General features: G+C 43.6%; 2 protein-coding genes across 4 annotated transcripts; both read left to right on the forward strand.

The window, feature by feature from the left end:
- The first annotated feature begins 30,160 nt into the window (after nt 1-30,160).
- Nucleotides 30,161-99,883, forward strand: LOC147439701 (uncharacterized). Of its 2 annotated transcripts, none has more exons than XM_086484372.1 (4): nt 30,161-30,289; nt 98,122-98,722; nt 99,017-99,158; nt 99,246-99,883. In XM_086484372.1, exons 2-4 carry the CDS (start codon nt 98,161-98,163, stop codon nt 99,358-99,360), a joined length of 819 nt encoding a protein of 272 aa, XP_086340498.1. In that variant the 5' UTR covers nt 30,161-30,289; nt 98,122-98,160; the 3' UTR covers nt 99,361-99,883. The 2 variants fall into 2 exon arrangements, with proteins under 2 accessions (XP_086340498.1, XP_086340499.1); XM_086484373.1 differs by having other exon boundaries at nt 99,035-99,158.
- A 27,017-nt stretch (nt 99,884-126,900) lies between these two features.
- LOC147439702 (uncharacterized) lies at nt 126,901-128,657 on the forward strand. 2 transcript variants are annotated; one of them, XM_086484374.1, is made up of 3 exons: nt 126,901-127,496; nt 127,791-127,932; nt 128,020-128,657. In XM_086484374.1, exons 1-3 carry the CDS (start codon nt 126,935-126,937, stop codon nt 128,132-128,134), a joined length of 819 nt encoding a protein of 272 aa, XP_086340500.1. In that variant the 5' UTR covers nt 126,901-126,934; the 3' UTR covers nt 128,135-128,657. The 2 variants fall into 2 exon arrangements, with proteins under 2 accessions (XP_086340500.1, XP_086340501.1); XM_086484375.1 differs by having other exon boundaries at nt 127,809-127,932.
- Nucleotides 128,658-144,179: the final 15,522 nt, after the last annotated feature.

Consider the following 144,179-nt stretch of genomic DNA (forward strand, 5'->3'; position numbering starts at 1 on the left):
AATTTGAGTGTTTCACTTAAACAATAGATTAAGACTGACAATAATTACACTCAATAGATAGAGAAATAAGAGAGGGATATAATGCATTAGAAGAAATTTGATTTGGATGACCAGATTAAGAGAAATTTTTATTACAAAAGATCTCTATAGCTTCATCTTCACCCGTACAAAATGTTCAGCTTCACCTCTAGGCCATGTTCCCATGGGTATAGTACAAATATATCAAAAGTGATTGGGGCATTTATAATTACATAATATATCTAAGAGCTCCATGTATCTTTACATTTTGGTAATTAAAATAAGGGAATTATATACTAGAAAGGGCATTTGCAAACACACCCCCTCTTAGATGATGTTTGTCTTCACATCGTTTATTTGTGGTGGTAGTTTTCTTTGAGTGAAGCGAGGGCTTGGTGATACTTGCTACCTTTGCTTTGAATGTGATATGTCTGAGAAGATTTTCTTTGAGTGCTTAGTTTGTAGCTCTTTGGTTAGCAGATTGAAGATGGCTTATTCAATCTCAATAAAGCTTGTGATGAAGCACTCTTCAAAAGTCTATAGATAGTGAGAGGGCAAGAACATCAACCTTATTGATATTATTTGATGGGGTTCCTGATATCGCAACACATTGCTCTGCTTCCTTCTTTTTTGAGCTATTGTAGAGTAGGTTGGATCTATGTGAGTGTGTTCTGGACCCCATTTGTAGACTATCTTCTTAGCAAAATTCTTCTCTAACCACTTATATCTCCACAAAGGTTGATTCTTCAAAATAATTTTTACTTTATCTATAGTCACTGCAAATCCTTCATAATTATCTTGTGGGTCTGGCTCTAAGCCAGGAAAAATTTTCTTTTGTCACAAGTAAACCTCATGCTTGAGCAATGGTGATGGCTACATTTCATGCCCTAAGTTCTTGATCTGCTTCTCTAGCTTGATGAATTGAAGGGAAATTGAGGCCATTACCTTGAGCTCCCACTTCATATGCCCTAAGTTCTTGGTCTGCTTCTCTGGCTTGATGAATTGAAGGGAAATTGAGGCCATTACCTTGAGCTCCCACTTCATATATTCTTTTGCAATACCTTTGGGCATGTCCTCAATCCATTTTTTTGTTTCTTGTTTTGTATCTATAAGTGTAGCTTCTATGTTGAAAGCACAAAGTGATTCTACTTGTGAATTGCTCGATACATCTTGAGCAGCCTCTAGTTGAGATGTTGGCTCTTTTAATGGTTCTATAGGAACAAAGCCTATGGTTAATGTACTTGCTACATTTTGGTCCTTGGCAGCTTGTAGATCTTTAATCTGCATGTCTTTCACATAGAGCAGGTCAACCTTCTCGTGTAGCTCTTTTTTGTATTGTGTTGCTTTGAAAATCCAACTCTGCTTTAGCTTTTGCCACCAGCTCTTCCATCTCTTAATTCTCAACTAATTCGATGTGGTAGTGGTCATGATATCACTCAATAGCATCTGCCTTTGAATTTTTTCCTCTTCTAGATCTCTTTTTAGCCTTGCTACTTCTTCTACTTGTGTGGAGCTTGAGATTATTGCTATTGCTATGCTTCACGCTAGGTTTGACAGTAGTGTTGTCAATGTAGACTTCACAAAATCATAGGAGGTCACTAATTGTTCATATTGTTTCTTTTTCTCTGCATTCTCCTGTTCTAATCTTTGTACCTCCTCTTGGTTTTGGCTGTCTTTGGCAATGAATGATCGTAAGTCTCTACATAGGTGAGTTGTAAGTTCTTTTGTAGCTTTGCTTTCTCTTTATAGAGTTCTTCTCCTTGCTACTTTACTCTGGTCTTCAAAGTTTGTTATGTCGATACCTTGTCTCCAAATTGTAGGGATTGTGTGGGGAAATTGATACAATGAACTCAAGGTGGTTTGAAGCTAGAAAAAATCATGGCTATACACAGCACACACACACACACACACACAGAAGAGAGAGACTCACACTCAATAGACCATAGTGTACATACAATATATTTACATCATATATTATTATCATGCTTATACAAAAGGAAGTGTTTATGTACAAAAAGTCTCATAGCCAGTATCCGGCAGCTCATATCTCCAGGTGCCTTTTCAAAAGGCTACACACATATATGTAATATGTGTCACATCAAAAATTAAACTAGGTGTCGAAGGAGTTCCCATGCCCACCTTTCAACCCTCCCCTTGGGCATGTAATACATACTGAAGACCCAATTATCCACACAAGATGACACTATCGACACAGGATGACAAGATCTATCCACACAGGATGAAAAAATACCTCCCCTTGAACTAGAGAGAGTAGAAACGAATCTTCAAAGTACATCTGTAACGAAAGAAATTTCCCCTTCATCCTCAATTTCTTCTTCTTGGACTATATGTGCTGCTCCTCTCACTGGCTTCTTGCCTTTGTTGTTACTGTTGCCGCTGCTATCTTGAACTTTTGAATAGCACCTAGAAGTAGGGTGCCCCTTCTTTCCACAAGTGCTACAGAATTTATTGATATAACAGTCTTTAGCTATATGACCCATTTTACCACAGTCATAGCATTTTCGGACGTTGGAAGATGATATGAAATCTATGGATGATTCACCCTCTCTTGCTATAAAAGCCCCATTTGTTGGTGTAGGTGGATTTTTCTGTTTCCTTTCTTCTGCCTGAAGTGAGCTTACCACATCTTGAAGTGCTGGAGTTGGCTCCTTTTCTTCAAGAATTGTGACTATATGGTCATAGTTGGAAGGAAGTGCACTAAGAAGGACTGTAACTTTGTCATCTTCTTCTACTTCGAATTGAATGTAGGTCAATTGTGTAATCATGCTTTTAAGCCTATTGACCAAACTGAAGGAGTACGAGCGGAAGTGCGACGGGAGAGAGAGTGCGAGAATAAGAGCACGACGATATGGTGAACTCGCTCTACTGTAATGTGTAGAGCATAGTGAGTTCTTATTAGGTTTTTACAAAAGAATATGTGTACATACCTGGCGGCCCGCCCACTTACCTGGGCGACCACATTGGGTTTTATACCCCAACAACCTCCCACTTAAAGTCCAATGTGGTACTTTAAGTGTGAGAGAAGCTACTATACAAGCTAATATACAAGAGATGTAGAGAAGTGATGTACTACCCTACACCTAACTGCTTGCGAAAATGCGCAAAGCTCTCTGAGGGAAGTCCTTTTGTAAGTAGAACAGCAGGATTTTCTGTGGTGTGAACTTTGACAAGCTGAAGTTGCTTATCCTCGAGCATTTCCTTGATGAAATGATACTTCACATCCACATGCTTTGTCTTTGAGTGATAAACTGGATTGCGAGCCAATTGTATAGCACTTTGACAATCACAATATAACACAGGCATCTCTTCTTTGATTCCCAAATCTGTTACTAGTCGATTAAGCCAAATTGATTCTTTGCATGCCTCTGATGCTGCAACATATTCAGCCTTTGTAGTAGACTGAGCAACACAATCTTGTAATCTAGAACGCCATGATACTGCTCCACAAGCCAATGTAAAGGCATACCCTGACGTAGACCTTCGGTTGTCTAAGTCACCTGCATAATCTGAGTCTGTAAAACCCTTTACACTTAGCTCCTGACTCCCATAGCATATACGCATACTCTTTGTAGCTTTCAGGTATCTCAATATTCCTTTCACTGCCTCCCAATGTTTCTTGCCTGGGTTTGACATGTATCGACTTACTACCCCCACTGCAAATGTAATGTCTGGGCGAGTAGCAATAATTGCATACATCAAACTACCCACTGCAGGCGCATATGGAATCTTATCCATTTCAGCCTGTTCTTCCTCAGACACAGGACAATCTTGTTTGCTAAGTTTCACATATGGTGGCAATGGAACACTCAGTGCCTTTCCCTTCTCCATATTGAAACGTTGCAAAACCTTGTCAATATACTCTGTTTGAGATAACCAAATCAACTTCTTTGATCTGTCTCTCTCAATGCGCATACCAAGTATATGACTTGCCTCACCCATGTCTTTCATGTCAAACGATTTTGCCATCTTTGACTTCAAAGCTGAAATTTCTTCCAAGTGCTTGCCAGCAATCAACATGTCATCCACATACAAAATAAGGATCAGCCAACTGCCATCCTTAGCCTTCTTTGTATATAGACAGTGATCGAACTCACTACGTTTGTAGCCTTGAGAAAGCATAAACTTGTGGAATTTATGGTACCATGCCCTCGGTGATTGTTTTAAGCCATAAAGACTCTTTAGCAACTGGCATACCCAATCTTCCTTGCCTTTCTCAACAAACCCTTCTGGTTGCTGCATGTAAATTTCCACATCTAAATCACCATGCAAGAACGCTGTCTTGACATCCATTTGGTGCAACACCAAATCTAATATGGCAACCAATGCAAGAAAGCATCTCAATGTAGTCATCTTGACCACCGGAGAGAAGACTTCATCAAAGTCAATGCCTTGTTCTTGCTTAAAGCCCTTGGCAACAAGCCTTGCTTTGTACTTTGGCTGGCTATCATGAGCGGTGATCTTATACCTGTAAACCCATTTACAGGGTAGAGCCTTTTTGCCCCGTGGTAATTTAACTAGCTTCCATGTCTGGTTTTTATGCAGAGCTGTCATCTCTGACTGCATGGCCAATTGCCAATTCCCAGAGTCCTTCATTTTCACTTCTTCCTTGTAACATGAAGGCTCATTGCAATCAGTCAACATGACATAATTCATAGATGGAACAAACCTATCAGGAGGTCGCGTGACACATCTAGATCTACGCACAATAGGTGGCTCAGGCTCAGCCACAACCTGTGGTTCCACTCTATCCTGTCCTTGCTCCTCTTGAGCTCTGACATTTTGTCTTGCACGTGCAGGTCCATCTTCTTGGAACACAACTCTTCTAATCTCCTCAACCCTCTCTGGTTTAGAATGATATTTGGATTCATTAAAGTGAACATCATTGCTGCGGACAACCTTTCTGGATTCGGGATCCCAAAGTCTGTACCCCATCTCACCAGAATTACCATAGCCTCGAAAGATGCACTTTCTACTCTTTGGCTCAAGTTTGTTCCTAAATTCCTTTGGAACGTGAGTATATGCCTCACAGCCAAAGACTCTGAGATGCTTGTATGAGGGCATTTTGCCTGACCATACCATCTCTGGCACTGAATCCTTCTGCAAAACCTTGCTAGGAGATCTATTAACAAGATAAACAGCTGTTGATACAGCTTCAGCCCAAAACCCATTTGGCAGCTGTGCATTAGAAAACATACTTCTGACCTTCTCTTGTATGGTCCTATTCATCCTCTCAGCAACATTATTTTGAGGAGGATTGTAAGGAGCAGTAAGTTCACTTTTTATACCTTTTGAATCACAAAAGTCCTGAAAGGCCTTTGAAACATACTCTCCACCATTGTCAGTGCGTAAGCATTTAAGCTTCTTGCCACTCTGATTCTCCACAAGTGTCACAAACGTTTTGAAAACACTAAACGCTTCATCCTTGTGCTTGAGAAAGTAAACCCATACTTTCCTCGAGTAATCATCTATAAATGTCATAAAGTAAGAAGCTCCCCCTAGAGATAGGTTAGGCATAGGTCCACACAAATCACTATGAACAAGTGCCAACTGTGTATCTCTTCTACTGCTTCTATGCTTATGTGGCTGCTGTGTTTGCTTACCATATAGACAATGTTCACAGAATTCAAAATCATTAAATGAAAAGCCAGGCAAATAACCAGAACGAGACAAGATTTCCATTCCCTTCTTGGACATATGTCCTAACCGGCTATGCCACAAAGAAACGTTCGGCTGCTCGGTTACATTGATTACATTTTTAGAGACATTTGATACATAAATCATGTAAAGTCCTCCAGACTTTACTCCATGTGCTACTGTCATAGAACCCTTGGATATCTTCCACATGTTCTGTCCAAAAGTGGTGACGTAGCCAGCATCATCAAGTAAACCTGTGCTGATCAAGCTCTTTGTAATTGCGGGAACATGTCTCACATTCTTCAGTGTGAAAGAAGAGCCATTCTGAAACTTCAATTGAACATCTCCAACACCTAAGATCTCACATGTCTGCCCATTGCCTAGCCGAACATGATCTTTAGTGGTCACATAAGAAGTAAACCACTCCTTGTTTGGAGACACATGAAGTGATGCCCTTGAGTCTATAATCCAGTCACTCAGTGCATTTCCATCAGATGCTGTAAGAAGAGCTGAGTCCATTGTATTCTTCAAGAAGCAGATGTCTCCTGACACTAGACTGTCATCCTCTACAACAATGTTTGTCACATTTATATCTTGAATTTTCACTGAGGACTTGTTCTTCTCACCATGGTCTTCAACTTTCTCTTTGCCTTTTTCTGCTTTCCATTCTCTGCAGTCTCTTTTCATGTGACCCTTCTTGCCACAATGGTAGCATTCTATGTCACTCTTGCCTTTAGCACTGCGGGACTTGCTACGAGACTAATTCCTCTTTCCACCTTTATACTTTTCTTTGGTCCTTCCCCTGACAACTAAGGCTGTTCCTTTGCCTTTGTCCATTGTCTTTCTATTGGTTTCTTCAGTAAGCAGACTTCCTTCTACACCTGCTATGTTCAAACCATCTGGAGGTGCAGAATTACTCAAAGTTGTGTGAAAAGTGTCCCAACTTTTCGGCAATGTGATCAACAGGACAATAGCTCTAACAGGTTCATCAAACTTGACCTAGCGGGGTCCACTAAAAAGGTTTCAATAATTGAATGCTTTGAAGATACGGAAGATATGGTTCAGAGATTTTTGATGGGCAGTTACCTCATGATTAAGCTAGAACATTGATAATATGATGTAAGCCTTACTCTATTTTTCATATATTTACCAGTTTAGTGAGTCTGATAATGGCAAAGAGCTTAAGGTACCTATAATAGATGCAGATTGAAGTGCAGTTGGCATGGAGTGGAGGCTGTGCAGGTTCAGAGGAGGTGGATGTCGTGCAGCTCCGCTTCCATGATGGAAAAATTATTAGAAGGATGCACATTGTGCTTGATTGAAGTCTACTTTATTATTTATCAGTGATTAGGGCATGATAACATGCAAAGTTTGATGTTGAATGTATGCCAGATGCGGTTGAGCTGACAACTGACTATAGATTGTGTTGAATTCATTCAGATGATTGGACATAGGTGTCCCTTCTTTCATCTTCAAGTCAACAAGCTTCTTAAGCCAGTATACCTGTGAAGCTGCACTCTGCTTCTCATAAAGATCACTCAGCTTTAACCATGCTTGATAAGCCGACATCTCGTCTGCTACATTGAAGTAAAAGCTTTCTGCCAAAGTCAGCATAATGGTAGAAAGTGCCAATTCATCCATTTCGCTCCATTCATCTTCGTCCATATCTTCTGGTTTTATTCCCTTGAGCTTTATAGGTTTTATCTGCTTCTTTTGTACCAACACGTGCCAAATCTGCTTCTTCCACAATGGGAAATTGGTTCCATCCAGCTTCTTGATATTGTAAAGAGCAATGTCCTGTGATCCAGCCATAGCTACGCTTCACAGTAGTTTACTTTTGTGGGAAAAATTCGGCAGAGTTTCCCCTGTAAACTGACCTCTAAACCAATATCAACCTGTCAAATGAACCAAGAAAGCTTCACATTCTGCATAAATTTCGGCAGAGTCTCCTTTGTAAAATGGCTCTGGTGTACTCAAAAATAGACCAAAAAACAACTCAAAAAACAATGTCTCTCTGACACTGTAAGCTGGGGGTAAACCTGTCCTGCACCTGTACTGTCTCTCACTGTCCTGTCACTGTCCTGTAAGCATAGACTGTGACAATGCCTCAACGGCAGTAAAGCAAAGATGCAATCTCGACTGTCTAACTCACATTCAATACATCCTAGCTGCCTATCTAAGGGTGCTCGAGGGATCGCTCCAAGACCTGTATCACCGAAAGGATCTCAACATTCGAGAATCCCCCAGCTCAATAAAACCTCACTCGACCCTCAACAAAGGCTGCAGTAAATCTGACAGTACATAGACTTCCCACAAAGTCATACATCCACAAATTTCCCACTGTATGCTGTAACCGCTGCGGCGGTTGTTTGCTGCGTGACTCACAGCCAGCAAACCCTCAACAGACATACATCATCTCCGACAATACATCCCATGTGGAAGTACCTGCAATGTCAGGATGAAATCTAGAATATCAAGCAGCAAACACAAGCTACCTGATGAACTAGTGGATGTAGCCTACAGACTGTGTGTAGATGCGCCCGTGTCGTATGTGACACGCCTCCGAGAACTGTGAGCCGTCCTTCGATGTGTAGACAGCATGAAATCAACACTCTAGGAGTGTCGATATCCTCAGCACCTGCAATCGTAGGCCGAAAACCCCAAATTTACAGAGTCGGGTCTGCACCCATCGAGACCACGTAGTCGAAAATGGCCTGCGCAGACCTTTGTCGAATTTCACTCCAATCTGAGCTGGTGACTCTAGTCTCCTGCAGTGCTGCCCAGAGCCTCGATCTGAGCTCTGATACCAGTTGAAGGAGTACGAGCGGAAGTGCAATGCGAGAGAGAGTGCGAGAAGAAGAGCACGACGATATGGTGAACTCGCTCTACTGTAATGTGTAGAGCATAGTGAGTTCTTATTAGGTTTTTACAAAAGACTATGTGTACATACCTGGCGGCCCGCCCACTTACCTGGGCGACCACATTGGGCTTTATACCCCAACACAAACTGGCTATGTCTTCCCCCTCGAGCATAGTAAGTTTGTAAATTTGCCTTTTCAAGCTAACTTTACTTCGTTTTGCTTTAGCTCCAAAATTCTTCTCTAGAACTTGCCAGGCCTCGTAGGCATGTGTGCACTCATCTATAAAATGTACATAATTATCATGGAGTGCAGTAATTATGATGCCAAGTGCCTGTTCATCTTTTTCTTGATCAAGTGCAGTAGAAGCCCTGGTTTGTGTGCCTTCGTGATCACTGAGAGCTGTTTTTACTACGGCCCATAATGTTTTCTTCATTAAATATCCCCTTAGTTTAGTCTGCCAGGTATGGAAACCCTCCCCATTAAATTTTATGATTCCTTTGTCTTCCATGATGCAAGTGCTCGTGGCAAAATGCATGGGACTTGGTCTTACCGATAGAGAGACTCTCTCTATGGCAGTGTCTTGTCCATTTTCACAAAAATAGTGCAGTTGCGAGCTTAGTAAATTCGATTGTGAAGTCACTCTTCATGAATGAAGAATCATGAAGCACCTCTTCACACGAAAGCAATGCCGCTTAAATTTTGTCTTAGCTTCGAGAGAGCGCCTATCTCGAGAGAAGCCACTATGGAGGAAGAAAAACACCTTTTTCTCTTTGGTTCTCGGCTTCAGTGAAGATGGGGAAGTACTCCTAAATAGAGGTTGCTTGAGAGACTTCGACAAGTGGCCACCTCTCGGGAGAATCCCTTGAAGTAGTGCTTGAAGGAAAACTTCTAAGTGTGTGATAAGGCGCCCTTCCTTGGAAACTTATAGAAACACCTTTATGCTTTGTTGTGGGAAGTGGCGATGCTGTAGTGTAGAAGTGCAGTGGGAACAAGGTTTTATTTTAACACATAATATTGAAGGTTACAAAGTAAACTAAAAAGAAAATAAAGCCTACGAATTTTTTCTTTCGATTATCGAAGGTGAGCAGAAGCCGTTCAAATGCTGTGATCTGAAGCTTCATTGGTTTGCATGACCTGAAGGTGCAGATAGGGTCGCTTGGCCCATGTGCTAGCATCCATGAAGCCCAATTGGAAGTTTAGTTAGCAGAGATGACGAATGCCAATTGCGCCAAGCAGCTAAATCAGTAGCAATGTCGCGTTTGATTGCATCTTACCGTGATGGTGTAGCTGCCCGTAATCGCCCACAGAGGGAGCACAAGTTTTGAGGATTATACTAAACCTGTGTATGTCCAAGCTGTGTGTGTTGAGATCAACAACAGTTGATTCTGTCGATTCTCTCTGCTTGGATTATTCACCGCCCGACTATGCTTGGAAGCTCCAAGCTCACTTGAGTTTGTTGAATTTGCTCCAGGCTCACTTGAGTTGCTTGAATTTTCTCTTGCACAGTTGGCTCTGATTTGCCTGCTTGTACTGCCCAAATTTGCCTCTATTGCACTCGACTACTTGAAGCTCTCAAGCTTCCATCTCTCGTTTGAGAGGGCTGCACAGATGATGAGGGAAGCGGGGATCAGATCAGGCTCTGATACCAGTTGTAGGGATTGTGTGGGGAAATCGATACAATGAACTTAAGGTGGTTTGAAGCTTGACAAAACCATGGCTATACACAACACACACACACACACACACACACACACACACACACACACACACACACACACACACACACACACAAAAGAGAGAGACTCACACTCAATAGACCACAGTGTACATACAATATATTTACAACATATATTATTATCATGCATATACAAAAGGAAGTGTTTATGTACAAAAATTCTCACAGCCAGTATCCGGCAGCTCATATCTCCAGGTGCCTTTTCAAAAGGCTACACACATATATGTAATATGTGTCACATCAAAAATTAAACTAGGTGTCGAAGGAGTTCCCATTCCCACCTTTCACAAATGCCACTTTAGCTTCAACTTAATCTTTTTCTCTTGTCTGGATGATAAATTTGTGGCTGATAATTTTGATTTTGAGCATTCCAAGTGTTTCTTCCCATATAAAATCTTGAACTATTTTGAGCTCCTTTTCATACAGCTATTTTTCCACTTCTGCAAAATCTTCTTGTACTATTGGTTTTACGATAGCTTTATCCCTTGTATGTAGATGGTCCTGATATTTTTGTGGTATCAATGCTTCAACTTGATCATGCTTTGGAGGCTCTTTTTGTCTAGTTGATGCTACTTATAATGGTCTCTATACCTAATGCTTGAGGTGGCTCTTTAATCTGTGCTGCTTCTTGAACCTTTTAGGCTTGATTGTCCCTTGTATCTAGATGGTCTTGCTATTTTTGTGGTATTGATGCTCCACTGGATCAGTGGACAGATGATCAATTGCCTGACAATGAGGAAACGGCCCCAACATACTCCCACTTAAGGGCGATGCACCAAGATGAGTGGGTCCTACTAGCTAAACTACTAGTATGTACAAGAAAATAGGTAAGATACTCTCTCAACCTACACCCATTGTCTTGGTCAACCGATCTACATACACCTGTATTGGCTTTTGTGATAGGTGAGCATACGTATTCATGTTATATCTTGCATGTAAATCCTGCAAACAACCCTATGTGGTCTACATAGCTCCACAATGTAGCATGCTAGTACCAATCATCGTACGATCGATAATCCATACTGCAAATGCTCCCATTGTTTGGTTGGGCCTCGACACTAGTAAGTCGTACATGAGATACCCAAATGCTAACAAAATTTGTGTAAACCTGGTTGTACTAGCCTCCTTAGCGCTATTTGCATGCACTCCATCATCAGGACTACTCATCATGTAAGGTTTCCATTTTTTTCAATTAAGATGTACAAAGCCCATTCAAAGAGGCTTGATTCTAAAAAACTTAATGAGAAATTGTCCAAATATAGCAAAGGTTGGTATTTTTAGAATTGTAAGCACCTCATTACTTCAGCCAAAGATTTTCTAGATATTTGAGTCAACAGATATTTTCCCTTTAAGAAACAAAGAATTTTTTTAAAGCAAACTTGAAAATTAGCCTAGGTAGGTGCTTGGAAAGGTATCTTGACCACCCATGAGGATGAAATAGTAGCTAGGATTGCCCCCTTGAAGAGCAGGGCTAATAGGAAAGTTGTTGTGCAGCTGCTTGGCTGCCAAAAGTTATAAAAGGGCTCACATTTCGACTCAAACTCGGAGACCTTGGTTAAATATCTCGTGATTGCCCCCTTGAAGAGCAGGGCTAATAGGAAAGTTGTTGTGCAGCTGCTTGGCTGCCAAAAGTTATAAAAAGGGCTCACATTTCGACTCAAACTCGGAGACCTTGGTTAAATATCTCGTGCTTAAAGAGATTCTTCTCAAAAATCATAAAGAGAGCAAACCTCTTGTAATTAATCAAGGATAAAAGTCATGGATCCCAAGAGGACCGAGTGAACCAGTCAACAGAAGAAGATGATAGCAATATGAAGAGGGCCAAGGCCTCACATGATCATAAGGCCGATCCGAGCAGCAGGCCTATGGTCTTGGTTGAAAATTAAGTTCATAAGTGGTTCAAATTCTTTTTAAGTTATAACATTGTATCCGTTAAAGAGTGGATAAGGACTTAAGAAGTGTTAAACTTGGCTGAAAATCGAAAGGGTATCTTTCAAGGAACAATCGTGCAATTATTTGTAACCAAGGAAAGAAACGGTTGGGTTAGCCTGGTTGATCTAGGAAAGAGTTGGTTGATCATCCTAAAGACACTTGTCTCAAGACACCTCTAGTTCCTTGAAATATTTTCACTTCAAGTTATGAGCAATGATGGCTTTTCAGCCATTGATGAGTCGGTTACCCCAATGTACGACGAGTTTTTACTCCGTGCATGTGTATATTTCTTTGTATACCTTAGGATACCATTTTTATCCTAGGGGAACCGCTCCGTTGTATGGGCAAGTGGTTTTGGCATATGGGCGCCCTGAACTTTGGGTGGTGTTTTTCCACTCCGGACTATGAATAAGGAAGGGTGCTGTTTTTCACCCATGTATAGGTGTGCTTGAGACAAGTTGAGTACGGATCAGGTTTTTCAAGGATTATTCTAAATGAACATACCGTTATCTTAAGTTAAAGATGTTTTTTTGTTAAAGAAATGTTTTCCATTGCTATTTTTTAAAGACTTATTTTAATGAATCACCGTGATGGGAAGTTAAAATGGACCATTATTTTAAGTGTTGGGATATTGTACTAGTAATTAGAAAACAACGAAGCATGTGTAAGTGTGGGGTGGTAAGTGGGGATTGACTAAGGTTTTTGTTCATGGACGGTTGGACTTGATTATTCAAGTAAGTATCCATTCCCATGCACTAACGTTAGAATACTTCTTCAGTGAAAGAGGAGTCCAACGATGGCTGTGCCCTCACTCACATAGAGGGAAAAAAGAGTTGGACGAGAATACCTTAGCCCATTTGCAAAAGTTTTAGGGCCAAAAAAGTTTTTAAACTTGTAGATTTGTCCCGTTTTCGTTTGCGAGACAGGATTGGCCTTTGACTAGGGCTATAGTCCCAAGCCATTGCTAAATGGCAAAAGTCTATTCCCTACAATTTCTTAATTAAGGACTTTAGTCTTTATTAGACCTAGAGACCTGTCAAGGATCCCATATCGACCTTCGTATAGGCGGGTTGGGACCTCTCACATCATGTATGGATGTGTCATCATGGACACTTGGATGGCTATGTCCCCCTCATCCATAGGTGGAACTATGTGTCATGGCATCAACTTGTCAGCCTCTAGCATGAGCATATCAAAGAACATATTTGTCATTTTTCACGTGTCTCTAGGGAGCAGACCTGCTCTACCTCTGTCTCCGTAGACTCTAACAACACATTTTGTATCTCACTAGAGCATTGTCTCTCTACCTCTGTGTCTACATGGTCTACTGGCATGTGCGACACATCTGAATGCTTTGTCTCCTAAGCATACTCGAGCTCACTTGGAAAGGAGACATGTCTTGTCTCTTACTCAATGCATGCAAGCAGCAAAAACAAGACTATGTTGTCTCGTACCTCAGACACATGCATAGGATATACTAAGCCACTATGGGCTTCCCTTGCAATCACTAGTGATCCACAATGCATCTGGAGAGACCACTCTTTAAGAAATATCTGACACCCACAATCTATTAATTATCTCAATGAGATTAAGCTCTGTCTCACCTGAGGAACATAGCATACATGTCGTAGCATACAGGATGCACCACTGGGTGATGGTAAGCAAGCATTTTCACCTGCAATGTCGAACGGTCGGCCAAGTGTACACAATCAAAGATTCCACTAGAGAAAGTGCTAAACCACTCACAACGTGGTGTGACGTGGAAAAATGCCTCGTCATCTAGCAACCAATAGGGAGAATTGTTACCTCTCAAAGACATGTAAGGGGGAGGAATGCTAAAGGTGAAGGTGACATCACCATCAATAGCATATGAATCCACCACTCTCGAATGTGTCAAAGCCTCATTTGCATCACACATACATCTTTGTTGCTGCCTCATATGTCTAAAACAATGATGTCTTTGTGTCTAGTGTGACAAAAATGCCAACAATGCATATATTGGCAACAACAAGACCACCATCTCTCATGAGTCATCATTGTTGACTCTGAATGGTCACACATGTCTCCTATATGGGTGCCAAGAAACCAAAAATATGGCGAGAAATCTTGGGAGAAATATGCCAGAGTCTCCCGTAAGCTCAACAAAACCTCAAGCACAAATATAAACCATAAACCATGACAAATTGGAAACAAAGTGGGAGATCACTCTACCACTACACAATTATGAAAACCATGATCAACTGTCAAAATTGATGCTCGCATATGCATAAAACAATACACAATCTCTAGGCATAAACAGTGTCACTAAACTAAGTGAGCCAACAAATCTAGGACAAACAGCTCAATTGAGCGTAAATCACATAACCATATATGCAAGTAGTGAGCAAACATGCTCAAAATGCATCCCACAAGAAATTTGTCTGCAAAGTTTCACAAAAAACATGTAAATTGTTTGACTACATGTAATCTATAGCCACACAAGCATATGCAACTTCACTCCTACGAGAGTAGATACAAGAACACTAGATCCGTGTCAAAACTCACAAAACTTGTCAAAGTGAGAATCTGAACTCGATCATTGTCAAAGTGAGAGTCTAAAAAATCAATCACTTTTAAAGTGGGAGTCACGCTCAACCACTAAAATATCAAAGAGTAAACTATAGATATGCACAAAATATGGCAAGAATCTGGGAAAAGTCCGATAGAGTTTCCCCTTTAAATGAATTAAAATCTCAGAAATCTCACTAAAAACGCATAAAGCATGAACAAACACTCAATTTCTCAGCACCAAAACCACATATGGCGTACATAGACTTCCAAAACCCTAGCAATGAAGCTCACTCCAAAACGAGTGGCTCTAGAATGAGAGCTTGCTCTTGGAAAGTCCGCTCCATAATGGTTTGTCAAAGCCTCATGGCTCAGTATATGTTGCCGCACCATCAAGGCCGATACCGCTCTCTCTTGATCCATCTCCTGGTAAGGCGAGGTCGGGAAGCCAAGGGGACACCGTCAGAGAAAAACCACTCCAGATGGGCGTGGAAAGATAGCTGATGGGTGAGGCTATGATGGAGGAGAGCAAAAATGCTCTCTCTCACTCTCGCTATGTTGAAGCCGAGAAAAAATGGTCGATGTCGTCTTCCTCCGCCAAACGAAAGTGCTTGCCAATGAGGTAGTCATCGATGGTCAAATCCGATGCTAATCCGCTGATCTCAAGGCTATGCAAAGCCATTGAGAAGAACGCCAAAAGCTAAGAAGATGTCATAGAAAGTGTGCTTGCCAATGAGGTAGTGTGCTTGATGCCCTGCAAAACCTCTAGGCCCGATTCCTACAGAGATTCCATGCTTGCTTGGGTGGGCTGCAAATGCGGGGAGCTGCAAGCTTCACTGGTCTCATCTCGATGTTGTATCTACCTCCATCAAGCTTGATCCTCAAGCTCGCATACCTACGGCCAAGCTCAGCTTCCATGGCCGAGCTCTATTGCCTTTGGCCTCGTCACAAAGCCATCGCACGCATGCCATCGCTGTATAGGCTTTGATACCAGTTGAAAGAGTGCAATGGTGCGTGGGATGTGTGTGTTTGTGTGTGTGTGTGTGTGTGTGTGTGTGTGTGTGTGTGTGTGTGTGTGGGTGTGGGGGGGGGGGTGAGACAGGAAAGAGGAGCACAATGCACTTGTGGGTGGAGCAACCTCCAAGAAGTGGGAGGAACTCATTATTCTTTTAGGTATAAGACAATAAGGGAATGGATCAGTGGGCAGACGTCCAGGTAAGCGGCAGCCAGTTGTGGGCAGAGGCGTAATGCCTTTACCCCAACATGTATCTTCAATGGTGGTTGTATCTTTAGTGGTGGATGGGGTATCATCCCCACGAACTCTTTCAGATTCTTTGTTTTCTTCTTCCTTTTATGATTTGGCGATGGCTTTACCAGATGTAGTCTCAAGTGGTGGCTCTTTTTGACTTTGTTCTTCCTTGGCTGGAGAGGGTAGGGTGGTGACTTCTTCCTATTGGATAGTTGTAGCCGCTCTTGGGGATGGTATTGTGCTATTAAAGAGTTCATCTTCTAATCATTGCTTTTTGGAAGCTTCTTCCCTCAACCTTCCTCTTCACCATGCTCTTAGTCCTTTCTTTTTGGGCATGTGCTAAGTTTAAATCCTCTTTACTTGTCTTTTTCTTTCTTCTTGTAGCCTTTTTGTTTTGCGACGCTAAGCAGATAAACTCATCTTCACTTCCTTCTTATCTTCTATTTACTTAGAGCTAGCAATAGATTCCTTGGCCTCTCTTCAACCTTCTTTCCCTTAGATTTTTCCTTCATGGTATCTAGGTCATTTTCATATATTCAGAAGGTACTTCCTCTTTCTCACCCTCTTCTTCAATTTCTGTAGCTGAGGAATCTCTATCTTCCCTTATAGGTGCTTGTGAACTTGATCCTCTTGTTAACTCCTTCATTGATGTTTCTTCTAAACCCATCATAATTGACTTTGCATGATCCTTTGTCTTTTGGATGTGTTCTAGCAATGTTGGTGCAAGTGGCACGTGGTCCATCATGCCCAATGCTTGATATGCTATCCTTGTCAGCATTGTCCTTGCATTCATATATGCTCTATACTTATATCCTCCTTTCAGATTTCTATCGATAAGATTTTCTAGGAGATAACATGCAAAGTCATATTCTATGGTCCTATTCTCTGAAAGCCACAGGCCATCAATAATGCTATGTGTCTGATTGACTGTGTGTATCTCGGAGGCTTTGATACTTGGAACTTTTCAATGGATGTTTGTTGGTAGCTTTTGTAGGTCTTCATCAGAGAAGTGAGAAGCTTTGTGTGAGATCAAGTTTGAGACTTTGTAAGGTGTGGATTCCCACTCTCAATGAGCTCTTTGCTTCCATTGATGCATTTTGTAAAGTGTAGTTTTCAAGCAATTAGATGTTACAAAAGTTGTGGCAAATCAATTAATTGAAATCAACATTTTGCTTTGATGACCATAGCTTTGACCATAATAAAAAACTGGACATAAGTAAAGAAATTTCACTCCAAACTTCACTAATAGACTTCTTGGGGAAAAAAAGGGGGGGGGGGGGGGGGGGGGGGGGGGGGGGGGGGGGGGGGGGGAATCCCTCCATATAACATGCGTTTGGAGGATAATAAAAAAAACCACTGTTTTAACATGTTTGAATGAATAAAATGACCCCTTACTTTAGGATTTTTTCCAAAATGGAAAACAAAAAACCCCTTTTGTTAATGTATCTGTATTAATTTTTCTAAAATGTTTGCATTAAAAAAACCCTCATGCTGAACTCACATGGTACATTAACATGAGAACATACTACATCCCCCGAGATAGACTAACCCTAGGGACAAATGTATAGATTAGTTGGTGAAATGAGGTTGGGAGTCATGGAGTGCGATCCACCATAATTGACATGATTACATACTACATCGCCTAAGATAGACTTAAACTAACCCTAGGGACAAATGTATAGACTAATTGGTGAAAATGAGGTTGCGAGTCATAGAGCGCGATCCACCATTATTCACATCTAGGCATGAGACTTATGTGCCTAATACTAGTGACTATTCTATGCCTATTAGTGAATTTCAATGCAAATTTAGATCAAAAGAACACAATTAAGTTCCAATTTTGATTTTATGGTCATAACTTTACATTTTTGCACCAACTCCTATTTCTAGCAACTTTCTACATGTAGAGTTGGCTATCTATGGTGCCTATTTCTTTGGGCACTTGGACACCTTGGATACTTGATTTTTTGATGGAGTTCACACTCCAATTTTGCTTGCAAAGTGATTCTCTAAGCTAGTGATTCAAAGCTTTTGAAAGCTCCTTCATAGCACTTTGTTAGTTAGTGTTAGTGTTTTTGTGGTTTTGGAAGTTTTGGTTAGCTCTCCTTCTTGATCTATTACCGCTTGCCTAGTGTTGGAATACATTGCCAGTTTTGACATGGATAATGGATCATAATTTATCATTTCTAGAAGTTTGGATCTAGGTTTGTAGCATGCATTCCTCATGCCATGTGGGTCATTTTGGTACTAACTTTCCATAGTCTGGGGTATTAAGCCATTTGCACGTCCAATTATGGTCGATTGCCCCTTAAATTTATGGTTTTTGTCCTAATCATTGATTTTCCTGGCAATCCCTTCATAGCTTGTACTCAACATTACTAGATGTAATTGCTGGTAATCTTTTTTGTGCTACTGCTTGGAGGTACATGGATCACCATCCATGTACCACAAAGATTTTCAAAATATGATTACATCGGCTTGTAGGCGACTTCAATGTGATCATTTGATGGTGTTATTTTATTATTTAGAGTACGGAGGCTCTCCATGTTATCAAATGTGGGTGATGGGATTTCATGATCCATCGTTGAATTGTGTGCACTCTACTGCTTGTGCATGTGATGTTTGATTATTCACATGGCTAGAGTGTATTGTATAAGGGGCTTACCTATATGATTTGGTGAAGAATAGTAGTCCAAGTAGACCAGAAGGTGTCAAAATGCACAGTTCCCACTCATGGCCACAAAGATCTCTCTCTCTCTCTCTCTCTCTCTCTCTCTCTCTATATATATATATATATATATATATATATATATATATAGTGCCTAATCAATCTATAAGTTTAGGTCATCAACAACATCAATCAACCCTAGTGTCACAAGCTTTCCATGAAGCACAAATCTACAATTTCTCTTCTATTAAGATTTTTATATTCATTGTAGAAATTTAATTTATAAAGCAAGGAAGTACCACTCAGCAAAAATCAAAGCTAAATTTGTTCATATATATATATATATATATATAAGAGAGAGAGAGAGAGAGCTACTTGCTCTCCTTAATGAAATCATGGGTACTCACACCTCATCTGCAACATGAAGAGGATAGAAGATTTGCACTACAAACACAAATGCAACGACCATGGCATCATGGAACACTCCAAAGGACTGATAGGAATGAATTACCATTTAAAGCATAAGCATGCTTCACCTCAGTGTAATCTTTGAAACAATCAAGATAATCAAAGGTACTATGGTGAAGAACCCTACAAAACCCTTTGAAAATGCCAAATATGATCATATTTATATCATTAAAACATCTTCAAATAACAAAGAGTAAGTGTCCTCACCAAGGCTATATGCTTTTAGAATACTTCTAGTAGGTGCCCCCAATTCATATTAATAGAATGTTTTTTGAAAGTGAATGACAAAAGATTAGAAACCTTGGTAGGAACTTTGAGATTTTATATGGAAAATGAATGGATTTGAGGATTTGGAAAGTCAAGTGTGTGGAAGAGATGAAAGGTGAAAAGTTATTCAAGGATAAGGAAAGTCAAAAGTGTAAAAAATAATGGAAAGTTAAGAGTAAAGAGGATATAAAAGGTGAAAAGTTGTTGAAGGATGTGAGAAGTCTCAATGCTTATAAAAGGGATATCTTGCACACCATAAAACATTTTCACTTGCATTTCTCTCTCTCTCCCTCCCTCCTCCTCTCTCTCTCTCTCTCTCTCTCTCTCTCTCTCTCTCTCTCTCTCTTTGATATTCCCATTCTTTATGTGTGAGATGTGATATCTAAATGTAAGCCGCAAGGTAGAGTAAATCATCTAGTGAGTCATCTAAAGAATAGAGCCATTAGCTACTGCATTGTTGCAATCAACCTTTGATTAGGCACACCACTCACATATATAAACTTTAGGATCTACTGCTCATAAATGCGAATAGTTCATAAGCTCTTCTTGCGGATGCGTGGTAGTGAGAGTGTGTGTGTGTTCAAGCTATATTAGAGGAGCATTGAAATCAATGTAAATATATGATGGATCATTGCATGTTTAGAAAAAATCACATGAGAGCTTAACCAATGTATTTCTTCACAAGTTCATGCATTGTAAATTGAAGGTAACCATATATTTTGTACTTATGTTGGGTCACTTATGGTGAAAAGCATCTTGAACATTTTTCCTTCATAGTAGAAACCTTACTCCAATTGCTATTGACCAATGACAATCCTATGATTGACCAATGATATTCCTACTGGCTTCAAAAAAAAATCACTACTTGCATAGTGCAAATACATAGTGCAAGGACACTCTAAAGAGACGAAAACATTGAAGGGAAAATAAATGAGCAGAAAAACACAATTGCACCAATGTGAAGTTGACCACCTATTTATATGCACGGAAAAAGTATTTTGACTTAAAGGAGATGAGTATTTTCTACTCAAGTGCAAACGTCTATATTCAATGATGGTAGGTGATAAAGGAGAAAGATTTAATGCTCTTTTTGGACAAAGAGGACTACTTAAAGCATCCACATTGGGAAAGAATGCCATTGTAGCAATGGTCATTAAAATTAGCTCTTATTCCCAAAAGTTTTAATACAAGTTTTGACATTGAGCTGATGATGTCCTCCATTACTATGTTTATAGCCATTGTGCTAACAACGATATGCTCCACGGTTGTGTCTCTATCCATCCACACACTGTGCATATAGCGAGAGAAATTTTTTGGAGTGTAGACAAGGTTCCTTAATATCAATGCAAAGGGGTCAATAACGTAACAATCTTCTACCTTCAAGAGTTCAATACTTCACCGTGAACACTATGAATTCAATACTGATGCTTATTTGGTAAAAAAATGCAACTACCTATAGTCATTCACGCCAGTAGGATGGCTGCATGTAGGTATCTAGTGCAAACACTTTTTGATTTGGATGCATTGGGAATCCATGGCACTTAGTACCCTCGTTGTACAAGCTAGCCAAGTGCTTAATTCAAATGCTTCTCGAATCGCTTGTATCTTCACTTGTGTGTGTGTGTGTGTGTGTGTGTGTGTGTGTGTGTGTGTGTGTGTGTGTGTGAGAGAGAGAGAGAGAGAGAGAGAGAGAGAGAGAGAGAGAGAGAGAGAGAGAGAGAGAGAGAGAGAGAGAGAGTTTGCTTTGTCTTATCGCCCGTCAAATCTGTGTAGCACTTGAAATGGATTGCAGATGTTAAGGCCCTGAATAATATTAGTGTTGAATAGAAGTAGACTTTCAATTTGGTAAAATAGTCTTGGCAAGCCACAAATGATATTTGCAATAGTTGACATTGGTTGCAAGATCATTGAGGGAGAAGAAAAACAAAGAGAGAGAGAGAGAGAGAGAGAGAGAGAGAGAGAGAGAGAGAGAGAGAGAGAGAGAGAGAGAGAGAGAGAGAGAGAGGAGAGGGGAGCTTCCTACCATTGGGTAGGCCAAAAACATTGGGTAACAGCTGTGCATGTAGTCCTCGGTTGAACAGACTTGTCTAACATAGGAGTTGTACCTATTAAAGCACATCATCAACGAGAGAAGGCAATGTGTCAAGGATGATTTGGAAACAAATGAGTAGTTTTTATGGTGGTGGCAGCAAGAGAGTAAGGTTGGGGGTGGGTCTCTCTCTCTCTCTCTCTCTCTCTCTCTCTCTCTCTCTCTCTCTCTCTCTCTCTCTCTACCAACCTATTCTAGCTCTATTTTGACTCCTAATCTTTAAGCATGTCTATCTAGGATCTACATTTGGATGTTACTAATAGGTTCATAGTGTTGTAAACAAAGCTCAATGACAAAAACCATAAACACTACTAAAAAATTAAAGCGAGAAATAGTAATGTGTATAACTTTGCTAGGCACCATCCTTGTCAATCAAAAGAAGTGCTCAATTATGCATATGGATGCACCATTCACCGCATGTGGAATCACATACATGTAGCTCAAATTAATATACCTTCCTAAGAGTCATCTACTTCTTCTTATAACTTTTACTTGCACTATAGACTACCTCACTTGACCACTGTGTAATGCTTGCTAGTACCCACCTTCCCTTTCTAGCTTTGCATAGGTGAGGGAGATGCTTATCACTATCTTATTTCTGCTTTGTAGTAAGAAGCTTGTGTTGATAGTGGGTGCTTGTAAAGTTACCAAAGATCGTGTTTGACAAGAACGAAAAAGTGCAACAACTTTAAACACCATAGTCTTGCAAGCTAGTGCATTATAGTACCACGGCATGGCATCGCAAAAGAATGTTGCAACAAAGTTTGCATATGCACCCTCAGCTCTGGGGATTGACTAATAGGACATGTCTCACTAGGCGAGGCCCAACATGATAGTCGCTTCGTGCGTTTCTCCCCTCCCAAGGATATTGCTTTGGTCTTTGTATCCGAAAGGACATGAATCACCCCACGAATGTGCTCAAACATAGGTTCCATAGACTGCCTACCACCAAGTGCACTGATGATCTTTTGCTTTCATCCAACCCATAGAGTGGGCATGCTTGTGACTATGCCCCATGGATCTTACCTTTTTGCATTAAACTATCCACTCTAGCCAATGAAAAAATCCCTTCTTCCAAAGCAACTAGGGGTTTCTCCAAGGCTTTGCTCAAAGAGGTAATCACGAGTGTCTTCATATTTCCCCTCGTTATAACTTAGAAGGATTCATGATACATTGGTGTAAGTTCTCATAGAGCCTTGTGGTCTTGACATAGGACTTTTGTTGATGTACCTCTCCCCCAAAACAAAGTCTTTTCACATCAGGTCCACTTAAACTAATTTCAATCTGGAACATTATTGGCGAGGTCGCATACCCATGTCTTTAATTCCATGTTTGGGAAAGGGTGGGGTGTATGGGATAAATAGGTCTATGACTCTCTTTCTCTATCTATGTATATCTCTTCCTTTGTTGTTAGGGTATCAAGGATCCACAAAGTGCATGAGTACGCAAACATACAAGGTCTTGAACAAAACCGTCCCAACAAGAACATTCTCTAAAGTCATTTTCTCTCTCATAAACCTTTTCTCACTAATTCCAAAATTGCATGCTTTGTTAGTTTATTCAATACGCCACAAGAGAAACATACACATGCCACAAAAAATATGCGGGTTTGTGTAATTCGCATCCTACTACCTCACTCATATACAAAACAATTTGATTTTCCTCTGCAAACTCACGAAGATAAAAATCAGTTATGCAAATCGATTTTACCCATTCAAAAATGGGAAATGCTCTTGTGATGACTATGAGTCATCAATGTATTAGAAAGCTTGCCACAAATTTCACTACTAAAAGTAATGCTTGTTCTTAAGTTTATGATTGGCCAGGGTTGCTTGCTACTTCTCATGTCTTCTTGAAAGCAACACTCTTTGTATTCCTTAACAACTTATTAAAACTAATCCACAACGTTCATTCAAAGCTTAGACCATTTGTTTCATGATTTCAGGGTTGTTACATGTATATGATAGGATGCTTTGGTAAATCAAAAGTGAGAAGCAATAATAAATATAGACACGTCATAATCCAAAGTAACATTGGACAATGATGTCTCTATTACAAAAAGAGGAATGTGAGTCCTTGAGAGAGTACTTCCGAGCAAACAAGAAAGAGAGTGAGCACATACAATGAGAAAGACTAGATCAAGACCTCAATAGCTACTCTGTAGAGGATAGTGTAGCAAAGTAAATATGTTGCCTCTCAAATAGTATCAAACAAAAGAACCATACTCCTAGTTTAATGTGTTCACATGCACCTTTATACATAGTCACAAACACATATGCAAAATGTGCTAGCAAGCATTAACACTAAATGCAAGTACCTCATGATAAACCGAACTCCAAAAACTTGTGCTTACTCAGAAAAGCACTTTAGGCCACATCTCAGATTGACAATAGCCAACAACAAAATAGCCTACAATGTAAACCTCTTACAACCCGAGACACTTAAAGTATTGCTATACATATGGTTGTGCTCCACCCAAGGATTGAAAGAGCTCCATCTTGGTGAAGGGTGCTTGGAGCATGTCCTCATGGGCTTGAGAGTTCAAAACTAAAATTTGGAGAAACGCATAGTAGATATGCTTGCATGGCACATAAGGCAACCTCTTGGAATGTCTCTTTTGAAAGTATTTGCAGGTCCATCATGGAAAATTAGACAAGTTCATAGAGTATATAACTCCCTCTGCCCTTGATCCCTCTATGCCAAACTGGAAAACATGTGTCTGATCGCACACAATGATAACCTCTTTAATTAATTCAATTGTAATGAAGTTGCCCAAATCAACTCTAATCTAAATTTGTTTTGCTAGCTTTGATATTGCCCCTTAACAATCTTTCCAAGTGTGCGTGTTGCTTATATTGCAAAATCAAACATAACCCTTCATGACCCCCCAGGGTTTGACCTAGATGTAATGTATTTGTTGTGACCCCAAAAACATGGTGCTACAACCCCATGCTTAATATCATGTGAGCCAACATGAATGAATCATCCATATCTATCTGTTCAATTTTGTAGAGTCCAAAAACATGTCATCTTATGTCCTGGTTCAATTCTTCTAATAGTCCATACCAGCTTTTCAACCTTTACCTTCGACCAATATTCTATTTAATCCTATGTGCAAATGCATACCCTCTCCCACCAATGGGTTCAATGATCATAACAAACTCACGCCTATGGCTATCCTCCTCCAATATCACACTTGCATCCACAAATATTAGCCTCTTCTTCTTCACAATTTTCTCCCGTATATTTGACCTATTCATCTCTCGACTTTGCAAATCCATTTATGCCATCGAGGAATGAGTGAGATCTATCAAATTTCTAGCAGTGAAGGTAGAAGATAATCGATTTAATAATCTATGGGCAAGGTCTTGCATACCGGGGCCATTGCTTCATTCACACACTTTAGTGCTTAAAAAAAACTTAGGTTAAATCCCTCCAATAAATTTTGAGAATTACCTTAAATTTTAAATTTGAGGGTGAGAAAACCTATAAATTTTGAAGAAATATAGTGTAAGGACCAGGTCGCAACCAAAGTGAGTAGGGGGACGCCACCTTCTAATTGCTAAAATGGAGAAAAGCATGGAAATAATTTTGAATGGAAATTTTGCACCTACTAGCATTATGAAAAAATCTAGGGAATAGGTTATATTTTCGAGACTCTGAGGGCTTTTCCCTCCTCGCTTGTAGGACACACTCTTCAAATCAAAAGTTGGCACATGGCCCTCATTCAACCGTTACGAATCTCCCTTAGAAAAGGAGAGAGGAGGTGTGACCTCGACTCGTAGAGCTTCGTCCCACCTAGGGGATCTGGCAACTATAGTGGCTATAAGCGTTGTTAACGAGCTTTCACACACTAAAAAGCTCAGTACTTCTAGAGCATACAGTGCCTGCAACATGCACTGTAGGCCCTGGAAGAATTCCACATTTAGGCAATTCTTCCTCATACATAGGTTTGTCAATTTTTTGGAAAGAAAAAATCACCAAAATACCCCTTTAATTTGTGGAAATTCCCAAAATACCCCTCGAACTCTTAGAATACCCCCAATATTTTGTCATGAAATCCCAAAATGCCCTTCAAATTTTCCAAAATTCCCAAAATACCCCAGGTTGTGAGATTAAATTTCTTCAAAGATATTCTTTTAAAGGTTTTCATAAGAAGAGTAATTGTCTATCAATACAAGATGCTTAAAGTAGAATTTAAGTCGGTTATGCAGGCTTTGAAGATAAATTGCTTCATTATTTTTAAACATGAAGATTAGAAAATCTTGAACAATCCAATCAAAATACATACAAGGGTATTTTGGAAAATTTGAAATATTGTGACGTACTCGTCACAGGAGGCTAGAGAGAGAGAGAGAGAGAGAGAGAGAGAGAGAGAGAGAGAGAGATGTGCTCCAAAACTAGCTTGTCTCTTTATGACTCAACAGCCTCTTTTATAGAGAGGAGAGAGTTGGTTACATATGCCAAGAACCTACTAGTGTCCTCCGGCCACATTAGGTGGTCGGACACACCTACAAGACCCACACAACACACCTCCCTCCTTAGGGGACAAAAGATGCATATCTTTTTTATTGAGGGTCTGGACTGATCTAAGGACACAAATTTGACTCGAGGACTGTCGCTTCCAATGCCTCATTTGGGGGGAAGGACTTATAATTTGAGCTGACACAACTTGGACTTGGACTCAATTTGATTGGACTGAAAAACATCTCAATATAGGCAATGCACTAGGTTGCTATCCCAATGCAGATGGCTACATGAGGAACGACTCAACTACGTCATAACGACAAAGACTCGACTTGATACACAACTTCATTGCCTATGAGAGTTTGGTGTGAGTGTGGTTTGCTTATGGAAAACCAACTACATGCTCGACGAAACAAACCAACTATAATGCATAAAAGCTATCACCAATGTAACGATTGATCAACCTCCGGCACCCTTGGGGTTGCATCGTCCTTCATGAAACCACTGTTGAGGCGTAGCTGAAACATGTGAGGAGCTGCAGCCAGTGTAGGATAGCCCAGCCACCGTAGACACACCAGAAGGAAAATTCTCTGTCAAGTCCAGGACCGTAGGGTCAAACACAAAGCCACTATCGTATACAAATTGAACGACCAATCCATAAGAGAATAGGCAAACCCCAGCAAGAAGCGCTGCGTCAGAAGACCCCACTTTCTCTCCCTTGTGGATCAGCTTTACTGAAGCAATATTCTCAACAGTACCTTTGTTAATTTTTGTGGCAATATTCAAGACCTGGAAAAAGGAGGTCTGAAAATGCATGGTGGGTAAGGACATAACTACTTACGGAGCAAGTGTTATTGGCTCAGAAAGGACATAGTTTGCGAAAGGAGACAGAGCCATAAAGGAGTTTCTGTTGAGCCATCATGACGTTGCAACTGTTGAGAGTTGAAAACGGGTCATCGCCATGCCACCGGTTTAGGGCTAAAATGGTAGCGCAGGAAACTTATAGATGGTGGGGAATGATGACGGAGTTGGGTGCTGCAAAGGCTCAACGAAATTGCAGGGCTGCTGACTCTAGCAAGCTGGCAGGACAAAACATGCAATGTTAGCACATACGTGAGCAAGTCCTGTGCGCTGATCCGACTCACAAATACTAGATGATCTACTGCACAAATAGTAGACGATGGCTCACACAAGCAATTGAACCAAGAGCAAGGACATAAGAGTTTCTCGCGATGCAAAGAGCTTGAGAATTGTAGCAATCAAGCCAAATTATGAGAGCTTGACCTCCAGCCGTGCGTTAGCGGCTCCAAATTCTCCTTGCACCAAGGCGCGCGGTCACAAGTCTAGTGTAAGACGGGCACTTCACATTTCTTGTTCCATGGGTAGTTAGGGGTATTTTCTTGATCATACTAGGCGCAACAATGGCTTTTACCTTGGATATTGGGTAGTGTGCACCTTGCTAGCTGTATCTAGCTCATGGCGGAGCATTAGTGCAAAGAATTTTAAGGCTTGTCCTTGCGGTCCTTGCAACAGCAGGAAATGAGCTGCGACGCTTCGATCGTCCTTGCAGTGTTAATTGACCTCGGCTAGCTGACGGCCTGTCCTCATTGGTGGAGAGCACCAGACGAACTGAATAGCTTTCACACGGAAGCATAAAAGAGCATGCGCAAATAGAGACAAAGGCGACAGGGTTGAGAGGGTGCTCACATGTGAAGGAGATGAAGAAGCCTTACACACAGAGAGACATGCGAGCTGGATGATGCTTGCAACTTGAAGTGTTGAAGCTCTCCTCTTCAACGTTAATTAGGCCTAGATGAGCGTTGAGGGTTTAGAAGGGAGGGTGATTGACGCCCACATGAGCAAAGATGGGAGTGTCCGGATTGACAGAAAAGGAAGTAGAAAGATACGTGTGTGTGTGCGCTGTGTATACAGTGGAGAGAGAGAGAGAGAGAGAGAGAGAGAGAGAGAGAGAGAGAGAGAGAGGTGGAGGTTAATGGAGTTTTTTAATAAAGACCCATCATGGACAACAAGCTGAAAACATGCATGGGTCTCTGTGTGTGTGTTGATGGAGAGAGAGATGACGCATCAGAGTCGGTTGTTGAGGGTGTCTCCTCGTCAAGGTTGTGCACACGATTTCAACTAGTTCATCTACACGCAGGTTCGCATCCAAGCGCAGGGCAGACACAAATTTGCCTTAAAAATTTGGACTTGGTTGAACATAAGACATTGGCAAGAGAGTGCCATTGAAGTGTGCATCATAATCTACTTAAAATAATGCTTAATTTAAAGAGAGAACACCTCGAGGACATCATGGGTAGGATTGATTCCAATTGGAGGGGTGTTGTGAGGCTTCAGAAGTGGTAAGGACAAGTGGTTTACCATAAGTTTGCCATCTTCAAGATTTTCTTGATAAGCACTATAGCATTTGGAAGGGCCTATCACACAAGGCACATGTTCCATGATCAGGACAAGTTTGAAGCCATTGGTGTAGTAAAATGGTGCACCCACATAAGGATGTTGCTTAGTTGGTTAACAATAGAAGAAGTGGCAATTGATGCTTCGTGTGCATTCAAAGGGTAAAGGCTTGAGCAAGAAGAATGAAGCCTTGTTGGGTGTTTCGATAGGGGTAGTCACATCATCATTGAAGGGAGTACAAGAGGCTTGCATGGCTATTTGTGGGGACTGCATTGCTATAATGGTTGACTTTACAATGGGTGTGCACGGCCATTTGGCTTGGATCACCATTAATGAGAAAATGACTCAAGCACTTTTTGACAGATCTGTGTGCATTCACGGTGGCATAGGACCATTTTATGGGTTAATAACCTTATCTTTTTAAGTTTTCTCTTTAATACATACCACTTGACTTCCACTCTTGTGCCTCATTGGGACCTTTGCATAGATGATCATGTTCAAGATATCATCCAACTTGCATGCTCAACCCTGGGAAACTTTTGATGGATCTTATTCATACCCTCTCTACAAAGCTTGAATTAACTACATGTTCAAGACATGGAATCAAATGTAAGCAAAACATTTATAGCATATGTAGCACAACATGGGTAGATGCCATTTAGATATTAGCTCGAATTTTAGTACGCTCGAAAAATCTCGCTCGGGCTATGGTAAGACTCTTCCAAAAAAGTCATATAGAATCTTGGACCACTTGTCTCATGCTTTTTTGGTTTGATTTAATCTAATTTATGATACTTTGGTAAATCAAAGGTGACAAGAAATACACATATACCCATGTTACAATTCAAATAACATTTGCAATCATGATTCTCTTCATCTACTCTAATATTCATAACGCTCGATTCTTAACATGTAAAGAATACACCAAGGCGGCTTAAGTGTAGTTTATTAACCAAGGGATCTGACGACTTAGAGTGCACATGGTCTGTGATGCCTAATCTTAGCCGTTGATCCCCCTCAAGCAACTTGACGTGTATTGTCCTTCCCTAGCCATGTCACTGTCTCACATGGGGTGTCCTAGGGGGGAGAAAGTTTACGTAGCAATCTAGACCGTCCATTCTCTGAAGAGGGAAAACTAGCGCCCCTAGTTTACTCCCAATCCATCGCCTAGTTCACCCCTAGTTTATCTCCCTTGCGGTGCATAAGGTTGAGCACGGGACGTCATGGTCCTAGTACGAAGGTTTTACCACCATAATACAACATGTCACATGTCCATGTGGGAGTGGCGGGTATACACCCTCAGGACTAAAGAACACGGGGTCTTGAATGAAGACCCGGTGATGGGATCCACAGAGGAGAACTCCACGCACAAAAGCAAAGCGCGCATGACGCCGTCCGATTTTTAAAAAGTAAACTCAGACATCCTCAGTACCTTAAACTCGGACAATCATAAGTATATGTGAACACGTCTTCTTTTCAGTGAAATGCATATGCGTGCCTGGTTAGAGCACGAGGCTGCCATAACACTCGTCTATGTTCGAGTCCGAGGGCCGTCACCCGCTGCCAAAATTTTTGTCACCGTCGGTTGTTCTTGAGATGCCCGCCCTCAATCCCTCGCCGTCGATCCCATGGCTGGGGGATCATTTAAGACCCTGTGCCATTTAGTTACAAGGGGAGTACACTACTCCCATTTGCTAGTTTACTTCGCAATCCAACGGTGAAGATCAAGCCCAAGCCGCCCCTAGATCATTGTTGCCCAAGTGTAATTCAATGGACATTTAGACGAGAATTTGAGAACTTAGAGAAGCTATAACGTCGAGAGAGAGAGATAGAGAGAGAGAGAGAGAATATCTAGCACAGGTAGGACAGAAGGAAGAGGAACATTTTAGCGGTTGAATTAGCGCTCTGCTAAACGCGAGTAAGTGTCTCACTCGTAAATTCCGTTGCTTCGTGACGCCTGGGATGTAGATGTGATGAGCGCATTTAGCACATCAAAGGCAAAAGTGCTTCAGTTCAGTTCATGTTTCCCTCTTGATTAAGCAAATGCCCACATTACTTCGTGGCTTGTTTCGTGCTTCCATGCATTCTTGAACTGCCTCCTGCAATGTCATCACGCGTAGTAGAATTTTCTTAGATACAGAAGCCCCTGTCTGTTGAAAGTAAAGGGAGTGATTGACAACGTGTTTTTTTGCAGCTTATCCTGATATGCATATGTGTATACATAATCTTCGTACATAAATGGAACAAAAATGCTGCAGGAAGAAAGGGGGTGGGGAGTGAGTTAACATGATGAAAATACATCATTTTGACCCCCTGGGGTCCAATACCAATAGCTGGTTTCGGCTCGTAACCCTTTATAGAGCATGGACGGACTATAACCTGTGGCTGCATGCTTTAGAAGAGATACTCTTCCTAATCTCTATGAGGAGCGACCTATGGCCACATCATGCCCTCCATAGTTTGATTTGTGCGTTTTGTCTGTTCCTTTGGATGATATGCACAGCTTAGTTTCCAACTTCTCAATAACTGTTTGCTAGAAGTATGCAGTCAACTCAGTATCACGATTTTCTCAGGCAAACGATAAAGTTTATATAAATGTTCCACAAAGAATGGAGTTAAATCTTGACTCTTCATTGTGATGCGAGTAGGGGTACTCGATTTTTGATTCAAAATTTGCAATGGATGTAGAGTCTTGCATGTTAATGACACTCAGCCTTATTAAGCCGGCACTACGCACACTCACACACATGGCTAACAACAAAGCTGGCCAAAAAAAATATTGGTCCACCAAAGGCGAAAGTTCTATGTATGCCAGGGTAGGTGTATCGTGACACTTGTATAAAGTCTACCAACGGATATACTATCATTGAACACATGCACTTTACCTTGTTTAAAAGAAGACCAGCCTTACTGAAATACTTTTTTAGGGTTAGTTTTGCAGCGCCAACGAAGGGAAAGATAGAAGTTAGTCGAGGTCTCCCTAAATAAGAGAGTGTTGACCTCAGTAACGTCACTAAGAGCATTTGCAACTTGATTGGTTGGGCCTTCCAATAACAAATTTCAGAGCCGAACTCGTGCATGAGTTCAGCCCAATGTGCCTTATGAGTGTGAAGGTCAGGCTGGTCACTTGGATATTTCAATTTTATAGTGATCAGTCTAAATTTTAGAGTGGGCACCATAAAGTTACTAGTGCCAAATCTTCGAGGCTTGGATGACCCACAACAATGATTAGCGAGCTTGCGGCTCCCAAAGACTAGAGGTTTTCCATCTTGATAAAGGACAATGCCAATAGCATAATAACTAGCATGTGGCTCCACTACACATGCTTATTTGGCAAATCTTCAAGGCTCGAATGAATGATTAGCAAGCTACAATCCGCAACATTTGTGTAGATGTGACAACAATCAATAATGCCTATATCGTCTATAGAAACACATCTAATCATCCTTTAGGGAAAGTAAGGGAGATTTATTGGGATGATTAAATGCTTTCTCAAGGTAGATTTGCAATTGTCTAGCAATTTCGACGTCCCCTTTTTGTCTAAACCGATATGGTTGCCGAGAGAGAAGATTTCTATCTATCTTGTGGTAGAGGTCGGGACTATTGAGGGCCGGAAATTGGAATTTTTTGGGGGTGGGATATGGCCTCCACACACCTCGGCCTTCCATCTATGTCTCACGTGGCTAGGGCAGTCTCTTGTTACCATATATGTGGTAGTGATGTGTATGAACACACTTAGGACCGCCGGGGCACTTTTTTTTGTTAGATGCATCGGAATTGAAATGGTGAATATTGAGGTTTTATACTTTCACAAATCTTTTACTTCTTTCCTTGCGTTAATGATTGCTTTTAACATGAATGTTGGTTCCTTTTACTTTCCCTGAAGAGAGGGAATGAGAGAGCGGTAGAGATGTGTAGAGGGAGAGAGAGAGAAAGAGAAGAGGAGAATGACACCCATTGGGGTCTCAATCAACCCTCTCAAGGGTCCCCACACAGTTGCCGACGTGGTATTTGCTTTTGAATGCGTAAATGGAATGTACACACATGCAATACCTTAAGTGCAGACTCGACTGACTCGAATGTGGGATTGCGGATGGCCACCCAAGGGATAGATCTAGGGTTGTTTGCGCTCCTGATGAGAGAGGAATGAAGGGCTGAAAGCGCTAATCTCGACGATGTTGATGATGGGCAACAGTGGAAGCACTCTGTCAAAGGTGGCAACGGAAGATGCAATGAAGACAAGAACTGGCTCGTGATCCGGTGGACACCTGACTCCAACCTAGAAACACATGAACAAGGCACACCTGTGAAGAGAGAAAGATCACTGAGGTTGAAAGAGACAGGACATGTGAGAAAGAGAGCGAGAGAGAGGTCAGGGAAAGGCTTTCCATGTTGATAACAATCTGTTTATACAAGTGACCAAGGGTGGTCATAGAACTGTCTTGCCAACTGGATGGACTCGAGGTGCACACAACTGCGATTGCTACTGACATTGCCAACTGCTCACGAGACCACTGACACGGTCTCCACATGGACATCACCTCCAACATGCTCTGAGAGCATAGATTTGGTGCATCTCCTCCTGGCTAGATCTAGATGTGGATCTAGATCTCGGTTGAAAAAACGTGCCATTGCATGGTCACAAGGGCTATGGAAGGATGCCGTGAGGAAACACTGCACCGTAGAGATGATCTTTGAGCACTGCAAGTGCTGCCCATGAAAAACGTTGGAGCGTGGGGCTGTCCTGTTGATGACCTCCACCTGTTGTCCCCGGGGTACCCATGAGAGGGCGACCCCACACTCGGGCATGAATACATGCTTGAGAGTACCATCCCCCCCCCCAAAACCGGCCCGTAGGGCGGTAGGCGTTGGCTTTCACCCGAAATTCTTTACTTTAGACACACACACAGAGCACTTTGCAAAGGAGACCTATAACGGGAATTAACACTTAATCACACACACGGCTCGGAAGCTAGAATGCTCTGAGCAGACGCCGACAACCTGTAGGCCCCAAAATTGGCGCCCCTTTCGGTATTTCTTTATTCTTTAGGAGGGTAAAGTACAAAGAGAGTCCTGGGAATCCTTTGACTGTATCCCACTAGATACCGCCTGTTTTGGCCAAATTTCGGAAGCATAACAGCCCCTAAACTTGCACGAAACCAATTCCCCTGTTGGAACTCGCTCCTACTGGCGTATACCCTCTGATTCCTGCCCAAAAACAGTAAATTCAGCACGCTGTATTTACTGGGTTTTGCCCTGTTTTCAGCCCCAAACAGTCCCCTAACTGTCCTCTGCCAATGGGGCACGATTCCCAAAGGTTTTGGCGTCCGTATGGCTGAAAAACAGTAAAATTACAGCGTATACACAGCGCTGATTTTGCACCTGTATGGTGAGGTGATGACCCTCACCAGTGACTGCTTTGGAGTAGCAGCTAGCTACCCCTGTTCCTGCTCAAGGAGGCTCTTGCCTCATCACAAAAGCATGAACCCACACAGCTGTACATTAGTCAAACGAGGAGCCCTCTTGGGCGGCATCACATAACTACACGTAGGGGGGAGAGAGCAGTGTGTAGTGTGCATGTAGTGTGCAGGGCATCACTCCTAGCACCACACTGTACATGAGAGGGAAAGGAAGCACTCCATAGCTCTTAACCTGTGTGACAAAAGCTGAAATGAGGCCTCTCCCAGCTTAAAAATCAGCGTCCATTTTTCTGCAAGGGGAAAGTTCATGAAAAATCGACACTTGGCGCGTTTACAAGCATTTGCCCGTTTCGGGTTCGCCGCTTAAAAATATCTTGACCGGTTGCCCAATTGACTTCGCGGCAGAGTTGTAAAATGTTCCCCTAGTCATACCGGAGGTAATGACGCGAACACATTTCACGGCCCAAAATAGCAGTTCCCTAAATTTTAGGAGATGCTTCCGTTGGGCTCCTGCTGGTCTTCTGACCATCTATCCTCATTGGGACCGCATCTAAAAGTGCAATGTGGCCCAACCGTCTGATACTTTTTGTTGGTAGTCCCACCTTGACTTTACGCCGTAATTGAGTTCACTTCCTAGTATCCACCAACTTGCTAAGTGCGATGGGGGAACCTATATGATCTTGCTCTGAGCCTAGACATCCTCTTACCATACGAATTCCAATGCCGACCACTACCCATCTGCGGGTGAAACTACCGTTCACATTGGCCATGCAATGTCCGACCGTTTGCTACTTCAAGAAGAGGGTCTCAAAAACAAAACAAAACAAAACCCCTTGGAAAGAAACCAACAACTAAAGTTAGCAGTTGCCACGTCCTCGTGACATAGTTAACAGTTGCCACGTCCCCGTGACATACCCCCCTCTTGAAATCGCAAACGTCCTCGATTGCATACCATAAATACACGCCACTGATGATCTTGTGCTATTAACACTCTTTTATCATTGCATGTATCCGCAAGAAAGGTCATAACATATAGATACAAATGACTTAATGAGGCCTTCATACTTTTGTCATTTCCATCTATTACACTGAATTCATATGTACATTTGATGTACTAGCTCTATCATTACCCCTCCTTCGCACACGTTGGGTTGGGGCATAAGTAGTCTGTAACCCAAAGGCTTCAAGGTAAAGCTGCAATACATTTGGTGACTCTGACTGTTCATGCTCTTCCATCTACTTTGCATCCATAGGCGGATAGTTCTTGAACTTCACCAAATAGCGTCTTGCAACTTGTCCTTTAACTTTTCTGTCCTTATGTGCCAAAACTTGCTCAGGTACCAGGATCTCATCAAGTTCCTCAACTTCTGGCTGATCCTCATCTCGCATATCTTGTGGCACATCACCCACGAAGGGTCTTAGAAGACTCACGTGAAATACATTATGAATCTTCCATGCATCAGGCAATTTCAGCCTGTAAGCCACATCGTTGATCTTGTCAAGCTCCCATAGTAATGCATGCTGAGCTTAGGAAACAGCCGTTCCTTGCCCTTCATCTTCTTTAACCTTGCCTTTTCGAACCTTAACAGAACCCAATCACCAGGTGATAGTAGCAATTCACGACGGTGACAATCAGCAATCTTTTTCTGCTTTGCTTGAGTCTTCTCCAAGGCAACTTTAATCTTCTTATACATCTCATCCATGTTCTCAACATATCGATCTGCCTCAAAGATCTTGTCCTTTGTATGCAAAATGGGAGGAACCTTTTTGCCGCCTTCAACAATCTCAAAAGGTGCTTTGGTAGTAGACAAATGCACCGTATTATTGTACGCATACTCAAGCATAGGCAAATACTGTTCCCACTTGCCCTTATTATCTGACACATAGCATTTCAGCAGATCTAAGACAGTAGAATTAGCCTCTTCTGACTGTCCATCAGTTTGTGGATGAAACGAAGACGAGAATTTGAGCGTAGTGCCCATGTTCTCAAACAATCCTCTCCAGAACAAACTGGTCTTGCGAGGATTACGATCACTGATAATCGATTGTGGCATACCATGGTACTTAAACACATTGTACATGAACAAGCGTGCCATCTGATCAGATTTTATCTTCTTCCTGACAAGGATAAAATGGGCCTGCTTGTTGAATCTGCAGATAATGGTCCATATACCATCACTCCCTGTTGGCGTCCTTGGAAGATCAAAGATAAAGTCCATAGCAATGCTTTCCCGTGGCTTATCCGGAATCGGCAGTGGTTGTAACAACCTTGGTGCCTTTTGCCTGTCAAACTTGACCTTTTGGCAAACTATGCATGCTCGCACAAAGGCATCCACATCTCTCCTCAAGGTAGGCCAATAGAAGAATGTCTCTACCGCTTTAACTGTTGCATCAATGCCACGATGCCCTGCATACGGTGGGACATGACTCTCTTCCATGACCTTATGTCGGAGTGGCCTAGTGACACAAAGGCTGCCATGCATCATGATAAAACCATCTCTGAGGAGGTAGTGCTCGTGATGTTGCACCTCTTGTAACTGTTCAAAGATCCTTGCAAAATCTTCATCAGCAGTATACTGTTCCTTCATGTCATCTAACTCATGATGATAAGGAATTGACACAGCTGAAATTTGTGGCTTTCTTGATAACGCATCAGCCACAACATTCTTCTTGCCTTCCACATGCATAATCTGGAAGTGGAACATGGAAAAAATGTTTGCCCATCGCATATGCTTTTCGGATAACTTTGACTGTGTCAAGAAGTATCACAAGGTCTGATGATCTGTTTGGACAACAAAATCAGCACCTAAGAGGAAGTGCTTCCAGCTAGAAAGCGCATGAATCACGGCCAAGAGCTCTTTCTCATAGGCTTGCATAGTCCTCTCTGGCCCTTGCAAAATTCGGCTTTCATAAGCTACTACCCGTCCATCTTGCATTAGGACTGCTCCGATGCTACTGCCACACGTGTCACACTGGACCACAAATGACTTCCTGAGATCTGGCAGAACAATAACTGGATCTGAAGTCAACTTTTCCTTTAAGAGACTAAAAGCTGAAATCTCTTTTTGGGTCCATTTGAAAGTGACCTCTTTCTTTTGCAAAGCGTGAAGAGGCGATGCTATCTCTGCAAAATTTCTGATAAACCTTCTATAGTAGGAACACAATCCCAAGAAGCTTTTGCCATCGTGCACAGTCTTCAAGTCTGGCCATGTCTTGATAGCTTCGACCTTTGCTGGATCCATTCTACCACCATCCTTTGAGACTATGTGGCCCAGAAAGTGGATCTCTTCGAGGAAGAATTCACTTTTCTTAGGATTGACAAGTAACCCGTGACTGCGCAGCTCTTCGAACACTGTCACAAACGGGAGCGCATAACAATATAAAATATACTCGGATAAATAGAATTTATCACTTAATACTGAAGCCAAAGGATATATAAGTGTGAGAGAGAGAGAGAGAGAGAGAGAGAGAGAGAGAGAGAGAGAGAGAGAGAGAGAGAGAGACACACACAGTACTGGGCACCAGAAGATGGGCTGGTCCCCCCCCCCCTTAAAGAGAATTCTTTATTAGGGAGAATCTCTTTACAAGCACAAGAACCTGAGAAAAACCCCTCCGTTCTAAATCTCTGACTCGATGGTCGTTCCTTCCCGTAAGGGAAATCCGAGAGACGAGCTCTCAATTCTTTTTCCGTCTATACTCGGAGTCAAGACTCCGCAGACAATTTCCGAATTCCGTTCCTGGAACTCCCAAGCGTAGGCCGAAGCCTTCTCGCTTCTCCTTCGCGATGAAGTACCTGCAAACACACACGCAAACAAGCGACAACAATTTGTATGGCGAATCCACAATAGATACCTGTCGCTCTTGCGCGGGAAAAGCGACTTCCGTGCTTCGTAGTCTCGCGATCTCTCGCGTCTTCCGGCGGCAGAGTCTTCTCTTGCTGGCGCTGGTGACCTCTTTTTAGTGAGGGCATGTGGTGCTTTTATAGCTTCTTCGCCACGGCACGAATAGCTGCTCGTGTAGAGATCGCGGTTTTTTTTTTTTTTTTTAATGCAAATTTTCTTTTTTCGTTGTTCTGCCAAGAGAAAGAGAAAACGCTGGCTGATCTGTTGCCTTATTTATCGGATGGCTGCCCACTTATTAAATGGGCGGCCGGCGTATTTTAAAAATAGTATGCCCAAAAACTAAATAAAACCTTATAAGTTAAAAACAATGCTTTCATAGCACTTCCCAGGCGTCCCTGGATGCAACCACATGCACAAATGCAATGCAGACATAGATTCCTCACGGGAAAGCGTCGGCTCTTCTCGGAAAACTCGTTAAAATATTCCGCTTTAAAAAAAAAAAAGCTTCTCAGAACCCATCTTTATTCTTGTGCTTGCGTCTTTATGCGTATTCCTCTTTCCAGTTCGGATTTCCTCTCGACTATGGATATCCCCTTTCCGATGCACCCGTCACCCACCTTGTGACACATCAGGAATACCCATCACCTAGTCCTTTCCTACCGAACTTACGGTACAATCCCCTTCACGATGCTCTATGTCACCCATCCTATGACGCATCAGAGATGTCCGTTCCCAGATGGTCGGATACTTCTTCCTGATGCTCCCTGTCACCCATCTGATGTGACGCCTCAGAAGTATCCGTTCTTGGTGGCCTTACAGATATTCCTGTTCACAATGCTCCCATCATTACTTTGAACGACGCACCAAGAATACTCTGTACTCGGATGTCTCCAGTGAGAAAAACCCTCTCACTTAAAATTCCAATAATTCATTTAGAATTATTTTTCTTGTTGTTCCAAGCGAGAAAACCCTCACTTATAAATCCAATAATTCATTTAGAATTATTTTTCTGTCAGATAAAGCCAATTTAGTAACATCCCTCTCACTTAGAAACAGTTGTCCTCAACTGTAGAGGTCCAATTGAACTGCCGGGGAGAAACCGGAAAATTCCAAATCTTGCTCAATGGTGAGTTGAGCTGGTCCTTTCTCAAAAGAGAACTTAAAAATTAAACTAAATAGAAATTCAAAAATTCAATACTTAGCTTACCGGTTCATGTCCTTCCTCTAGTACCTCGAGGATATCCTTCACCAATCATCAAACTAACGAGCTATGTAAGAACTCATCATTCACGTCTTTCCAACAGATCGGAAGTTTTCCTTATCCGAGAATCTGTTAGCTCAATTCCACCTTCTCAATCCCGAGAAGAAAAATCCTCCTAGAAATCAATCTAGCTCTTTGCCCTTGCACATAACCTTGCGCAAAAAGGCGCTCAAGAGAGTATAACAAACTCTCGTTCAGTTCCTTGGCATAGGTCTGCATCTTCGTGTGTTATCCATGTACTCAAAAGTGTACATAATTCTTAAGTTGTGTTAGAGTTTCGGTGAACCTGGGAAATTACCTTCCCTTCGTAAGATCCTTAGAGCGAAGACGCTCAACTTGACGATCCCTTGGCTCGATCTTAGAGCAAAACCCGCTCATCAAATAATCTAGGATTTTGATCCTTGGATTCCTCGAGCACAGGCCGTAGTCGTCGCTTGTTCCTTCCCTCGTAAAGAGTGTTCATTCACTTGTGCGTAAAGCACTACCATGTCTTCCCTGATCGGGTAGGGGGTGTTGGTTCATAAGCTTAGTGAAAGCTTTTCTTGGTTGAAAGCTCGGAATGGTTCCTTCCTTTCTGCCGTCCTACCTGCAATAGCAGGTAATTTGTTGGTGAACTACCGGATACGAGATCAATAGTTGACCTTCCGGATGGTTGAGCAAACCAATTCATTTCAGAAAACAATGTTTTAAATTGATTCTACTCTCATAAATACTCGAGAGTGATTGTCCTGGTTAGACACATGCATATCTCGTGCATAAAAGCAATACGCATTTTATGAGTTCCTCAAAGATTTAACTTTGATCAAAGACCTTCCCTCTCACTTAAAGATTGAGGGTCAAAAACTCAGGAGTTAGATTGAATTCCCTTACTCCAAACTTTCTCCGGATAGCAATGTATCCTTCGAGGAGAGGTAACAAAAATTCGTTGTTTCTGTGTTCAATGGTTCTCGTCCCACTGCGGGCATTGTATTCTATGTACACTAAGGTGTACACTTTCAACTTTTATTACTGACTCCACCATCTGCTGCGAAGTATCTTGCAGATGGGTTTACAAAATTCGAGCAAAAGTCGTTCGTTAAATTTGTTCATCTTTCCTTCCTCATAGAGGATCAAGAACGGAGCTACCTTGGCAAGAGTGAACCACTACTTGCTTTGAGTCGCTCGTGTTCCTATTGGGCAAACCGATCCCGATCTTCTTGGATGCCTTCCTCAAAGCGTAGAGGAAAAACATTTGTCGGAAAATTCAGCCTTGAATTGAATCCGAGTCTTGTTGTAAGTTCCTTGCACAGCTTTGGTATACCACCAAATACTTGCAATCCCCTTGAGGTGTTTGGTCACATGCCTCACCTTCGAAGCTTCTCAGAAATTGCCGTTTGCAAAGGCAACTTCAAACTGTCGAATGAAAGCGGTAGCTTTCAGGACATCTTCCCTTCCGTCAAAAGTATAAAACTTGACCGGAGTGTTCTGAGGTCTAAAGACCTTCTTCATATCCTTCCCGGAATGACTGGATTTCTTGGCTATGGTTCTGGATTGATGTTCATGGATATTTTCTGAAGGATCTTGAGCATTCCGCTCCTTGGATTCTCTAGGTTCTTGAGCATCATGCTCTTGTCGCCTTCTCAGAGAATCCCAAGTCTTGTGTTGACTTCTTGCAGAGAGAAATTTTTTTTTCCAACTCTGCGAGCTTTTTCCTGCAGGACTTAGGTTTCCGCCTTCTTACTTCTCTCTTGCCTTGTCATGGCTTCTTCCCGTATCTTCCCAGAGTCGTCCTCCTTTCCAGAGAAAGAGAGGAGACCATGCTCTGATACCACTGTCACAAACGGGAGCGCATAACAATATAGAATATACTCGGATAAATAGAATTTATCACTTAATATTGAAGCCAAAGGATATAGAGAGAGATAGATAGAGAGAGAGAGAGAGAGAGAGAGAGAGAGAGAGAGAGAGTGAGAAGATCGACACAGTACTGGGCACGAGAAGATGGGCTGGTCCCCCCCTTAAAGAGAATTATTTATTAGGGAGAATCTTTTTACAAGCACAAGAACCGGAGAAAAACCCCTCCGTTCTAAATCTCTGACTCGATGGTCGTTCCTTCCCGTAAGGGAAATCCGAGAGACGAGCTCTCAATTCTTTTTCCGTCTGTACTCGGAGTCAAGACTCCGCAGACAATTTCCGAATTCCGTTCCCGGAACTCCCAAGCGTAGGCCGAAGCCTTCTCGCTTCTCCTTCGCGATGAAGTACCTGCAAACACACACGCAAACAAGCGACAACAATTCGTATGGCGAATCCACAATAGATACCTGTCGCTCTTGCGCGGGAAAAGCGACTTCCGTGCTTCGTAGTCTCGCGATCTCTCGCGTCTTCTGGCGGCAGAGTCTTCTCTTGCTGGCGCTGGCGACCTCTTTTTAATGAGGGCATGTGGTGCTTTTATAGCTTCTTCGCCACGGCACGAATAGCTGCTCGTGTAGAGATCGCGGTTTTTTTTTTTTTTTTTTAATGCAAATTTTCTTTTTTCGTTGTTCTGCCAAGAGAAAGAGAAAACGCTGGCTGATCTGTTGCCTTATTTATCGGATGGCTGCCCACTTATTAAATGGGCGGCCGGCGTATTTTAAAAATAGTATGCCCAAAAACTAAATAAAACCTTATAAGTTAAAAACAATGCTTTCATAGCACTTCCCAGGCGTCCCTGGATGCAACCACATGCACAAATGCAATGCAGACATAGATTCCTCGCGGGAAAGCGTCGGCTCTTCCCGAAAAACTCGTTAAAATATTCCGCTTTTAAAAAAAAAAGCTTCTCAGAACCCATCTTTATTCTTGTGCTTGCGTCTTCACGCGTATTCCTCTTTCCAGTTCGGATTTCCTCTCGACTATGGATATCCCCTTTCCGATGCACCCGTCACCCACCTTGTGACGCATCAGGAATACCCATCACCTAGTCCTTTCCTACCGAACTTATGGTACAATCCCCTTCACGATGCTCTCTGTCACCCATCCTATGACGCATCAGAGATGTCCGTTCCCGGATGGTCGGATACTTCTTCCCGATGCTCCCTGTCACCCATCTGATGTGACGCCTCAGAAGTATCCGTTCTTGGTGGCCTTACAGATATTCCCTTTCACAGTGCTCCCGTCATTACTCTGAACGACGCACCAAGAATACTCTGTACTCGGATGTCTCCAGTGAGAAAAACCCTCTCACTTAAAATTCCAATAATTCATTTAGAATTATTTTTCCTGTTGTTCCAAGCAAGAAAACCCTCTCACTTATAAATCCAATAATTTATTTAGAATTATTTTTTTATCAGATAAAGCCAATTTAGTAACAAACACGATGGTCAAGTGACGCCTATGCTCCTCTTCATTCTTCGAATACACTATCATGTGATCGAAGAACGTTTCAACAAACTGTTGATGCGAACGAAAAATCCGGTCCATCATTCTGTTGAACGTTGCAGGAGCATTTGTTAGCCCAAACGACATCACTAGAAACTCATAAAGACCAAATGTCGTTCTAAACGTAGTCTTGTGCACATCCTCTGGCCTTATACGAATCTGATGGTACCCACTCTTAAGGTCTATCCTGCTGAAAATTGCAGCACCCTCTAAACGATCGAGAATATCATCAATTCTAGGAATAGGGAACCTATTCTTGATGGTATTCTTATTCAACGCACGGTAATCAATACACATGCGCCATGAGCCATCCTTTTTCTGCACTAGGAGCACTGGGGAGCAAAAGGGTGAAGAACTATTCTGAATCAGTCCCTTCTCTAATAACTCCTGAACCTGGCCCATAATCTCTTTGTGCTGCGCCGCACTAACCCTGTAGGGAGGTCTATTTGGTGGGCTACACCCTGGCACCAAATCTATCCGATGTCCTCAGGTCTCTCTGGCGGCAATTGTGACGGTAATGAATCAGAAAAACAGTCACTAAACTTTTGCAAAAATGCTGACCTTTCTTTATCTAACACAGATAAATTTGACTGATCACTATCTGAGACATCAGGTGCAAAAATCAAGTACACAGAAAGATGATTCTTTATTACAGAAGTGATAGCAGAAGCAGATACAATAGGGACTGACTCTCCTTTAAGCTTTACATCCAAGATGTGAGTTTTGCCCCTATGCTGTACAGTGATCTTTTTGTTGTAGGCATCCAAGACTCCATGCACTCGGAACATCCACGGGATCCCCAACAAGGCGTCACAACCTTCCAACGGCATGATGTAAAACTCTTCTGTGTCCACATACGACTGAATATGCAGACGGAGCTTTCCAATGATGGGAGTAACACTCTCTGAGTGGCCAGGACATGCCAACCCTGCCTCTGCTGTGTACCCCATCTCTTCAGCTAACTCTGGTGAGATAAAGTTGGCTTTGGCACCTGGATCAAAGAAGATGAGTGCCGTCTGATCCCTAACTTTACCCCATGCCCTATATAACTCACTGACATCTGTGCTGGGCCTGTCACCCACCATGTCTGGCACTAAACCTGCCGTAGGTTTTGGCTTCTTGCCTTTCTGGTCTTCTTTATCCGTACTTGGGCTTGAGCATCAACAAGCTCCGTACGCGGTGTAGGTTGCCTATTTTGCTGTTGCACTGGTGGTGCTTGCAAGAATTCCATAAACCTCGGATTCTGCACCAGCTGCGAAAAGACATTCACCGCGGCAACTAACTGAGTCTTGAACGCATCATCCTCAAGTTGCCCAGTCATAAAGCCCTGTACTACTGGAGGGACATTCACGTTGACAGGAGGTAGAGACTGATGTGGCCGTGAGCTCTCGCCAATCTCAAAAACCATAGGAATCTCCTGCCTGACCTTTGAAAAGGAACCCTCTTCCATAATTCCCTTCCCCTTGTCGGCCATAGTGTAATCCCCGTGTTCCTGCACTCTGTGTCTTTACCCTAAACAATCCAGGCTCACTCTTTAAGGAAAAAGCGATTGATGTCTAGGCGATGGAACCATGAAACCGGCCCGTAGAGTGGTAGGCATTGGCTTTCACCCGAAATTCTTTACTTTAGACACACACACAGAGCACTTTGCAAAGGAGACCTGTAACGGGAATTAACACTTAATCACACACACGGCTCGGAAGCTAGAATGCTCCGGGCAGACGCCGACAACCTGTAGGCCCCAAAATTGGCGTCCCTTTCGGTATTTCTTTATTCTTTAGGAGGGTAAAGTACAAAGAGGAGTCCTGGGAATCCTTTGACTGTATCCCACTAGATACCGCCTGTTTTGGCCAAATTTCGGCAGCATAATAGCCCCTAAACTTGCGTGAAACCAATTCCCCTGCTGGAACTCGCTTCTACTGGTGTAACAGACTTGGACACTCCAAGTCAAGAATCAACCGCGACAGCATCAAATAACCACTTCAAAACAATTCACAGATCACAATAGATTTGCATTGGCCCGGCGGAGTTCCGTGCCTAGAGATATTGGCCCCAAAGACTGGCGTCCCTTTCGGTATTTCTTTTTATATTAATCATACCAAAGTACAAGAGAGTGGCTAGGGTTTCACTCTCAGACTCTGCGTCCAGATGCTCTGAGAAGTGAGGCCCTCACCACTAATTTAAAGATTACAAGGGATGCCCAAAAGCAGAGCCCCAAAAGCTTCAAATCAAAAGCAATTGCTCTCTCTCTCTCTCTCATATTGTAGAAAAAGCAAAATTTCCGTCGCTCATCATTTTCAAAAAAATAAAAATAAAAATAAAAAATTATTTTTTAATAGCCTCTGCGATTTTTGGAAATTAGGGTTTCTGGCAGAAATTAGGGTTTGCAGGAATTTTAGGGTTTCTAGCAGAAATTAGGGTTTTTGTTGTCCGCCACGTCATCACTTTGTGACATACCCCCCTCTTGAAAGCATTGTAATCGACCGCGATTACGCCTGCAAAACTGACAAAAGCCATAAACGGTCTTAGCAGACACTGACTGTTAGTACCTACGTACTAGGAACACACATCTAGCACATGTACAAAATCGACAGTCACATCACACGACATCACAGGACATCATCAGACATCACAGGACATCACATGACATTCAACATTCATTCGGATCTTAGACTATGATTTATCGGCAATGTAGCTAGCAATCACATCTAGGTCCAATCGGGACCTCATCGATGTCTGATTGACTAACCCCTATTGCAACCATGTCTATTCGAGATCAATCAGACCAAAATGCTGCAGTCATTTCATCTATCAGTTCCTGCACTCAAAAGAAGTCAAGAACAAATCATAGTTACCAGGAACGGGAAACCGGAACGGGAACGCGGAACGAGAACACATACCAAAATTCCATTCCCTGCTACGGGTACTCACGTTTGAAACACGGAACGGGGATTCGGAACGGGAACTTGGAATGGGAACGGGGAACAGAGACCTGAAAATGGCCATTCCCTGTTACTATGGAACAAATCAGTATCATTATTAGGAATTCCATTTCATAAAGTCATCCAACAGAATACTGTCAGCTCTCAGTATCCCTGAAGCTCAAAGAGACATCAGTGACTTTAGTATCAAAATCAAGGCATCTGTTGACAAGGGAGCGGAGTGACTCCCCTCTTGTGTATCCCATTGCACCAGATCTCCGGCCAAGCTGAGTTTCTGGGCTCCGTTTGGAGTAGACTATGCTAAACCAAAACATCGAGGTAAAGTTTCACAATCTGAGGAGTATCTGCTAGGTCCTCCTCCTCCATCCACTTCGCATCAAGTGCAGGATAATTCTTGAACTTAACCAAGAACCGCCTTTGGACTTTACCCTTATTCTTCGTATCCTTATGTGCCAAAATCTGTTCAGGAACAAGGATCTCCTCGTTTTCTTCCACTTCGGGTTGCTCATGAGGCTCCCCATCATCAGGCACATCACGTTTAAAAGGTTTCAAGAGACTCACATGAAATGCATTGTGAATCCTCCAAGTATCTGGCAGCAACTGAGGCTATCAAGGAATGAACTGTCCGATGACGAAGAACAATAGAACTGCACCAACCACCATATACAACGATGAATTGCAAACTATATCTGAAGGAACTTCATTGGAACTGTGAGTGAAAACTGCTATTGATCTTCATCCGTCTGGAACACCACTCGAGAGAATATCACCCCACTCTCAGAGTGAATCGGGAATAAGAGGTTGCAGCACCCCAAGTGTATTGTCGGGTTGTGGAGAGGGCTGGCATCAGCCGAAGAACCTGAAGCCAAACTTACTGTGCCATGGGGTAGTCCCACAAACAATGGCACTGGCTTTCCAAAGGATGGCCACACGCTGCACATGTTGCCGAGAAGCCACTGTGTACCAACCAGCTCACAACTGTTGTAGCCCTATGCGCTACAAGCCATTGAAACATGGTAACTCTCCTCCGCTGTATGCTGTCCCACAACCGCTCTCAGAAGCTTGACAAGAACTCGGCTGTGAGACCCTCCTCCTGCTAGTGAAGTGCTTCGGCTGGGCGAGCCTCGCTCCATGCGGCCATTATGTGTCGCTCCAAACTAACTGGGTAGTTAGTTAAACTACCCATAGGGCTACAACCACCTCTACAAGAGAGGGCTACAACAATCGTGATGGGGGGACTCTCCCAATGAAAAAACAACATATGTACAATAAGGCTGAATCAAGAAATGGGAGGGGTAAAAGCCACACAGGTGGACAGTAATGCCATCTGAGTACACCCTGGACCATAGTGAAAAAAGGTCCAAGATGCCAGAGTCGAAGGAAAGCCTCTCGGCGCTCCCTCATTCGGTCGGAGCTGCCCCAGAGTCTCTCGAGTTGTCCTCTGAGAGTATGGATCAACTCAAGCCAAAGATCCCGAACAGTCTTTGCTGGTGGTACAGGGCGAGCCTCGAAGATGCGGAAGCAGCGGGTCCGCCAGATGAACCAGAGTGTCAGGCCATTGATGAGCTCCCAGCACTCCTCTCTCTCACTGCACCACTCCTGTGGAGTAAGCTCTAAGGCAGGCTGAAGAGTAGGTCGCCCCCCTTGCATCACTATCATCCTGTTGGTGGAAGATAGCTCAAACTGAAGTGCCGGGCCCGTGAGAGTGGACCAAGCAGCTGCCCCCCCAAGTGTACTGCCGAGCCGTGGAAAGAGCTGGCATCATCCAAAGAACACGAAGCCACACCTGTTGTGCCAAAGGACAGTCCCAAAGAAAGTGAGGTGCACTCCCCACAAGATGGTCACAAGCTGCACATATATTCGAGAGACCACTATGTACAAGCAAGCTTCCAACTGCTGTAGCTCTGTGTGCGACCAGCCACCGGAACAAAGTGACTCGCCTCGGCTGTTTGGAGTCCGACAACCTCTCCCAAAAATTTGCGAAGAACTCAGCTGTGAAACACTCCTCCTGCCAATGAGGTGCTGTAGCAGGACGAGCCTCTCTCTGTGCTGCCAGTATGTGACGTCCCAGTCGAACTGTGTACTGAAAGAAAGGGACACCCGGGTGGTTTGCAGAGGAGAAAGGGTCCCTCCATAGCCGCTCTCCAGGATCCCACTGCACTTGTGCCAGTGGACAGCTCTCCTAAGCCCACAGTCTCCAGTGTGCAGTCTCAAGAGCTGCTGGGTCCGGATCGATGACACAAGTCCTCCCACAGATGCCCACCACTTGGATCCTCTGAAAACAGCACTCTGCCACCTGCGGGGCCTCTACTGCAACTCGGTGTAAGCGTCCCTCACCTTGTATCTCGACAAACAGGGAGGGAACAGTCTCTAAGCGATCCCGAACTGAGATGAGAACCTCCAGTCGCGTGAAGGCTCCCATCCATCTGGGCGCTGCAGACTCAAGAGGCGTGAGCCACTCAGCTGGTACTGCCTTTGAGATGTCCTGACACATGCTCTGTACCCCTCTAATGCCCTGTAGTAGCTGAAAACCCTGAAGCTCCTCTGACAAGCCTGAAAACTGTAACCAGTCACCTAAAGAGTGTGCTGGACCCTCTGCCATGGGACCCCTGGAAACATGAGGCCGACTACCAACCAAGTGGCCTCTCTGAGTGCTAACCATGGGTTTTCAAACAAGGGGCTGTCTTAGGTGCTCCTCCGTGCAAGTAGGCTGACACTGCACCAGGTCTCGCCGTAGATGCTCCCAAGATCGGAGCAAACTCACAGCGAAATGGTCCTCTAGTCTCCTGCTCAAGCCAACTCTATGCATCTCTGTGAAAATCCATCTGGTCGAAGGTCGCTAGGGGCCTCCAGTCTGAGGCACCCTAGCACGAAGCTACTGCAGCAAGAACTCCTTCCAGGGCTCTCACCTAGAAGAAGTCCTCTGACGATGAACTTCCCAAGAAGGGCTCTGCTCTGTTGTGCTGAGTCTATGATCCCAAGCCCTCCCTGAGAACAAGAAAGAGTGATGACCTGCCAAGCCACTATGGCCCGGGCTATCTGAGTGTCACGCCCTGACCAAAGGAAGTTCCTGATCTGCCTCTCTACTTGGTTGATACAAGAACTCCAGAAGATCTAGCAAGAAGTAATGTACCACATAGTAGCCAACAACACCTGGTTGGCCACTACAACTCTGCCTGCCAGAGAAAGCCGTCCGGAGCTCCAATGTAACAGCTTCCTCCTGATAGATAGGAGGAGGGGAGCAATCTGCTGCTCGGGAGACAAGTCCAAACCAACCTGACAGCCCAAGTACCGAACTGCAGTCCCTGGGGGAATCCACCTGAAACCCTCTCCTGGCATCCAATTGGGCACAGGAGCACTACCAACCGAGAAAGCCATTGTCTTTCTCCAGTTGATCAGTGCGCCAGATGCACAACAGAAGGTCTCTAGAGCCTGCTCACACCTGTGAAGGTTGGCCTTCTGGCCATCCAAGTACAAGGCTGAGTCGTCTGCAAACTCAACGTCCAATAGCTCATCTCCCCGAATAGGAAGTGCTAAGCCCCGTAAACCAACGTGGTGCGACACCAAAAACCTGCTCATCGCCTCAGCATAGAACAGAAAGAGGAAGGGGGCAAGAGGGCAGCCCTGTCTGACCGTGAGCATGAAACAATCACCTCTACCTCTTGACAAAAGAACCTGACTATGTGCTCGTCTGTACAAAGCTGACACCCCTCTGATCCAAGCATCTGAGAAGCCCATCGTGCGTAGAGTGCCATCAAGAAAGTCACAGTCAACTCTGTCGTAGGCCTTCTCAAAATCGAGAAGAAGAATCACCAGCTCCTACCACGAAGCCGTACTAGGGCAGAAGCCTCCCAAAAAGTAAAGATGTTGTCAAGGATACGACACTCCTTGACAAAACTTGTCTGAGTCCCATGTATAAGGCTCTCTAGAAGTGGCTGAATCCTCAAACAGAGCCTTGGCAAGAATTTTGTAGGCTGAGTTGAGGATGGTGATGGGGGGCCACTGTCGAATCTCATCCAAGGAGCCACCCTCCTTGGGAATGAGGTAGATCAGGCCCTCACTCATGCTGTCAGGCATCTCTCCTGTGTGCAAGATGTACTGAAAAGCACTACAGAGATCTGGGCCAAGTAAGTCCCAGTACTCTAAGAGAAAACTGGGAGTCAAGCCATCCTCACCTGGACAGCTACCACGGTGGAGTGCACTAAGAGCCGTCTGCAACTCCTCAAGATGAAGTGATAGCTCAAGCCTCTGACGCATCTCCTTAGTCACTAGACAAGGCATCTGTGCTCACACTTGCTCTCTGCATGCATCCTAACGCGCTGACTGAGGTTCTGTAGACAGTAACTCACGGTAAAAGTTAGTAGCAATTGCACGCATGTCCTTTGGCTCAGAAGCAACTAACCCGTCTCGCCTCCTCAACTGACTGACCTTGGCATGCGCATGCCGAGGTCCCACTGCCTCAAAGAAAGCACCGGTCACTCTGTCACCCACCTGTGTCTACTGAGATGCGTGTCGATGGAAAGCAAACTCATGGCGCCACTCCTCTGTGGTAACAAGCTCCTGGCGAGCCTGCTGCAACTGCTCCAACCAAGGACTGTCTTGATGCTGCTCCTGCATCCTCTGCAAGGAAGCAACGCCCCGTTGGAGATGCTGCTCCTCTCTCGCTGCAGCCAGGCGAGCCATAAACTCCTGGAGAAAGAAACGACGAAGCTGAGCTAGTCCTGAGGCCACTCTGTCAGCAGGAGACTCTTGCATGTCTAAGCTCTCTGTCCAAATAGCCTCCACTCGCTCTCTGAGTGTAGAGTCCAGCAAGCACCGCTCAGGGATGCGAAGCATCATGCTCCCCCTCCTCTGCCTATCTGTCACTGTGAGGATCACTGGTGCATGGTCGGCGAGAATGCCAATTGTCCCACCCAAGTCACAGAAATGGTCACTAGTGTAGAAGCGATCTATTCGCGACAAATTTACTCCTCCCACTCTCTGCGGTCCGGCCAGGCTGTCTGGGGGCCTTACAAAGCTAGAATGCTGCCACAGATCCTGAACCCTCAAGAGTCATACAAAACCTCTCCCAAGCTGCCAGCTCAACTCCATGCACAATAGCGTGGCTACCACCAATCCTGTCAGAGGGGTCCTCCAACATTTTGAAGTCACCCCCTATGCACCACTGCTCTGCCTGCGGCAAAGACTCAACAATCTGTGACCAAAACTTTGCTTGGGCACTCGCCACATTGGGCGCATAGATATTCAGGAAGCCCACAAGACAACCCTGAACCTGCATAGTGATCCACTGAGCCCTGCCTGGCACAATAATCCCTCTGCCCACAATGGCCTGCTGCAAAGAATCCGCAATAGTCATACATACCTCACCCTGGATGCCTCCAGGTCCAAAAGCAGCTAACCAAAAAGTATCATATCGTCCACGCAAGAGTTGACCACAACGTCTAATGCGGCTCTCACACAGATTATGCTCCTGTAGCATAAGGTCAATCTCTCCTCCCACAAGGCATCGCTGAATCTTCTGACGCAGTCGGCCCCTCTGACACTGAAACTAGCGCCCACCTAATCCCTGTACGTTCCACGAGACGAGACGATCCTCATGGGGAGCGAGAGAGAATAGATGCTGCCGCAGCAACTAAACGTGCTTTCTTCGAGGCTGGCTTGGATGGGGAGTAATCCGCATCCGAGCGTCCTCTAGATAGGCGTGACTGCAAAGAGTGCCTGGCCCAAGCCCAAGTAGACCGAGCCGTGCGTGCAACCTCCTTTGTCCAGGAATCCTCATGAATGTGTACATAGCATGGCGGGCACTGCGTATCAACAAAGAAGTGAGCCACAATGTGTCTACATCCTGCTGCATCTGGAGGTGTCACAGTAAACTTGGCCAATGGCCAAAGAGTTTGAAGCATGTCTGTAACTCCTAGGTCTCCCATGTGATGAGAGAACTCTAGGGCCTGTGTCTAAAGCCACCCCAAAACTAAGTCAAGAGTCCACTCAGTCTGGTCCCTGCCGCAAAGGGGAAAGAGAAGCCAACCACTGAGTCCAAGGCCTCTATCCCCCTAGCTGCAAGGGACAGAACATGAACCCTGAAGTAGGTTGCCTCAAGGTCTGATGAGGAGTCGCCGAGGAAGCGTGTAAAGTCTAGTCAAAGAAGTCCCATCGGTGCCGAATGTCGAAGCTCGTTAGACCATGAGGGACTGTTGCAAAGGGAGACGTCTGTACCTGAAGAGGGGGTCGCAAGAAAGGCTGTCCCTCTCTCGCCAAGCGATTCGTGGCAAAGGCGCTGCTAAGAGATCTCCTAGCAACCGAGGATGGCCCTGCCCCGTGGGTCGACTGTGGGACTGGAGCAGGAGGAGGGGGGGTGAGGGAGCAAGGGGAGGGGGGGAGAAGAGGGGCGAGGGGGATCGACAAGGATAGGGGGGCAAGGAGGAGAGGCAGAGGGAGCAGGAGGGAGGCTGAAGAGGGGGGGGGGGGGGGGGGGGGGGGGGGGGGCTTAGGTGGAGGCTGGGGCAGGGACCTCGTCTTGCTGAAGAGGACCGAATCGATTCCCCGTGGAAACCCACTGTTTCTGGGCATGTGTTGGGGTTCTTCAACACAAACAGAACTAAAGTATTGACAACATGTCACACACACTAAAGACAGAGTAAAAACAAAGGCAAATACATTCAACTCATCAACATTTCATCATTCACCAACTTCCGACACAACAGATTTCAGAACAAGCATGAAGCATAGAGCAAGAGACTACACAGTTGATTCATCTTGGTCCACAGATAACTTCCATTTCAACCCAAAATTACATTCTCGAGTGAACCAGCATGACCTTTAAATAGAAACTTCTGACAGTTATAATTGTTACATCCGATTGACCAGAATCCGACTTATCAAATTCCGACTAACTAAGATCCGACTGACTTAGAGTTGATTGATTAAACATAAGTACAAGTACTGATCTGGTGTAGGTTCTGGTGTAGGTTCAACACCTGGCACAGCCCGGTGGTGGATTTCCTTGAAATCCGACTTGGATTCACAATCCCTTGATCTGCATATTCTCCACCACCAACATTACTCTCTACACTGGTTCAGCTTTATTCTGAGCCTCCACATCTGGCTCAGCCATACGCTGCTCTTCAACTACTGACTCAGGTGCCACTATGCCAACAGGTACAGTTTCCACTGCTTCAAGCACTTCAACCTGCTGTTCAACCTGTTGATTCATCTCTGCATCATCCTTCAATTCTTGACCTTTCTCAATCTGTTCCTCCAACTGAACATCAGCCATATCCCCTTGCAATTCTTTCATCTTTAAATCCTGAGCTAATTTGAACCACATGTCTCTGTCCTTTTTGACATCCTCTAACTCGTGTAGTAATTCACCCTCATGCTCACTTACAAATCCCTGCTTCATTGTCTCATATGGATGCTTTATTGCTACAACAAGTCTTTTCTTCATAGACTTCCACACTTCCTGAACTGCTTGCAACAGCTGTTCTTTCAAGACAGAAATTTCTCCCTCTGACATAAGCACTGCATTGACATCCACATCCTCACCTTTTACTTGCTTCTCCAATTCCTGCAAAGGAATCAATCTCTGATGTAACATTTGAACCTGAACCTGCAACTCAGCATTAGTCTTTGACAAATGCTCCATTTCCTCATTCAATCTGGCATCTAACTTCATTGTCCAATCTCTGAAGAGTCCCAAAGACATTTTTATTTTTGAAACTTCTGCATGATGCTTTTTCACCATATCCTCTAACTCCTTCTGATGTACTTCCTGAATCTGTGCCAACTGCAAAGTCATAGCTTCCAACTCCATGTCCTTCTGCTTTACTTGCACTTTACCTACTGCTGAATTTGCAACCTGTTTCAGTTGCTCCTCCATTTGTACCTGCTGACCCAACACAAATTCTTGCACCAACTTATGCATCCTTATAGCACTGCCAGCATCTTCACATCTGCCTTCAGTTTTAAAAGATGTACTTGGAGTAGCAAATTCAAAATCTAAAGCTTTAGCAACACCTTGCTCACCAGCACTCACCTTTCTCTTCTTGGACAAAGTAAATGTTTTGCCCAACCTTACTGGTGTTTGAACATCTGCAGGGACTTTTTGTGAGAAAACAGATAACTCACCAAAGTCTTGGAAGAAATCTGGGCTATCCACAGCTTCTCTAGCCTCCTCCTCTGTGTAACCAGTCTCCATCAAATCTTGAAACTGCTTTCTCTTTGTTGGTTCTCCATCAAAAAGCTTGTCCAATTCATCAACCTGCTCTTTACTTATGTTCTTCTGAAGTTCCGACTCAGCAGCAGTAACATAGATATTTGGTACCACTGTTTCTCCTGCTTTCACCATCCCAGCATACTTGAATAATGCAGCTAGGAATGGAGCCAATCTACTACTGCACTGACGCTTCCTCCTATATGGAGTAAACACTTCTGCATGAATTTTTTCATGGACCCAATGTGCCCAACTGAAACAACCTCCCTGCTCAGCAAATGCCAATGGAGCATAATTCTCTTTTGACATATAGTCAAATTTAGCCAGAAAACACATCCTCTCAAGATACCACTTTAACTGTTCCCTGCGGCCATACTCTACATTTTTGAGCATGTAATACAACCTTGCTCCTTCTCTAGACCCAAACTCCTTTAAACAATCATCTGAACACTTAGGTGGAACAGCTACTGTTGTGAATGGTAACTTGAAAACTGCAGCAATCACTTGTGGACACAACACAATCTTATCAGATATTGCTCCTCTGGTCTTCCTCAACAACTCTGCCTGTGACTTTGCATAAAATTTTCCTTTCCATTCTTTCCATGGCAACATTGCATACTCATAAAGCCCCAACTGTCTTAGCCACTTCTCATTCTTCTCTGTATCATCTTCCATCTCAATCTTGAGATCTGTGTACGGATCCATCAAACTCTGCAGCATTTTATTTGCCGACAAAGGTGGCGGTTCTTCCTCTGAGAACTCTTCTTCTTCCTCATCGCTTACATCCACCCTCAGGTTAATTCCCTTTCTCCTCAGCCTTGTTGCGACAGGCTCTGCCGACTCAGTTTCAGCCTCGGGTCTCATGGCTGCTGCTACAGGCTTTGCTTTAGGGGCCATAGTGCTTGATGAAGGAGTAGATGAAGAAGGCGATTGCAAGAAGTAATCAGCAGCTAAGTACTTGCACGGCGAAGAGACTAACATTTCATGCAAATGACGCTGCATGCATCCGCTGAATGACCTCTTTGACAGCTCTTGCACCGCACCCCAATAATTACCTCTAGTGGTGAATAATCTCCCCGCAAACCCAAATATTGTTGATCATTAAACCGTTTACTTCCAGGTTTAAAAATTTCGATCCAGTAAATGCCGATGGACCAAATTCCGATCAACCAACATCCGATGAACCACACTATATGACTGCATACTGGATTATGTTGATGTGAATTGAATCTCCACTCATCAGAACCTTGCCAAGCACTCTTCCTGCCTTCCTTCATGACTTGTTCTCTGTTGAAACCCTTATCAACATCACTTCTAATACCATAGTCACCTGATAGCAATGCTTGCTGACTCTGAAAATCTGTTAATTCAATTGTCTCACACAAAGCAGCTTCTATCACTTTTGGTGTCAACCAATCAAGGTGAGGTGGTTTACCTTGAAATTTCTTTAACCTGAATCCATTAATTGGTTTGTCCACTCTGGTTCCAAACATATCAACAACTATAAATGTGCCTTGGCCTAAATCTTCAACAATCTGATAAGGACCCTTATACCTCAAAGTCAATTTTGGACCAAGCCTAGAATTATACAGCATCACCCAATCTCCCACTTTAAACAGTTTGAACTTGACATTCATAGCTACCTAGGCTTGTCTTCTCCTCTGGATAATCTTAGTGATGTAAGAACTCACCAGCCTGTCCTCTTCTAGCTGCATCAAATACTTACTTCTATGCTTTATTGACAATGCAGGAGACATTTTCTCAGCAGAAATTCTCAAGCTCTAGGTAGCACAAATTCCATAGGTACTACGGCTTCCAACCCGTAGACCAACCTGAATGGTGTCATCCCTGTGGTGACTTTGAAAGCAGTTCTGAATGACCACAGAGCTGAATCCAACTTCAGGTCCCAATCCTTATGATCATCCTGCACAATCTTTTTCAGAATTTTAACCAGAATTTTGTTGCTACTCTCTGCCTGTCCATTGGCCTGGGGATGATATGGGGTAGACTTCTTGTGTAATATCATATGAGTTTTAGTCAGCTCATGTATGACCTCATTCAAAAAATGTGTCCCCCTATCACTCACCAACTCAACTGGACACCCAAATCTTGTCATAATGTTATGATACAAAAACTTTGCCACACTGGCTGCTTTGTTATCCTTCAGTGCCACAGCTTCCACCCACTTAGTACAATAATCTGTAGCAACCAAAATGTGCCTGTTCCCCCTAGAGCTAGTGGGCTTCACTGGTCCTACAAAGTCCATACTCCATTTTTGAAAAGGTTCCAGGGGTAGAATAGGATGATCTGACATCCTGTCCCTATTGTCTGGTTGACCAAGCTTCCGACACACCACACATCTTTTGGCATACTCATGTGCATCTTTTAACAAAGTAGGCCACCACAAACCTGCCTGCAAAATTTTCTTTCCTGTAATGTCTCCTGAAAAATGTCCACCAGCTTGTCCATAATGAGCTTCCTGTAGAACTGCTGACTGTTCAAATTCTGGAACACACCTTCTTATCACTTGATCAATACCCTTCTTGTATGATGCTCCTGCAATCACCAAAAATGGTCTACTTTTCAATGCAAATTTCTTCCTTTGATCAGGTGAAAACCCTCCTGGCATAACCCCATCAGTTAGGTACACCAACATCTGATCATCCCAAGAATCTGGAACTTCCTGCTGAACTGAAAATAAACATGCATCAGGTAACTGATCATCCACACCTATTGGAGATTCCCCTGTTTCCAGTCTGCTCAAATAATCTGCCACAGCATGGTCTTTCCCAGGAGTATGAATAATCACAAACTCAAATTCCTGCAGAAGCAACATCCACCTTGCTAATCTCTCTGTAAGCATAGGCTTCTTAACCAAGTACAACAAAGCTTGGTGATCAACATGAAACATCACCCTGTTACTGAGTAAGTAATGCCTGAACTTATTCAATGAATATGCCATGCCCAAAGCTTCTCTCTCAGTCACAGTGTAATTCTTTTCTGCTGGTGTCAACATCCTACTTGCATAATACAATGGTCTATACCATCCCCTGACCTTTTCCTGCATCAACACAGCTCCAATTGCAATATCCGATGCATCAACAAAAACATGAAAAGGCAATGTCCAATCAGGAGGCTGCAGTATTGGTGTTACTGATAGCATTTTCTTTAACATTTGAAAGGCTGTCTCCTGTGGTTCATCCCATTTAAAGGCAACATCTTTCTTTGTAAGATGAGTCAAAGGTGCACATATATTAGCCAAATATCTAATATACGTTGAGTGCCACTTCACCTGGCCCACAAACCTGTTGAGCTCCTTCACATTTTGAGGTGATTTGGCTTCCTGAATTGCTTCAATCTTTTTGGCATCAATGGCCATCCCATTAGCAGATACTACATGTCCCAATAAAATACCACTCCTGATTGCAAGTACACTTTTATATGGATTCAAGGCCATGTGAAACAGTCTGCATCTTTCCAAACATAATTCAAGTGAACCAAATGTTGATCCTTCTTTCCAAATGCTGAAAAGTCATCTACAAAAACCCTCATAAAATCCTGAAGATAAGGTTCAAATGTCTTATGAGCCACAAAGTTGAAGGAAGGTGGACCATTCTTCAAACCAAAACTCATCACTGTTACGCAAATGCTCCCCACTCAGTGATGAAGGCTATCTTGTGTTGGTCTTCTAGAGCTACCTTAATCTGATCGTAACCTGAAAAACCATCAAGAAAGCTATACATCTCATGTCCAGCTAGTGCATCCAACACAACATCACAAAATGGCAGAGGAAATGGATCAGTAATAGTTGCAGCATTTAACTTCCTGTAATCCACACACACCCTCAACTTCCCATTCTTCTTTGGCACAACAATAATTGGTGACAACCATGACACTTCATTAACTGACTTGATGAATCCAACTGCCAATAACTTATCTATTTCCTGCTTTACTTGCTTTGCAAAATTGGGGTTCATTCTGTATCTCTGTTGCATGATTGGTTTAGCATCCTCTCTGAGATTAATGTGATGTTGATGTAGTTCAGGATCAATGCCCTTTACCTGTGAATAATCCCAAGCAAATACATCTTTATACTCCTGCAATAGCTGAATCAAACCTTTCAAAAATTCCCCTTCAGCATGGATGCTAATTCTGACCATCCTGGGATCTTCTTCAGTTCCCAAATTAAACTCTCTAACTTCATCCTCTTTTACTCTGCTGGAGGTACCAAACCTTTTATCATAGATTTTTTCTGCCATTACCCTTGCTTCCTTCTCCTCTTGATCAATCTGCTCTTTCTAAGGTACCTCGGAATTCCGATCCATCATCTGCAACACTTCTGATCCAGCAATCTCCTGGCCTGGAACTATTTCTACTTCTTCCTCACTTTGATCTTCAACCTTCTGTATTATCCCTGCTACATCAACCTCAAAGAGAGGCACAATAGTGGGATTAGCTCTCAAAAATTCCTCCTCTTCATCATCTTCCACTGCATCTGCCAAGTTTATGGTTTGAGCACATAATGGTTTAGTCTTTGGAGGGATTTGTTTTCTTCTCTGCATTGATATGGTTACTGACTGCTTCCCCTTTTTCATCATGACCACATTTTCTCCCCAATCCTGCTTAACTCTAGCTTGTCTAAACCAGGGTCTTCCCAACAACATCTTGTAGGAAGAATCTGAATCCTTCATTCTAAGTACCACAAAGTTCACAAAGAAAACCATACCTGCAATTTCAATTGCTTACTGCTTGAGAATGCCTAAAGGCTGTACTCTCCTCTGGTCTGCCATCTTCACTTGAAATGGTGCTGGAGCTAATGTTCCTCCTAACTTCAATCTTCTATAAACCTCCTCAGGAAGTATATTCACCCCTGATCCTCCATCCAAAAGCACCTCTTGAAATAGAATGCCTTGAAACATTACTGCGACCACAGGCACTACAAAATCCACATCTGCTGGATCAATCTGCTGCAGCATTACTTCAGGATTTTGGTTTGCCAACACTTGGTCTTGCTGACCCTGAAGCTTCTTCAACAATTTCTCTTTAAAGGTTGGAACTATACATAATAATTGATCTAATGACAATTGCAAGGTAGAGTTCACCAGCACCTCAAACCAATCTTTGTCTTCTTTTGTTGGCATCAAACCTGGCTTGTCAAGCTTATGCTGCTTCTTGGATACCTCCAACTCTTCATTCTTCTCTTCTGCATACTGAACCTGCTCTCTCTGCACTTTTTCATGAACCTTATCCCTCACATCTTTCTGCTCTCTCCAATTAATTGGTCCCTTAGCTTTTGCTCTTGTGACTGCCAATGCTTCAGCTTCTTCCACCTGACCACATTGATAACAATCACAATACCATCCTTCTTCATGTTCCTTATGCTCAGCCTGATGTACTATGACTGGCTCTGGTTCCTGTTGCTCTTGAATGTCCACCAAAATAACATTGGCCTGAGCTGGTTGATTATGCTGTGGTTGCTGCTGCACTCCCTGTTGGTCTGCCTGACCAGGCCTCACAATGGGCATCGCTCTTTCTCCCCTGTGTCTAACCCATAATTCACAATTAAGACCAACCCAATGGTCTGGTGATCCACAATAGACACAAGGAATCACTCTATTTCCTCTTCTCTGATTATTGTTTTGCTCTCTCCAAGGAGGTCTTGGAGGTCTTGGTGGTCTATTAAATGGTTGTCTTTCTCTAAATGGAGCTACCTGATTTGTTGCAGCTTCAACTCTACCTCTTCCTGTATTTGGCTGCTCCCTATTCCTGGGGTTAAACCAACACCTAGAGGTGGCATGTCCTTCTTTGTCACATATTTCACAATACAACTTAGCTTTGGGTGCCAACACTGAATAACCAATGCTCTTTAATTTACTCACCAATTCCCCTTCTTGAGTTGCTTTATCCTTTTTGGACTTCTTCTTTGTGCTTTTCTTCTTCTTCTTTGAATTTTCTTCAACATCACTTGACTCAGTGTCATCACCTGAATCAACATCTTCATCAGTTTCATGGGCATCAGTGGAGTCTGACTTATCATCAGAATCCTCATCCTCTTTGGACCTGCTCATCATTTTGGGTCTGCCAAGTCTTTTCTCGACTCTGACTGCTGCATCAACTAGTGCAGCAAAACCTGTATCTATATCCACACTTGCCACAGCATTCTTTAAATCTTTCCTCAAACCTGTCGAAAAATATCCTGCCAACATCTCATCAGTGGGTCTCTCATTGCCCTGAAGTCTCTCAACCAAAACTCTGAACTTTTGAGCAAAATCTTCAACCACCATATCCCTTTGTCTGATCACCCCGAGTTTCTTCAAAATGTCTGTAGGAGTCTTCTCCTTTCTAAATCTCTGTAAAAAAGCTGCTTTCAAAGCATTATAGGTAACAAAATGAGCTATACCATATTGGCTAAACCAACTCATGCCTTTGCCTTCTAATGTAGCTGCAAATTGCTTCATCTTTGTTTGGTCATTATGCAAGGCCTGATAACCACTAGCCTGCCACTTTGTTTCAAACTGGGCAGCATGACAGTCTGCATCTTCTTTCAACTTTCCTCTAAATTTGGTTGCTTTCACTGTAGGGTTTGGATGGGCCATGGGAGGATTTCTGGGTGGTCTCCTAGGTCTTTGCCTGGTAGCCCCCTGTAGTGGGTCAAACTGAAGCCTTCTTCTTGTCCCTGCAGATCTTCATGTCAAGGCAAGTGCTCCAACAAATTGCCTCACGTGCCTCCCATATGCTCTCATAGAACCCTCAGCCCCTTGGTTCAATAACTCCTGTTCACTGTCACCGAACTCCTTCTCTCCATCAGAGGCATCATCATAATGAAAAGGATCAATATCAAGGTTTCCTGCTCGCGCCCGTACCCTCGTATAATAAACTCTACCTACTCTCCTCTCTTGTTGTGACATACATGATTCTCCACAGATTCACAACAGCAGGATCGCCAAAGTGTTGGGGTTCTTCAACACAAACAGAACTAAAGTGTTGACAACATGTCACACACACTAAAGACAGAGTAAAAACAAAGGCAAATACATTCAACTCATCAGCATTTCATCATTCACCAACTTCCGACACAGCAGATTTCAGAACAAGCATGAAGCATAGAGCAAGAGACTACACAATTGATTCATCTTGGTCCACAGATAACTTCCATTTCAACCCAAAATTACATTCTCGCGGGAACCAGCATGACCTTTAAATAGGAACTTCTGACAGTTATAACTGTTACATCCGATTGACCAGAATCCGACTTATCAAATTCCGACTAACTAAGATCCGATTGACTTAGAGTTGATTGATTAAACATAAGTACAAGTACTGATCTGGTGTAGGTTCAACAGCATGCGCCTGAGGACCACTTTGAGTGCCAGGTTGTTGCTGTGGCCCCTGCCGTCGTCGACCACGAACTTGTTGCCAACCCTCCTCCGCTGGAGCCCCAAGCTCGGAGGGTGGCTCTGCCTGTGTGCTGTGTGTCTCTGTTTGCTGCTGCTGGCCAGCCCTTGAAGGTTGGGCCTGGGCCTGTGATGTAGGTCGGGGCCTCCTCCGTGGACAAGCCTTCGCAAGATGGCCCATCTGTCGACAAATGAAGCACTGATTCGGGAGGCCCGAATACTCCACGCTCTGTCTGAACCAACCCCCACTCACCCGAGGAAGAAGGATGACCTTCGGGAGAGTGTGGGTGTCCCTAACCAGAACGCGAACTGAGGGAATGCCGGCCGCCTTGGTAGCTACTGAGGCTGCCGTACGAGGTGTCTCCAGGTTAGTCCCAATCGCTGAGCCTATCCTGCACAAAAGTGGTAGGTACTCCCTCCACAAACCAGGAAAGCAGACGGAGATGGGAAGGTCTACCTCCTCTACCAAAACATCTGAAGCAGGGTCAAAACCATGTCTCCACTGTCGAAAGTGGGCTCGAACTGCTCGGATGGTCAAGGGCTCATGGCGATGACCTTGGACGCCATCTCGAAGGTCTCAAACTCGATCTGATAGTAGCCTCGTCTGAGGAACTGAACATCCAAGATCTTGCCCACCTCTGCAAGAAGCCGGGCATGGAGAAGGTCACACAGCTCTCCTCTGCTAGGTCTGATGCCGAGAATCTTGCAGATGACGGAGGTCGCCTGGAGGCGCTCCACCTCTGCTGCGAGGCTCGCTTGCTCTGTCGATGAAAGAGCAAGTCGGATTGTGGGCTCTGCAGGGTCGGGCGAGGAGGCTTCTGAGGAGTCTCTCTGGGGCGGAGCATGAGCCTCTATCTGTGTCTGCTGCCGTGGAGAAGGGCGAAATGGCAATGACGAGATATGGCCCTCTATTGGACGAGCACACCGAAAACACCGAAACTGTTGACAACTTCAGCGGAGCAAGACCCGGGGGAGGAGTGGCGGATGGCTCCATTCGTCTGAAAGAAGCTCGACACTCTCAAAGCAGCAATGAGAGCTCTCATTAAAGGAGAACAAGAAGATCACCGACTAGAAGGATAACATCCTAGTAGAATCTTGACTTGGGCAGTCCTGTATCCCCGGCTCGCTACTGCTGCACCCCCCCCCCCGCTGCCCTCGCCAGCCCCTGCGTGCTGCCCCCCGTCCTCGCCGCTCCTGTGTGCTGCCCCACAGCCCCCCGCTGCCCCCCCCCCCCCCCCCCCCCCCCCCCCCCGTTTTCGCGCTGCCCCATGGGCCGCCCACTGCCTTCCTGCGCATTGCCATCCTCCCTTCCCCCCCCTTTCTGCATATTGGCTCGTGTAGCACTGTCTTTTTGGGCAAGTGCTCGACGCTCGTCTGTAGTTTCTCTCCACCGCCCGTTCGTTTCGCCACAGCAGTAGACACAGATAGAGGCTCCAGCTCTGCCACAGAGGGACTCGTCCGAAGCCCCCTCGCCTGACCCCGCTGAGCCCACCATTCGACTTCCTCTTTCGCCGACAGAGCAAGTGAGCCTTGCCGCAGAGGTAGAGCGATTGCAGGCGACTTCTGTCATCTGCAAGATTCTCGGCACCCGACCTAGCACAGGAGAGCTGCGTGACCTTCTCCAGGCCCGCCTTCTCGCAGAGGTGGGCAAGATCTTGGACGTGCAGATACTCGAACGAGGTTACTACTAGATCGAGTTTGAGACCTCCGAGATGGCGTCCAAGGTCATCGCCATGAGTCCACTGACCATCCGAGCAGCACGTGTCCACTTTCGACAGTGGAGACATGGTTTCGACCCTGCTTCGGATGTTCTAGTAGAGGAGGCAGACATCCCCATCTCTGTTTGCTTTCTGGGTTTGCGGAGGGAGTACTTACCACTTTTGTCCAGGATCGGCTCAGCCATTGGGCCTGTCGTGAAGACACCTCGCACGGTAGCCTCAGTAGTTGCCAAGGCGGCTGGCATTCCCTCAGTTCGCATTTTGGTCAGAGACACTCACACGCTCCCGAAGGTTATTCTTCTGCCTTGGGTGAGTGGGGGTTGGTTTAGACAGAGTGTGGAGTATTCGGGCCTCTCGAACCAGTGCTTCATTTGTCGACAGATGGGCCATCTAGCGAAGGCCTGTCCACGGAGGAGGCCTCGACCTACACCACAGCCTCAGCCCCAGCCTAGGCCAGCAGACACAGACAGAGACACAGCGCACACATGCAGAGCCACCCTCTGAGCCTGGGGCTCCAGCGGAGGAGGGATGGCAGCAGGCCCGTGGTAGACGACGACAGGGGCCACAGCGTCAGCCTGGCACTCAGAGTGGTCCTCAGGCGCCTACTCAGCAGCAGTGGGCTCCCATGGGGAATCGGTTTGGTCCTCTTCAGCAGGATGAGGTCCCTGCTCCAGCCCCCACCCCAGCTTCACCCTCGACAGCCTCTCCCCCCCCAAAGTTCCCCCCCTCTTCCTCATCCTCCCCCCCGTCTCCTGCTCTCGCTGTCTCTTCCACCCGCCCCTCTACCTCTGCTGCTCCCTCCCGCCCCTCTTCTCCACCGCTCTCCCCAGCTCCTTCTCCCCCCCCCCCCCCCACTCCTGCTTCAGTTTCACAGTCGACCTTGGGGGCAGGGCCTTCTCCGGCGGCTAGGAGATCTCTTGGCAGCGCCTTTGCCACGAGTCGCTTAGCGAGAGAGGGACAGCCTTTCTTGCGACCCCCTCTGCAGGTATAGACATCTTCCCTTGTAGCTATCCCTCGTGGTCTGACGAGCATTGACATTCGGCGCCGATGGGACTTCTTCGACTACGGCTTCACTCGTTTTCTCGGCGACCCCTCAGCAGACCATGAGGCAGCCTGCTTCAAGGTCCATGTTCTGTTCCTTGTTGCTAGGGGGACAGAGGCCTTGGACTCAGCAGTTGGCTTCTCCTTCCCCCTTTGCGGCAGGGACCAGACAGAGTGGACTCTCGACTCAGTGTTGGGATGGTTGCACACACAGGTCCTAGAGTTCTCTCACCACATGGGAGAACTAGGAGTTACAGACATGCTCCAGACTTTGTGGCCATTGGCCAAGTTTGCGGTGACACCTCCAGATTCAGCAGGATGTAGACACATTGTGGTTTACTTCTTTGCCGATACACAGTGCTTGCCATGCTATGTATACATTCATGAGGACTCCTGGACAGAGGAGGTGGATTTACGTACGGCTCGCTCTGCTTGGGCTTGGGCCAGGCACTTGATGCAGTCACGCCTATCTAGAGGACGCTCGGATGCGAATTACTCCCCATCCAAGCCAGCCTCGAAGATAGCCCGTCTAGCTGCTGCGGCAGCATCTGTTCTCTCTTGCTCCCCGTGAGGATCGTCTCATGGAACGTGCAGGGACTAGGTGGGCCCCAGTTTCAGCGTCAGCGTGGCCGACTGCGTCAGGAGCTCCAGCGCTGCCTTGTGGGAGGAGAGATTGATCTCCTTATGCTTCAAGAGCACCATCTGTGTGAGAGCCGCATTAGACGTTGTGGTCAGCTCTTGTGTGGACGATATGATACTTTTTGGTCAGCTGCTTTTGGACCTCGAGGCATCCAGGGTGGGGTATGTATGACTATTCCAGACTCTTTGCAGCAGGCCATTGTGGGCAGAGGGATTATTGTGCCAGGCAAGGCTCAGTGGATTACTATGTAGGTTCAGGGTGGCCTAGTGGGTTTCCTGAACACCTATGCGTCCAATGTGGCGAGTGCTCGTGCAGAGTTTTGGTCTCAGATGGTTGAGTCTCTGCCGCAAGCAAAACATTGGTGCATAGGAGGGGACTTCAACATGTTGGAGGACCCTTCTCACAAGATTGGTGGCAGCCATGCTACAGTGCATGGAGTTGAGCTGGCAGCTTGGGAGAGGTTTGGTATGACTGAGGGTTTTAGATGTTTGGCAACAGTCTGGTTTTGTGAGGCCCCCAGACAGCCTTGCCTTCTCTCGGTCGCCGGACCGTGCTACAGTGCATGGAGTTGAGCTGGCAGCTTGGGAGAGGTTTTGTATAACTCTGAGTGTTTCGGATGTTTGGCAGCACTCTGGTTTTGTGAGGCCCCCAGACAGCCTTGCCTTCTCTCGGTCGGACCGCAAAGTGGGAGGAGTGAATCTATCGCGGATAGATCGCTTCTACACTAGTGACCACTTTAGTGACTTGGGAGGGACAGTGGGCATTCTGGCAGGGACCTCCTTCTCGGACCATGTACCAGTGATCCTCACAATGGCAGACATGCAGAGGAGTGGGAGCACGATGCTTCGCATCCCAGAGAGAGTCTTGTTGGACCGAGCACTCAGAGAGCGGGTAGAGGCTCTCTGGACAGAGAGCTTGGACATGCAGGAGTCTCCTGTTGACAGAGTGGCCTCAGGCCTAGCCCAGATTAGCCGCTTTTTTCTCCAGGAGTCTCTAGCTCGCCGGGTTGCAGCGAGAGAGGAGCAGCGTCTCAGACGGGGCATTGCTTCGTTACAGAGGATGCAGGAGCAGCATCCAGACAGTCCTTAGCATCCAGACAGTCCTTGGTTGAAGGAGCAGTTACAGCAGGCTCGATAGGAGCTTGCTAGCACAGAGGAGAGGCGACACGAGTTTGCTTTTCACCGACAGGCATCTCAGTGGATCCAGGTGGGCGATAGAGTGACTGGTGCTTTCTTTGAGGCAGTGGGACCTCGGCACTCGCATGCCAAGGTCAGTCAGTTGAGGAGGCCAGACGGGTCAGTTGCTTCTGAGGCCGAGGATATGCGTGCAGTTGCTACTGACTTTTACCGTGAGTTACTGTCTGCAGAGTCCTAGTCAGAGCGTCAGGATGCATGCAGGGAGCAGGTTTGGGCACAGATGCCTTGTCTTGTGACTGAGGAGATGCGACAGAGGCTTGAGTTGCCACTTCAGCTTGAGGAGCTGCACACAGCTCTTAGGGCCCTCCCCCGTGGTAGCTGTCCAGGTGAGGATGTGTTGACTCCCAGTTTTTTCTTGGAGTACTGGGACCTGCTTGGCCCAGATTTCTGTAGTTCTTTTCAGTACATTTTGCACACAGGAGTGATGCCTGACAGCATGAGTGAGGGCCTGATCTACCTCATTCCCAAGGAGGGGTGGCTCCTTGGATGAGATTCGACAGTGGCGCCCCATCACCATCCTCAACTCAGCCTACAAAATTCTTGCCAAGGCTCTGAGTTTGAGGATTCAACCACTTCTAGAGAGCCTTATACATGGGACTCAGACAGGTTTTGTCAAGGAATGCAGTATCCTTGACAACATCTTTACTTTTTGGGAGGCTTCTGCCCTGGCACTACTCCGTGGTAAGGACCTCATGATTCTTCTTCTCGACTTTGAGAAGGCATATGACAGAGTTGACTGGGACTTTCTAGAGGGCACTCTACGCAGGATGGGCTTCTCAAATGCTTGGATCAGAGGGGTGTCAGCTTTGTACAGACAGGCTCATAGTCAGGTACTCTTGACAGGAGGTAGAGGTGATCGCTTCATGCTTACACGCTCGGTCAGACAGGGTTTTCCTCTTGCTCCCTTCCTCTTTCTGTTCTATGCGGAGGCGATGAGCAGGTTTTTGGTGTCGCAGCAGGTTGGTCTACGGGGCTTAGAACTCCCTATTCAGGGAGATGAGCTATTGGACGCTGAGTTTGCTGACGACACAACCTCGTACTTAAATGGCCAAGAGGCAAACCTTCACAGGTGTGAGCAGGCTCTGGAGACCTTCTGTCGTGCATCGGGCGCACTAATCAATTGAAGAAAGACAGTGGCTTTCTCGGTTGGTAGTGCTCCTGTGCCCGATTGGATGCCAGGAGAGGGTTTTAGGTGGATTCCCCCATGGACTGCAGTTCGTTACTTGGGCTGTCAGGTGGGTTTGGACTTGTCTCCCATGCAGCAGATTGCTCCCCTTCTCCTATCTATCAGGAGAAAGTTGTTACATTGGAGCTCAGCATGACTTTCTTTGGCTGGCAGAGTAGTAGTTGCCAACCAGGTGTTGTTGGCGACTATGTGGTACATCACTTCTTGCTGGATCTTCTTGAGTTCTTGTATCAGCCAGGTAGAGAGGTTGATCAGGAGTTTCCTTTGGTCAGGACGTGACACACAGATAGCCCGAGCCAAAGTGGCTTGGCAGGTCATCACTCTTCCTTGTTCAGAGGGAGGGCTTGGGATCATTGATCCAGCACAGCAGAGCAGAGCAGAGCCCTTCTTGGGAAGTTCATCGTCAGAGGACTTCTTCCAGGTGAGGAGCCCTGGAAGGAGTTCTTGCTACAGCGGCTTCGTGCTAGGGTGCCTCAGGCAGGAGGCCCTTGGCAACCTTTGACCAAATGGATCTTCACAGAGATGCGCAGAGTTGGTTTGAGCAGGAGACTGGAGGACCGCTTCGCTGTGAGCTTGCTTCGATCTTGGGAGCTCTTGCAGTGTGGCTTGGAGCAGAGATAGCCTACGTGCACGGAGGAGCGCCTACGGCAGCCCCTCATCTGGAACCCTATGGTTAGCACTCAGAGAGGCCACTTGGTTAGTAGTCGGCCTCGTGTTTCCTGGGGTCTCATGGCAGCAGGTCCAGCGCGCTCTTTAGGTGACTGGCTAGAGTTCACAGGTTTGTCAGAGGAGGTGCAGGGTCTCCAGCTACTACAGGGCATGAGAGGGGTGCAGAGCATGTGCCAGGACATCTCAGAGTCAGTTCCAGCTGAGTGGCTCACGCCTCTCGAGCTAGTAGCACCCCGGTGGATGGGAGCCTTCACACGACTGGATGTTCTCATCTCAGTCAGGGCCTGCTCAGAGACTGTTCCATCCCTTTTCTTCGAGCTCTAGGGTGGGGGATGCCTTCAGCGAGTTGCAGTAGAGGCCTCGCAGGTGGTAGAGTGCTGTTTTGAGAGGATCCGAGTAGTGAGCATCTGTGGGAGGACTTGTGTCATAGATCCTGACCTAGCAGCTCTTGAGACTGGACACTGGGGGCTGTGGGCTTGGGAGTGTTGTCCACTGGCACGAGTACAGTGGGATCCTGGTGAGTGGCTATGGAGGGATCCCTTCTCTTCTGTAGACCATCCAGGAGTCCCGTTCTTACAGTACACTGTTCGTCTGGGACGTCATATACTAGCAGCACAGAGAGAGGCCCGCCCCGCTGTAGCACCTCATTGTCAGGAGGAGGGCCTCACAGCTGAGTTCTTGACAGCATTTTGGGAGAGGTTGTGGGACTCCAGACAACCGAGGCGAGTCACCTTGTTTCAGTGGTGGTTGCACACAGAGCTACAACAGTTGGGAGTTGGCTAGTGCATAGTGGTCTCTCGACTGCATGTGCAGCTTGTGACCATCTTGTGGAGAGTCAGCGTCATTGTCTTTGGGATTGTCCCTCGGCCCAGCAGGTGTGGCTACGAGTTCTTCGGCTGATGCCTGCTCTCTCCACGGTTGACAGTACACTTGGGGAGCAGCGGCTTGGTCCACCCTCACGGGCCCGGCACTTCAATTTGAGTTATCCTCCACCAGCAGGATGATAGTGATGCAGGAGGGGCGACCTACAATTCAGCTTGCTACACAGCTTACTCCACAGGAGTGGTGCAGTGAGAGAGGAGTGTTGGGAGCTCATCTGTGGCCTGACACTCTGGTTCATCTGGCGGGCCCGTTGTTTCCGCATCTTTGAGGCTCGCCCTGTGCCACCAACAGAGACTGTATGCGATTTTTGGGTAGAGCTGATCCACACTCTCAGAGGATATCTCGAGGGACTACAGGGCAGCTCCGACCGCATGCGGGAGCGCAGAGAGGCTTTCCTACGACTCTGGCATCCTGGGCCTTTCTACACCATGGTCCAGGGTGTACTCCGATGGCACGACCGACCACCTGTGTGGCTTTTCCCTCCCCCCATCTCTTGATTTAGCCGCATTGTACATATGTTGGTTTTTTCATTGGGAGAGTCTCCCACCATGGTTGTTGTAGCCCTCTCTTGAAGAGGTGGTTGTAGCCCTATAGGCAGTTTCAGTAACTAATAGAAGGATCTTTTTCTCGGGAAAAAAAAAAGACCCGGGGGAGGGGGTGGGGGTAGCGAAGCGGAAGAGATGGGAGGACGAAGCTGGGGCGGCGCGGGTTGAGACTGAGGCTGAGGCGAGCGAGTGGGCGGACTGAGTCTGCTGCGCGCTGGGGCTGAGTGCAGGTAGGGCTGGGCAGTGCGCGCTGGAGGGTGGGAGGAGGAGAGCGATGGTGCGAGAGAGGGGGGGTGCTGAGCGTGCAGGGGGGGTGAACGAGGGCAACAACGAGCGATCTATCGGTCCACCTCTGCTGCGAGGCTCGCTTGCTCTGTCGGTTCCGTGCCCTACCTCCCAATACCTCTAGGCACGGAACTACGCCGGTTGTGTCGACTCTATTTAACTGTGATAAAAGTTTGTGAAGTGTTTTAAGTGATTCTCTCGTGTGTTGTGCCAGATTTCCGACTTGTGGTGTCCAAGTCCGTTACAATGTTTTGCACTCGAGCTCAATTATCACTTGTTGCTAGTCTAGCCTGCTCTTAGATGTGCTAATGTTGCAGCTCAGAGGTCCCCACCTGAATGCGCCACTCATCACCTTTGACTCTACCTGGCAAAAGCTGCTGCCCGTTTGAAGCGTGAGTAGCTGGAAGCCCTTCCACACCTAATCTCCATAAAGGTAGCACACCTAATCTCGGCAAGGTAGCCACTCAGGAAGTTGTAAGCAACCAACACACCTCGCAAGCCCGCAGACAAAGAGTTGCAAAATTGGAGCGAACGACTTTTTAACAGCCTCTTCACTCTTGGAGTCTTGTGTCTTGGTCTCTGCGCTCAAAAACGCCACCCATTAGCTGGTCTTCACTACCTTGCTGCCGCTTGCATTCGGCTCTCATCTCGCGAGTCCTGTTGCCACACCAGAGCAGTTCTTCCTTGCGGCATTACTTGTAGCACATCACCTGGCCCCAATCTCATTAGTTTTTGCATTGTCAATCGTCAATTTCCTCCACGACAAATTCTTCAAGATCTAATCAATTGCTCATTTACACACATCATCGACCTTAGTTCATGTACTCCTTATACGGCTAGTGGCAGCACTACTTCGAATTCAAAAGCCAACCAAAAGAATTCAACTGCTTCGACTGTACGAAAAGTGAGAGTTTCAAAACAGGAATATTGAGAACATTGGTGTAAAGAGCTTAGGTAGCAATAAGCACCTCCTCAATATTAGCGTCTCGAAGTTCAACCATAATTCAATCCTATTGAAGAAGTCGGCGAAAACAATCTTCAAGAAGGTTTCTGCTATCACCCTCAAAGTCTGTAGAATAGAGTCCTTAATTTTTAAGATCTTGTATAACTTTTATATGATTTGTATGCTATGACTTTGGTGATTATTCAATTGTAAAGAGGTAGACACTGGCATTAGGAGAGTCTCTCAAAGCTAAGACCCCTCTAGCTATACAATGGGTAAGAAAAGAGTGGAAAACTTCAATGGAGAGGGCTTTCATACATGGCAAACAAAATTGAGAGGGTTTTTGATGAAAAAGAACTTATGGGCAATCGTCAAGGCACCTTTCGTGGAAACAGAAACAGAAAGGGTGCAAACTAGGGCTATAACTTCCACCGTAAACGCACAAATTGAAGCCAAAGATGAACAAGCTTTAAGCATCATAATTAATTTTTGACCTGATAATTATGTACATTTTATAGATGAATGTCATCATGTAAACGAAGCTTGGGACTTTTTGAAAAAGAATTTTGGAGAAAAAAATAAAAAAAGCAAATAAGTCTCAAGAAGCAATTCTACAAACTCACAATGCTCGAGGAGGAAGACATAGCAAGTGTAGTCAATAGGCTAAAACGCATTGTTACCTAACTCAACTACATGGAGTGTGAACATTGGATAATAAAGTTGCAGTACTTCTAAGTGTATTACTTCTTCTTATGATCACATTGTTACTATGTTAAAAGAAAAGGAACCCACAGGTGCACTCTGGGATGTTGTAATTTCACTACAGGCAGAAAAAAGGAACACATGAAAGACTTTTCTTCAAGGGGAGGAGCATATGTAACGTCATCCTCATCTAGTAAAGTCAAAAAATGTTTTGATTGTGGCAAATTAGGTCATATTGCTAAAGATTGCTACTTGAACAGGTCTTGTAATGTATGTGGAAAGAAGGGTCATCCCACTTCTAGATGTTATGTAAGAAACTCCAGCAATAGTAGTAGGAGCAACAACTTCAATGACAACAAAGCAAGAGGCAATATAAGAGAAAATAAGAAGGTACGAGGAGCAATACACATAGCTCAAGAAGACAACGAAGAAGAATCTTATAAAGAAGGAGATAATAACCTTGTGTTTTGCAATTACATACTTTGACGACTATTTTACCTTCTCTCGCTTAAAAGGAGGTTTGTTATCCTGTGTGGATATAGTCTGTCATCATTTGTGGATATTGTATTGTGATTCTGTGTGAATAGATCATCTTAATGTCATCCTAAGTGGATATTGTATCTTGTCTTCAATTGTAATCCATGCTAAAGGGGAGGATTGTTGGGTGGGCTTGTCCTATTGCTTGATACGTTCTTAGCTATGGTGTATGCACCATCTCTTAGCCACATTAGCCTGTGGCACACTATCTATCTTAGTAACCTATGTGGCACTATCCCAAGAATAATATCTTAAATATTTTTTCTATCTTACCTACGATGTCATCCCGAATGTCACTATATAGCTCTTCTATAGAGCACCATCTGTACATTTTCATTATGCAATCTATTCTCGTGTTATTTTGTATTATTGCTCGTGTTATCTTTTACACTCTCATTACACTTTTAATTACACACCAATTATGAACGCCTCGCTTGTTATTCCACAATGATCCTTACAATTGGTATCAAAGCATGCATTAGGCTTAATAATCATTTTCAATTCTAATAAGCCATTAGTATTATCCATCTTCATTTTTTGTAGATATCCTCACCTACTAGAATTTCTAGATATCGCTTATATGAAGTGCCCATTCTAGGTTTATGTTGCGTGGCTTCCCTGCATGAAGTTGAAAATATCATCTTTGACAAGTGTTTGGGCTATTTTTTGAATTTGTTCAACTGGGGGGGGGGGGGGGGGGGGGATCCTCTCAATCTAGGTCCCCTTTGGCTTCACTGAGTGCACCTTCAACCTTACTGCCCTTCTTGACCTCATGTAACCGAAAGAGCACGTGGTTCTCCAAACTCGATCTAAATCATCACTTGTTGCTAGTCCAACCTGCTTTCACATGCGGTAACATTGCACCCCCGTGGTCCCCACCTAAATGCGTGTCACGAGGACGTGGCAATTGCTAACTTGAATTGTTGGTTTCTTTCCGATGATTTTTGTTTAATTTTTAGGACCCTCTTTTTGAAGTTGCAAATGGCCGGACATTGTATGGCCAGTGTGAAACGGCCGACGACCGAGAGTTTCACCCACAGTCGGGAAGGGCAGGTCACCACGAGTTGGTTGGGCGAATCGGCACTGTAATCCGAGCAGTAAAAGGGTGTCTAGGCTCAGTTCAAAGTCATTTAGGCCCCTCGCTACACTTATAAGTCAGTGGGTATTAAAAATTAACTCAAAAGAGGCATAAGGGACACATGGCGGCTCCAGAAGCATTTGCCAGAAGCATCAGCAAGATGGGGCACCCATTTCAAGAGAGGGGTCTGATTTGACTTGATAATTGTGCTTCTGTGTGTGTGAGTAGTGGGTACAGGTGCTCATAACTTCAATGGAAAGCTTGCCTTCTCCTTTGCTCTATGTAGCGCGACGATTTGCTCTCGCGCATCTCTCTCTCTCCTCTTTGCACATATGATAATGCCCCTCTAGTTAGGCTTCTCAGATGACCATGTACAAGTATGGGGGTTTTATGCGCGTTTGCCAAGGTAAGAGTCTTCTATACACGAGATTCCTCGCGCGAAATCTATCTAAACTATCTTGTACAAGCACCCAAGGCCTTCTCGAGGCCTTCGCGAGGCTCCCCTGGCGACATCTTTCTGTTTAGGTGCGAAACCCTAAACTTGCAAGAAAATAAGAGCGTAAAAAAAGGGGCGCCAGTCTTTGGGCCAACGGGGTGTCGCTGTCTGCTTGGTAGCGCTCTAGCTACCAAGTCCTGAAATGTCGTGAAGTGTTGAATTCTAGTCACAGGCTTATTCGTGAAGTTCCTTTGTGTCATAGAGTTATAGTAAGTTTCGGAAGAAAGCCTACGTCTACCGTCCTACGGGCCCATTTTATGGTTCCGTTGCCGGGACAGAATCACTTTTTCTTCAAGAAGTGAGCCTCGGTTGGTTTTTAAGCAAAGACACCAAAGCACAGGAACTTGGAATTACTCTATAGGTGACAGGACGGATGACACCAAGGAAGAGGGTTCCTCTTCACAGGACAGACATGAAATTCCGCATGTTGCTACATAACCTTTTCAGCGTTCACCCTATTAAAAAGTGGTCAAATTAGGGCTGATTTTCTGTTGCATTTTTAGGGTTTGCAAGTATGAACCAAGATGAGATAGGGAGAGGTGTCACGGTGGTAGACTGGCCACTAGATCTCCCGCGGGAGTGATGTGGGTTTGCCTCTCACCTACATCGAGTGTGAAGTTTCAGAGAATGATAAAGTTGCAGTACTTCTAAGCGCATTCCCTTCTTAAGATCACATTGCCACTGTGTTAGCAGAGAAGAAATCCACGCTTGCACTCTGTGATGTTCTAAATTCACTACAAGCAAAAAGAAAGAAACACATGAAAGACTTGCCTTTAAGGGGAGGAGCCATATGTAGCCTCATCCTCATCTAGTAAAGTTAGAAAATGTTTTGAATTGTGGTAAATTAGGCCAATTGCTAAAGACTGCTACGTAAACAGGTCTTGTAATGTATGTGGAAAGAAGGGTCATGCCACTTCTAGATGTTATGCAAGGAACTCCAGCAATAGCGGTAGCAGCAACAGCTTCAACGACAACAAAGCGAGAGGCAACATGAGAGGAAACAAGGTGCGAGGAGCAGCACACATAGCTGAAGAAGACAATGGAGAAGAATCTTATGAAGGAGATAACAACCTTGTGTTTAATGACAACATACTTTGAAAACTTTTTTACCTTCTCCCGCTCAAAAGGAGGTTTGTCATCCTATGCCGATATAGTCTGTCATCTTGTGTGGATATTGTATTGTCATCCTGTGTGGATATAGTCTATCATCCTGTGTGGATATTGTATTGCCATCCTATGTGGAAAGGTCGTCCTAATGTCATCCTGAGTGGATATTGTATCTTGTCTTCATTTGTAGTCCATGCCCGGGGAGAGGATTGTTGGGTGGGCATGTCCTGTTGTCCGATCCATTCTTAGCTATGATATATACACCATCTCTTAGCCACATTAGGCTGTCTGACACACTATCTAACTTGATAGCCAATGTGACACTATCCCAAGAACTTTATCTTAGATAATTTTTCCACCTTACATATGATGTCATCCCGTAAGTCACTGTATAGCTCCTCTATATAAGAGCACCATTTGTACATAATTTCCATTACACAATATAGTCTAGTGTTATTTTGTTTTGATGCTTGCAAGAGGCAATAAAGCAAGATATTATTCTTGGGATAGTGCATTGTGACTAGGCTTGCTATGTCTTCCTCCTCAAGCATTGTGAGTTTGTAGAGTTGCTTTCTTGAGACTTATTTTTCTTTTCTTAGTTTTTGCTTTAAAATTCTTTTCTAAAATGTCTTAAGCTTCTTTGCATGATGACATTCATCTATAAAATGTATGTAATTATTATGTAAAGAAGTAATTATGATGCCTAAAGCTTGTTTATCTTTGGCTTGAGTTTGTGCACTCACAGTGGAAGTTATAACCCTAGTTTGTATCCCTTCTCGTTCTATTTGAACTAAACAAGCCTTCACTATTGCCCATAAGTTCTTTTTCATCAATTATCCTCTCAATTTTGTCTGCCATGTATGAAAGCGCTCCCCGTTGGATTTTTCCACTGCTTTCTCACCTAGTGTATAACTAGAGGGGTCTTACCTTATAGGGAGACTCTCCTAACGCCAATGTCTGTCTCTTACAGCTGAATAATCGCCAAAATGATAGCACACAAATCATATTAAAGTCCTGCAAGATCTTCAAAATCAAGGACTCTATTCACTAGACTCTGAGCATAATTGCGGAAAGCTTCTTTAAGATCGTTTTCGCCGACTTCTTTAATGGGATTGAATTGTAGTTGAGCTTCGAGACGTTGATGCTGAGAATGTGGTTGTTGCTGCCTGAGCTTTTTGCACCAATGTTCTCGATACTCTTCTCTTGAAACTCTCGTGTTTCATGCAGTCGAAGTGCTTAAATTCTCTTGATTGGCTTTCAAATTCAAAGTAGTGTTGCCACTAGCCATATAAGGTGCTTATGAAGTGATGTCGACAATGTGTGTGAATGGGTACTTGATTAGGTGTTGAAGATTGGATCGGGATTGACAATGTAGAAGCTGGCGAAATTGGGGCTAGATGATGTGCTACAAGTGCAACCGCGAGGAAGAACTAGCTAGGGCTTAGGTGTGGCAAGCACACTCGCGAGATGAGAGCCGAATACAAGCACCACCAAAGCAATCAAGGCCAGCTGACGAGTAGCGTTTTTGAGCGTCGAGGCCAAGACACAAGACTCCAAGAGTGAAGAGGCTGTTAGAAAGTCATTCGGTCCAATTTTGCAATGCTTTGTGTGCGACTTGCAAGGTGTGTTGACTGCTTGCAACTTCCTGAGTGGTTGCCTTGCCGAGATTAGGTGCGCTGCCATTGTGGAGATTAGGTGTGGGAAGGCTTTCACTGAAATGGGCAACAACTTTTGCGAGGCGGAGTCAGAGGTGATGAGTGACGCATTCAGGTGGAGACCACGGGGTGGAGTATTGGCGCATGTGAAAGCAGGATGGGCTAGACCGCAATACCGCCACAATAGCATATCCCCAACAGAGCATCTAGCGTTTTCAGTTTTCAGCCTTGAAAGCAGGTTGGGCTAGACCGCAATACCGCCACAACAGCAGATCCCCAACAGAGCATCTAGCGTTTTCAGTTTTCAGCCTTGACGCCATCGTCGTCGTCATTGCAGATCCCTATCTTGACGACGACATCTTCACCATCGTCATCGTAGTCCCTATCTTGAGGATGACACCTTCGTCACCATCGTCGCAGATCTCGGACTTGACGACGACACCATTGTAGTCATCATCATAGTCTTCATCTTCGTGGACATTTTCATCATTAAGTTCATAGCATCTAGACCAGTGTACCAGATTTATGCAATCTATAGCATAGACCTCTCGCCATAGAGAGGGGGGCCCTTGGAGGAGGGTTTGAGAAGCGTCTGGTGTCGTATCTTTCTCTCTCTCTCCTCTCTCTCATCTCAGCACTCTCATCCACAGTAGCATTCACTTCGTTTGTGATCATTGCACTTGCACTCTCTCTCTAAGAACAGAAGGCTCTCCCTTCCGTAAGTAAAAAGAACCCTTGAGCACAGTTCGGAGCACTCATCCTGAGCACTATCAACATTCACTTCCGCTGCACTTTACAATGTATGTCGTTGCAAAACACAAGGTTGTTATCTCCTTCTATACGAATTCTTCTTCTTGCTCTTCTCTAGCTATGTGATATGCTCCTTGCACCTTCTTGTTTCCTTTCATGTTGCCTCTTGCTTTGTTGTTGTTGAAGCTGTTGCTCCTGTTGCTATTGCTGGAGTTTCTTTCATATCATCTAGAAGTAGGATGAGCCTTATTTTTGCATACATTGCAAGGTCTGTTCAAGTAGCAGTCTCTAGCAATGTGGCCTGATTCGCCACATTCAAAACATTTTGTGACTTTACTAGATGAGAATGACGCTGCATATGGTCCTCCCCTTGAAGGGAAGTCTTTCGCGTGTTTCTTTTATTCTGCGTGCAATGAATTTACATCTTGGAGTACAGGTTTGGGATCCTTTTCTTCTAACACAGTTACAATGTGATCATAAGAAGGTAATGCACTTAGAAGTGCTGCAACTTTATCATCCTCTAGACCTTCATACTTGATGTCGGTGAGTTGGATAACAATGCTTTTTAGTCTATTGACTAGGCTTGCTATGTCTTCTTGCTCGAGCATTGTGAGTTTGTAGAGTTGCTTCTTGAGGCTTATTTTGCTTTTCTTAGCTTTTGATCCAAAATTCTTTCTAAAATGTCCTAAGCTTTGTTTGCATGATAGGCATTTATCTATAAAATAAATTATCATGTAAAGAAGTAATTATGATACCTAAAGCTTGTTAATCTTTGCCTTGGGTTTGTGCGCTCCCGATGAACGTAATAACCTTAGTTTCTGTCCCTTCTGGTTCTGTTTGTACTAAAGATGCCTTGACTATTGTCCATAAGTTCTTTTTCATCAAATACCTTCTCAATTTTGTCTACCATGTATGAAAGTCCTCTCTGTTGAATTTTTCCACTCCTTTTGCACCCATTGTATAACTAGAGGGAGTCTTAACATTTAGGAGACTCTTCTAATGCTAGTATCTGCCTCTTTACAACTGAATAATCACCAAAATGATAGCATACAAATCATATGAAAGTCATGCAAAATTTTAAAAATTAAGGAATCTTTGCACCAAACTTTGAGCGTAATTGCGGAAAGCTTCTTGAAGATCGTTTTCACCGACTTCTTCAATTGGGTTGAATTGTGTTTGAACTTTGAGACGCCGATGTTGAGAAGGTGGTTGTTGCTGCCCAAGCTTTTTGTACCAATGTTTCTGATATTCTTGTCTTGAAACTCTCGCTTTTCGTGCACTCGAAGCGGTTGAATTCTCTTGATTGGCTTTTGAATTCAAAGTAGTGCTGTCACTAGCTAAATAAGAAGTTCACGAATTGATGCCAACGATGTGAATGGGCACTTGATTAGATGTTGAAGATTGAACGAGGGCATGCGACATGGAGGAAATTGACGATCGACAATGCAGAAGCTGATGAGATTGGGGCCAGGTGATGTGCTACAAGTGATGCCGCGACCAAGAACTAGCTGGGGCTTTGGTGTGGCAGGCACACTTGCGAGATGAGAGCCGAATGCAAGCAAAGCAGTCAAGGCCAATTGATGAGTAGCGCTTTTGAGCGTCGAGGCCAAGACACAAGACTCCAAGAGTCAAGAGGAGTCTGAAAAGTCATTCGTCTAATTTTGCATTACTTTGTGTGTGACTTGCAAGGTGTGTTGGCAAGCAACTTTCTGAGTGGCTATCTTGCCAAGATTAGGTGTGTTGTCTTTGTGGAGATTAGGTGTGGTAGGGCTTCCACTAACAAGCATCATTAGAATTCAGCATTACTAGTACAAGTAGAAGTGTACCAGTTGTGCCTCACCTTTAATAGGGGGGGATGTCATCATAGTAACAGGAAATGGCCGTTTTCAGGTCTCCGTTCCCCGTTCCCATTCCAAGTTCCTGTTCCGAATCCCCGTTCCGTGTTTCAAACGTGAGTACCCGTAACAGGGAATGGCATTTTGTTCGGCGTTCACGTGCTTATTGCAATTGCGCCACGTTGATAAGCTTCTGCTACAGTCCAGCGTCATCTTAGGACCTAGCATGGCACCCTTGTGAGCCTCTAGCAGGATGTGCATGTCCAGGCCGGTCATAGTTGCATACCCTCACTTGCATAGTTAAGTCACTTAAGCATATAGGCATATGAACAGCCACTTAAGCATATAGGCATATGAACAGTCACTTAAGTCATTTATTAATAAGTGACTTTGACATGACATTTATTAAAAGTAGGTAGGGCAAATGGCTAAAGGACTTATAAAAGAAACCCTCTGGGCACGAGTAAAAGGCAGAGGAGCAGTAGAAGAGCCTCTCGGCAGTACCAGCGCCTTGGCAACCATCAGCGTTTTCAGCCCTATGATCGCCATCAGATTTCAGCCCTCAGGGTTTTCAGCATAGCCTCGTTGCGGCTACAGTCCTTGCTACATTACCACCAGCGTTTTCAATTTGCAGCCCTCATATCATCCACGTTTTCCCATTATCAGCCTCGTCGTCGTCATCGTCGTTGTCGCATACCAAGTATCTCCAGCACTACCCATTAGCACCTCAGCAGCACCGCAGTGCAAGTACCCCTTGTCGTCGCTCATCGCCGCTGCCGCCGCAGTACCCCAACATCTAGCACCCCTTGTGTTTTGGCTTGGCTCCTGCCTACCTCAGCGTAGGGATCTTCAGGACCTCCGTGTCCCTAGCACCCAAGTACCTTTTACCCCGCAGTTCAAGTACAAAGAACCCGCAGAACCCCTCAGCATCCACCGTACTACCCCTCAACTTCTCAGCAGTACCCAATATTAGTAGCATCAACACCCATTAGCATTTCAGTATCTTGTCTTTGGATCTGTGGTTTGACGGTTGCTCTTCCCAGTGCATCTGAGCAGTAGTTCCTTGGGAAAACTTCTTGTCTATGTCTCCTTTCCAGATCCTTCATACGGATGGAAGTAAGAATGTGACTGCAGACGCATTGTCTAGATGGCCGAGGGTAGATGCAATTACTTTTGTATATCACCAAGAACTGGAATCACTTCTTGACCTGTATCCAGACGACCCAGACTTCTCCTCCATCTGGGGAAAGCTACAGTGGTGGTTGCCTTGACCAACCTGGTCATGAAGTCTACCCCCATGATGATGTGGAGTTTTTCAGGATGCGTTCTAGGAAAAGGGCCTATCACATCTCTACCCTGTTTCTCAAAATGGGCATATGCAAGTATAGCAATTTGTGATGCCGGCGGACATGCAGACTCCACATTGTGAAGTTTTCATCCGAGTTACGACCAGTTGATATTGTGCTAATTCTTTCTATCTTTTGTGGTGTGTATGCCCTATCAACTACCTCATTTTTGTGCTAATTTTTCCGATTTAATGCTTCCTTTAGTGCTAGGCTTCATTATGGCTGAGTCTGCCCTTGATCTCCGGAGTCATGACAGAAACTCAGCACGCTGAACTTTGTGTTGATGTATGCTCATGTGTGTGTGCGTGTTGTGTCGGGGGGCATATGTTAGTACCTAGATCTACACCCACTATTGGGCACTGACGACGTTAGTGGGGATGTCGTGGTATTTAGTCAATACTATGCATGATGGAGCTGATGGTGATATTGTCTTGTGGGTGACTACCATGGGCCTATACCTTGCACTTTCCTTCGAGGCTGAATTTGGGCTTATCTTGGATTCATGTAGGTATATTTTTTAGTCGTATTGCGGACATGCAGACTTCACATTGTGAAGTTTTCGTCCGAGTTACGACCAGTTGATATTGTGCTAATTCTTTCTATCTTTTGTGGTGCGTATGCCCTATCAACTACCTCATTTTTGTGCTAATTTTTCCGATTTAATGCTTCTTTTAGTGCTAGGCTTCATTATGGCTGAGTCTGCCCTTGATCTCCGGAGTCATGACAGAAACTCAGCACGTTGAACTTTGTGTTGATGTATGCTCATGTGTGTGTGCGTGTTGTGTCGGGGAGCATATGTTAGTACCTAGTTCTATACCCACTATTGGGCACTGACGACGTTAGTGGGGATGTCGTGGTATTTAGTCAATACTATGCATGATGGAGCTGATGGTGATATTGTCTTGTGGGTGACTACCATGGGCCTATACCTTGCACTTTCCTTCAAGGGTGAATCTGGGCTTATCCTGGATTCATGTAGGTATATTTTTAAGTCGTATTGCGGACATGCAGACTTCACATTGTGAAGTTTTCGTCCGAGTTACGACTAGTTGATATTGTGCTTATTCTTTCTATCTTTTGTGGTGCGTATGTCCTATCAACTACCTCATTTTTGTGCTAATTTTTCCGATTTAATGCTTCTTTTAGTGCTAGGCTTCATTATGGTTGAGTCTGCCCTTGATCTCCGGAGTCATGACAGAAACTCAACACGCTGAACTTTGTGTTGATGTATGCTAAATGTGTGTGTGCGTGTTGTGTCGGGGAGCATATGTTAGTACCTAGTTCTACACCCACTATTGGGCACTGACGACGTTAGTGGGGAGGTCGTGGTATTTAGTCAATACTATGCATGATGGAGCTGATGGTGATTGTAACTAAGTCACACTTTGTAAATAATTAATTTATTTACGAGAGAAGAATTATCTAATTAGTTGTGTGCACATCAGAATAGATTTAGCAGTTCTGGGGCCTCAGGTGTGCCCAAGTTTGGGGCAGGGCACCTCAGGGAGACCCTAGCAGAAAATACCCTGAAGCCTTAGCGATTGGGAAATCGGGTCTTTAATGAAGGGGTAGATAGTAGCCTCAGATTTCAGGCTCAGAAAATTACGCGCGCTAGTGCAAGCACAAGAATGAGATGGTGTCCTTAGAATAATAACCCTAAGGCCTGATTATTTTACGGCCTTAGGATAAGTTAGTTAAAGTATTCTTAAATGATTTGCGCTGGACCAAATGGATGTAACTAAGTTAGACTTTGTAAATAATTAATTTATTTACGAGAAAAGAATTTTCTAATTAGTTGTGTGCACATTAGAATAGATTTAGCAGTTCTGGGGCCTCAGGTGCGCCCAAGTTTGGGCCAATGCACCTCAGGGAGACCCTAGCAGAAAATAACCTGAAGCCTTAGTGATTGGGAAATCGGGTCTTCAATGAAGGGGTAGATAGTAGCCTCAGATTTCAGGCTCAGAAAATTACGCGCGCTAGTGCAAGCACAGGAATGAGATGGGGTCCTTACAATAATAAACCTAAGGCCTGATTATTTTACTGCCTTAGGATAAGTTAGTTAAAGTATTTTTAAATGATTTGCGCTGGACCAAATGGCCGAACAAGTGCGAACAGGTAATGCTAGAGCAGTGTCGGTACGGCATTGCGCTGGGGAGCAGCTAACAATTTATTTGATTGCATCTATGTGTGCAGTTGTGCACTTAATTGCACATTTCATTAACTAGCATAGGATTTTTAAAGTCAAAAGTTGAATGTTTTTTAAATTTTAAAGTAAGTGTGCCACTTGGCACACTTTCCCATGCAATCTCTCTCTCCCCCTCTCTCACTCCCTCTCTTCATGCTAGCGCCCACTCTTCTGGGAGGCTAGAAGAGAGCAGCCCCTCCCCCTGCTAGGTTGGCAGTGCACTACCCCCCCTAAGTTGAACGTCCTCTACGCAGTGAAGCTCTCCATTGAAGCTTGAGAGCAGCACCTTGTGGTGTATGTGGAGCCTCTGTGCACCCATCACCTAGAACAAGGCCTCTCATGGTCATAGGCAGCTGTGGGAGAAGTTTCATCGCGTAAAGTAGTGGAAAACTCTTTTTCTCTCTCTACTAGCTGCTGCAAATTCTCTGTTTTCAGCCCCTAATCACCTGTATTAGGGTGAATTTCAGCAAAGCTTTAGTAGGAAACTATTCCTCTCTACCTACTGTACACACACACAAAGTTTGGAGCATTTCCGTCGTGAAAAGGACCTCCGTTTCGGCATTGGAACGCGCTTAGGTAACAATTTCTGGTTAGGTGCAGAAAATTACAGCAAGCGTGTGTGCGTGTGTTTGCATGTTTCCTTCGTGGGTTGACTGCAGGAATGATTATGTCCGAAGAGACATAGTTAGCGGAAGATAGACTCTCGTTTTTGAGAGCTTCCGATGAGTTTTGTGGAAGATAGACTCTCATCTACGAGAGCTTCCCAGAATCTCACAGAAGAGGAAAGATCGTCTTAGTAGTCAGTAGAGCAGTTCTGCCACTCTCTCAGATAGAAGAAGAAGAAGAAGGACAAGAAAGAATAGAGGACGGGCTTTCGCCCCGTTCCTGTGCTTGTAAAGAATTCTCCCTTAGTAATAAAGATATTCTCTTTATGGGGGGGGGACGAGCCAATCTTCTGGTCCCCAATGATGTGTCAAGCTTTCTCTCTTTCTCTCCAAAGTCTCTTGAGTATATAAATTGCATTTAACAGTCAGTTGTCGCTTCCGTATTTTTGTGACAGTGGTATCACTGCAAGGTCATCTCTCTCTTCCTTAAGGGATTGACGACTCTTGGCAGACTGCAGAAATGGGAGGACGCGAGATAGAGTTCTCTCTCCTTCAACAGCAGGTGGAAGAGTTGCAAAAAGCTCTCTCCCATCCAGAAGTCCAAAAGATTCTCCATACTCTTGAGAAAGGGAAGGAGAAAATGCCGATGGGATTGGGAGAAATCCCGCAGAACCGAAAGGCGTCAGAACCAAGGAAAGATCCTTTGATTGGAACATCTCGTATGCATAAGAGGCACAGGAAACCTCCTGAACGTCATGTGCGGTTTAACCCAAAGGTTCAAGAGCAGGATCCCCCTGATTCCCCTCAGTTCTCTTTCATGAAGGATCTGGATGACATCGTTGCTCCGGAAGACATGTTTCTGGACGATCCGTCGCAGCAAGAAGTGCATTCAAGGGAAAAGACTCCTGTCCATAAGGAGTCTAAGCATAGAAAGAAGGAGCACCATAAGAAGAAGCACCACAGGCAGAAAACATTCAAGTCGGGAGACAAAGATGTGAAATTCGACACCTACAATGGACGGTGTGATGATGACAAAGCTTTGGCTTTCATCCGCCAATTCGAAGTTGCATTTGCTGAAGGGAATTTTAAAGAAAGATCCAAGCTTCGCCATGTTAGTATGTACCTGAAAGGCACCACTAGGAGGTGGTGGTTAACCCTTATCTTGGAAGATCGTAAACCCCAAGATTGGACTGCTTTCAAGAAGGAGTTCTACGCACAGTTCCTTCCTCCAGACTATGAGGAAGAGGTAAAGAAAGAATGGGATCGACTTTCACAGTCGGAGAACGAAAGTGTTCCACGCTATGTGGATAGGTTTTGGGACGTTCTCTTGAAAGTCACTCCATTCAAGAAGATTTACGATTCGGAAAAGATGCGCAAGTTTGAAATAGGATTGCATGAAGCCTTGCAAAAGGCTATGAAGCTTTACCCTTGAAGTAACTTGCAGATACTTATGGAATCAGCCCGCATAGCTGATGGAATACATGACAAGGGTACTCCCAGGAAGATGGAGCAAAGCACTTACCATGCCAAGCAGAAGGCTCTCCATGAGCAGCCTACCTCTACTTCTTCTTCTCAAAAGAAGAAAAGAACCGCCTCCGAAGCAGAAGCAAAGACAAATCAGCCCAAGAAAGGGAGATATCTCTCTCCTGTTGAGTTGCGAACTTACATTAGTGAAGGAAGATGCTTCAAGTGTGGACAAGTTGGTCATATGAAGGGTGACTGTCCTACCAAACCTCCACAACCACCCTCTTCCAATGCAGTCCCAGATGTACAGGGAAATACAACCAAGGATGGAAAAGAAAGAGCTCTTCTTAAAGCATGGGGTAGCATCAACAACCAACGGGCTCTCATTTTGTTTGACCTTGGCAGTACAGACTTCATCTCTACCAAGCTAGCTGATGACCTGAACTTGCAGCCCAATCGTTTTGGAGTTTCTATTCAAGCACAATCCGCTTTCAAAGGGCAGAACTCAAACTCTACTCCAATCATAGGGAAGTTGAATCTAAAGGTCGATGACTACAAAGATCAAGAGTCTTTCTTACTAGCTTCTCTTGAAGGATGCGTTGTTATCTTGGGTATGCCTTGGCACTACAAGATGCATCCCATTCCGGACTATGTTCAGAAAACCTTATCCTTTGCTCATAAAGGAAAGGAGTATCTTGTACTTGCAGATGCAGGTGATTGGCGTATTCCTATCGCCAATCACATTGCCATCAAGAAAGAAATGAAAAAGTGTGTTTTAGCGTACTTGATTTTTGCAAGAGAGAGAGATGTGTCTGTTTCACAACTTTCTTCCTCTTTAGAGCAAAAAAGACTGAAGTTATTAGAAAGCTATAAAGATTGTTTTGCAGATGAACTTCCAAATGAACTCCCACCTCCTCGACTTGAGGATCATACAATTGATATGATCCCAAGAAGTTCTCCTCCAAATCAGCCCCCTTATCGAGTTAGTCTAATGCAGCAAGAGGAAATTCTCAAGCAGGTTAACGAACTTTTGGAGAAGGGCTTAATAAGGCCTAGTACTTCTCCATATTGTTCACCTGTCTTGCTAGCACAGAAAAAGGATGGCACATTCCACATGTGCATAGATTATAGATCTCTAAACAAGATCACAATCAAGAATCGATTTCCAATCCCTCGGATTGACGACATTCTTGACAAGTTACAAGGAGCAAGTGTTTTTAGTCGTACAGACTTGAAGAGCGGTTATCATCAATCCGCATAGCTCCTCAGGATGTGCATAAGACTTCATTTAGAACAACCTTCGGGTTGCATGAATTCTTAGTGATGCCTTTTGGACTCACTAATGCACCAGCCACATTCAACAGAATGATGGATAGAATCTTCCACTCATATAGAAGCTTCACAGGCGTTTTCTTTGATGACGTCTTAATCTTCTCAGAGACGGAAGACGAACACTATAAGCATCTCGCCTTAGTGCTTGAAGAATTACGCAAACACAAATTATTTGTGAATGCTAAGAAGAGTGAGTTCTTTCTAAAAGAAATCCACTATTTGGGCCATATAGTATTTCACAATCAGATGAGAATGGACCCTGATAAGATTCAAGCAGTTGTAGAATGGCCTACGCCAACTACAGTACATGATGTACGAAGTTTCCTTGGCCTTTGTTTCATTCGAGCTTTTGCCGCGATAGCAGGTTCCCTCCATGACTTGACAAAGAAGCGGATTCCATTCCATTGGGGGTCTGGACAAAAACAAGCTTTCGAAAAGCTTAAGTATCTACTCAGTCACGGACTTGTTCTCACCGTCCCTGATCTTCGCAAACCTTTCGAGGTATACTGCGATGCATCTGGAGATTGTGTAGGAGCAGTTTTGAACCAAGAGGGTCACGCGATAGCCTATGAAAGTCGGCGCCTTAAAGATGCAGAGTTGCATGTCTCCATATACGAGAAAGAGATAATGGCAGTAATTCATGCTCTTTCCATTTGGAAACACTATCTATTAGGAGCTGATTTTATTATCAAGACAGATCATCAAAGTCTTCGCTACTTTCTTACACAGAGAAAGTTATCAGAAAAGCAGACGAGATGGGCCAACTCTCTTTCAATGTTGCATTTTCAGATTTTACATACTTCTGGAACGAAGAATGCAGTTGTAGATGCTCTCTCCAGGCGTCCAAAGATCAATGCACTAACAACAATTTATCATGAGGACCTAGAATCTCTCAGCGAGATGTATCCTCAAGATCCAGACTTAGCCACAATTTGGGCAGATCTTCAAGCTAGTCACTCAAAGCCACCTTATTCCATCAGGGATAATACACTCTATCGTCAACAAGCAATATGCATAGCTCAGCCCTTACGACAGAAGGTAATGGATGAAGTACATAATTCTCCTTATGCCGGGCATCGGGGAATTGCTTCCACCACTAGTGCCCTCGAAAGGTATTTCTTTTGGCCAACACTCCGTGCGGACATTGAAAAACATGTACGTGAGTGTTTAGTCTGCCAAAAAGTAAAATATGACAGACATAAAGTTTATGGCAAGCTTCAGCTGCTCCCTATGCCTAACACGCCATGGGAAAGTATTGCCATGGATTTTATTATGGATCTTCCTCGATCCAAGAATGGAAATGATGCAATCTGGTCTATAGTAGACAGATTCAGTAAGCAAGCACATTTTCTTCCAGTAAAGAAGACGATCAAAGCTGATCACATGGCTAGAATATTTCTAGCTGAGATTTTTAAACACCATGGATTGCCAAAGACTATTGTCAGCGATAGAGATCCCCGCATGACTAGTCTATTTTGGCAGGCATTGTTTGAAAACTTGGGAACTAAGATTGACTTTTCATCAGCTTATCATCCTCAAACAGATGGTCAAAGCGAAATCGCTAATGCCACTGTTTTAGATCTCCTCAAGTGCTATGTTTCGGAACGACAATCCGAATGGGAACAGTACTTACCAATCGTTGAGTTTGCGTATAAAAATACCATACATTTCTCAACTGGTAAAGCTCCCTTCGAAATTATTTATGGGAAGCCACTCTTACTTCCTATTATGGTTACCAAAGAAAACATCTTCGCCGCAGATGAATTTATGCGCAATATTGAGATTGCCCATCAACAAGTAAAGCAAGCGATTCTTCGTACTCAAGAGCAACAAAAGAGAAAAGCAGACAAGCACAGAAGGAATCTCAATCTTGAAAAAGGACAATATGTCCTGCTTCGGTTTGAGAAAGGTAGATTGAAAAAGCGGGTCGGCAAAGGGAAAGTTGTCAAACTTTCCCATAGATTTTACGGCCCTTTCAAAATTACAGATAAAGTCAATGATGTGACTTTCAGATTGGATTTGCCTTCTAACTGGCGCATCCATAATGCTTTTCATGTCAGTCTCCTCCGACCATATGTTGTACCTCCTCCAGTGGCGCCAGTACAAGAAGATCCTCCAGAAGTCGAAGAGACTGAGGAAATCCTTCAACCTGAACAGATAATACACCACTCGGAGAGACAACTCAAGTCGGGGAGTCTACATCGAAAGTATTTAGTCAAGTTCAAGAATTACACTCCTTTAGATGCAAAGTGGATGACTGAGTCAGATCTTAAGGACTACCCAGACATCTTGCAGAGTCATATTGATGCTCTACAGTTGAGGTCAACTGTTTAGAACCAAGAGGGATGTAACTAAGTCAGACTTTGTAAATAATTAATTTATTTACGAGAAAAGAATTATCTAATTAGTTGTGTGCACATTAGAATAGATTTAGCAGTTCTAGGGCCTCAGGTGCGCCCAAGTTTGGGCCAATGCACCTCAGGGAGACCCTAGCAGAAAATACCCTGAAGCCTTAGCGATTGGGAAATCGGGTCTTCAATGAAGGGGTAGATAGTAGCCTCAGATATCAAGCTCAGAAAATTACGCGCGCTAGTGCAAGCACAGGAATGAGATGGGGTCCTTAGAATAATAACCCTAAGACCTGATTATTTTATGGCCTTAGGATAAGTTAGTTAAAGTATTCTTAAATGATTTGCGCTGGACTGAATGGATGTAACTAAGTCGGACTTTGTAAATAATTAATTTATTTACGAGAAAAGAATTATCTAATTAGTTGTGTGCACATAAGAATAGATTTAGCAGTTCTGGGGCCTCAGGTGCGCCTAAGTTTGGGCCAGTGCACCTCAGGGAGACCCTAGCAGAAAATACCCTGAAGCCTTAGCGATTGGGGAATCGGGTCTTCAATGAAGGGGTAGATAGTAGCCTCAGATTTCAGGCTCAGAAAATTACGCGCGCTAGTGCAAGCACATGAATGAGATGGGGTCCTTAGAATAATAACCCTAAGGCCTGATTATTTTACGGCCTTAGGATAAGTTAGTTAAATATTCTTAAATGATTTGCGCTGGACCAAATGGCCGGACAAGTGCGAACAGGTAATGCCAGAGCAGTGTCGGTACGGCATTGCGCTGGGGAGCAGCTAACAATTTAATTGGTTGCATCTATGTGTGCAGTTGTGCACTTAATTGCACATTTCATTAACTAGCATAGGATTTTTAAAGTCAAAAGTTGAATGGTTTTTAAATTTTAAAGTAAGTGTGCCACTTGGCACACTTTCCCATGCAACCTCTCTCTCTCTCCCTCTCTCACTCCCTCTCTTCATGCTAGCGCCCCCTCTTTTGGGACGCTAGCAGAGAGCAGCCCCTCCCCCTCTTGCCAGGTTGGCAGTGCACTACCCCCCCTAAGTTGAACGTCCTCTACGCAGTGAAGCTCTCCATTGAAGCTTGAGAGCAGCACCTTGTGGTGTATGTGGAGCCTCTGTGCACCCATCACTTAGAACAAGACCTCTCATGGTCATAGGCAGTTGTGGGAGAAGTTTCATCGCGTAAAGTAGTAGAAAACTCTTTTTCTCTCTCTACTAGCTGTTGCAAATTCTCTGTTTTCAGCCCCTAATCACCTATATAGGGTGAATTTCAGCAAAGCTTTAGTAGGAAACTATTCCTCTCTACCTACTGTACACACACACAAAGTTTGGAGCATTTCCGTCGCGAAAAGGACCTCCGTTTCGGCATTGGAACGCGCTCAGGTAACAATTTCTGGTTATGTACAGAAAATTACAGCAAGCGTGTGTGCGTGTGTTTGCATGTTTCCTTCGTGGGTTGACTGTAGGAATGATTATGTCCGAAGAGACATAGTTAGCGGAAGATAGACTCTCGTTTTTGAGAGCTTCCGATGAGTTTTGTGGAAGATAGACTCTCACCTACGAGAGCTTCCCAAAATCTCACAGAAGAGGAAAGATCCTCTTAGTAGTCAGAAGAGCAGTTCTGCTACTCTCTCAGTCAGAAGAAGAAGAAGGACAAGAAAGAATAGAGGACGGGCTTTCGCCCCGTTCCTGTGCTTGTAAAGAATTCTCCCTTAGTAATAAAGATATTCTCTTTATGGGGGGGGACGAGCCCATCTTCTGGTCCCCAATGATGTGTCAAGCTTTCTCTCTTTCTCTCCAAAGTCTCTTGAGTATATAAATTGCATTTAACAGTCACTTTTCGCTTCCGTATTTTTGTGACAGTGATATTGTCTTGTGGGTGACTACCATGGGTCTATACCTTGCACTTTCCTTCAAGGGTGAATCTGGGCTTATCCTGGATTCATGTAGGTATATTTTTTAGTCGTATTGCAGACATGTAGACTTCACATTGTGAAGTTTTCGTCCGAGTTACGACCAGTTGATATTGTGCTAATTCTTTCTATCTTTTGTGGTGCGTATGCCCTATCAACTACCTCATTTTTGTGCTAATTTTTCCGATTTAATGCTTCTTTTAGTGCTAGGCTTCATTATGGCTGAGTCTGCCCTTGATCTCCTGAGTCATGACAGAAACTCAGCACGCTGAACTTTGTGTTGATGTATGCTCATGTGTGTGTGCGTGTTGTGTCGGGGAGCATATGTTAGTACCTAGTTCTACACCCACTATCGGGCACTGACGACGTTAGTGGGGATGTCGTAGTATTTAGTCAATACTATGCATGATGGAGCTGATGGTGATATTGTCTTGTGGGTGACTACCATGGGTCTAGACCTTGCACTTTCCTTCAAGGGTGAATCGGGGCTTATCGTGGATTCATGTAGGTATATTTTTTAGTCGTATTGAGGACATGCAGACTTCACATTGTGAAGTTTTCGTCCGAGTTACGACCAGTTGATATTGTGCTAATTCTTTCTATCTTTTGTGGTGTGTATGCCCTATCAACTACCTCATTTTTGTGCTAATTTTTCCGATTGAATGCTTCTTTTAGTGCTAGGCTTCATTATGGCTGAGTCTGCCCTTGATCTCCGGAGTCATGACAGAAACTCAGCACGCTGAACTTTGTGTTGATGTATGCTCATGTGTGCGTGCGTGTTGTGTCGGGGAGCATATGTTAGTACCTAGTTCTACACCCACTATTGGGCACTAACTGTCAGTGGGGATGTCGTGGTATTTAGTCAATACTATGCATGATGGAGCTGATGGTGATATTGTCTTGTGGGTGACTACCATGGATCTATACCTTGCACTTTCCTTCAAGGGTGAATCTGGGCTTATCCTGGATTCATGTAGGTATATCACTTTGATAGTTAGTGTTGTTAAAATCAAGAAACAAAATTGAAGCAACTTATCCAAAAAAAACATCTATGAAATTCAGCAGCTCATCTAGGGCTTCCAATAACCAATAAAAGCAGCTGCAATCGGCTGCCTCATCAGTAGGTGGCCGTACAACAGTGCCACATCAGCACAGCCTGAACACTCCCTGCCAAGTCATCACTGCTCTCTTATTGGTTCAGCTGTCCCTACAGGTGTCACGTCAGCACTCAGCCGTCCGTGCAAGGCTGCCACATCATCACTTTTTGATAGCTGAAAATACAGCAGATTTGCAGATTTGTGATAGCTGAAAATACAACAGATTTGCAGCAGAGAAGCGGGGAGAGATGGTAGGGTATATGGCAGCAGATAGCAGGTGTATAGCTGCTCCTCCTGATTAGCCAAGGAATGTGGTAGGAAATGAGGGCGATGGAGGTCCAAAAATGTGGGGAGACGAGCCCAAAAAGGTTGGGAGACGAGGGAGGTTGAAAACACCAAGAAAATGGGGTGCCTCCTTTTTTACTTGCCAAATGACCCTCCAAATCCTTGAGTTACATACTCCCCACAAACTCAGTATCAAATGGACGATATCTCCTAAAAAGCTTCACTCAGAAGATGCAAGTTTTGGGGGATTATCTTAGTCCACATGCTAGTTATGTCCGATGCCCACGGAACTGTAAAAACACTGCCAAACTCCTTGTACAACCATTTAGGCAAAGAGGGTTTTTTTTTTCCGAGAAAAAGATCCTTCTATTAGTTAATGAAACTGCCCATAGGGCTACAACCAGCTCTACTAGAGAGGGCTACAACGATCATAAGGGGAGACTCTCCCAATGAAAAGACAACATATGTACAATGAGGCTAAATCAAGAGATGGGAGGCGGGAAAAGCCACACAGGTGGACGGTAGTGCCATCTGAGCACACCCTGGACCATGGTGAAGAAAGGCCCAGGGCGCCAGAGTCGAAGGAAAGCCTCTCTATGCTCCCGCATGCGGTTGGAGCTGCCCTGGAGTCGCTCGAACTGTCCCCTGAGAGTATAGATCAGCTCTAGCCAAAGATCTCGAACTGTCTTTGCTGGTGGTACAGGGCGAGCCTCAAAGATGCGGAAGCAGCCGGCCCACCATATGAACCAGAGTGTCAGGCCGCAGACAAGCTCCCAACACTCCTCTCCCATTGCACCACTTTTGTGGAGTAAGCTCTGTAGAGCAAGCTGGAGTGTAGGTCGACCCCCTTGCATCACTATCATCCTGCTGGTGGAGGATAGCTCAAATTGTAGTGCCGGGCCCATGAGAGTGGACCAAGCCGCTGCTCCCCAAGTGTATTGTCGTGCTGTGGAAAGAGCTGGCATTAGCCGAAGGACATGAAGCCAAACCTGCTGTGCCATAGGACAATCCCAAAGACAATGAGGCTGACTCTCCACAGGATGGTCACAAGTTGCGCATGCTGCCGAGAGACCACTATGCCCAAAAAGCTGACAAGAACTCAGTTGTGAGACCCTCCTCCTGCCAATGAGGTGTTGCAGCAGGATGAGCCTCTCTCCCTGCTATCAGTATGTGACGTCCCAGTTGAACAATGTAATGAAAGAAAGGGACACCTGGATGGTCGGCTCAGGCGAAAGGGTCCCTCCAAAACCACTCTCCAAGATCCCACTGCACTCGTGCCAATGGAAAGCTCTCCCAAGCCCACAGCCTCCAGTGTCCAGTCTCAAGAGTTGCCGGGTCAGGATCTATGACACAAGTCCTCCCACAGATGCCCACAACTCCATTGAAACTCGATGTAAACGACCCTCACCCTGTAGCTCAAAAAACAAGGAGGGTACAATCTTTGAGCAAGCCTGAACTGTGATGAGGACCTCCAGTCGCGTGAAGGCCCCTATCCATCTGGGCGCTGCTGACTCGAGAGGTGTGAGCCACTCAGCTGGTACTGCCTCTGTGATGTCCCGACACATGCTCTGCACCCCTCTCATGCCCTGTAGGTGGATGCTCTGAAGCTCCTTTGACAAGCCTGAGAGCTGTAGCCAGTCACCTAAAGTGCATGCTGGACCCTCTGCCATGGGACCCCAAGAAACATGAGGCCTACTACCAACCAAGTGGCCTCTTTGAGCGCTAACCATGGGGTTCCAAACAAGGGGCTGTCTCAGGCGCTCCTCCGTGCAAGTAAGCTGGTGCTGCTCCAGGCCTCTTCGTAACTGCTCCCAGGAGCGAAGCAGACTCACAACAAAACGGTCCTCCAGTGTCCTGCTCAGGCCAATTCTATGCATCTCTGTGAAAATCCATCTGGTCGAAGGTCTCCGAGGGCCTCCAGCCTGAGGCATCTAGCACTAAGCGGCTGAAGCAAAATCTCCTTCCAGGGCTCCTTCCCTAGGAAATTCCTGATCAGACTCTCTACCTGGCTGATGCAGGAACTCGAAAAGATCCAACAAGATGTGATGTACCACATAGTAGCCAACAACACCTGGTTGGCCACTACCACTCTGCTTGCCAGAGATAGTCGTGTGGAGCTCCAATGTAACAGCTTCCTCCTGATGGACAGGAGGAGGGGAGCAATCTGCTGCTCAGGAGACAAGTCCAAGCCAACCTGGCAGCCCAAGTATCGAACTACAGTCCCTGGGGGAATCCATCTAAAACCCTCACCTGGCAGCCAATCAGGCGCTGGAGCACTACCGATCGAGAAAGCCGTTGTCTTTCTCCAGTTGATCAGTGCGCCTGATGCACAACAGAAAGTCTCAAGAGCCTGCTCACACCTGTGAAGGTTGGCCTCCTGGCCCTCCAAGTACAAAGCTGAGTCTTCTGCAAACTCAACATCTAATAGCTCATCGCCCCGAATAGGGAGCGCTAAGCCATGTAGACCAACCTGTTGTGAAATCAAAAATCTGCTCATCGCCTCAGCATAGAACAGAAACAGGAACCTGGTTGACCGAACGTGTGAGCATGAAACGATCACCTCTACCGCCTGCCAAAAGTACCCGACTGTGTGCCCGTCTGTAAAGAGCCGACAGACCTCTGATCCAGGCATATGAGAAGCCCATCTTGCGTAGAGTGCCCTCCAAAAATTCCCAGTCAACTCTATCGTAGGCCTTCTCAAAATCATGAAGAAGTATCACCAGTTTCTCGCCACGAAGGCGCGTGAGGGCAGAAGCCTCCAAAAAAGTAAAGATGTTGTCAAGGATACTACGCTCCTTGACAAAACCTGTCTGTGTCCCATGTATAATGCTCTCTAGAAGTGGTTGAATCCTCAAACTCAGAGTCTTGGCAATAATTTTGTAGGCTGAGTTGAGGATGGTGATGGGCCGCCACTATCGAATCTCAACCAAGGAGCCACCCCTCCTTGGGAATGAGGTAAATCAGCCCTCACTCATGTTGTCAAGCATCTCTCTTGTGTGTAGGATGTACTGAAAAGCACTACAGAGATCTGAGCCAAGCAAGTCCCAGTACTCTAAGAAAAAGCCGGGAGTCAAACCATACTCACCTGGAGAACTACCACGGGGAAGTGCTTTGAGGGCCGCATGGAGCTCCTCTAGCTGAAGAGGCAGCTCAAGCCTCTGGCACATCTCCTCAGTCACAAGACAAGGCATCTGTGCCCAAACCTTCTCTCTTCATGCATCTTGACGCTCTGACTAAGGCTCTGCTAACAGCAGGTCACAGTAAAAGTCAGTAGCAACTGCACGCATGTCCTCTGGCTCTGAAGCAACTGACCCGTCAGGCCTCCTCAACTGGCTGACCCTGGCATGCGCATGTCGAGGCCCCACTGTCTCAAAGAAAGCCCCTGTCACTTTGTCAACCACCTGGGTCCACTGAGATGCCTGTCGTTGGAAAGCAAACTCATGGTGCCTCTCCTCTGTGCGGGCGAGCTCTTGGCGAGCCTGTTGCAACTGCTCCTCCAACCAGGGACTGTCTGGAAGCTGCTCCTGCATCTTCTGCCAGGAAGCAATGCCCCGTCGAAGATGCTGCTCGTCCTCTCTCGTTGCAGCCAGGCGGGCCGTAGACTCCTGAAGAAATAGCCGACTAAGCTGTGCAAGTCCAAAGGCCACTCTGTCAGCAAAAGAGTCCTGCATGTCTAAGCCCTCTGTCTAAAGAGAGACTACTCGTTCTCTGAGCGCAAAGTCCAGTAAGACCCTCTCAGGGATGTGTAGCATCGTGCTCCCCCTCCTCTGTCTATCTGTCTTTTGAGAATAACTGGTGCATGGTCCGAAAAAGAAGTCCTAGCCAGAATGCTAACTATCCTATCCAAGAGAAGTGGTCATTAGTGTAGAAGTGATCTATCCGAAATAAATTCATTCCTTCCACTCTGCGGTCTGAACGAGAAAAGGCCAGGCTGTCTGGGGGCCTCACAAAGCTAGAATACTACCACACATCTGAAACCCGCAAAGTCATACAAAACCTCTCCCAAGCTGCAACCTCAACTCCATGCATAGTTGTATGGCTACCTCCAACCCTGTCAGAGGGGTCCTCCAACACGTTGAAGTCACCCCCAATGCACCATTGCTTTGCCGTGGCAGAGACTCTACAATGTGAGACCAAAACTTTGCACGTGCACTCGCCACATTGGGCGCATAGATGTTCAGGAAGCCCAAGAGGCAACCCTGAACCTGCATAGTGATCCACTGAGGCGCCCACACAAAAGCTGATCACAACGTCGAATGCGGCTCTTGCACAGATGATGCTCCTGTAGCATAAGAAGGTCAACCTCTCCTCCCACAAGGTATAGCTGAAGCTCGTGACGCAATCGGCCCCTCTGGCACTGAAACTGGGCCTACCTAATCCCTGCACGTTCCATGAGACGATCCTCATGGGGAGCGAGAGAGAACTGATGCTGCAGCAGGAACTAACCGTGCTATCTTCGAGGTAGGCTTGGATGGGGAGTAATCAGCATCCGATCGTCCCCGAGATAGGCGTGACTGCAAAGAGTGTCTAGCCCAAGCCCAAGAAGAACAAGGCGTACGCAAGGCAACCGCCTCTGTCAAAGAGTCGTTATGTATGCGTACATAGCATGGCGGGCTCTGCGTGTTAGCAAAGAAGTGAACCACAATGTGTCTACATCCTTTTGAGTCTGGAGGTGACACTGAAAACTTGGCCAACGGCCACAGAGTTTGAACCAAAGTTTGTAACCCCTAGGTCTCTTATGTGATGAGAGAACTCGAGGGCCTACGCCTGCAGCCACTCCAACACTGAGTCTAAAGTCCACTCAGGCTGGTCCCTGCCGCATAGGGGAAAAGAGAAGCCAACCGTTGAGTCCAGGGCCTCTATCCCTCTAGCTGCAAGGAACAATACATGAACTGTGAATCAAGCTGCCTCAAAGTCTGGTGAGGGGTCATTGAGAAACCGTGTAAAGTCGTAGACAAAGAAATCCCAACGACAACGAATGTCGAAGCTCATCAATCCACGAGGAACAGTTGCAAAGGGGGACGTCTGCACCAGAAGGGGGGTTCGCAAGAAAGTCTGTCCCTCTCTCGCCAAGCGACTGGTGGCAAAAGCACTGCCAAGAGATCTCGTAGCAGTCGAGGATGGTCTTGCCCCCTAGGACGGCTGCGGGGAAGGAGTGGGAGGAGATGTGGAAGCAGGGGGGCTTGTGGGAGAAAGAGGAGGGGGGGACGGGGGGGATCGGCAGAGGGAGGAGGGCGAGGTGGAGAGGCGGAGGGAGGAGGCGGGGGGTGGAGGGGAACTCATGGGGAGGGGCTATTGGAGGTGAGGCTGAGGTGGAGGGTGGAGCAGGGACTTTGTCCTGTTGAAGAGGGCCGAATCGGTTCCCTGTGGGAACCCACTGCTGATGGACTGGAGCCTGGGGACCACTCTGAGTGCCAGGCTGGTGTGGTGGCCCCTGACGCCCCGACTACGAACCTGCTGCCAGCCCTCCTCCGCTTGAGCCCCAGGCTCAGAAGGTGGCTCTGCCTGCGTACCGTGTGACTCTGTCTACTGCTCTTCGCCAGCCCTTGAAGGTTGGGGCTGAGCCTGCGGTGTAGGTCGAGGTCTCCTTCGTGGACAAGCCTTCGCAAGATGGCCCATTTGACGACAAATAAAACACTGATTTGAAAGGCCCAAATACTCCACGCTCTGGCGGAACCAACCTCCACTCACCCGAGGTAGTAGGATGACCTTCAGGAGAGTGTGGGTGTCCCGAACAAGAACACGTACTATGGGGATGCCGTCCGCCTTGGCAGCCACAAAGGCTGCCGTGCGAGGTGTCTCCAGGACAGTCCCAATCGCTTAGCCTATCTTGGAAAGGAGCGGAAGATACTCCCTCTGTAGGCCGGGGAAGCAGACTGAACATTGAGGATCTTGCCCACCTCTGCGAGAAGGCAGGCCTGAAGGAGACGCGCACCTCCCCTCTGCTGGGTCTGGTGCCGAGAATCTTGTAGATAACAGAGGTGGCCTGAAGGCGCGCCAGCTCTGCCTCTAAGCTCGCTTGCTCTGTCGGCAAAAGAGCAAGTCGGATGGTGGGTTCTGCGGGGTCGGGCGAGGGGGCTGTAGTGGAGTCCCTCTGTGGCGGAGCAGAATCCTCCATGTGTGTCTGTTGCTACAATGACGACCGAGGGAGAGCGAATGAGAGGATGACAAGTCGAGGACGAAAGGCGGCACCCTTGCACCCTTGCCTTGAGCTAACAAGCGGTAAAGGGTAGAGGATGAGGAGGCGGGGTGGAGGGCAGCGGCAACGGGATGGAGGGCAAGGGGGTGGAGGGCAGCGGCAATGGGTGGAGGACAGCTTGCGGGATAGAGGGCAGCGGCAACGGGAGGGCTGGGAGCGAAATCAGGGGGCGGCAGGAGGCAGCGAGCGCGAGCGGCAAGAGGCTGCACGGCAGCGCGCTGGAGAGGGGGGGGGCAGCGAATGCAGGAGGGGGTGAGGGTGCAGGTGATGGCAAGCGAGGGGGGCGAGGTCGTGCAACAGCCGCAGCAGCGAGCCAAGGCAATATCTCAAGTGAATGTTATTAGGCAAAGAGGGTTACAGCTTACGACTGACAAAAAACCTAATCTATTGGACTCGTTTGGACATGCAGGTCATGCAAACATGCCCACAAAATTACCTGTCCAAAATCCCCTTGTTTCTATACACATTGTTTGGCTCAAGAAGTAGGTTTAGCATGTCTTGTGCAAGTGACAATCCGGATAAGGCTCAGTAAGCGTTGCCTCTTTGCAGCCATAGAGGGTGTCCTTGATTCCTCACTTGGGGCAGTGTTGCTTGGTGCATGACTAGGTAGGCTATGAAGAGACGAGAGAAGCTTGGTGAGAGCGAGGGAGGATCTGTGACTTGTTCACATGAGCCCCTCTAGTGTCAGATGCATACTCTGGAAACTGTTCTGTTCTTTGACCGGTCGGTTAATCTGGAGGGCTCAAATCACTCTTGCCAAGGAATGAAGGTGCCTTTCTCAAGACCAGTCAAGGTGGACCTTCTTCTGACAACGGGGCTTGCAGTGCTGGCAATATCTGAGCCTCCTTCCTGTTCGTAGTTTGCCTCTTTGAGCACCCTCGGAGGTTATCAGCACATTTTGGGTGTCGTGTGTGAGGATGTTGTTCCTTGCTGCACATATATGTATGCCCTTCATGCTGGGAGATTTGTAGGGATTGGCTCTTTTCTCATAATGAATGGAATGATCATTTCATGTTAAAAAAGATACTTCAAAAATACTCTGTATATTTCAAGGTCAGAATTTATGCTTAATTGGACTTCTGTGTGTTGGTATATGCTTCTAAAATGGGTTAGGTTGTGTGTTTTTTCTCAAAAAAAGAGATTTATTTACTATCCTTTTTTTTTGTTTGTGGGGACCTTGATGCAATGATGAAACATTTATTCACTTAAATTGATCTGCAATATGTCATGAAGGGCCTTGGTGGGCTGATGTGAAAGGTGGAAGCTGGCCAAATGGAAGACATGCCTGGAGACCAAGTGCTGCTGCTCCAGCCTCCAACCAAAAAGATGAAAATTGCTAGAGTACGTTATCCAAATTGGGAAAAGAAGGATACTCTAGCTCTTGTAAAATCCTATCAGAGACAAGTGGTTGAGTTCGCAAATGCCGCAAGTAAAGGGCGAACAACAGAAAACGAGCAAAAATGGGATAGGATTGCTTCTCTTTGCGGCAAGGAAGGTGTATCTAGGGATGCTGAACAGTGCCGGAAAAGATGGCAAGATCTATTAAGAGGTTATAAACGGATAAAAGAATGGGAAGGGACTACGGAGGTGCCATCATTCTGGCTCATGTCCTCCTCCAGCAGGAAGGATAAAAAGCTTCCGGGAAATTTTGAAAAAGAGATTTTTGATCGCATGGACGTATTTATGGGGTCAAAAGCCATTGTGCAACTCCACAGCAGCAAAGTCAGTAGTAATGGACTCGATAACACGCCTAGTGGTGGTGTAGATGGGCGATCTAGTGCATTGGCAACAAACACGGAGCCACAAGGAGACCCATCATCGCAGGAGGCCTCATGTAAGGATTGTTTATTCATATTCCTTCTGAATGCCTTCAATAAAGGACCTTGGCTGTGTATTTGTTGAATAGAGCTCCCTTTATGGGTTTAATTGTGAGGGCGTCTAGGCCTTTGAGGGCTGGCTGATGATTCTTTTGAGTTAAAAGTGACTGAAATTACCTTAAGAAGAATGAACTTAAGGTCTAACTACCAAGCAAAAAATTCAACGATAAAGAGACCTACTTGGGCTCTTAGCTTGTGAAAGAAAGTATTAAGTGCAGATTTGTTACTTCTAGTATCTCAGGCTGCTGTAGTTTGTTCTGCCCATGTAGGGTCCCTATCAAAGGAGCGTATCTTCCCTTCAAGAGATGACAGAAAGCCAATCCAAAGCTTTCAAGCTGATAGTGGAGCTGATAATCGAGACCCTATTGCGGAGGCAGTAGAGCATGCCACTCGGTAGCGTACTATTTTATTGTTCTGGTTTGTGTTTCTCAGGTCTTTTTGTGTACACCCTTTCAATGCTGTTATGTTGCCTACATGCAGAGCTGCACAAGAACAGTGCAGTGCACAGATGACCGAAGTTCTTGCACAGGTTCTATTGAAAATGGCTGATGCAATAAAGATGGTCGCAGAGAACATCCGAAAACCATCAATATGATGCTTTTTTTTCATCTAACTTTAACACTCAGCCGAAGATGAAGATACATGTTGACAACTTCAAGCATGCTCTAACACACTGTGGCCGCTCTTCCATTTTCTCAACATGATTATATTGTCTCCTACACCGACCTCAATCTTGTAGCAGCAACATGTTGCTAAAAAATTGCTTTCTGCTGAGGAACAACCCTTCAATGGTGGCCTCTTTTGTAATGGGGTTCATACCAAGGCAGTATACTAAGGTCCATACTAAGACAGGTACTTTACTGAGCCTTCACAACTGGGTCTACTAATGGGTCGAAGAACACTAGCAGGTGCTTGGTAGATCTTCTTAGAATGGGTGTATCCTGTTGTGAATTATTCGTCCAATTACCTTTTGATTTACCTTAAAAAGAAAGAATTTGTCATCAATATGGCGTGATTTGAGCCATTGGACATCATTTGACAAAGACGAACTCGGTAGACCCGAGAAGCCCCTTTAAGGTCAATGTATGCATCAGCTACAACGAAGGTCATTCTCTTCCTTTTTTTTAGTTTTTTTTCTTTTTTGTCTCTTCTCTCCTACTATTTTAGATTGTGGAAAAATTTACATCTTGAGGTCTTAATATTACCTTGAAAATGTCACAATCTGTCCCATAGTTACCAACCTAATGTTTATTATATCTTTTATTTCCCTAGAGAAAACCAGCTTCTTTGGACATGATTAATCGGCAAGCATTATGAAAGAAAATCCTATTACTGTGCATTGTGTATTAGGCATAATTTTGAAAATATTCCATGGCATATATGCCTATTGCATTTCAATCAAGTCAACATGTTCATCTTCTGTGACGTATACGGATAAAATTGCGGCAATGAAGGTCGAAGAACAGGCAGGGAGCTGCTATCATAGCCAATATAGGCACTACCTTGAGGGGGTTCTAAGGGCGGTGATTGGCCATCTAATCCTCTTGGAGCAACTCCCCCTAAGCAAGGTAGACATGTAAGCTAATGGTTTCTTCTTACGAGCATGCTTTTGACCACTTCTTATGGTTTTGAAAAATAGTTTGCTTCAAAATTCGAAAAAAGCAGTGTTTTGCAAATGTCAAAACTTATTGCAAAAAATGTGAGATACACAAACAGATGTCTGTAGACAATTTAGCATCATCAAATTTGATGTGTCTGTGTCAAAAAAACATTCTTAAGCTTGCGGCCCCAAGAATATGTTTCTTCCACCCACAACCATTCATGGAAGAAAAATAACTAGTAAATGGATGTTTGGCAAACTTGAGATGTACTAATCTTTTCTATGAGCTTAAGGTTAGAGATATGAAGGCCAATATAAAATGACCACAATCAGAAGAAGCTTGAGGTTTCCAAAGGAGAACTTAGAGGAGATTATTTCCTGTCACCACGATGAGTTGGAATGCTATTGCAAACTCTTAGAATTGGGGGGTTGAAAGCAACTTGGTTGGCCACCCATGAGAGTTGGTCCCTCATAATGGTGACAAGATAAGAAGCATCAGGGACAAATAAGTGTAAAAAGAAGTGGCAAGGACTACGGAGGTTCTTGGGCAGATACTAGGTAGGGGAGAAGAAATGAAAAAAGGGTTGGGCAAAACTAAAAGAAGAAAAAGAAAAAGAAAAATCCATGAAGCATAACAATGAGTTGACGAGATAGATACATACAAAAAGGGACCATGAAGGTGTAGGGAATGGGCGTTGGGAGGCCCATTCTGCATGTCAGGCGATCGGCGGCAGTCGAGGGTCTGCTGCGGAATGGGTCGACCAACGGCCATTCCCGGCTGTCATGGTCGTTGGGAGGCTGACAGGTGATCTCAATCATTTGCACTGCTTACGTGTCAGCATGCGGAATTTTTTTGTTCGTTGGGAGGCTGACATGTCAGCAAAACTGTAATCTCAATCTTTTGCACTGCTTACACGTCACCATACAGAAGTTTTTTGGCGGATTGTGGTGGCGTCTGCAGAGTCAGTCAACCAAGGACTGTGACGGAAATTTAACACCTTATATGTAATCCCCTAGACAATCCTATGCTACGGCTATGTCCAATTTTGCAGCTTAAAAACGAGGAAATTTGTGCATAATTGTTTTGTTATCAATGCCATAATGTTGATGAGTGTAAAGCAAATGCCCAGTACAATTGGCAATTGTTTTGGCATCGAACCCGATCATAGAGCAGTTCATAGTCCGTTCATCGTTTTTTTTAGTAATTTTTTTTGGGAAAAATGCAGGACTTTTGTTAAGCTTATTCTTTTGAATCTTTGTTTGAGCTTGGATACTATTGTTGACTTCTCTCAAGGAAAACATAGAAAATGAAATAGAACTATTTGCCACTCAAAAGGAAGAAATTAGCAATGACAGTATCTATTCATATTTGCTCGTTGTGAATGATGTGTGATGAGACAAATATGGTAGAAAATCTAGTCTTACATTTGCTATTTATAAGCTCGCAAAGTCAATGCAATATTGTTTTTCTCTAAAAATCTAGGCTAGGTAGATTAAAGGTATCATCATGGCATTATATGCATATATTTATGTATATGATTTCAACATAAGCCTTTTTTTCCTGAGAGCTCCGTGCCATCATCTAACAAGGGCTATTGCTACTATATTCCAAAAATTGTCATTTAAAAAAACATTTGCCAAAATCAAAATGTGATTGTTGAAGAGAGGATTAGCAAATGTTGTCATTGTTACTTCCATCGTCACAAAGCACTAGACATCCAAAGGGATTTACATGCATCAATTATAAGTCACTAAAAATCTAGTACAAAAACTTCCATCACATAGTGTTGCATTGAATATACATGGCACTATAGTCCCTTTGAAGATCAAAGCATAGAGAAATTTGTTATATATCAACTAAACTTTGTAGACCTTTTGTGTCTAGCATTTTGATACGATCCATTCAATTTCTTGCTCGAATGAGAATACTTTTGACATAGAAAATTAGATTCAGTGTTTTAGACATGGTTTGGCACATTTGGTGCCAAAAGATAAAATTGAAGAAGAAAATATCATATAGGATGCATGGAAGAGGGGATTTTAGAGATAAGACAATGTAACTCCTTGGATTAGCTTTCCCAAATTCTTTTCAACTGGAAAACTGAATATTACACATCATTTTTTATGTTGTAAAGATTGTTTGTTGTCTTAAAAGAAAGGCAAAAGTCAGATTTTTGCCCCTACATATGTTTGCTTGTTTTTCCATGTTTTTAACTATTTTCATATACATATATTTTCACTAGTTTAGGGATGCTATCCATATCATCATATTCAAGTTTTAAATTTTTCATTTTGGGTTATTTTCAATAATTGCAATTTTTGGGTACCTTCAAAATTAGGTTCAAAGCATGGTTGATAGTGTTAGATAGCTTAGCCTCTAAATCAAGTTTCATTCAATTTGGATGAGATTTGAGATTCTCAAAACATTTCCAGCTACAAAAGGATGTGTGATGTCCCTATACATACATGAAAATAGCATGCTACAATCAATATAACCAAAGATAGTACCTTCAATGAGTATGGTGCGATAGAGAATACAAGTGAGACAGAGAACACAAAAACGTGTGCATGCCTACCTCCTAAAACGGAGTGCTATGCATGCACGTGAGAGGAAAGGGGAGAGCGAAAAAAATCAACCCAAGATAGAGGCAAAGGCTACTCGATCCTAAATGGGTCCCTCAATGAATTCATGTGAGCTTATTTATGAATTCCAGGTGTATTGCAAGAAGAGAGAGAGTTTATTCTTGAACATCTGGTATATGTCATTATATAAACTAATGGTTTAAACTACTTTCCACCTTTTATCCATACAACAAATATCTATTAATGCACCATAATTAAGTACCATCATATACCTCTTTGTCACAAAAGCAACTATCCTTAGTTGCTATGTTATTATTTTGCAAGTCTTATAAAAAATAATGGTTAACATTACATGTCAGAAACATAATGTATCAAAATAAAATCTTACAAACTTAAATTTCCAATTTTGCTTATGCTTTGAGTCGCATACATACTTCATATTCTAGTGTCCCATAACACTAGAATATGAAGTATGTGTCATATCTTAATGTATCGGAATATCATTGGTTACAATCATAATTCAATATCCAATATTTAAGTTCAAATTTATAAACAATGTCCTCATCATTATCATGAATCCCAAATCAGATCCAACATATACTTGGGTTGAAAAAATCACACTAGTAGCAGTGGTGGCTAGCCACTGTAGTATGATTTTGTAATTGGTGCTGTTGAAACTGGCCAATTACTCGTGTTACCCAAATAGGTGAATCTGCACTCGTGTTGCTAATTCTAGGGATCTACATTTATGTTTCTTGAACTAGCAAATTTGGATTTACAGTCGTGTTGCATAAACTAGCAAATTTGCACTTATGCTACCTAAATTGACGTATTTGCATTTTGGGTCGTGTTGCCTAAACCGACGGATTTGCACTAAACAAGCTGATATTGCTCAAATCAATGAATCGACACCTTGATGAAATTTATACACTACTTAGATCGGTGAATCTAAGTACTTCTGACCATTGGACTAGGAAAAGCATAAGACATCACATATTAATCATTGAATTTTAAAATTTTGAATGGTCTCAATAATGATAAAAATTTTAGTTTCTATGTCCATTGTTCTAAAATCCCTGAGCTCATTTACTTGGCCTGGCATACAACAAAGATCATAAAAAAATCAACATACCTTGCACATATTTTAATGCTAGTTTTATCTGGCAAAGAACCCCAAAAAATTAAATGACTTAGTAAAGAAGCTTCTAACTCAGAATGCATAGATGTACAAAAATTATATTCTCCGCAAGATCTATCATCCTAAAGCATTTGTAAAGCCTACTACTAGAAGAATCATAACAAACAATTTCATTATCCTGACATTACTAGAAGAATCATAATAAACAATTTCATTATCTTCTAATGATATAATATGCAATAAGGTTCAAATTAGTATCTTCTCAAATCATAAATCATATTTTTCTAAAGCACTATTAATATTCAAGGTCTAACAATCTCCTTTGAAGGAAGTCATAGTTTTTTGTTTATAGATGATGATGTGCTATTGTTAGGCTGCAAACTTGGCTATCCCAGTTTTCCATGAGAGACTTTATAAATGTTATCTTCAATTAGTTGTATTTTGAGTCTCCAACAATCGACACACATAAAAATGACCTCCCGGCAAGTTGGGTTGAAAGAATAAGAAACAAGGTCAATTGCACAACAATCACATTGACAGTCTATTTGATTCAACTTAGATAATACACCTAAATCTATGGAAGTAAGAGAATTGCATATTTAAGAACTTTGGATATTTAAAGATTTCCTAAAGGGTTGTTTTTCATAACTGTCTCGTGTGCTAACATATCTAGATACAACAAAATTAGAATTATGTAGTAGTAACCAACAGACTTCCCAAAAAGAAAAATTTTAACAAATTTAATAGATAGTCAATAAAATCCATAGCCACAATATAACCTCTTCAATAGAGCCCTATATGGATTTGATCACAAAATTCTACTTACCCCTTGATAGAGAGTTGGTTGTGAGGTTATAGAGAGTGGTGCTACTCGTTAAAAAAAACCAATATATGTGACCTACAACTTCATGATTACATATAGATATCTTGAATCAAACCAATTACTATGGATCTAAGGAATCCAAGAACGTCAGATAATTGTTGTTGTAGGCTCGAAAATCTACGTAAGTGGTCCAAAAACAATAATTCAACTATGAAACTCCTTTTTATCCCCTTAAAACCAAAATAAAGTGAAAGAGCAACTCATATTTTTTTTAAAATATAGAGTAGGTCCAAATCATGAATGAACTCTTTACAAACTTGCACCTACTCTTGGGCATTGAGGATGTGAGTAGGGATGCCATAGTTGTTGTCTAGGTTATGCATGATAAAGGTGATAATCTTGAGAGCTTTATGTTCACTGTGAAAGCATCGAAAGATCAAATAAGGGTGTTCTCCCCCCCCCCCCCCCCCCCCCCCCCCCCCTCTCAAAACCTCCTCTACCCAACTACACCCATCATGCCCCCTTGTCCTTATGTTCTCAATTGAGAAATCTACTATGAAGTAAGGTCAAATTTTCATGGAAAACCACCTTTAGTGTGAGTGTATGTGTGTTTTTTTGGCTAATATACCAAAATAGTAGTTAGTATTTCAAGTTTGTCGCAAAGAACGCCTTCAAAATTGTAGGGAAAATGATGAAAAATCCTACAAATAACTTTTTGGCCACCCGGCCCAAAGAACTTTTATTTGTGTCCTATGACCTACTTCTCTTTGGCTGGGAAATTTGTTTTTTGGATTATGGGATACAATATTTGTTTAGTTGTTTTCTCACATTATGCAATTTCTTATGGAATGAAAATTGAAGGTGTACTTACAAGCTTGTAGCATGCTAAGTGTACATAAAGGCCATCGTGGAGACAAGGATTCAAGCATGATGTATGTGTCAACATGGCACAACTGGTGCTTCAAAAGTTTTCGTCACTCTAAAAAGTGCTTTACATTTCACATTAAGTATGAGCAGTTGGTGGGAAACCTGCGCAAAGGGAAGGGGGGGGAGGGGGTGCGGGGGGGATTTGGAGAAGGAGCTACTCCAAAAGAGAGATAAAATTGGTGATAAGAAAACAACTCTTTTTTGACTTACAAATGGTGGTAAGAAAACAATTGCAACCTTCATGGTGTGTGTGTGTGTGTGCACGTTCCTCACAATACATATGGACACAGTGAGTGAGCCTCTAAGAGCTACATCCCACTGGACGCATGTGTAGGCATGTTGTGTTGAGACAATGGAGGTTAGTGTACGTTTTTGTCTTTGTTGTGCTGTTTTGGTTGTGCTACAAGGATTTTCAAGCCATCCTTGATCATATATAAACAACTTTCGAGGCTTTATATTGACCCTTGGGCAAAAAATAGTAATGGAAGACCCTTCCACGTCTCATCCTACAAGCTCTTCAAAGAACCGCTTCAATTTATTGATCAAGCCCATGACAATGATGTGTCATATCCTTAATGTCCTTCTTGGAAATTGAGTATAAGGGGGAGAGAGAGTGAAAGGGATCAAGGAAAAGAGGGCGAACAATCAAGCCAAGGTTGAATGAGCTCGGGGAAGAGAGTGTGATGATGATGGCAATGCGACAGGCACCGTATTGTGCATTAACTTCCCTCTCTCCCCCTCCCCCTAGGGGGGAGAAAGGGAAGATGTAGTTGTAGGAATCTCTGAGAAACGATCTTGTCACTAATTTCACCCCTGAGAATCCTAACCCTCATCAACACTCTATAACCATTAACCCCTTTGCTTATGGTGCAAATCCCCTTGTTCAGAGTCGACCTATGCAAAATGATACTTCAATAGACTCTTTCATAGCTACATTTCCTAATGGTAATAACTTCAATAACAGAGGGTAGCTACAACAAACCCCTCAACAACTCACTTATGATGCCATGGTGATGCAACCTCCACTCAACTTTCAAACTAGCACCAGTACTGTGCATGAACCTTCTCGTCCAATTGAAACATCAGGTAAGCTCCCTCCGTTTCATTCTTAAATCTATTTTGAAAAGCTTAATCATTCTAGAGAAGACACAATTGAAAATGTACACATTAGTGGCAGTCCTAGAACAGGGGTGCCTATTAAGCAAGAGTTAGCTCCTCAAGCTCAGATAGAAGGTGAGCAGGAAACTTCTAACCGGGAAGATGTGCATGAAGTTGGTGACCCTTACCTAGATGAGGGAGGTGTCACTATCCCCACCAAGGAGCTTGAAATGTGGCATGCCTAGCTACAAGACATGGTAGTTATAGGTTTATTACTAGTTTGGTAACGTAGTAGGACATAAAAGTGTCCTTTCAAGGTTTTGGAAAAAAAATCATATACTTCTATCATATGTATGTGTTTGTAGACGTCCTTACTTTAGCTTAAAACTAGCACCATACTTTATGTGGGAAAAATAAGACACATTCATAACTCAATTTGAAACACACCTATGAAGTACAAAAATTGCACGGATGAAAAATTGGCCAAAAAAATGTGGGCCTTCTGTATCGCCTATAAACCTATCAAGTTGGTGTCAAAGTGGAGCTCCAAATTTATATTTAGACCGGAGCTTGAAATGTACCATGTTTTGAAATGTACCACATTTGTTGAGTGAAAATTAGCAATTTGAAGACAACATAGTATTAACTCAAAATGAGTCCAATTTTGGTAAGATGAAAAATCACTTCCACCTTTGAGTTGTTTTCTATTTAGAATATTAGGTACCCCAAAACTCAAGAAAGAAGAGTTACATAGTGAGAAATCCATAAACATACTCAAAATTACCTTTTGACAATAAAGGGACTTCCAAAATATTCATTAAAATGTGTTTACTAGGAAATTAACACAAAGAATTTTCCGTAAATGGGCCATAGCTTCCAATACATAGGTTTTCCATTTTTTAGAAGCACAAAAAATTCTTTATAACTACCTATGCTAGCTATGTAACACTTTAGAGGTCCATAAGTTGTGTTTTCAAGTGATTTAATGCCAATTTCATGAAAATTGGCTAAGAAGAGCACACGTTTATTTGGCTCGAGTTAGGTCTAAAAATATTACTCAGGCGCGACTCTAAAGGAGGAATGAGGAGCCCCAAAAAATTCCAAGTCATTTTGTGGATATAGAGCACTTTAGAACCTCAGTGGCATCTCAAGCAATAAATTTAGGAAGTTGCTGAGTCAAGAGGACATAAAGGTGTCCAAGGACATAAAAGTGTCATGTTATCAATCTAGTGTTATGCCATGGCATTATGCCCTCTTTGGAGACTTTGAAGTCTTGGATAGCACAATAATGGACAAATAAAAATATTAAGGTTACTCAAGTGAAATATCTTCCCAACAATTATTATTTGTTCAAGTTTTTGAATATTCAAATGTTGGCCTTTAAGTACTAGGTCATAGCCAATGGATTATTAGGAACACTCCTATGACTACATTTAATGGGCATCCTGACTTCAATCCCTAAGGCCATAGACCAATTAAGGTACCTATATGGATAGACTTCCCAAACCTCTCTATTGGGCTTTATCTTGGGCTTAAAAATGTGGATAGTTGGGTGGGCAAAGTCATAGGACAAAGAGCTTGCGGTAACATTAATCCTAAATGGGATCCCCAATTGTTAATGAAGCATATATTAGCAATGATTTAAAGACTAATATCCCTATCAGAGACTTTGCATGTAAATTTATCTATCTACAAAGAGTGGCCTAGAAAAGTTTTCCCACTGCCCGCTTTCACTCCATAAAGTAGAGACATTTCATTAAAGACTGTCCATATTTGAAACTTTCCGTCCCAACAACAGAAGAACCTTTGCAGGACAAAAATGAAGGCTTTCTACCAATATTAAAAAGAAACTCTTCTAGAGGGGGAAAGAATAAAAGGTAAAGACGATCCTAGTTTGGAAAACGTTTTTCATTCATTCAGCTATGATCTAAAAATCCCAGAAGACAAAGAAGATGACCAATCCTTGGATCTAAATGATGGTCAAGGAGGTACATTTCATAATCAATCTCAAACTGAGTCTCCTAATTGGAATTTACCTCTTCAAGAAGAACAACCTAAAGAAGACCCCCTCCCAGTCCTATGAAGAGAACTAGGGGTATCTCATCCTCTTCCTCCTCTAACATTGAGGAGGAATCTATCCCTACCTCATTACTTCCTAACCTTCTCTTCAAGGAAAATCCTCCCTTTAATATCATCTAGAGGAACAAGATGTAGCCTTTAAAGACAAGGTGGTCATCTCCCCTACTCCTTCTGTAGATATATTAATGATTCAAGTAGAGGAGGAAAGACTACCCTTACCCTCAATAACCAAATCCAAGAGGAAGAAGGAGACTTCTAAAGACCCAAACAGGATATCTGTCTCTTCAAAAAAGCCTTTTAAATGCAAAAAATAATGACTTGTCCTCACATAAAAGGCTTCACTCTAAATTGCGAAGGTTTTACAAAACCTACCTAAATCGAAGGGACTCCAACAGTAAACCTGACATTGTTTCTTTGCAGGAGCCAAAAATTTGTGGGCATGCCTTAAATACCAACCTTCTTAGAGTGGAGTAGGAATAAAGTGGTTTACCACTGACCATGGAAGTGCTAAAGGAGGTGCTGCCATAGAAATCTCAGAGAAATACGATACATTGGTTTCTACTATTCATAAGTCTACCAAAAACTATTGGGTGGCCATTACTATTAGCTACCCCTTTAACTTTATAGTGGTCTCCATCTATGCTCCTAACTCTATTTTTGATAGATCTTCTCCTTGGACAGAGATAGCCAATTTTCCTAAACCGTGCATAATTGTAGGGGATTTAAATATGGTAGAAGATATTGACGATGGAACAAGATGGGACAAACTTTAGGAGGATAAAAAAATCTCTTGTGGGATGATTGACTAATCAGGCGCCCACCTAGCCGGACACCTAGCCGGACACCACATTTGTACTTTATTATTTTTTCAAGCTAGTGTAGCTACATTGTGTGTAAATCTCGATTCTAGAGTAGCAGACTGATTCCTTGAGTTGTAATTTTGTCATGATATGTGTAAAGGCCCATGTGAGCCAACTAGTGACCATTTAGAAGCCCTAGGTATAAAAGTCAATAACCTTAGTGTGAAAAGAAGGCTTATCTTTGAACAAGAAAAGAGCTCTGCTGCATGTACACTCAAGTGACCATGAAGCTCCAACTTGCAATCAACATACCTATGGATTAGATAATCCATTTTCAATTCCAAAACTTGCATTGTGTTCCTCTTTCTTTGCTCTTTCATTTAAGTGTAAGCAAAGAAAGAGGAACACAATGCAAGTTATGTTGTGGTTTGCAACTATGAGTTAGTGAGATTAATCTTCAAATTTGAGTGCTCAAATCACTATTTTTTGACGTTTTGACCATAGAAGAGTGTTCTTTAACTATAGGGCAACCTTTCTAGATAGTTATGTTACAATTTTCAGGACCTTGATTATGATGGATTGTGATTTTGGTACCTTGTCGGATTGCAACCACGGATTGCAACCAGACTTGGTAGGATAGTGCTCGTAGGCCTTGTAGAACTCCTCCTAAAGTTTCGTTGCATTTTGAGCTCATTCGAGTGTTGAAATGGCGTGGGGACGTAGAGCGGTGACAAAAAACATAGATAAATTTTTTGATCATTGAGTGGTGGTTTTCTTGTTGAGTTGATGTGCTTGTTAGGTTCACTCCTTGAGGAATGAAAATTTGAAAGAGTCTCCATGCCCCATCTGAGTCACTTCACTGAGTATTGACATTATGTTAGTGTCATATAGCTATGCTACATAGGTGCGTCGTGGCAATTTGCTAACATTGGCATTATTGCTGGGGAATGATCCTTAGATGGTGAGTGACCTAGTGGGTATTTAGAGCATTCTTTTTCAGAGATTAGTCTTTCCATTCCATTTACACCTTAGCAATGAAGCAGCTATGGTAGGTGGTTTAGTACTTAGTAGAGTCTTGAAGTTGGGGACTTGCTAGATCTATTCTTCAGAGGTAAAGAGAGTTGTGAGTGAGATAGCCAAAAGAATTTCATTCTTCGATTTTCTCATTACTTTCAGAGTGTTGTACCATCGTTTTGATTTTAATTTGTACCATTTTGTTTGTTGTTTTTTTTAGATTCATTTCAATTCTTAGGAGTACGGTAAGTAGAAACTACAACAATCAAATTTGGGCTGAAAGATCAGGATATTGAAAACCATATTTTGGGCAAAACGACCATAATTTTTAAAAATTAAAAAATTTGATGGTTAGAACTCAAAAGCTAACCTAAACCCAAAAATAAGTGCAAAAAGGGGATAACCAAACCACACAAAGTCAATCTAGAAAGTTTTAACTTATTTGGTGTAGGAACATGGATCAAAATCCATGTCCCCCTGTGACTGTTTGAGTGGAAAATGATACCATTGGGTCCAATGTGGTTCCACATCACTGAATATCCACTTTTGGTGAGAAATTGACACTGAAAAGTCAATCAAATCAAGAAATCGGGCAAAAGTCACAAAAATATTAAAAAATGACCAAAACTTGGGGTTTTTCAACTTTTTGGGATCCAAATCCAAAAATAATTGAAAATTTGACATCAAAAGAGTGCACGCATATAGCTGACCAAATTTCATGTTTAGATGTGTTCAAACATGGATCATAATCCATGTACCTTTTGACCATTTAGGACTAAGATTTTACTAGTAGGTAGCTGGTACCATTTGGAACAACTTTCCCAAAAGGCACAATAGCAAAAAATTGCCAAAAGTTGGTCAAAATAGCCAAATATCAGAACTAGTCAAAAGCCGTAGGGCAAATAATTTTTTTTTAAACTTTTGATTGACCAAAACTTTTTCAAATCCAAAAATACATGGTGGAGTAGACTACAAATACTGCAAGTAATCTGTATGCCAAATTTGGTGTCCAAATCTGGTGGAACATGGATTGTGATCCATATAACTCATCAAGATTTTTGGCTGAGATTTGAGTAGTAGATACCTGACACATAGACAAACACTTTTCCCAAAGAAGCATTGCCAAACAAGCTGAAAAAAGTGATCAAAATGGCAAAAAACAAAACATTGTCAAAACTGTCACATGAGACTCAAGATTTCACCTTTGGCTGGTCAAAACTGATCCAAACCCAATTTTGTTTTGGGAAGTAGGCTACAAATATCATAGTTTACTAGCTCACCATTTTTCTAGTCTAGAGGTGACCAAACATGGATTGCAATCGATGTACCTCATATGAATTTTTGGACAGAAACTATACCAACCTGTAGTAGAGACCATTGTGAACAAAACATCTCGAAAAAGGGTTGCCCAAAAAGTTCAAAAAGAGGGTCCAAAAGACCAACAACACTTCAAGACAAAAAACCATCAAGTAGACTTAGGGATTGACTTTTGACTGACCTAATCAAGTCCAAATCACATATAAATCATATAGCAGGAATTAGTGGACTAAAGGGAACCTGTATGCCATGTTTTAGTGCAATCTGACACAAGGATACATGGATCATGATCCATGTTCCCCTATCACAAATCGAGCCCAGATTTATACCATGGCTAGCTCTAGTCCTTAGAAGAATAGTGGTCTTTTGAAAACTGAATTTGGACATCAACACCCAAGTCAAAATCCCAAAGTTTCCAAGTACTCTGACAAAGCACAATGACTGACCTAATTTTCAACTCAGAGGTCCAAATTCAAATCTACTAATCATGTTGATCCTAGTGGTACCAAGAAAAATCAATTTGGCCTCCAAACATGGATCCTGATCCATGTACCCATGGTGATAGCTTGGCTTGAAATGTTTCGGATCTGTACTGCATACAAAAGGAAATATATATATCCCCAAGTTCAGTTTTGGAAAAAAATTGAGCACATTTGGGTCAAAAGACATCAAAACAAGTGAAAGACTGAAAACTACAGTGCATACCTAGTGTTGGCCATTTGACCTATTAAAAAAACTCCAAATTCAAAAAGATTTTAGATTTAGCTTATGGACTTAGAGTGCAACAAGCTGTCTAGAGATCAGGTCCAAATGTGATTGAACATGGATCACGAGTCCCCCAACCTTATAATTTGATGAAAATTGATACAGAGCCTGTGCATGACCTTCACAGGAGGTCATGGATCGTGATCCGTGTACCTCTTTCATAGTGGGGGTATCTGACTTGATGAGCTTGTAGCATAGTTGAGTACATCTCAAATAAAATTTGAGCTAAAAATACCTTTTGGAGATGCCAAAGTTCCCGTGTCTTGGTTCTGAGACTGCTTTGAGTGTTGTTTCAAGTTCAGTTCACCAAAATTTCTCTAACTTTTGATACAAAACTCCAAATTGAGTAAGGTATAACCCATGAAGAAATCTTGCAAGAAATAGGAAGCACATAGACATGAATTTTGATTTTAAAGCTGAACTTTTTTAGGTTTCCTAATTTCATACTTTAAGGGTACCCCAAAACTTGTGTCCAAAGACCAAAGGGTGACAAAGGCCTAACTTTTGAGAGACTTGAACAGGGACCAAATGGGATAAGCTACAAAAAGCCAAGGTGGGATTGTCCAAGACTATCTTGAGAGTTTGGAGTGAGACTTAACCATGAAAAATCATCCACCACTAGGGTTTTCTACTCAGCTCCGAGACTTGCAAACCGCAAGAAACACTGCAATACCTTTGACACTGGGATTGGAAGAAGGACTAGAGGAGAGACATCCTCTGATCAACAAACTAAATGTGAGATTCATCAAAACCAATGAATGCATAAGAGTTCTAATAGACTATGCTTATGAGGGCTTGTATAGGTTCACAAATGGGAATCAATATACCGTCTACAAGTGTGTGAAACCCTATGCGGGAGAGTTGATATTCCAAAAGAACCTCCATGTATTCACATATAAATATGCCCAAGGAGTTCAAGTTTTGATGGTAGATAAGTCTGGACAAGAGTACAAACTTGTTGATCCAATTGAACTAGAAAGATACACATGCAATGGTACTCTAATCTCCACTTACTTTCAGTCACAAACGATTCTAGAGCACATATTAGAGACGATTCCATCGGGATTTCCTCCAAGACAAGAAGAGAGAGTGAGAGACATCTTTGGAAGAGACCACAAAATGAGTAGATTGGTGACTGAACCACAACAAGTGAGACCATCTCAAGTGGCCACATGCATCAAGACAAAGTACAATGGGTTAGGGGACCCATATGCTCATGTTTCACTCTTCAAACATGTTTTGAGAGCTGAAAAAATTGTGGATTTCCCTACACAGTAGAAGGGATTTAGGCTTACATTGGAAGGAACAACCTTGACTTGGTTCCAACCATTGAGCGAAGATGATTTTCTGCACATAGAACAACTGTTGCATGAATTTGTAGAGGAATTTTCTAAAAGGGAAATCAAGCATAACACGGTGTCACAAATCTATGCTTTCAAACAAAAAGTGAACGAGAAGGTGAAGGAAGCCTTGCTTCACTTCAAACAAAACGTAGAGAGATGCCCAACACGAAAGTTACCACAAGATGAGAAACTCTCAGTTCTCTTCATTGAAGGCTTGAGGAATGAGACTCTCAAGAAGGACTTGCATTTGAAATCATGAACAACCTTTGAGCAAGTCACTAGAGAAGCCCTATACCTAGTTGACAATTGTATGGATTTTAGAGAGGTGACAAACAATGCAAAGAATGTGATGAGTAGCACCTCTTTCACAACAACCAAATCCACAAAAGAGATGGATGTTCAAACTCCTACGGTACTGAGCATGTGGTCAAGGAGGTGATTACAGTGGTGGTTGCCTTGACCAACCTGGTCATGAAGTCTACCCCCATGATGATGTGGAGTTTTTCAGGATGCGTTCTAGGAAAAGGGCCTATCACATCTCTACCCTGTTTCTCAAAATGGGCATATGCAAGTATAGCAATTTGTGATGCCGGCGGACATGCAGACTCCACATTGTGAAGTTTTCATCCGAGTTACGACCAGTTGATATTGTGCTAATTCTTTCTATCTTTTGTGGTGCGTATGCCCTATCAACTACCTCATTTTTGTGCTAATTTTTCCAATTTAATGCTTCCTTTAGTGCTAGGCTTCATTATGGCTGAGTCTGCCCTTGATCTCCGGAGTCATGACAGAAACTCAGCACGCTGAACTTTGTGTTGATGTATGCTCATGTGTGTGTGCGTGTTGTGTCGGGGGGCATATGTTAGTACCTAGATCTACACCCACTATTGGGCACTGACGACGTTAGTGGGGATGTCGTGGTATTTAGTCAATACTATGCATGATGGAGCTGATGGTGATATTGTCTTGTGGGTGACTACCATGGGCCTATACCTTGCACTTTCCTTCAAGGGTGAATTTGGGCTTATCTTGGATTCATGTAGGTATATTTTTAAGTCGTATTGCGGACATGCAGACTTCACATTGTGAAGTTTTCGTCCGAGTTACGACCAGTTGATATTGTGCTAATTCTTTCTATCTTTTGTGGCGCGTATGCCCTATCAACTACCTCATTTTTGTGCTAATTTTTCCGATTTAATGCTTCTTTTAGTGCTAGGCTTCATTATGGCTGAGTCTGCCCTTGATCTCCGGAGTCATGACAGAAACTCAGCACGTTGAACTTTGTGTTGATGTATGCTCATGTGTGTGTGCGTGTTGTGTCGGGGAGCATATGTTAGTACCTAGTTCTATACCCACTATTGGGCACTGACGACGTTAGTGGGGATGTCGTGGTATTTAGTCAATACTATGCATGATGGAGCTGATGGTGATATTGTCTTGTGGGTGACTACCATGGGCCTATACCTTGCACTTTCCTTCAAGGGTGAATCTGGGCTTATCCTGGATTCATGTAGGTATATTTTTAAGTCGTATTGCGGACATGCAGACTTCACATTGTGAAGTTTTCGTCCGAGTTACGACTAGTTGATATTGTGCTTATTCTTTCTATCTTTTGTGGTGCGTATGTCCTATCAATACCTCATTTTTGTGCTAATTTTTTCGATTTAATGCTTCTTTTAGTGCTAGGCTTCATTATGGTTGAGTCTGCCCTTGATCTCCGGAGTCATGACAGAAACTCAACACGCTGAACTTTGTGTTGATGTATGCTAAATGTGTGTGTGCGTGTTGTGTCGGGGAGCATATGTTAGTACCTAGTTCTACACCCACTATTGGGCACTGACGACGTTAGTGGGGAGGTCGTGGTATTTAGTCAATACTATGCATGATGGAGCTGATGGTGATTGTAACTAAGTCACACTTTGTAAATAATTAATTTATTTACGAGAGAAGAATTATCTAATTAGTTGTGTGCACATCAGAATAGATTTAGCAGTTCTGGGGCCTCAGGTGTGCCCAAGTTTGGGGCAGGGCACCTCAGGGAGACCCTAGCAGAAAATACCCTGAAGCCTTAGCGATTGGGAAATCGGGTCTTCAATGAAGGGGTAGATAGTAGCCTCAGATATCAAGCTCAGAAAATTACGCGCGCTAGTGCAAGCACAGGAATGAGATGGGGTCCTTAGAATAATAACCCTAAGACCTGATTATTTTATGGCCTTAGGATAAGTTAGTTAAAGTATTCTTAAATGATTTGCGCTGGACTGAATGGATGTAACTAAGTCGGACTTTGTAAATAATTAATTTATTTACGAGAGAAGAATTATCTAATTAGTTGTGTGCACATCAGAATAGATTTAGCAGTTCTGGGGCCTCAGGTGTGCCTAAGTTTGGGCCAGTGCACCTCAGGGAGACCCTAGCAGAAAATACCCTGAAGCCTTAGCGATTGGGGAATCGGGTCTTCAATGAAGGGGTAGATAGTAGCCTCAGATTTCAGGCTCAGAAAATTACGCGCGCTAGTGCAAGCACATGAATGAGATGGGGTCCTTAGAATAATAACCCTAAGGCCTGATTATTTTACGGCCTTAGGATAAGTTAGTTAAATATTCTTAAATGATTTGCGCTGGACCAAATGGCCGGACAAGTGCGAACAGGTAATGCCAGAGCAGTGTCGGTACGGCATTGCGCTGGGGAGCAGCTAACAATTTAATTGGTTGCATCTATGTGTGCAGTTGTGCACTTAATTGCACATTTCATTAACTAGCATAGGATTTTTAAAGTCAAAAGTTGAATGGTTTTTAAATTTTAAAGTAAGTGTGCCACTTGGCACACTTTCCCATGCAACCTCTCTCTCTCTCCCTCTCTCACTCCCTCTCTTCATGCTAGCGCCCCCTCTTTTGGGACGCTAGAAGAGAGCAGCCCCTCCCCCTCTTGCCAGGTTGGCAGTGCACTACCCCCCCTAAGTTGAACGTCCTCTACGCAGTGAAGCTCTCCATTGAAGCTTGAGAGCAGCACCTTGTGGTGTATGTGGAGCCTCTGTGCACCCATCACTTAGAACAAGACCTCTCATGGTCATAGGCAGTTGTGGGAGAAGTTTCATCGCGTAAAGTAGTAGAAAACTCTTTTTCTCTCTCTACTAGCTGTTGCAAATTCTCTGTTTTCAGCCCCTAATCACCTATATAGGGTGAATTTCAGCAAAGCTTTAGTAGGAAACTATTCCTCTCTACCTACTGTACACACACACAAAGTTTGGAGCATTTCCGTCGCGAAAAGGACCTCCGTTTCGGCATTGGAACGCGCTCAGGTAACAATTTCTGGTTATGTACAGAAAATTACAGCAAGCGTGTGTGCGTGTGTTTGCATGTTTCCTTCGTGGGTTGACTGCAGGAATGATTATGTCCGAAGAGACATAGTTAGCGGAAGATAGACTCTCGTTTTTGAGAGCTTCCGATGAGTTTTGTGGAAGATAGACTCTCACCTACGAGAGCTTCCCAAAATCTCACAGAAGAGGAAAGATCCTCTTAGTAGTCAGAAGAGCAGTTCTGCTACTCTCTCAGTCAGAAGAAGAAGAAGGACAAGAAAGAATAGAGGACGGGCTTTCGCCCCGTTCCTGTGCTTGTAAAGAATTCTCCCTTAGTAATAAAGATATTCTCTTTATGGGGGGGGACGAGCACATCTTCTGGTCCCCAATGATGTGTCAAGCTTTCTCTCTTTCTCTCCAAAGTCTCTTGAGTATATAAATTGCATTTAACAGTCACTTTTCGCTTCCGTATTTTTGTGACAGTGATATTGTCTTGTGGGTGACTACCATGGGTCTATACCTTGCACTTTCCTTCAAGGGTGAATCTGGGCTTATCCTGGATTCATGTAGGTATATTTTTTAGTCGTATTGCAGACATGTAGACTTCACATTGTGAAGTTTTCGTCCGAGTTACGACCAGTTGATATTGTGCTAATTCTTTCTATCTTTTGTGGTGCGTATGCCCTATCAACTACCTCATTTTTGTGCTAATTTTTCCGATTTAATGCTTCTTTTAGTGCTAGGCTTCATTATGGCTGAGTCTGCCCTTGATCTCCTGAGTCATGACAGAAACTCAGCACGCTGAACTTTGTGTTGATGTATGCTCATGTGTGTGTGCGTGTTGTGTCGGGGAGCATATGTTAGTACCTAGTTCTACACCCACTATCGGGCACTGACGACGTTAGTGGGGATGTCGTAGTATTTAGTCAATACTATGCATGATGGAGCTGATGGTGATATTGTCTTGTGGGTGACTACCATGGGTCTAGACCTTGCACTTTCCTTCAAGGGTGAATCGGGGCTTATCGTGGATTCATGTAGGTATATTTTTTAGTCGTATTGAGGACATGCACACTTCACATTGTGAAGTTTTCGTCCGAGTTACGACCAGTTGATATTGTGCTAATTCTTTCTATCTTTTGTGGTGTGTATGCCCTATCAACTACCTCATTTTTGTGCTAATTTTTCCGATTGAATGCTTCTTTTAGTGCTAGGCTTCATTATGGCTGAGTCTGCCCTTGATCTCCGGAGTCATGACAGAAACTCAGCACGCTGAACTTTGTGTTGATGTATGCTCATGTGTGCGTGCGTGTTGTGTCGGGGAGCATATGTTAGTACCTAGTTCTACACCCACTATTGGGCACTAACTGTCAGTGGGGATGTCGTGGTATTTAGTCAATACTATGCATGATGGAGCTGATGGTGATATTGTCTTGTGGGTGACTACCATGGATCTATACCTTGCACTTTCCTTCAAGGGTGAATCTGGGCTTATCCTGGATTCATGTAGGTATATCACTTTGATAGTTAGTGTTGTTAAAATCAAGAAACAAAATTGAAGCAACTTATCCAAAAAAAACATCTATGAAATTCAGCAGCTCATCTAGGGCTTCCAATAACCAATAAAAGCAGCTGCAATCGGCTGCCTCATCAGTAGGTGGCCGTACAACAGTGCCACATCAGCACAGCCTGAACACTCCCTGCCAAGTCATCACTGCTCTCTTATTGGTTCAGCTGTCCCTACAGGTGTCACGTCAGCACTCAGCCGTCCGTGCAAGGCTGCCACATCATCACTTTTTGATAGCTGAAAATACAGCAGATTTGCAGATTTGTGATAGCTGAAAATACAACAGATTTGCAGCAGAGAAGCGGGGAGAGATGGTAGGGTATATGGCAGCAGATAGCAGGTGTATAGCTGCTCCTCCTGATTAGCCAAGGAATGTGGTAGGAAATGAGGGCGATGGAGGTCCAAAAATGTGGGGAGACGAGCCCAAAAAGGTTGGGAGACGAGGGAGGTTGAAAACACCAAGAAAATGGGGTGCCTCCTTTTTTACTTGCCAAATGACCCTCCAAATCCTTGAGTTACATACTCCCCACAAACTCAGTATCAAATGGACGATATCTCCTAAAAAGCTTCACTCAGAAGATGCAAGTTTTGGGGGATTATCTTAGTCCACATGCTAGTTATGTCCGATGCCCACGGAACTGTAAAAACACTGCCAAACTCCTTGTACAACCATTTAGGCAAAGAGGGTTTTTTTTTTTCCGAGAAAAAGATCCTTCTATTAGTTAATGAAACTGCCCATAGGGCTACAACCAGCTCTACTAGAGAGGGCTACAACGATCATAAGGGGAGACTCTCCCAATGAAAAGACAACATATGTACAATGAGGCTAAATCAAGAGATGGGAGGCGGGAAAAGCCACACAGGTGGACGGTAGTGCCATCTGAGCACACCCTGGACCATGGTGAAGAAAGGCCCAGGGCGCCAGAGTCGAAGGAAAGCCTCTCTATGCTCCCGCATGCGGTTGGAGCTGCCCTGGAGTCGCTCGAACTGTCCCCTGAGAGTATAGATCAGCTCTAGCCAAAGATCTCGAACTGTCTTTGCTGGTGGTACAGGGCGAGCCTCAAAGATGCGGAAGCAGCCGGCCCACCATATGAACCAGAGTGTCAGGCCGCAGACAAGCTCCCAACACTCCTCTCCCATTGCACCACTTTTGTGGAGTAAGCTCTGTAGAGCAAGCTGGAGTGTAGGTCGACCCCCTTGCATCACTATCATCCTGCTGGTGGAGGATAGCTCAAATTGTAGTGCCGGGCCCATGAGAGTGGACCAAGCCGTTGCTCCCCAAGTGTATTGTCGTGCTGTGGAAAGAGCTGGCATTAGCCGAAGGACATGAAGCCAAACCTGCTATGCCATAGGACAATCCCAAAGACAATGAGGCTGACTCTCCACAGGATGGTCACAAGTTGCGCATGCTGCCGAGAGACCACTATGCCCAAAAAGCTGACAAGAACTCAGTTGTGAGACCCTCCTCCTGCCAATGAGGTGTTGCAGCAGGATGAGCCTCTCTCCCTGCTATCAGTATGTGACGTCCCAGTTGAACAATGTAATGAAAGAAAGGGACACCTGGATGGTCGGCTCAGGCGAAAGGGTCCCTCCAAAACCACTCTCCAAGATCCCACTGCACTCGTGCCAATGGAAAGCTCTCCCAAGCCCACAGCCTCCAGTGTCCAGTCTCAAGAGTTGCCGGGTCAGGATCTATGACACAAGTCCTCCCACAGATGCCCACAACTCCATTGAAACTCGATGTAAACGACCCTCACCCTGTAGCTCAAAAAACAAGGAGGGTACAATCTTTGAGCAAGCCTGAACTGTGATGAGGACCTCCAGTCGCGTGAAGGCCCCTATCCATCTGGGCGCTGCTGACTCGAGAGGTGTGAGCCACTCAGCTGGTACTGCCTCTGTGATGTCCCGACACATGCTCTGCACCCCTCTCATGCCCTGTAGGTGGATGCTCTGAAGCTCCTTTGACAAGCCTGAGAGCTGTAGCCAGTCACCTAAAGTGCATGCTGGACCCTCTGCCATGGGACCCCAAGAAACATGAGGCCTACTACCAACCAAGTGGCCTCTTTGAGCGCTAACCATGGGGTTCCAAACAAGGGGCTGTCTCAGGCGCTCCTCCGTGCAAGTAAGCTGGTGCTGCTCCAGGCCTCTTCGTAACTGCTCCCAGGAGCGAAGCAGACTCACAACAAAACGGTCCTCCAGTGTCCTGCTCAGGCCAATTCTATGCATCTCTGTGAAAATCCATCTGGTCGAAGGTCTCCGAGGGCCTCCAGCCTGAGGCATCTAGCACTAAGCGGCTGAAGCAAAATCTCCTTCCAGGGCTCCTTCCCTAGGAAATTCCTGATCAGACTCTCTACCTGGCTGATGCAGGAACTCGAAAAGATCCAACAAGATGTGATGTACCACATAGTAGCCAACAACACCTGGTTGGCCACTACCACTCTGCTTGCCAGAGATAGTCGTGTGGAGCTCCAATGTAACAGCTTCCTCCTGATGGACAGGAGGAGGGGAGCAATCTGCTGCTCAGGAGACAAGTCCAAGCCAACCTGGCAGCCCAAGTATCGAACTACAGTCCCTGGGGGAATCCATCTAAAACCCTCACCTGGCAGCCAATCAGGCGCTGGAGCACTACCGATCGAGAAAGCCGTTGTCTTTCTCCAGTTGATCAGTGCGCCTGATGCACAACAGAAAGTCTCAAGAGCCTGCTCACACCTGTGAAGGTTGGCCTCCTGGCCCTCCAAGTACAAAGCTGAGTCTTCTGCAAACTCAACATCTAATAGCTCATCGCCCCGAATAGGGAGCGCTAAGCCATGTAGACCAACCTGTTGTGAAATCAAAAATCTGCTCATCGCCTCAGCATAGAACAGAAACAGGAACCTGGTTGACCGAACGTGTGAGCATGAAACGATCACCTCTACCGCCTGCCAAAAGTACCCGACTGTGTGCCCGTCTGTAAAGAGCCGACAGACCTCTGATCCAGGCATATGAGAAGCCCATCTTGCGTAGAGTGCCCTCCAAAAATTCCCAGTCAACTCTATCGTAGGCCTTCTCAAAATCATGAAGAAGTATCACCAGTTTCTCGCCACGAAGGCGCGTGAGGGCAGAAGCCTCCAAAAAAGTAAAGATGTTGTCAAGGATACTACGCTCCTTGACAAAACCTGTCTGTGTCCCATGTATAATGCTCTCTAGAAGTGGTTGAATCCTCAAACTCAGAGTCTTGGCAATAATTTTGTAGGCTGAGTTGAGGATGGTGATGGGCCGCCACTATCGAATCTCAACCAAGGAGCCACCCCTCCTTGGGAATGAGGTAAATCAGCCCTCACTCATGTTGTCAAGCATCTCTCTTGTGTGTAGGATGTACTGAAAAGCACTACAGAGATCTGAGCCAAGCAAGTCCCAGTACTCTAAGAAAAAGCCGGGAGTCAAACCATACTCACCTGGAGAACTACCACGGGGAAGTGCTTTGAGGGCCGCATGGAGCTCCTCTAGCTGAAGAGGCAGCTCAAGCCTCTGGCACATCTCCTCAGTCACAAGACAAGGCATCTGTGCCCAAACCTTCTCTCTTCATGCATCTTGACGCTCTGACTAAGGCTCTGCTAACAGCAGGTCACAGTAAAAGTCAGTAGCAACTGCACGCATGTCCTCTGGCTCTGAAGCAACTGACCCGTCAGGCCTCCTCAACTGGCTGACCCTGGCATGCGCATGTCGAGGCCCCACTGTCTCAAAGAAAGCCCCTGTCACTTTGTCAACCACCTGGGTCCACTGAGATGCCTGTCGTTGGAAAGCAAACTCATGGTGCCTCTCCTCTGTGCGGGCGAGCTCTTGGCGAGCCTGTTGCAACTGCTCCTCCAACCAGGGACTGTCTGGAAGCTGCTCCTGCATCTTCTGCCAGGAAGCAATGCCCCGTCGAAGATGCTGCTCGTCCTCTCTCGTTGCAGCCAGGCGGGCCGTAGACTCCTGAAGAAATAGCCGACTAAGCTGTGCAAGTCCAAAGGCCACTCTGTCAGCAAAAGAGTCCTGCATGTCTAAGCCCTCTGTCTAAAGAGAGACTACTCGTTCTCTGAGCGCAAAGTCCAGTAAGACCCTCTCAGGGATGTGTAGCATCGTGCTCCCCCTCCTCTGTCTATCTGTCTTTTGAGAATAACTGGTGCATGGTCCGAAAAAGAAGTCCTAGCCAGAATGCTAACTATCCTATCCAAGAGAAGTGGTCATTAGTGTAGAAGTGATCTATCCGAAATAAATTCATTCCTTCCACTCTGCGGTCTGAACGAGAAAAGGCCAGGCTGTCTGGGGGCCTCACAAAGCTAGAATACTACCACACATCTGAAACCCGCAAAGTCATACAAAACCTCTCCCAAGCTGCAACCTCAACTCCATGCATAGTTGTATGGCTACCTCCAACCCTGTCAGAGGGGTCCTCCAACACGTTGAAGTCACCCCCAATGCACCATTGCTTTGCCGTGGCAGAGACTCTACAATGTGAGACCAAAACTTTGCACGTGCACTCGCCACATTGGGCGCATAGATGTTCAGGAAGCCCAAGAGGCAACCCTGAACCTGCATAGTGATCCACTGAGGCGCCCACACAAAAGCTGATCACAACGTCGAATGCGGCTCTTGCACAGATGATGCTCCTGTAGCATAAGAAGGTCAACCTCTCCTCCCACAAGGTATAGCTGAAGCTCGTGACGCAATCGGCCCCTCTGGCACTGAAACTGGGCCTACCTAATCCCTGCACGTTCCATGAGACGATCCTCATGGGGAGCGAGAGAGAACTGATGCTGCAGCAGGAACTAACCGTGCTATCTTCGAGGTAGGCTTGGATGGGGAGTAATCAGCATCCGATCGTCCCCGAGATAGGCGTGACTGCAAAGAGTGTCTAGCCCAAGCCCAAGAAGAACAAGGCGTACGCAAGGCAACCGCCTCTGTCAAAGAGTCGTTATGTATGCGTACATAGCATGGCGGGCTCTGCGTGTTAGCAAAGAAGTGAACCACAATGTGTCTACATCCTTTTGAGTCTGGAGGTGACACTGAAAACTTGGCCAACGGCCACAGAGTTTGAACCAAAGTTTGTAACCCCTAGGTCTCTTATGTGATGAGAGAACTCGAGGGCCTACGCCTGCAGCCACTCCAACACTGAGTCTAAAGTCCACTCAGGCTGGTCCCTGCCGCATAGGGGAAAAGAGAAGCCAACCGTTGAGTCCAGGGCCTCTATCCCTCTAGCTGCAAGGAACAATACATGAACTGTGAATCAAGCTGCCTCAAAGTCTGGTGAGGGGTCATTGAGAAACCGTGTAAAGTCGTAGACAAAGAAATCCCAACGACAACGAATGTCGAAGCTCATCAATCCACGAGGAACAGTTGCAAAGGGGGACGTCTGCACCAGAAGGGGGGTTCGCAAGAAAGTCTGTCCCTCTCTCGCCAAGCGACTGGTGGCAAAAGCACTGCCAAGAGATCTCGTAGCAGTCGAGGATGGTCTTGCCCCCTAGGACGGCTGCGGGGAAGGAGTGGGAGGAGATGTGGAAGCAGGGGGGCTTGTGGGAGAAAGAGGAGGGGGGGACGGGGGGGATCGGCAGAGGGAGGAGGGCGAGGTGGAGAGGCGGAGGGAGGAGGCGGGGGGTGGAGGGGAACTCATGGGGAGGGGCTATTGGAGGTGAGGCTGAGGTGGAGGGTGGAGCAGGGACTTTGTCCTGTTGAAGAGGGCCGAATCGGTTCCCTGTGGGAACCCACTGCTGATGGACTGGAGCCTGGGGACCACTCTGAGTGCCAGGCTGGTGTGGTGGCCCCTGACGCCCCGACTACGAACCTGCTGCCAGCCCTCCTCCGCTTGAGCCCCAGGCTCAGAAGGTGGCTCTGCCTGCGTACCGTGTGACTCTGTCTACTGCTCTTCGCCAGCCCTTGAAGGTTGGGGCTGAGCCTGCGGTGTAGGTCGAGGTCTCCTTCGTGGACAAGCCTTCGCAAGATGGCCCATTTGACGACAAATAAAACACTGATTTGAAAGGCCCAAATACTCCACGCTCTGGCGGAACCAACCTCCACTCACCCGAGGTAGTAGGATGACCTTCAGGAGAGTGTGGGTGTCCCGAACAAGAACACGTACTATGGGGATGCCGTCCGCCTTGGCAGCCACAAAGGCTGCCGTGCGAGGTGTCTCCAGGACAGTCCCAATCGCTTAGCCTATCTTGGAAAGGAGCGGAAGATACTCCCTCTGTAGGCCGGGGAAGCAGACTGAACATTGAGGATCTTGCCCACCTCTGCGAGAAGGCAGGCCTGAAGGAGACGCGCACCTCCCCTCTGCTGGGTCTGGTGCCGAGAATCTTGTAGATAACAGAGGTGGCCTGAAGGCGCGCCAGCTCTGCCTCTAAGCTCGCTTGCTCTGTCGGCAAAAGAGCAAGTCGGATGGTGGGTTCTGCGGGGTCGGGCGAGGGGGCTGTAGTGGAGTCCCTCTGTGGCGGAGCAGAATCCTCCATGTGTGTCTGTTGCTACAATGACGACCGAGGGAGAGCGAATGAGAGGATGACAAGTCGAGGACGAAAGGCGGCACCCTTGCACCCTTGCCTTGAGCTAACAAGCGGTAAAGGGTAGAGGATGAGGAGGCGGGGTGGAGGGCAGCGGCAACGGGATGGAGGGCAAGGGGGTGGAGGGCAGCGGCAATGGGTGGAGGACAGCTTGCGGGATAGAGGGCAGCGGCAACGGGAGGGCTGGGAGCGAAATCAGGGGGCGGCAGGAGGCAGCGAGCGCGAGCGGCAAGAGGCTGCACGGCAGCGCGCTGGAGAGGGGGGGGGCAGCGAATGCAGGAGGGGGTGAGGGTGCAGGTGATGGCAAGCGAGGGGGGCGAGGTCGTGCAACAGCCGCAGCAGCGAGCCAAGGCAATATCTCAAGTGAATGTTATTAGGCAAAGAGGGTTACAGCTTACGACTGACAAAAAACCTAATCTATTGGACTCGTTTGGACATGCAGGTCATGCAAACATGCCCACAAAATTACCTGTCCAAAATCCCCTTGTTTCTATACACATTGTTTGGCTCAAGAAGTAGGTTTAGCATGTCTTGTGCAAGTGACAATCCGGATAAGGCTCAGTAAGCGTTGCCTCTTTGCAGCCATAGAGGGTGTCCTTGATTCCTCACTTGGGGCAGTGTTGCTTGGTGCATGACTAGGTAGGCTATGAAGAGACGAGAGAAGCTTGGTGAGAGCGAGGGAGGATCTGTGACTTGTTCACATGAGCCCCTCTAGTGTCAGATGCATACTCTGGAAACTGTTCTGTTCTTTGACCGGTCGGTTAATCTGGAGGGCTCAAATCACTCTTGCCAAGGAATGAAGGTGCCTTTCTCAAGACCAGTCAAGGTGGACCTTCTTCTGACAACGGGGCTTGCAGTGCTGGCAATATCTGAGCCTCCTTCCTGTTCGTAGTTTGCCTCTTTGAGCACCCTCGGAGGTTATCAGCACATTTTGGGTGTCGTGTGTGAGGATGTTGTTCCTTGCTGCACATATATGTATGCCCTTCATGCTGGGAGATTTGTAGGGATTGGCTCTTTTCTCATAATGAATGGAATGATCATTTCATGTTAAAAAAGATACTTCAAAAATACTCTGTATATTTCAAGGTCAGAATTTATGCTTAATTGGACTTCTGTGTGTTGGTATATGCTTCTAAAATGGGTTAGGTTGTGTGTTTTTTCTCAAAAAAAGAGATTTATTTACTATCCTTTTTTTTTGTTTGTGGGGACCTTGATGCAATGATGAAACATTTATTCACTTAAATTGATCTGCAATATGTCATGAAGGGCCTTGGTGGGCTGATGTGAAAGGTGGAAGCTGGCCAAATGGAAGACATGCCTGGAGACCAAGTGCTGCTGCTCCAGCCTCCAACCAAAAAGATGAAAATTGCTAGAGTACGTTATCCAAATTGGGAAAAGAAGGATACTCTAGCTCTTGTAAAATCCTATCAGAGACAAGTGGTTGAGTTCGCAAATGCCGCAAGTAAAGGGCGAACAACAGAAAACGAGCAAAAATGGGATAGGATTGCTTCTCTTTGCGGCAAGGAAGGTGTATCTAGGGATGCTGAACAGTGCCGGAAAAGATGGCAAGATCTATTAAGAGGTTATAAACGGATAAAAGAATGGGAAGGGACTACGGAGGTGCCATCATTCTGGCTCATGTCCTCCTCCAGCAGGAAGGATAAAAAGCTTCCGGGAAATTTTGAAAAAGAGATTTTTGATCGCATGGACGTATTTATGGGGTCAAAAGCCATTGTGCAACTCCACAGCAGCAAAGTCAGTAGTAATGGACTCGATAACACGCCTAGTGGTGGTGTAGATGGGCGATCTAGTGCATTGGCAACAAACACGGAGCCACAAGGAGACCCATCATCGCAGGAGGCCTCATGTAAGGATTGTTTATTCATATTCCTTCTGAATGCCTTCAATAAAGGACCTTGGCTGTGTATTTGTTGAATAGAGCTCCCTTTATGGGTTTAATTGTGAGGGCGTCTAGGCCTTTGAGGGCTGGCTGATGATTCTTTTGAGTTAAAAGTGACTGAAATTACCTTAAGAAGAATGAACTTAAGGTCTAACTACCAAGCAAAAAATTCAACGATAAAGAGACCTACTTGGGCTCTTAGCTTGTGAAAGAAAGTATTAAGTGCAGATTTGTTACTTCTAGTATCTCAGGCTGCTGTAGTTTGTTCTGCCCATGTAGGGTCCCTATCAAAGGAGCGTATCTTCCCTTCAAGAGATGACAGAAAGCCAATCCAAAGCTTTCAAGCTGATAGTGGAGCTGATAATCGAGACCCTATTGCGGAGGCAGTAGAGCATGCCACTCGGTAGCGTACTATTTTATTGTTCTGGTTTGTGTTTCTCAGGTCTTTTTGTGTACACCCTTTCAATGCTGTTATGTTGCCTACATGCAGAGCTGCACAAGAACAGTGCAGTGCACAGATGACCGAAGTTCTTGCACAGGTTCTATTGAAAATGGCTGATGCAATAAAGATGGTCGCAGAGAACATCCGAAAACCATCAATATGATGCTTTTTTTTCATCTAACTTTAACACTCAGCCGAAGATGAAGATACATGTTGACAACTTCAAGCATGCTCTAACACACTGTGGCCGCTCTTCCATTTTCTCAACATGATTATATTGTCTCCTACACCGACCTCAATCTTGTAGCAGCAACATGTTGCTAAAAAATTGCTTTCTGCTGAGGAACAACCCTTCAATGGTGGCCTCTTTTGTAATGGGGTTCATACCAAGGCAGTATACTAAGGTCCATACTAAGACAGGTACTTTACTGAGCCTTCACAACTGGGTCTACTAATGGGTCGAAGAACACTAGCAGGTGCTTGGTAGATCTTCTTAGAATGGGTGTATCCTGTTGTGAATTATTCGTCCAATTACCTTTTGATTTACCTTAAAAAGAAAGAATTTGTCATCAATATGGCGTGATTTGAGCCATTGGACATCATTTGACAAAGACGAACTCGGTAGACCCGAGAAGCCCCTTTAAGGTCAATGTATGCATCAGCTACAACGAAGGTCATTCTCTTCCTTTTTTTTAGTTTTTTTTCTTTTTTGTCTCTTCTCTCCTACTATTTTAGATTGTGGAAAAATTTACATCTTGAGGTCTTAATATTACCTTGAAAATGTCACAATCTGTCCCATAGTTACCAACCTAATGTTTATTATATCTTTTATTTCCCTAGAGAAAACCAGCTTCTTTGGACATGATTAATCGGCAAGCATTATGAAAGAAAATCCTATTACTGTGCATTGTGTATTAGGCATAATTTTGAAAATATTCCATGGCATATATGCCTATTGCATTTCAATCAAGTCAACATGTTCATCTTCTGTGACGTATACGGATAAAATTGCGGCAATGAAGGTCGAAGAACAGGCAGGGAGCTGCTATCATAGCCAATATAGGCACTACCTTGAGGGGGTTCTAAGGGCGGTGATTGGCCATCTAATCCTCTTGGAGCAACTCCCCCTAAGCAAGGTAGACATGTAAGCTAATGGTTTCTTCTTACGAGCATGCTTTTGACCACTTCTTATGGTTTTGAAAAATAGTTTGCTTCAAAATTCGAAAAAAGCAGTGTTTTGCAAATGTCAAAACTTATTGCAAAAAATGTGAGATACACAAACAGATGTCTGTAGACAATTTAGCATCATCAAATTTGATGTGTCTGTGTCAAAAAAACATTCTTAAGCTTGCGGCCCCAAGAATATGTTTCTTCCACCCACAACCATTCATGGAAGAAAAATAACTAGTAAATGGATGTTTGGCAAACTTGAGATGTACTAATCTTTTCTATGAGCTTAAGGTTAGAGATATGAAGGCCAATATAAAATGACCACAATCAGAAGAAGCTTGAGGTTTCCAAAGGAGAACTTAGAGGAGATTATTTCCTGTCACCACGATGAGTTGGAATGCTATTGCAAACTCTTAGAATTGGGGGGTTGAAAGCAACTTGGTTGGCCACCCATGAGAGTTGGTCCCTCATAATGGTGACAAGATAAGAAGCATCAGGGACAAATAAGTGTAAAAAGAAGTGGCAAGGACTACGGAGGTTCTTGGGCAGATACTAGGTAGGGGAGAAGAAATGAAAAAAGGGTTGGGCAAAACTAAAAGAAGAAAAAGAAAAAGAAAAATCCATGAAGCATAACAATGAGTTGACGAGATAGATACATACAAAAAGGGACCATGAAGGTGTAGGGAATGGGCGTTGGGAGGCCCATTCTGCATGTCAGGCGATCGGCGGCAGTCGAGGGTCTGCTGCGGAATGGGTCGACCAACGGCCATTCCCGGCTGTCATGGTCGTTGGGAGGCTGACAGGTGATCTCAATCATTTGCACTGCTTACGTGTCAGCATGCGGAATTTTTTTGTTCGTTGGGAGGCTGACATGTCAGCAAAACTGTAATCTCAATCTTTTGCACTGCTTACACGTCACCATACAGAAGTTTTTTGGCGGATTGTGGTGGCGTCTGCAGAGTCAGTCAACCAAGGACTGTGACGGAAATTTAACACCTTATATGTAATCCCCTAGACAATCCTATGCTACGGCTATGTCCAATTTTGCAGCTTAAAAACGAGGAAATTTGTGCATAATTGTTTTGTTATCAATGCCATAATGTTGATGAGTGTAAAGCAAATGCCCAGTACAATTGGCAATTGTTTTGGCATCGAACCCGATCATAGAGCAGTTCATAGTCCGTTCATCGTTTTTTTTAGTAATTTTTTTTGGGAAAAATGCAGGACTTTTGTTAAGCTTATTCTTTTGAATCTTTGTTTGAGCTTGGATACTATTGTTGACTTCTCTCAAGGAAAACATAGAAAATGAAATAGAACTATTTGCCACTCAAAAGGAAGAAATTAGCAATGACAGTATCTATTCATATTTGCTCGTTGTGAATGATGTGTGATGAGACAAATATGGTAGAAAATCTAGTCTTACATTTGCTATTTATAAGCTCGCAAAGTCAATGCAATATTGTTTTTCTCTAAAAATCTAGGCTAGGTAGATTAAAGGTATCATCATGGCATTATATGCATATATTTATGTATATGATTTCAACATAAGCCTTTTTTTCCTGAGAGCTCCGTGCCATCATCTAACAAGGGCTATTGCTACTATATTCCAAAAATTGTCATTTAAAAAAACATTTGCCAAAATCAAAATGTGATTGTTGAAGAGAGGATTAGCAAATGTTGTCATTGTTACTTCCATCGTCACAAAGCACTAGACATCCAAAGGGATTTACATGCATCAATTATAAGTCACTAAAAATCTAGTACAAAAACTTCCATCACATAGTGTTGCATTGAATATACATGGCACTATAGTCCCTTTGAAGATCAAAGCATAGAGAAATTTGTTATATATCAACTAAACTTTGTAGACCTTTTGTGTCTAGCATTTTGATACGATCCATTCAATTTCTTGCTCGAATGAGAATACTTTTGACATAGAAAATTAGATTCAGTGTTTTAGACATGGTTTGGCACATTTGGTGCCAAAAGATAAAATTGAAGAAGAAAATATCATATAGGATGCATGGAAGAGGGGATTTTAGAGATAAGACAATGTAACTCCTTGGATTAGCTTTCCCAAATTCTTTTCAACTGGAAAACTGAATATTACACATCATTTTTTATGTTGTAAAGATTGTTTGTTGTCTTAAAAGAAAGGCAAAAGTCAGATTTTTGCCCCTACATATGTTTGCTTGTTTTTCCATGTTTTTAACTATTTTCATATACATATATTTTCACTAGTTTAGGGATGCTATCCATATCATCATATTCAAGTTTTAAATTTTTCATTTTGGGTTATTTTCAATAATTGCAATTTTTGGGTACCTTCAAAATTAGGTTCAAAGCATGGTTGATAGTGTTAGATAGCTTAGCCTCTAAATCAAGTTTCATTCAATTTGGATGAGATTTGAGATTCTCAAAACATTTCCAGCTACAAAAGGATGTGTGATGTCCCTATACATACATGAAAATAGCATGCTACAATCAATATAACCAAAGATAGTACCTTCAATGAGTATGGTGCGATAGAGAATACAAGTGAGACAGAGAACACAAAAACGTGTGCATGCCTACCTCCTAAAACGGAGTGCTATGCATGCACGTGAGAGGAAAGGGGAGAGCGAAAAAAATCAACCCAAGATAGAGGCAAAGGCTACTCGATCCTAAATGGGTCCCTCAATGAATTCATGTGAGCTTATTTATGAATTCCAGGTGTATTGCAAGAAGAGAGAGAGTTTATTCTTGAACATCTGGTATATGTCATTATATAAACTAATGGTTTAAACTACTTTCCACCTTTTATCCATACAACAAATATCTATTAATGCACCATAATTAAGTACCATCATATACCTCTTTGTCACAAAAGCAACTATCCTTAGTTGCTATGTTATTATTTTGCAAGTCTTATAAAAAATAATGGTTAACATTACATGTCAGAAACATAATGTATCAAAATAAAATCTTACAAACTTAAATTTCCAATTTTGCTTATGCTTTGAGTCGCATACATACTTCATATTCTAGTGTCCCATAACACTAGAATATGAAGTATGTGTCATATCTTAATGTATCGGAATATCATTGGTTACAATCATAATTCAATATCCAATATTTAAGTTCAAATTTATAAACAATGTCCTCATCATTATCATGAATCCCAAATCAGATCCAACATATACTTGGGTTGAAAAAATCACACTAGTAGCAGTGGTGGCTAGCCACTGTAGTATGATTTTGTAATTGGTGCTGTTGAAACTGGCCAATTACTCGTGTTACCCAAATAGGTGAATCTGCACTCGTGTTGCTAATTCTAGGGATCTACATTTATGTTTCTTGAACTAGCAAATTTGGATTTACAGTCGTGTTGCATAAACTAGCAAATTTGCACTTATGCTACCTAAATTGACGTATTTGCATTTTGGGTCGTGTTGCCTAAACCGACGGATTTGCACTAAACAAGCTGATATTGCTCAAATCAATGAATCGACACCTTGATGAAATTTATACACTACTTAGATCGGTGAATCTAAGTACTTCTGACCATTGGACTAGGAAAAGCATAAGACATCACATATTAATCATTGAATTTTAAAATTTTGAATGGTCTCAATAATGATAAAAATTTTAGTTTCTATGTCCATTGTTCTAAAATCCCTGAGCTCATTTACTTGGCCTGGCATACAACAAAGATCATAAAAAAATCAACATACCTTGCACATATTTTAATGCTAGTTTTATCTGGCAAAGAACCCCAAAAAATTAAATGACTTAGTAAAGAAGCTTCTAACTCAGAATGCATAGATGTACAAAAATTATATTCTCCGCAAGATCTATCATCCTAAAGCATTTGTAAAGCCTACTACTAGAAGAATCATAACAAACAATTTCATTATCCTGACATTACTAGAAGAATCATAATAAACAATTTCATTATCTTCTAATGATATAATATGCAATAAGGTTCAAATTAGTATCTTCTCAAATCATAAATCATATTTTTCTAAAGCACTATTAATATTCAAGGTCTAACAATCTCCTTTGAAGGAAGTCATAGTTTTTTGTTTATAGATGATGATGTGCTATTGTTAGGCTGCAAACTTGGCTATCCCAGTTTTCCATGAGAGACTTTATAAATGTTATCTTCAATTAGTTGTATTTTGAGTCTCCAACAATCGACACACATAAAAATGACCTCCCGGCAAGTTGGGTTGAAAGAATAAGAAACAAGGTCAATTGCACAACAATCACATTGACAGTCTATTTGATTCAACTTAGATAATACACCTAAATCTATGGAAGTAAGAGAATTGCATATTTAAGAACTTTGGATATTTAAAGATTTCCTAAAGGGTTGTTTTTCATAACTGTCTCGTGTGCTAACATATCTAGATACAACAAAATTAGAATTATGTAGTAGTAACCAACAGACTTCCCAAAAAGAAAAATTTTAACAAATTTAATAGATAGTCAATAAAATCCATAGCCACAATATAACCTCTTCAATAGAGCCCTATATGGATTTGATCACAAAATTCTACTTACCCCTTGATAGAGAGTTGGTTGTGAGGTTATAGAGAGTGGTGCTACTCGTTAAAAAAAACCAATATATGTGACCTACAACTTCATGATTACATATAGATATCTTGAATCAAACCAATTACTATGGATCTAAGGAATCCAAGAACGTCAGATAATTGTTGTTGTAGGCTCGAAAATCTACGTAAGTGGTCCAAAAACAATAATTCAACTATGAAACTCCTTTTTATCCCCTTAAAACCAAAATAAAGTGAAAGAGCAACTCATATTTTTTTTAAAATATAGAGTAGGTCCAAATCATGAATGAACTCTTTACAAACTTGCACCTACTCTTGGGCATTGAGGATGTGAGTAGGGATGCCATAGTTGTTGTCTAGGTTATGCATGATAAAGGTGATAATCTTGAGAGCTTTATGTTCACTGTGAAAGCATCGAAAGACCAAATAAGGGTGTTCTTCCCCCCCCCCCCCCCCCCCCCCCCCCCCCTCAAAACCTCCTCTACCCAACTACACCCATCATGCCCCCTTGTCCTTATGTTCTCAATTGAGAAATCTACTATGAAGTAAGGTCAAATTTTCATGGAAAACCACCTTTAGTGTGAGTGTATGTGTGTTTTTTTGGCTAATATACCAAAATAGTAGTTAGTATTTCAAGTTTGTCGCAAAGAACGCCTTCAAAATTGTAGGGAAAATGATGAAAAATCCTACAAATAACTTTTTGGCCACCCGGCCCAAAGAACTTTTATTTGTGTCCTATGACCTACTTCTCTTTGGCTGGGAAATTTGTTTTTTGGATTATGGGATACAATATTTGTTTAGTTGTTTTCTCACATTATGCAATTTCTTGTGGAATGAAAATTGAAGGTGTACTTACAAGCTTGTAGCATGCTAAGTGTACATAAAGGCCAGCGTGGAGACAAGGATTCAAGCATGATGTATGTGTCAACATGGCACAACTGGTGCTTCAAAAGTTGTCGTCACTCTAAAAAGTGCTTTACATTTCACATTAAGTATGAGCAGTTGGTGGGAAACCTGCGCAAAGGGAAGGGGGGGGAGGGGGTGCGGGGGGGATTTGGAGAAGGAGCTACTCCAAAAGAGAGATAAAATTGGTGATAAGAAAACAACTCTTTTTTGACTTACAAATGGTGGTAAGAAAACAATTGCAACCTTCATGGTGTGTGTGTGTGTGTGCACGTTCCTCACAATACATATGGACACAGTGAGTGAGCCTCTAAGAGCTACATCCCACTGGACGCATGTGTAGGCATGCTGTGTTCAGACAATGGAGGTTAGTGTACGTTTTTGTCTTTGTTGTGCTATTTTGGTTGTGCTACAAGGATTTTCAAGCCATCCTTGATCATATATAAACAACTTTCGAGGCTTTATATTGACCCTTGGGCAAAAAATAGTAATGGAAGACCCTTCCACGTCTCATCCTACAAGCTCTTCAAAGAACCGCTTCAATTTATTGATCAAGCCCATGACAATGATGTGTCATATCCTTAATGTCCTTCTTGGAAATTGAGTATAAGGGGGAGAGAGAGTGAAAGGGATCAAGGAAAAGAGGGCGAACAATCAAGCCAAGGTTGAATGAGCTCGGGGAAGAGAGTGTGATGATGATGGCAATGCGACAGGCACCGTACTGTGCATTAACTTCCCTCTCTCCCCCTCCCCCTAGGGGGGAGAAAGGGAAGATGTAGTTGTAGGAATCTCTGAGAAACGATCTTGTCACTAATTTCACCCCTGAGAATCCTAACCCTCATCAACACTCTATAACCATTAACCCCTTTGCTTATGGTGCAAATCCCCTTGTTCAGAGTCGACCTATGCAAAATGATACTTCAATAGACTCTTTCATAGCTACATTTCCTAATGGTAATAACTTCAATAATAGAGGGTAGCTACAACAAACCCCTCAACAACTCACTTATGATGCCATGGTGATGCAACCTCCACTCAACTTTCAAACTAGCACCAGTACTGTGCATGAACCTTCTCGTCCAATTGAAACATCAGGTAAGCTCCCTCCGTTTCATTCTTAAATCTATTTTGAAAAGCTTAATCATTCTAGAGAAGACACAATTGAAAATGTACACATTAGTGGCAGTCCTAGAACAGGGGTGCCTATTAAGCAAGAGTTAGCTCCTCAAGCTCAGATAGAAGGTGAGCAGGAAACTTCTAACCGGGAAGATGTGCATGAAGTTGGTGACCCTTACCTAGATGAGGGAGGTGTCACTATCCCCACCAAGGAGCTTGAAATGTGGCATGCCTAGCTACAAGACATGGTAGTTATAGGTTTATTACTAGTTTGGTAACGTAGTAGGACATAAAAGTGTCCTTTCAAGGTTTTGGAAAAAAAATCATATACTTCTATCATATGTATGTGTTTGTAGACGTCCTTACTTTAGCTTAAAACTAGCACCATACTTTATGTGGGAAAAATAAGACACATTCATAACTCAATTTGAAACACACCTATGAAGTACAAAAATTGCACGGATGAAAAATTGGCCAAAAAAATGTGGGCCTTCTGTATCGCCTATAAACCTATCAAGTTGGTGTCAAAGTGGAGCTCCAAATTTATATTTAGACCGGAGCTTGAAATGTACCATGTTTTGAAATGTACCACATTTGTTGAGTGAAAATTAGCAATTTGAAGACAACATAGTATTAACTCAAAATGAGTCCAATTTTGGTAAGATGAAAAATCACTTCCACCTTTGAGTTGTTTTCTATTTAGAATATTAGGTACCCCAAAACTCAAGAAAGAAGAGTTACATAGTGAGAAATCCATAAACATACTCAAAATTACCTTTTGACAATAAAGGGACTTCCAAAATATTCATTAAAATGTGTTTACTAGGAAATTAACACAAAGAATTTTCCGTAAATGGGCCATAGCTTCCAATACATAGGTTTTCCATTTTTTAGAAGCACAAAAAATTCTTTATAACTACCTATGCTAGCTATGTAACACTTTAGAGGTCCATAAGTTGTGTTTTCAAGTGATTTAATGCCAATTTCATGAAAATTGGCTAAGAAGAGCACACGTTTATTTGGCTCGAGTTAGGTCTAAAAATATTACTCAGGCGCGACTCTAAAGGAGGAATGAGGAGCCCCAAAAAATTCCAAGTCATTTTGTGGATATAGAGCACTTTAGAACCTCAGTGGCATCTCAAGCAATAAATTTAGGAAGTTGCTGAGTCAAGAGGACATAAAGGTGTCCAAGGACATAAAAGTGTCATGTTATCAATCTAGTGTTATGCCATGGCATTATGCCCTCTTTGGAGACTTTGAAGTCTTGGATAGCACAATAATGGACAAATAAAAATATTAAGGTTACTCAAGTGAAATATCTTCCCAACAATTATTATTTGTTCAAGTTTTTGAATATTCAAATGTTGGCCTTTAAGTACTAGGTCATAGCCAATGGATTATTAGGAACACTCCTATGACTACATTTAATGGGCATCCTGACTTCAATCCCTAAGGCCATAGACCAATTAAGGTACCTGTATGGATAGACTTCCCAAACCTCTCTATTGGGCTTTATCTTGGGCTTAAAAATGTGGATAGTTGGGTGGGCAAAGTCATAGGACAAAGAGCTTGCGGTAACATTAATCCTAAATGGGATCCCCAATTGTTAATGAAGCATATATTAGCAATGATTTAAAGACTAATATCCCTATCAGAGACTTTGCATGTAAATTTATCTATCTACAAAGAGTGGCCTAGAAAAGTTTTCCCACTGCCCGCTTTCACTCCATAAAGTAGAGACATTTCATTAAAGACTGTCCATATTTGAAACTTTCCGTCCCAGCAACAGAAGAACCTTTGCAGGACAAAAATGAAGGCTTTCTACCAATATTAAAAAGAAACTCTTCTAGAGGGGGAAAGAATAAAAGGTAAAGACGATCCTAGTTTGGAAAACGTTTTTCATTCATTCAGCTATGATCTAAAAATCCCAGAAGACAAAGAAGATGACCAATCCTTGGATCTAAATGATGGTCAAGGAGGTACATTTCATAATCAATCTCAAACTGAGTCTCCTAATTGGAATTTACCTCTTCAAGAAGAACAACCTAAAGAAGACCCCCTCCCAGTCCTATGAAGAGAACTAGGGGTATCTCATCCTCTTCCTCCTCTAACATTGAGGAGGAATCTATCCCTACCTCATTACTTCCTAACCTTCTCTTCAAGGAAAATCCTCCCTTTAATATCATCTAGAGGAACAAGATGTAGCCTTTAAAGACAAGGTGGTCATCTCCCCTACTCCTTCTGTAGATATATTAATGATTCAAGTAGAGGAGGAAAGACTACCCTTACCCTCAATAACCAAATCCAAGAGGAAGAAGGAGACTTCTAAAGACCCAAACAGGATATCTGTCTCTTCAAAAAAGCCTTTTAAATACAAAAAATAATGACTTGTCCTCACATAAAAGGCTTCACTCTAAATTGTGAAGGTTTTACAAAACCTACCTAAATCGAAGGGACTCCAACAGTAAACCTGACATTGTTTCTTTGCAGGAGCCAAAAATTTGTGGGCATGCCTTAAATACCAACCTTCTTAGAGTGGAGTAGGAATAAAGTGGTTTACCACTGACCATGGAAGTGCTAAAGGAGGTGCTGCCATAGAAATCTCAGAGAAATACGATACATTGGTTTCTACTATTCATAAGTCTACCAAAAACTATTGGGTGGCCATTACTATTAGCTACCCCTTTAACTTTATAGTGGTCTCCATCTATGCTCCTAACTCTATTTTTGATAGATCTTCTCCTTGGACAGAGATAGCCAATTTTCCTAAACCGTGCATAATTGTAGGGGATTTAAATATGGTAGAAGATATTGACGATGGAACAAGATGGGACAAACTTTAGGAGGATAAAAAAATCTCTTGTGGGATGATTGACTAATCAGGCACCCACCTAGCCGGACACCTAGCCGGACACCACATTTGTACTTTATTATTTTTTCAAGCTAGTGTAGCTACATTGTGTGTAAATCTCGATTCTAGAGTAGCAGACTGATTCCTTGAGTTGTAATTTTGTCATGATATGTGTAAAGGCCCATGTGAGCCAACTAGTGACCGTTTAGAAGCCCTAGGTATAAAAGTCAATAACCTTAGTGTGAAAAGAAGGCTTATCTTTGAACAAGAAAAGAGCTCTGCTGCATGTACACTCAAGTGACCATGAAGCTCCAACTTGCAATCAACATACCTATGGATTAGATAATCCATTTTCAATTCCAAAACTTGCATTGTGTTCCTCTTTCTTTGCTCTTTCATTTAAGTGTAAGCAAAGAAAGAGGAACACAATGCAAGTTATGTTGTGGTTTGCAACTATGAGTTAGTGAGATTAATCTTCAAATTTGAGTGCTCAAATCACTATTTTTTGACGTTTTGACCATAGAGGAGTGTTCTTTAACTATAGGGCAACCTTTCTAGATAGTTATGTTACAATTTTCAGGACCTTGATTATGATGGATTGTGATTTTGGTACCTTGTCGGATTGCAACCACGGATTGCAACCAGACTTGGTAGGATAGTGCTCGTAGGCCTTGTAGAACTCCTCCTAAAGTTTCGTTGCATTTTGAGCTCATTCGAGTGTTGAAATGGCGTGGGGACGTAGAGCGGTGACAAAAAACATAGATAAATTTTTTGATCATTGAGTGGTGGTTTTCTTGTTGAGTTGATGTGCTTGTTAGGTTCACTCCTTGAGGAATGAAAATTTGAAAGAGTCTCCATGCCCCATCTGAGTCACTTCACTGAGTATTGACATTATGTTAGTGTCATATAGCTATGCTACATAGGTGCGTCGTGGCAATTTGCTAACATTGGCATTATTGCTGGGGAATGATCCTTAGATGGTGAGTGACCTAGTGGGTATTTAGAGCATTCTTTTTCAGAGATTAGTCTTTCCATTCCATTTACACCTTAGCAATGAAGCAGCTATGGTAGGTGGTTTAGTACTTAGTAGAGTCTTGAAGTTGGGGACTTGCTAGATCTATTCTTCAGAGGTAAAGAGAGTTGTGAGTGAGATAGCCAAAAGAATTTCATTCTTCGATTTTCTCATTACTTTCAGAGTGTTGTACCATCGTTTTGATTTTAATTTGTACCATTTTGTTTGTTGTTTTTTTTAGATTCATTTCAATTCTTAGGAGTACGGTAAGTAGAAACTACAACAATCAAATTTGGGCTGAAAGATCAGGATATTGAAAACCATATTTTGGGCAAAACGACCATAATTTTTAAAAATTAAAAAATTTGATGGTTAGAACTCAAAAGCTAACCTAAACCCAAAAATAAGTGCAAAAAGGGGATAACCAAACCACACAAAGTCAATCTAGAAAGTTTTAACTTATTTGGTGTAGGAACATGGATCAAAATCCATGTCCCCCTGTGACTGTTTGAGTGGAAAATGATACCATTGGGTCCAATGTGGTTCCACATCACTGAATATCCACTTTTGGTGAGAAATTGACACTAAAAAGTCAGTCAAATCAAGAAATCGGGCAAAAGTCACAAAAATATTAAAAAATGACCAAAACTTGGGGTTTTTCAACTTTTTGGGATCCAAATCCAAAAATAATTGAAAATTTGACATCAAAAGAGTGCACGCATATAGCTGACCAAATTTCATGTTTAGATGTGTTCAAACATGGATCATAATCCATGTACCTTTTGACCATTTAGGACTAAGATTTTACTAGTAGGTAGCTGGTACCATTTGGAACAACTTTCCCAAAAGGCACAATAGCAAAAAATTGCCAAAAGTTGGTCAAAATAGCCAAATATCAGAACTAGTCAAAAGCCGTAGGGCAAATAATTTTTTTTTAAACTTTTGATTGACCAAAACTTTTTCAAATCCAAAAATACATGGTGGAGTAGACTACAAATACTGCAAGTAATCTGTATGCCAAATTTGGTGGAACATGGATTGTGATCCATATAACTCATCAAGATTTTTGGCTGAGATTTGAGTAGTAGATACCTGACACATAGACAAACACTTTTCCCAAAGAAGCATTGCCAAACAAGCTGAAAAAAGTGATCAAAAGGGCAAAAAACAAAACATTGTCAAAATTGTCACATGAGACTCAAGATTTCACCTTTGGCTGGTCAAAACTGATCCAAACCCAATTTTGTTTTGGAAAGTAGGCTACAAATATCATAGTTTACTAGCTCACCATTTTTCTAGTCTAGAGGTGACCAAACATGGATTGCAATCCATGTACCTCATATGAATTTTTGGACAGAAACTATACCAACCTGTAGTAGAGACCATTGTGAACAAAACATCTCGAAAAAGGGTTGCCCAAAAAGTTCAAAAAGAGGGTCCAAAAGACCAACAACACTTCAAGACAAAAAACCATCAAGTAGACTTAGGGATTGACTTTTGACTGACCTAATCAAGTCCAAATCACATATAAATCATATAGCAGGAATTAGTGGACTAAAGGGAACCTGTATGCCATGTTTTAGTGCAATCTGACACAAGGATACATGGATCATGATCCATGTTCCCCTATCACAAATCGAGCCCAGATTTATACCATGGCTAGCTCTAGTCCTTAGAAGAATAGTGGTCTTTTGAAAACTGAATTTGGACATCAACACCCAAGTCAAAATCCCAAAGTTTCCAAGTACTCTGACAAAGCACAATGACTGACCTAATTTTCAACTCAGAGGTCCAAATTCAAATCTACTAATCATGTTGATCCTAGTGGTACCAAGAAAAATCAATTTGGCCTCCAAACATGGATCCTGATCCATGTACCCATGGTGATAGCTTGGCTTGAAATGTTTCGGATCTGTAGTGCATACAAAAGGAAATATATATATCCCCAAGTTCAGTTTTGGAAAAAAATTGAGCACATTTGGGTCAAAAGACATCAAAACAAGTGAAAGACTGAAAACTACAGTGCATACCTAGTGTTGGCCATTTGACCTATAAAAAAAACTCCAAATTCAAAAAGATTTTAGATTTAGCTTATGGACTTAGAGTGCAACAAGCTGTCTAGAGATCAGGTCCAAATGTGATTGAACATGGATCACGAGTCCCCCAACCTTATAATTTGATGAAAATTGATACAGAGCCTGTGCATGACCTTCACAGGAGGTCATGGATCGTGATCCATGTACCTCTTTCATAGTGGGGGTATCTGACTTGATGAGCTTGTAGCATAGTTGAGTACATCTCAAATAAAATTTGAGCTAAAAATACCTTTTGGAGATGCCAAAGTTCCCGTGTCTTGGTTCTAAGACTGCTTTGAGTGTTGTTTCAAGTTCAGTTCACCAAAATTTCTCTAACTTTTGATACAAAACTCCAAATTGAGTAAGGTATAACCCATGAAGAAATCTTGCAAGAAATAGGAAGCACATAGACATGAATTTTGATTTTAAAGCTGAACTTTTTTAGGTTTCCTAATTTCATACTTTAAGGGTACCCCAAAACTTGTGTCCAAAGACCAAAGGGTGACAAAGGCCTAACTTTTGAGAGACTTGAACAGGGACCAAATGGGATAAGCTACAAAAAGCCAAGGTGGGATTGTCCAAGACTATCTTGAGAGTTTGGAGTGAGACTTAACCATGAAAAATCATCCACCACTAGGGTTTTCTACTCAGCTCCGAGACTTGCAAACCGCAAGAAACACTGCAATACCTTTGACACTGGGATTGGAAGAAGGACTAGAGGAGAGACATCCTCTGATCAACAAACTAAATGTGAGATTCATCAAAACCAATGAATCCATAAGAGTTCTAATAGACTACGCTTATGAGGGCTTGTATAGGTTCACAAATGGGAATCAATATACCGTCTACAAGTGTGTGAAACCCTATGCGGGAGAGTTGATATTCCAAAAGAACCTCCATGTATTCACATATAAATATGCCCAAGGAGTTCAAGTTTTGATGGTAGATAAGTCTGGACAAGAGTACAAACTTGTTGATCCAATTGAACTAGAAAGATACACATGCAATGGTACTCTAATCTCCACTTACTTTCAGTCACAAACGATTCTAGAGCACATATTAGAGACGATTCCATCGGGATTTCCTCCAAGACAAGAAGAGAGAGTGAGAGACATCTTTGGAAGAGACCACAAAATGAGTAGATTGGTGACTGAACCACAACAAGTGAGACCATCTCAAGTGGCCACATGCATCAAGACAAAGTACAATGGGTTAGGGGACCCATATGCTCATGTTTCACTCTTCAAACAAGTTTTGAGAGCTGAAAAAATTGTGGATTTCCCTACACAGTAGAAGGGATTTAGGCTTACATTGGAAGGAACAACCTTGACTTGGTTCCAACCATTGAGCGAAGATGATTTTCTGCACATAGAACAACTGTTGCATGAATTTGTAGAGGAATTTTCTAAAAGGGAAATCAAGCATAACACGGTGTCACAAATCTATGCTTTCAAACAAAAAGTGAACGAGAAGGTGAAGGAAGCCTTGCTTCACTTCAAACAAAACGTAGAGAGATGCCCAACACGAAAGTTACCACAAGATGAGAAACTCTCAGTTCTCTTCATTGAAGGCTTGAGGAATGAGACTCTCAAGAAGGACTTGCATTTGAAATCATGAACAACCTTTGAGCAAGTCACTAGAGAAGCCCTATACCTAGTTGACAATTGTATGGATTTTAGAGAGGTGACAAACAATGCAAAGAATGTGATGAGTAGCACCTCTTTCACAACAACCAAATCCACAAAAGAGATGGATGTTCAAACTCCTACGGTACTGAGCATGTGGTCAAGGAGGTGATTAGAAGGATAAACCAAGGTCACAAACAAAACTTGAATGTAGGACAACCACAACTGAAGAGATGTGACACTTGTGGAGGGGATCATCCCACCCCATGGTGTAACACTCAGCTGAGACCGCAACATATGCTAGGAAGATAACCAGACAATGTTGGAGAAGTAGTCTGGAGACGTAGTTAACTACACTCAACCATTGTATGTGCCACGACCCACGAGAAATCAATATTCCATGGATGAGAACAAGCTCATGTTCATAGCCAATCAGAAGTATAGTTCAAAGACCATTCTTACTAGGCAAGAACAACCATCGGCTGGACCACTAGCTATGCAACAAATAGGACCATGATACGAGTGTGGAGGTAGTCATGGACCAAGAGATTGTCCTTGTTGGGCAAAGAACGTGGATATATTTGGATATTGTTTAGAATGCGATGTTAAACACCTGATTCTTGACTATTCAAAACATCTAAACAACAAGGAAAAAGCAAAAATAAATGTTGTCAAAGTGATACCTTCTACAAGCGGATCTGAGATAGAACCCATGGTTTCAATGAAGGTGGTAACTAGAGCTCAAGCTCAAGAAGTTGCCAAAATAAAACTTGTCGAGGAACCCATATTGCCTATTCAAACAGAAATTGAGAACATATCCGTGACGAGACTGGAAGAAAATTGTGGAAAGCGAAAAAGGGACAAAATGAAAGCAAAAAGGTTGAAGGAGAAAACCGCCTT

Source organism: Adiantum capillus-veneris, chromosome 16, assembly GCF_014529385.1.
Source record: "Adiantum capillus-veneris isolate H3 chromosome 16, ASM1452938v2, whole genome shotgun sequence".
NCBI classification, from domain to species: Eukaryota; Viridiplantae; Streptophyta; class Polypodiopsida; order Polypodiales; family Pteridaceae; genus Adiantum; species Adiantum capillus-veneris.

Bases quoted from the DNA above. Each gene is read 5' to 3' on its own strand.
- LOC147439702 (XM_086484374.1), top strand. From the start codon at position 126,935: ATGGAAGACATGCCTGGAGACCAAGTGCTGCTGCTCCAGCCTCCAACC. The intron at 127,497-127,790 runs GTAAGGATTGTT...AGGCTGCTGTAG, and splicing joins ATCATCGCAGGAGGCCTCAT to TTTGTTCTGCCCATGTAGGG. The intron at 127,933-128,019 runs GTAGCGTACTAT...GCCTACATGCAG, and splicing joins GCAGTAGAGCATGCCACTCG to AGCTGCACAAGAACAGTGCA.
- LOC147439701 (XM_086484372.1), top strand. From the start codon at position 98,161: ATGGAAGACATGCCTGGAGACCAAGTGCTGCTGCTCCAGCCTCCAACC. The intron at 98,723-99,016 runs GTAAGGATTGTT...AGGCTGCTGTAG, and splicing joins ATCATCGCAGGAGGCCTCAT to TTTGTTCTGCCCATGTAGGG. The intron at 99,159-99,245 runs GTAGCGTACTAT...GCCTACATGCAG, and splicing joins GCAGTAGAGCATGCCACTCG to AGCTGCACAAGAACAGTGCA.